This window comes from Nuphar pumila, chromosome 2 (assembly GCF_984573655.1).
Source record: "Nuphar pumila chromosome 2, dmNupPumi1.hap1.1, whole genome shotgun sequence".
NCBI lineage: Eukaryota > Viridiplantae > Streptophyta > Magnoliopsida > Nymphaeales > Nymphaeaceae > Nuphar > Nuphar pumila.
In genome coordinates this window covers 91,184,512-91,307,441 of record NC_143250.1, presented here as the reverse complement: position 1 = coordinate 91,307,441, position 122,930 = coordinate 91,184,512, and the positions used below count along the sequence as shown (strand labels likewise).

Below are 122,930 nucleotides of genomic sequence, written 5' to 3'. Positions count from 1 at the left end.
ACTTGTTAAAGATAATACACATGCTAAGTTCACTATTCAAAATTATAGTAAAAACCTACATAAATCATATAGTTACAACTTTAAGGATTAAAAGTAATTAAATATCTTATTTTGTCATTCTCACGTTTACATTTCATCTTGTTGCAGATGACATTATGAATATCTTGTTATTGTTTTCTCATATAAAGATAGGTTTATCTTTTTACCCCACCGATGTATAGCTCATGTATTTTTGTTATTTCGTAAAGTCAACCTCTAATAGTATTCATGTATTTCATAGGATCAACATGAAAGTACTTATAGAACTCGGCACCGTGGATACATTAACATATATATCTATTTTAGGGGTAGTTTTATATTGTTACCCCATCAATGTGTAGATCTCTTATTTTTTTATTTTGTTGGGAACCTATCATAGTAGACATCGCCAGGAAACTTGTTGATAATCATATATTGTCATTCACAATTCCATATTCATTCTTGTTGAACATGACACTATATATGCATCGACATACATATCTATCTTAGGGTTTATTTTATCCTTTTACCCAATCATTGTGTAGTTATGTCATTTATTGTCAAAGTACTTGTTAAAGATGAGAGACCCACTAAGTTGGCTACTCAAAATTAAAGTATGGTAAAACCAACATACAATATATAGTTAGACCTTTAAGGATTATAAGTAATTGAATATCGTATTCTGATACACTTTCACATTCCATCTTGTTATATATGTCATTATGAATGCCTTGTTATTGTTTTCTTATATGTGGGAATGTTTGTCTTTTTACCCCACTATCATATAGCTTTTGTATTGTTGTTATTTTGTAGGGTCAACCTCCAAGAATTGCCATGTATTTTGCAGGGTCAACATCAAAGTACTTGTTAAAATCAGCACCATGGATATATTGACATAGATATCTATTTTAGGGGTAGTTTTGTGTTTTCACCCTATCACTGTATAGATCTGTTTTTCTTATTTTATTGGGTCAATCTACCGTAGTAGTTATCACCAGGATACTTGTTGATGAACATCATATCTGGTCATTCACACTTTCATATTTGTTGGTGTCGAACAAGACATCATATATGCATCAACATAAATATCTATTTTATGGATAGTTTTATTTTTTTTACCCAAACAATATACAATTGTGTCATTTATCATCAATGTCGTATGGTGAAAACCTACATTCATCATATAGTTAGAGCTTCAAGGTTGATAAGTAACTTAACATTGTATTTTGTCGCTGACATTTTTATATTTTATCTGGTTGCAAACGGCTTTATAATGCCTTATTATTTTCTCACATAGGGATAGGTTCACCTTTTCACCTTGCCAACGTATAACTCTCATATTGTTATTATTTAATAGGGTCAACCTCCAATAGTAGCAATGCATTTCGTATGATCAACATCAAAGTACTTGTATAACTCAACTCACCAAGAATACATCATCATAGATATCTATTTTACTTGTAGTTTTATTTTTTTACCGTGCCACTATGTAGATATTTTATTTTTGTTATTTCATAGGGTCAACCTGTCATAGTAGTCATCACCAGAACACCGGTTGATAAATGCCATATATTCCCATTCACACTTTCATATTTGTTCTTGACGAACAATACACCATATATGCATCAACAAAACTATTTATTTTTGGGGCACATTTGTCTTTTTACTCGTCAATGTTTTGTAATATTGTTTATCTTGAATGTACTTGTTAGAGATGACAGATACACTAAGTTTGCTACTCAAAATTACATTAGGATGAAAACCTACATACATCATATAGTTAGAGTTTTAAGGATTATAAGAAATTGAACATCGTAGTTTATCACTCACACTTTCCCATTTCATTTTGTTGTAGATGACATTATGAATGTCTTGTTATTGTTTTCTCACCTAAGGGCAAGTTTATCTTTTTAACCGACCAACGTATAGCCCCTGTATTATTATTATTTTGTAGGGTCAACCTCTAATAGTAGTCATGCATTTCATACAGTCAATATCAAAGTACTTGTTGAACTCAACACCATGGATACAGGAACAACACGGGGACTTAGTGTATGGAATGAACTGGACTCGACTCTTCTGTTGTCTTTTTATTTGTTTTGGATTGCAAGCCTCAAACTTTATTTTGTGAAATAAATTATTTGAATTTTGATTATATTTCAGTTGCAATTTTTTAAATGGTTTGATTCTAACTTGTGACGTGCCTGGGCCTTGGGATTGTTTTGAAAAAATATATCCCTTCTAGTTTTTGAAAGTTGGGGTAGTACAACGATGTGCCAAACTCCTACAGTAAGCTGCTTTGTGATTGGAACCGGTATCAATTAACACTGAAATCACCAACTGATTGATTCTACCTAGTACCCTCATTGTTTGGGACAACTTTGCACCGGCTAATGTGTGGTATGATATCTTTGCAACCTCCTTCGAAGCATCCTATGCTAAATATGCCAATTCAACGTCATTGATCTCTTCCTCAACCTCGCTATCGCACAACTACATGTTCAAAACCTTATAATTGTGGCTTGGTTCCCATACCTCATCGCAGTTATAGCAGAGGCCTTTCTTTCGATGCTCTATCATTTGTTTGTAGGAGAGTTGCTTAACCTGAAGGTTGGGGTGTGCTTTCGATGCTCGTACAGATTGTGTAGAGCGGTTTGTAGCCTTTTTAGAAGACTTAGGAGGTGCGGTCTCCAATGTGGGGTGGGACACAGTCCTACTAGAGGTCGTGCTCCCTTGTGATGTGTTTGTCTGAGTGGTTGTCCCACCTGGTTGGGTCCAACGCAAGTTTATCTATGCAGTTTCTCCTCTACCACTCATGCCAAATCGAAAGCTTGCATCAGAGATAAAGGTCTGGTGACCTAAACCTCGATCTATATTTTCAGTCTGAGGCCTTGGATAAAAATCTCAATCAATGACTCTTAGGACCAACCAGTGATGAGGTTACTCAACCTCTCAAACTCTACCTGGTAGTTGATAATGTTGTCCTATTGGCAAATCTTAGATAGCGAGACATGGGTGTAGGCAGAGGGGCAAAATAATACCACTAGGGCTCGGGGAAGATGCCATCCACTGATATCACAGGTTGGTGACTCAGTTGGGGTCTATTTGAGGAACCTGACTGGTCACCCGAGTTGGATTCTCCATGATGATCGTATCGTCCACCCAATTGATCTTGGATATCCGCTACAATATTGAGGAACTGTTGGTAATGCTCGTTCACTTTCTCGTTAAGCATTATCATAGTCTCTCTAAGAGCATTTATGTTTTGACTCGTTGGCATTTTCGCCATCCACATTGACGATTTGGGTGCCAAATGTGAAATAAAGTTCCCCAACTAACTCTTAGGACCTCATCATGTTATGAGTTTTCAGATTGCAGAATCAAGAAGGACGTGAGCCCTTACTGTGTAGGATCTGGATAGAGTAATGAAGTGGTTTCGGTTGCACCGAGTGTGCATATGGTCGAGTAGAAGCAGAGCTCATGCAAACAAGATAAAGGCATCCTCGGCACAACGGTTGATCACCTGGGTTGGTTAGACCCTCTCAAAAGTGTCTATGCTGAAATGAGATGTGTATCCGGCTTGGTACGGGCTAGAAAAAAACAGTCACACAACTATAAAGCTAACAGGACTCTCATCTGGCTATACAAAAACTCAATGACATTTTGGTGTACGAGGAACTTAACCGAATCTTTCAGATCTGGGCTAGATCATCATAGGGCAGACCTAATGCTCCACACAATAAAAATCTGGTGTAATGAATTTGAAACATATAACTCAAAATTTAAAACAAGTGTCAAATCATACTTGAGCAGGAGCGAGAAGGGCATGGGCCCTTGCTGTGATGATCGAGGCAGTCTGGTGGTCTATGTGGGCTGCATGACAAACTGATACCAAATGATAAATCCCGACTCCTAGATGGATCTGTTGTATCAGGTTGGCCTAGCGAAGCACAGATCCAAGCACAAGAAGGAGCATGTTCTCTGCGGCTAAGGCAGGATTGGTTCCAAAGCTAACACGGGGTAGCTGCAACAGCAACAAGGGTGTGATGATGGAGGTCAGGGTGCTACAACAACTACAATACAGAAGGATGTGTTGTGTCTTGGTCGAAGTCAGACACGCTACAACAGGCGTGTCACCGAGTAGGACACGACTACATTGGGGGAAAGAAGGCTTGGGCATGTCTCAGCATAGGGACACGACCAGGGAAGAAAAATGCAGGGAGAGATGGGAACCTCACCTGACATATGCGAGGATCGAGGCAAAAGTGAGGTCACAACTGAAAGGGAGAAATCTATTTCTAGATAGAGATAGACGACTATTGAGGGAGCACTCAAATACAAGAACCATAATGAAATTCAGAAGAACTCTCAATAAATCTCATTAAGAAAAAAAATTGTACATGCCTATTTATAGAACAAAAAGAAAGAATATCTACACATCTACAATCCCACCCTATATGGGACTCCAAGGGGCATTCCACTCTCGAGAAATTCCTGGGATAACTGGGAGTCCACCCTGGATGGGACTCCAAGATTGTGTCCCACTCTGCTAGAGGAAGTGATCCTCTCTTTTTTCTGTGCAATCCCAGCTGGGTAGGACTATAGTTGGGCGGATCTAGATCCTGGATGAGGCAGAAAAAGTGTCCAAAACATATAACGGGATAGAAGGTTTCATAGAAGTTTATTCTCTTAATTTGAGTGAAACCACAAGCAACAAGATGATCTTTTAAGACTATCAAGAGCCCTCTCAGGTATTCACTCGACTCTATAGACCCATTTCCACCCCCACAACATTATCATTGAATTTTTTGGGAATGAGATCCCAAGTGTTGTTGGCAAGAAGGGCTTCCATTTCTTCATCCATGGTTGCCTTCCATCCTGGATGGTTTACACCAGATCAGCCCTGCCAATTGATATTTCGGGTACGAGGACCAACCCAACTTCCAAGCCCCTTTGGTGGAGAAGTCCTCCGCATTACCCTGTCATGATCGACTGCTCGAGAGTCGAAGGTTTATGCATGAATGCCCGCATGAGAAAGCATGATTTGAATATTCAATGGCACGTCAGTGGCCATTTCATGGTAGTGAGACAACACTTCAGCCACGCTCACTGGTAATGATTTTATAAATAACATTACACAAGCTAATGGATCTGAATTTTGAAAGAGAGTGGGTTTCCTCTTCTTTAGGAATAAGGATGAGAGGATTTTATCCTTGACAAAAAATTCTTTCTCATTATAGCCAATGAATCTGCTTCATTTGCATGTTTTTGTTGGTCAGAAGATGGAAGAAGTGGGAATTGCGGTCTCCCTCTTTAAGCCATCTGCAACGAGATTCATAACGCCAATTCCCCTCTAAAATCAGGATATCCAATAACTCATCTTGCATCATGGATTCCTTTTCAATGGTTACAAGATTACCTAAATCAACCTGGGCCTGCAAGTTAGAGATTTTTATGATGATGTCTTTTCGGGAGGTTTTCAAATGGATTGTTTACTCTGTTTCTTTAGATGGCGACACACTGCAGCCAGTTTGCATACTACACAATACATAGGGCAGCCTTGTATCCGTGTAGACCATGCCTCACAAACTCGTGGCAATCAGGGAGAGAGACCCACGATGAAAAATAAAAAGGTCATGAGACTGAGGTACAGATGCTGGTCATCACCAGGAGAGCATTGTGATCTGAAAGGGATCTGGGCAGAGTTGTGATGGATGTAGCCGGGAACTTAAAAAGCCACTAATCATTAACAAAGCATGTCTAATTTACTAGGCCGATATGTAGACCTAATTAATTGCTTGTTATGCAAAGTGAATTGGCAAGACGGGTCATCTAGCTCCAAAAGACCATTCCCACTAATAAAATGGTTGAAATCCTTTGCTCTGATGTGATGAACAGAAGAGCCCCATCGTTTGGACAAAGCTCGAGCAGGGATGCACACAAGCCGAGCCTGGGTCTGTTCGAATTCGGCTTGCTTCAGAATGCATGCTTGAACAGCATTGTTCAGGCTCGGCTCGGTTCTTGACCGTTATTAAAAAAAAAACAGAGCACAACCGACCCACCATTAAGCCAACCTTTAATTTGAAAATATTATGGTCCAAAAAATATACATACAGTAAAAATCTGCTAGATTGTTGAAGAAAAAAAAAATTCCAAGAAGTGAAGTTCAAAGTTAAAACTTCTTAGAAAACAGACCCACGTCGTAACGGAGACGACGACTTTGTGAATTAATTTGCAAATATGTTATATATATACTCTAATGCGAGCCTTATCGAACTTTTTTGGGCTTAATCAAACTCAACAACTTGATCAAGCTCAGCTCATTTATTTTTCGAACGAGATCAAGCCGAGCTTAAACGGGTAGAGCCCGAGCTAGCTTGGCTCGTTGTTCATCCCGAAGCTCGAATAACGTTCTAGTCATCTACTACTCGCCATTGGGAGTGAACAATATGATGGGTTAAATCATGTCTTAGAGAACGGCAGCCTAGGTAATTATTGCTCCTATAGACGCCTGAGACAAGAACGACATCTGAACTGTCATCGACTAGTACCATAAGGACTTGATCAGAACACCAAAGAACCACCACTTGGACGCTACTGGCTCGCCATAAACATAGAATACGACTAGCTGGAACATGCTCAGAATTGCCCATTATGTCATGGGAAAAATTGAGTGAATAGAAAACAAGGATTCCACAAAAAACTTCATTTCCAACAGGAGAACAACCTCAGGCAGGTGACAGGATAAGATATCAGCGATGTGCCGATGAGCCCACGATTGCCTCGCGGACATTCCATCTAATGAGCTTCATGGATGGGCACATTGCTAGAAATGGCCAAAGTCGACGAATCGACTTCCAAACCACATTGAGGATCCAAATTACTTGGATAAAAAAAGAATCAGAATTCTGACCTTGGATCAGGTTCACCACTGTCGACACAACGTCGACGTTGGAGTCGCTATGATCTAACCATCGGACGTGAAGAAGATATCTCACGCAAGGGGCATGGGAGCCATCAAACGCCCCCACCTTAGCTTTGACACTACTTCACGAATTTATGAGTACCTGTTTCACTCTGTGGTCTCAGGGTCAGCAGGGGGGACAGGTTATATGACCCTTTCCTCCAACACTCACTGTTTGCTACAGTGCATGTTCGGGGTTTCGACTGAGCACCGCGTGGTGTTCAGTGGAGTGTATGGGACTTCTCGTACACCGCCATACACTCGTCTGTGGAGTGTACGGCATCCCCGAACACCTGAACATGCGTAGCCACAGTGCGTGTTCGGGGGAGAACACGCAGCACCCTCTAGGTAGGGGGAGTATTCTCCTTATTCGGTTGGCCTATGGACGTGAAAGTAAAGTTAGAGTCTCCTTGGTCTTCCCTGGATGACATGGAGTCATCGACTGAGGTGACATGGGAGGTCTCATTCGCAGTGACGTGCCCTCCACCTGGTTGCTGTTAGAGTCTGATGTGGCAAGGTCCCTTGGGGGATCTGACACCTGAAAAACTGAACCTAAGTTTACCATCGGGTAACCTCTCTCTCCTCTCTTATTTTATTTCATCAAATGTCTCACGCATATATAGGGTTACATACATGGTTTATATTAGGAAGGATTTACACGGGTCATCCTTTTATCAATGGGATAGTTCTTACATTGTGAGATGTTGATGTTATCTCTTGAGTTGGCCTCATTTGGTTGGAGATTAACCGTATCATTTGATTGGAGACTTCCTTTCTTACTTCTTGTAATTCTGCCAATTGCCAAGGATAGACGATCTTACTGATCTTGATCTGACATGGATATTCTAACACCCCCCTTCAAGCTCAATGGCTCTTGAATCAGATTGAGCTTGCCAATATGCTAATTCAATAAAGGTTTAGTCAAAATATCAACAACCTGATCTTTTGATGAAATGTATCTCACGATCAACTCTTTCTTATGAAGCTTTTCTCGAACAAAATGAAGATTCATTTCAACACGCTTGCGCCAGTTTTGATACACTGTATGCATATGGGTTATGATCTATTTCATATGAGCGATTAGATATGAGGCTCCAATATTGTCACACCAAAGTGTGGGTGGTTTTTTTTTTGAAACTCCAAGCTCTTTTAACAAATAATGTATCCATATAATTTTAGCTGTAGTATTGGCAAAAAAATGATATTCTGCTTCTATACTCAAGCGAGAGACAACATATTGCTTTATGAAAATCCATGACATTAGATTAGGGTCTAGAAAAACAGTATATCTTACAGTCAATCTTCTATCATCTGGATATCCTGCCCAATCTGCATCACTATAAGCAGAGATATTTAACACTATATTTGGTTTAATCACAAAACCATAGTCAATGGTGTGTTTTAGATATCTCAAAATTCTACCCAATCTGCAGCATATATATTTAACACTACATTTGGTTTAATCACAAAACCATAGTCAATGGTGTGTTTTAGATATCTCAAAATTCTACCCAATCTGCAGCATATATATTTAACACTACATTTGGTTTAATCACAAAACCATAGTAAATAGTGTGTTTTAGATATCCCAATGTTCGTTTGTAAGTCTATACATGAATTGAGAGAACTTGTTGACCGTAAATGATATATCAGGTCTTGTCATTATTGCATATTGCAATGCCCCTACAATGCTTTTGTATAAGGTAGGATCACGAAATTCAGTCTCCGAATTGGCAAATAAAGCAGGTGAGTTGGCGATATGTGTAATGCCCCCAAAATTTTAAAACCTTTTTAAAATTACGTGAAAACTAAAACTTTTCTTTATCATTTAAAATCGTTAGCAAAATCATCTTTTAATTCGGGTTTGAAACCTCAGGCGGGTTACATTCTACTAAACAACGATTATACTGAATTTAAAGCGGATAATAATACTGACAATTCACTGTCCGAAAAAGAAAAATGATTGGCTCATTGATAGTGCAGCAATATCCTGCATCCGCTCCGCTGCGCAACTCCGATAAACTTGTTCTCCATAAAACAAGGTCATACTTATGAAAGACTAGCAGAAATATACACCAAATTGCAAAGAATCATACAATCAAAACATGTCACATCATATATCATGAATTGCATCATGTAACATACAAAGATAGAAGCATGTCATCAAATCATAGCCATATGTCACATCGTATAAACATCCATATATTCATAAATTGAACCTTGAATTATGAAGCTTCATGCATGCATATGTGAACAAGTGTATCTCATAATACTCGGCGACTAAATCTTGAGCATATATAATTTTTATGTAATTCGAATTATACATTATGCATGTCGATTCTCCTATATATATATATATATATATTTGTGTTCTGCATATACTATTATAATTGTCTTTTATATGGGCTTGAAACATCACAATTCTATAGCCAGAGTTAAAGGAGATGCAATTCCAACTTAAGAGTCGACACTCCAAACTCCGAAGTTGACTCACTAAGTTTTGGGGCCAGTTCTGGTGCAAAAGGGTTGATTCCTAAAGCATAAGGGTCGACTCTTAATTAAAAGAGTCAACTCAACAAGAAGAAGGGTTGACTCATCTTAAAAGGAGTCTACTCAAACCATCATAAGGATCAAAACAAAATCTGGGAAGAGTCGACCCTTAGTGAAAAGGGTCAACCCTCGTGGGTCTTCACAGCCAATACCATACAACAAGCTACAAAGGTCGACTCTTAAAAAATAAGGGTCGACTCCATATCCAAACAGTTTGTGTATCCACCTCCAAACTGAGGTTGAAATCGAAACTCTAAACATAATTATATATTTTAACATTGTGTAATCACATTCAAATGATGTATGAAAATCCCTACCTTGAGATCTGCAAGGTATGTTCACTAATAATCTGAAGGTTAAAAGCCTAGAGAATGCCTTGAGTTCCTTGTTATAAGTTAAACAACCTTCACTTGGATTAGACCATCGTAAACCCACAACTAGAGTCACAAGGGTTATTATAACAACTTAGGTGTCGACTCACCTAACTCAAGGGTTAACTCACCTAACTCAAGGGTCGACTCACCGAGTTTTCAGGGTTGATTCATAAATAAAAGAGTTAACCCAACATACATGGGTCAATTCTTTCTTTAAGGGTCAACTTGTTGTAACAAGTATAGGGTGGGGGTCAACTTTCTTCGCAAGGGTCGACCCTCCAGAAGGTAGAGAAAATGCAAGGGTCGACACCTATAGATCATGGGTCAACACCTACAGAGTGGGAGTCGACACCTGCAAATCAGGGATCCACATATGCATAGCAGAAGTTGACACCTTCAAATCAGGGGTCAACACATGCAAATGCTAACAAAGGTTGGGGGTCAACTTTTCAGCAGGAATCGACTCTTATAGATAGGGGTTGACCCTTGCGCTAAACAGGGAATTGACTCATTGCATGGCATGAGTCGACCCTTTGATCAAGACAAAGCTCACTATACTTGCTGAAATATATATTTAAAACATAATTTATGAAATAACACACAATTTACAAGCATTCAGTATAAAAATCTACCTTGAATAAGCGTAAACGAGGGCGATTGCATGTGATTTCCTTGATGCTTATGCTAAAACTCGAGTTTGTGCATTGAGATGGTTGTACAAGGAGGCAAAATGGGTAATGGCAGCCACTTAGATGTGGTGGTTGGTGGAAATGGCAGCCACTAGAGGTAGCTGCAATTAGTGGCTAAGGGAAACAACATGAGAGGGAGTGAGATAGTTTAAGAGAGAGAGTGAGAGAACTAGTGAGGGAGAGAAATAGGATTCATACGAGCGGGAGCGTAGAGGGAGTGAGGTGGTAAAGGGACATCTAGTGTTGATTTTCATTCAACACTTGGTGGCTTGTATTCACCAAGTGTCATGTAGTCAACACTTGGTGAGAATAGGTCTACATGTGTGGGCTTATGCATGATGGGTTTTGGGTCTAGGTTGGGTCCTATATGACCCAGTTCAAATCCAAGTCATATTAATTTTGGTTAGGCCACTTAGTTATATTAACTAGACCTTACTCTAGTTAGTGTAACTAAGTCTCAACTAGTTCTTTTTAATTTGGTTACTTCTTAACCAAAATAAGGATTTACTAATATGTCCCTAAGTCAAATAAAATGACATGTATACTCCTAAGTTAGTCAACACTAAACTGGACCTTTAGGTCAAAAATGACTCTGAACTTTTTTGAAATTATCATTTTACCCATGAAATTTATTGGTCCTGTTTCGAATCCGTTTCAACTTCATTTTTAACGAAATAAAAATTGTCTCTCTCAATTTTTCAATACGAATGCGATCACATATTTAATAGTTATAAAATAGGCTTTTGAAATTATAATTTTTCCCTTAACCCTCTTTTATTCTTCGTAACTGAACATGGTTTCTAGAAAAATCATATTAAACATGCTTTTTATATAAAATTTAACTAAGAATTTTTTTATTTATTTTATCACAAAAAGGGTACAAAAGGTGCATTTATTACAATAGATGTGGTGATGAGTCTTGATCCTGTCATTCCAACTCTTTTTAGAAGATCAAAAATATATTTCTACTCTAAGAGAATAAGGCTACTTTTTGTAAAACACGCTTTGATTCCTAAGAAAAAATGGAGAGCCCTCAGATCTTTAATGACAAACCTTGACCCAAATTTTGAAATTAAATTCTGGACTTGTTTGGCTGAACTCCATGTGATGATTATGTCATCAACATAGACTAATACATACATGACCAAGTTAGCATTTTTGAAATGAATAGTGATGTGTTAGTTTTTGTAAGACCTGCAATTTTTTAAGAAATTTTATGTATTTTAAAAATAAATTTTAAAAAGTTAAAATAAACTAAGGGTTGGCGAGGAATGTACTTCAAAAAATTTAATTTCACGAATTAACAATCTACGGAGATTTGGATCTTGATCCAATACCAAAAATATTTGAAATCTACTATTTGTGAAAAATGGATCCAGTACTTAGATCTAGTTCAGAGGTAAATCTGAGATTCAAATATAAAAAAAAATGTAATAGATATATATGTGTCAAAATTTGATAATTGAATATGGATCTTGAAAGGATCCAAATTGGATTTGGATCCCAAGATCTGAAATCCAAAATGATTTTGGTATGTGTATGGATCAATGTACATAGGACTAGATCCAACATGGATCAAGACTTTAATTATATAAATTAAAATGGAAGTAGTACTAGATATAAGATTTAATATGGATCTTATAAAGTATGAAATAATTACATACATGAGATAAAATTTGTAAAACATTGAAATAAGTTACATATATATATACAAGTGAATAAAAGAGAGCAGAATAATAGATGTTAAAGAGAGGGAGGCATTCTCTCTAGTGGACCCCACTTGAATCAAAGAAAAGAAAAGAAAAAAGATAATAAAATTTAATAAAGCCAAAAACATTTTTTTTAAGATGGTGGCCTGTGGTAATGAAGGGGTTACAACAACTAACAAAGGTGAGTTGAACAACACCCACATTCAGGAGAATGGGGGGAAGTTGCAAAACATGTGAAAAAACAATAAAAGAAGACTTTTGGAGTTCTTAAAACTCCCACCCACTCCTCTCTCTCTCATTAAGTCATGCGTGAGTGGCAACCTAGTCTAACCCCTCCCCACTACCTTAAGGTGACTCTTGGGAAGTGAAACCCCCAAGCCATCACTAATTCATGATTGTAACCTCCACCGTTTCCATCTCTATAAAATGATATGTGAGCCTACATTTTTTCCCATACTCTCCTATATACCTCTCTCCATTGTGATGTAGCTAGACTATGGTAGTTGTGATGATCGTTAGCCAGCTTTGCAACCGATCACTAGTTTCCAACCAATGTTACATCGATTCAAGGTCAGAACTTTGACTTAAGCATGTGCGTGTGAAAATTGGCTCCATGAAATATCAATTTTTCCAGGTTGTGAATTTTTGGAAATCTTTATTTCATCCATATTGTGGTTTGACATAAAAAAATTGATTGTATTTGACAGTTTTCTGTTCTATGATGAATTTTACGAAAATCTCATTTTGATCAGTTAATGGATATCAAATATTGAACTACTATCTACTGATTTTTTCTGAGAAATATGACTTTCACCGCATGTGTTATATTGGGAATCAAAATGCATAGTGATAATTTTTTTAAAATGATTTGCGACATCATTAATCAGTAAAATAAGCATGCATTTAGATTTATCTTATGCGTGTAAGCACAAACCGTTTGGTTGAAAGATTTTGATATTGTACGGACATCTATGTGAATGCAAATGAAAGAAAGGAAAAAAAAAGAGAATACAGAACTATAATTAAATTGTTTTTTTTAGTTATTTAGACATGTTTTTTAGTAAAAATGGTATTTGGCGATATATGTGAAATTTGTGTTCTCTTAAACATTCCAGATCTAGTTTTAGAAAAAAATGTGCAAAACTTGATCTGGCTTAAAATAATGACTTTCATTAAATCGAGTTTATAAAAAAAAAATAGTCACTCGTGACTGAATGTTAAAGTGGAGATGTAGCAAAGTCAGATTGGGTTTAATGTCCATTTTAAATCAGTGGCATCATCCAAGGTATTTAAAAAAAGAATATATATATATACATATATATATATATATACATATATATATATATTGAAATAAGTGTTATGTGAACTACATAGTGACCTGCGAGTTGAAATGTAGAATTTTTTGAAAAATGATTTATATGTATGACTTCAAGCTTTTAATACGTGATTTTAAAGTTTGAGTTTATGAAAATGAAATGATTAAACTATATATGATATATTAATTAAGTAAGTAATTTGGCTCATAAAATAATCCCGATTTAAAATTGGATTTTTGTAGATGATGTAAGTTTTGATGAAATATAGTCACATTTGTCTTGCTTAAGTGATTTTAAACTGCATATTTTTATTAAGTGAATGATTAAGAATTATGTTAGCTTCGTATATATACGATATGCATTTTTACCATAACTTGTATGGATTTTTAAGACATTATCATAAATGTGATTTGACGAATGTGAAACAAATACTTTGCGTTATGAAAGAGTGCGCTTATTTAATTAAGAAAAATTGTTTATTCATGTGATGCATATTGCTTGACAACCAAATGTGTGGTCAGTGCATGATGTGAATTTTTATAATATTAAATGCATTATGATAAAAAATGACACATGTGTATGTTAATTGATGAATGCAAAGAAAGTATTTGTTAATACTTTATTCTGAGACACTTTGGCAAAATGACAAAGTTGACTCATAAGGCAGTGAGAAATGCCATATGTGGAATTGTAATGTTTGTGCCCCAAAGTGGTGGCCAATGACTTTGTGATAAGTTGAATGAAAATCATGCATATACTTGTACCCTATGGAAGCCATTGAAAGTTTGAAAGTAATGTTTAAGTAGGTATGCCATAAGAAATAAATAATTAAGAATGCGAATGTTTGTTCTCATTTTGCTTACAATGAGAGAGTAAGCAATACAATTGGCTCCATGGGGTACTGTAAAGCACGAAGGGTTGTTTTCTCAACCATAGAGATAGGGGATAGCTACCCCCGATGCCATGGGGTGGTAGTGAATAAGGCTTCAACTGAAGAAAAAGACTGGTATATCAGGTTGAGGGTGTTGGGATTTCTCTCATGATAAGGTTTGTCCCTCACCTAGGGCCAGAAATGATGTGCAAGGCTAAGGTAATAGGACACAAATTGTTTAAATGTACCCCTTGGTCATGTCTTGAATCTGGATATTGTATGTGTCGTACCCACAGAGATTGTTAACAAGAAGAACAAAAGTGTATTGTGCATTGTCAAAAGCATCACATGCATTATTTAAGAAAGATCACCTAAATGAAAGAATTTTAAGTCACTCATGTCATAGATGGATACTCTACTGCATTGGTAAGTCATGCATAATATTCTTGATCATGCATAAGTATTTAATTGAGTTTTTCAGTGGTTTTTGTGATTTATTAATGCCTTGATAATTGTTTATATTTGCAAAATGATGTTTCATGTATGCCTACTTTCATATACATGTATTTTGTCATTGTATTCCTACTAGGGTGTTGTTTTGACCCCCTACACAATTACAAGAACTGAATGAATTTTCGGGGTGATGACAAGGAGTTGTGCCGGAGCCAGAAAGCCAAACCATTTTTCTTTCCTCAAGATTGGATTTTAGAATTTCTGTTATTTTGTTTTATGAACTTTTGTATTGGTTATTTGCTTATTGAACAATAATCTATGTGCTACAAAGAAAGTTTAAATTGATATGTTACCTTTTTATAAAAAACCATTAGTAGTGTGATTGATCAACCCATAATTCGTCTAAGGTTTTTGATCCAAGATGTTGAAAAATGTTTTCGCTGATGAAAAAAAATTACTCAGATTTTTCGAGTTAAAAATCATTGGGTGTTATAGTTTTGCCTTCAGAGAATTCTATGCTGAGGAGAAATGAGTTGAGTTGGGCGAACCATGCTCGTGGAGCCTGTTTTAACCCATACAAGGCTCTTTACAACTTGCATACACGATTTGGGAACTTCAAGTCTTCAAATCCCAAATGTTGACTCATGTAAACTTCCTCTATAAAATACATGTGTAGAAAGGTGTTTGGAACATCTATTTGTCTTATTACCCAATTTCTGCTCATAGAAATTGGCAAAATTGTTCGTATGGTAGTAAGTTTCACCATTGGATTTTGGAACTTCTATTATTTTGTTTTATGAAGTTTTGTATTGGTTATTTGCTTATTGAACAATACTCTATGTGCTACAAAGAAAGTTTAAATTGATATGTTACCTTTTTATAAAAATCTAGTACTAGTGTGATTGATCGACCCATAACTCGCCCAAGGTTTTTTATTCAAGATTTTGAAAAATGTTTCCTCTGATGAAAAAAAAATTTATTCAAATTTTTTGGGTTAAAAATCTTGGGGTGTTACAACTTAGTATTAGAACATGAGGGAAAGTTTGGCTTTCGACACATCTAGTGGCCTGACAACACCCTGTAAGTAAGTTTTTATGTTGTTAATTGTTGTGCTTGTGATGTGTGATATTGTTAATAGTTGATGTATGCAACTAAGAACCTAGATGATATGATAAGGACATCATTATGGCCTAAAACTTATGATTTTTTTTATTAGATGGTCAATTGACAGCCTCATGGTTGGGCCTCACAAAGAGACTTCCTTTTAGGAGCTCTCAACACATTAACTTGGACATACCATAACCTTGTCGAGAACAAGGGTGATGGTAATGGTCCTAATAGAGGGAACCAAGGATCAAGTTATAAACATTTTATGGAGATTGATCCCCCATCCTTCACGGGAAAAGAAGACCCCGATGCCACAGAAAAATGGATCCATTCACTAGGAGAAAATTTTAAAATATTGGAGGTTCCCAAAGACAAGAAGGTCACTTTTGGAACCTACCACCTCAAAGAGGATGCCAAAAGTTGGTGGAAAACCATACAGAAGGTATGGTATACATCAGAAGAATTATGAGCAATCGCCTGAAAATAATTTTTTGATGTTTTTCTTGACACTTATTTCCCTCAATACGCTCAAGACCGTAAGATGCAAGAATTTTTAAATCTCAAGCAAGGCAGCTTGAAGGTGGCAGAATATATAACCAAATTTTGACATTTGGAGAAGTATTTCCCAAACACCTATACCACTGACGAAGCTCTTGCCAGAAAATACATTCATGGGTTACGAGACAAATTGAGGACCAAAGTTTTCACTAGCCAACCACAAAATCTTAACCAAGCCATCAAAATGGCTACAATATTACAAAAAGACTGAGTCCTCTAAGAAGATTCAAACCAGTAGGTTCTAGAAAGACAGAGATAAAGGGAAAATGTCACAAAATGTCTTTGCAGGATCACAAGCCAAGAGGGCAAGTGGTCAGCAAGGTGGTAATGCCTGACAACCACTAAAAGTAGAGGTTTGGCCAAAGTGTAAGAAGCTCCACAGAGGCCAGTGCTACTGGGACATCGGAGCATGTCTACGTTATGGCGATATGGGTCACTTCATCAAAGACTGTCCCAAGAGCATGGGTCAGAATGACCAACCTATGACCCCTAGGAGACCACAACAATCTTAGCCGCGACCACAAAATTTTCAATAGCAGGGACAAAGAAAAGCTATAGGTCGTGTCTATGCAATCATTGCGGAAGAGCTAAAAGAATATGTAGATGTCATAGAAGGTACCATTTCTATTGCCAAGTGTGATGCCAAAGTGTTATTCGATATTGATGTGACACATTCTTTTATTGCTACACAATTTGCTTATTTATTAGACTCGTCAACAATAGCTATGAGATACATATTGTAAGTTATCACACTGTTAGACAATAGGATGATTGCTCGAAACTATTTACCCGAGGTAGAGGTCCTAATTGGAGAAAAGAACCTTTCTGCCAATCTAATTGTGTTGAACATGATTGGGTATGATGTGATATTGAGAATGAACTGGCTATACGAGCACTACACTTGTATGGATGGCCAAGAGAGATGAATACGTTTTACACCTCCTAACCAACCTGTTGTGGATTACAAGGCTGGTAGATTAGAAAAGCATGAAAGGATGATTTCAGCACTAAAAGCTCAGCATTACGTTGAGAAGAGATGTAGGGCCTTTTTGGTTAGTGTCCCCTTGATAAAACACGATGTGAAATCTATTGGAGAGATAAAGGTAGTATAAGAGTTTGATGATGTGTTCCTTGATGATCTACCCGGATTACCTTCTATGCAGGAATTTGACTTCACCATAGAGTTGGTGCTCGATACGACGCCAATTTCTAAGGCCCCTTATCGAATGGCACCCGTAGAGTTATAAAAATTGAAAAAGTAGTTACAAGAGCTTATGGATAAGGGTTTTATCCAACCTAGTGTGTCATTGTGAGGGAGCACTTGTATTATTTATAAAAAAGAACAATGGATCAATGTGATTATGCGTTGACTATCGTATATTAAATCAGGTGACCATTAAAAATAAGTACCCTCTCCCCCGCATAGATGATTTATTCGACCAACTCCAGAATGCAAAAAGTATTCTCAAAGATAGATCTCAGATCTGGTTATCATCAATTAAAGATTAAGAAATTTGATATACAAAAAACCACGTTTAGAACACGTTATGACCATTATAAATTTTTGGTGATACTTTTTGGACTAATAAATGCTCATGCAATATTCATGGATTTAATGAATATGATATTTTAGCCATTCTTGGATCTATTTGTTATAGTATTTATTAATGATATTCTAATTTACTAGGAAAGCGAAGAAGATCATCAAGAGCATCTCCAAATTATGTTGGAAACACTTAGGAAGCATACATTGTATGTAAAAAAATTTAAGTGCAAATTTTGGCTGAAATAAGTGATGTTTTTAGGGTACGTGAGTTCAAAGGATAGAGTGTTTGTAGATCCTGCCAAGCTAGAAGCAATTATGGATTAGAACCAACCTAAGAATGTCTCAAATATTTGCAATTTTCTAGGGCTTGCCAGATATTACTGAAGGTTTATTCAATATTTCTCTAAGGTAGCCACTCCTATGACTAAGTTACTTCACAAAGGAATCAAATTTTAGTGGGTGCAACAATGCGAAGAGAGTTTCCAAGAGTTGAAGAAAAAACTAACTTCAACCCCAGTGCACACTACTATCAGGCCATCGAGCATTTGTTATATACAGTGATGCCTCTGGAACAGGTCGCGGATGTGTTCTAATGCAGCATGGTAAGGTAATCGCACGTACGCATCACATCAGTTGAAGGTACATAAGCGTAATTATTCTACCCATAATCTGGAATTAGTTGCAGTAGTTTTCACCCTCAAGATCTAGCGACACTATCTGTATGGAAAACAAATTGAGGTATTCTCTGATCACAAGAGTTTAAAGTACATTTTCTCTCAAAAGAAGTTAAATATGAGACAATGAAGGTGATTAAAATTTCTAAAAGATTATGATTTTGTGATATCTTACCACCCAGAAAAAGCAAATGTTGTGGGTGATGCCTTGAGTGGAAAGGCAGGGAACCTATCTTGTGTTATGAGTAACTAGTGAGGACTTTTGGAAGATTTTAGTGCTTGGAAGCCATTTGATTCTGATATTGAAAAAATCGAAATAGCTAGTATGGCTATTCAAACATATCTGGTTGATCAAATCATTAGCCAACAAAAAGATGACCCAAAGTTTTTCTAAAATGATAGCAGCTTGTCAACCAAATCAAGCAGTGTTACATTTAGAAGAAGATGGTAGTATTTGGTTTGGTCAAAGGTTATGGATACCTAAAGATTCACAATTGAGGAAAAAACTGCTAGATGATGCCCACAGGTCCAAGTTTACCATTCACTCTAGAAATACTAAGATGTACAAGGATTTGCAATGAAATTTTTGGTAGAATGAAATGAAACGCGAAATTGCATAGTATATTTCAAAATGTTTGGTGTGCCAACATGTAAAGATTGAATATCAAAAGCATGGAGTTATGATGCAAGTTATGAAGATACCTCAGTGGAGTTACGATGTAATATAGGTCATTATTGATCATCTCATAAAGTCAACACACTTTCTACCAATCTGAACGAACCAAACTTTAGAGAGTCTTGCAGACTTATAATATATAAACAAAATTGTCAGACTGTACAGAATTCCATTATCAATAATTTTTAATAGAGATTTGAGATTCATTTCAAAATTTTAGGGGCAGCTATAGAAGGCTTTGGAAACAAAACTCAAGTTTAGTACAACTTTTCACCCTCAAACCGACGGACAATCGGAAAGGACGATCCAAACATTGCAATATATGTTATGTGCTTGTGCTTTGGATTGAAAAGAAGAATGGTGTAAACACTTGAAGTTAGCAAAAATTGCCTATAACAATAGTTTTCATTCGAGTATTGATATGGCTCCGTACGAGGCTCTATACAGGAGACTTTGCAGATCTCCTGTTTGTTGGAGCGATGTTAGTGATCAGACTATAGAATCTCTAATTGTACTTCAACACTATACAGATCAAGTATAGTTGATTAGAAAGAGACTCTTGATAGCCCAGAGTCATCAAAAGAGTTATGCTGACCAGAGACGATGAGAACTTGCTTTTGCGATAGCAGACCATGTGTTCGTTAAAGTTTCATCGATGAAGAGTGTGTTTTGTTTCAGCAAAAAGGGTAACCTCAGTCCATGATATGTGTGACCCTTTGAGATTCTTGAAAATTCGGAGAAGCAACATATAGAGTGGCACTTCCTCCTCAGTTTACTAACATTCACAATGTGTTCCATGTGTCTATGCTAAGGAAGTACGTGTTGAACCCGACACATATAATTCATTATGAGAATCTTGAGATAGAGAAATATTGTATAGTCAAGGAGCGACCTATTGAGATTGTCGATCGACGCAAGCATGTACTGAGAAAAAAGACTATTCCATAGGTGAAGTTGCGATGGCAATACCATAGAATTGAGGAATGTACGTGGGAACCAGAGGAAGAGGTGAAAGCGAAATATCCTGAATTGTTTGGCACGTAATCATAACTTAAATTTCGCGGAAAAAAATATTTTTTAAGAGGGAAGTAAGTAAGACCTGCAAATTTCTAAAAATTTTAAGTGTTTTAAAAAAAAAATTGAAAAGTTAAAATAAACTAAGGGTTGGTGAGGAATGTAATTCAAAAAATTTAATTTTGTGAATTGACAATTTTTGGGGATTTGGATCTTGATCCAATACCGAAAATATCTGAAATCCACAATTTATGAAAAGCAGATCCAGTACTTGGATCTAGTTCATAGGTAAATCCGAGATTCGAATATAGAAAAAAAATATAGTAGATGTATATGTATCAAATTTTAGCAATTAGATCCAGATTTTGAAAGGATCCAAATTGGATCTGGATCCCAAGATCCAAAATTCAAGTTGATTTTGGTATGTATATGGATCAATGTGCATAGGACTGGATCCAACATGGATCCAGACTTTAATGATGTAAATTAAAATGGAAGTAGTATTAGATATAAGATTTAATATGGATCTTATAAAGTATGAAATAATTACATTCATGAGATGAAATTTGTAAAACATTGAAATACGTTACGTAAGTATAGGAATATGTATATATATACAAGTTAATAAAAGAGAGAGGAAAAATAGACGTTAAAGAGAGGGAGGTGTTCTCTCTAGTGGACCCCACTTGAATCAAAGAAAAAAAAAGATAAAAAAAAATTAATAAAATTCAATAAAGCCAAAGACATTTTTTTTTAAGATGGTGGGCTGTGGTAATGAAGGGGTTACATCAACTAATAAAGGTGGGCTGAACAACACCCCTATTCATGAGAATGGGGGGAAGTTGCAAAACATGTGGAAAAAAAGAAAAGAAAAGAAGACTTTTGGAGTTCTTCAAACTCCCACCCACTTCTCTCTCTAATTAAGCCATGTGTGAATGGCAGCCTAGTCTATCCCCCTTCCCACTACCCTAAGGTGACTCTTGGGAAGTGAAACCCCCAAGCCATCACTATTTCATGAATGTAACCTCCACCTTTTCCCTCTCTATAAAATGATAGGTGAGCCTACATTTTTTCCCATACTCTCCTATATACCTCTTTCTATTGTGTTATAGCTAGATCGTGGTAGTTGTGACGATCGTTAGCCGGGTTTGCAGCCAATCACTAGTGTCCAACCAACGTTACATCGATTCAAGGTAGGTACTTTGACTAAAGTATTTGCGTGAGAAAAATGTCTCTATGAAATATCGATTTTTCCCGGTTGTGAATTTCTAGAAATGTTTATTTCAGCCATATTGTGGTTTGACATAAAAATTTTGATTGTGTTTGATGATTTTTTGTTCTATGATGAATTTTCCATAAATCTCATTTTGATCAGCCCTGTTAATGGATGTCAAATATCGAACTACTCTTTACTGATTTTTCCTGTAGAATATGACTTTCACCGCACATGTTATATTGGGAATCAAAATGCTTAGTGGTAATTTCTTTAAAATGATTTGCGACATCATTAATTAGTAAAATAAGTATGCATTTAGATTTATCTTATGCGTGTAAGCACAAACCGTTTGGTTGAAAGATTTTGATATTGTACGGGCATCTATGTGAATGCTAATGAAAGAAAGAAAGAAAAAAAAGAATAAAGGACTATACTTAAATCATTTTTTTTGTTTAGTTATTTAGACACTTTTTTTGAGTAAAAATGGTATTTGGTGATACATGTGAAGTTTGTGTTCTCTTAAACAGTCCAGGTCTGGTTTTAGAAAAAAATGTGCAAAACGTGATTTGGCTTAAAATAACGACTTTCACTAAATCGAGTTTATAAACAAAAAAAAACAGTGACTCGTGATTGAATGTTAAAATGGAGTTGTAGCAAAGTCAAATTGGGTGAAATGCTCATTTTAAATCAGTGGCATTGTCCAAGATATTTAAAAAAAGAATATATATATATATATATATATATATATATCGAAATAAGTGTTGTGTGAACTACATAGTGACCTGCGAGTTGAAATGTAGATTTTTTTTTTAAAAATGAATTATATGTATGACTTCAAGCTTTTTAATATGTGATTTTAAAGTATGAGTTTATGAAAATGATATAATTAAACTATATATGATATGTTAATTAAGTAAGTAATTTGGCTCAGAAAATAATCCTGATTTAAAATTGAATTTTTGTAGATGATGTAAGTATTGATGAAATATAGTCACATTTGTCTTGCTTAAGTGATTTTAAATTGCATATTTTCATTAAGTGAAAGATTAAGAATTATGTTAGCATTGTATATATATATATATATATATATATATATATATATATATATATATATATATATATATATATATGATATGCAGTTTTACCATAACTTGTATGGATTTTTAAGTCATATCATAAATGTGATTTGAAGAATGTGAAACAAATATTTTGCCTTATGAAAGAGTGCACTTATTCAATTAAGAAAAGTTATTTATTCGTGTGATGCATATTGCTTGCCAACCAAATGTGTGGTCAATGCATGATGTAAATTGTTATAATGTTAAATGCATTATGATAAAAATATGAGACATGTGCATGTTAATTGATGAATGCAAAGAAAATATGTGGTAATGCTTTATTCTGAGACACTTTGGCGAAATGATGAAGTTGACTCACAAGGCAGTGATAAATGCCATATGTGCTTAGAACCTATGAATAAGAATTGTAATTTTTGTGCCCCAAAGTGGTGGCCAATGACTTTGTGATAAGTTGAATAAAAATCATGCATACCTATGCCTTATGGAGGCCATTGAAAGTTTGAAAGTAATGTTTAAGTATGTATGTCCTGATAATTAAATAATTAAGAATGTGAATGTTAGTTCTTATATTGCTTACAATGAAAGAGTAAGTGGTACGATTGGTTCTATGGGGTATTATAAATTACAGAGGGTTGCTTCCCCAACCACGGAGATAGGGGATAACTACCACTGATGCCATGGAATGATAGTGAATAAGGCTTCAACAATAGAAAAAGACTGATATATCATGTTGAGGTTGTTGGGATTTCTTTCTTGATAAGTTTTGTCCCTCACCCAAGGCCAAAAACGATATGCAAGGCCAAGGTAATAAAACACAATTTGTTTGAATGTACCCCTTCGTCGTGTCTCCAATTCGGATATTGTGTGTGTCGTACCCACAAAGATTGTAAACATGAGGAACAAAAGTGTATTGCTCATTTTGTCAAAAGCATCACATGCATCATTTAAGAAAGATCATCGAACTGAAAGAATTTTAAGCCACTCATGTCATAGATGGATACTCTATTGCATTGGTAAGTCATGCATAATATCCTTGATCATTCATAAATATTTAATTGAGGTTTGCAATGGTTTTTGTGATTTATCAATGCCTTGATAATTGTTTATGTTTGCAAAATAATGTTTCATGTATGCCTTACTTTTATATACATGTATTTTGTCATTATATTCCTACTGGGGCGTTGTTTTTACCCCTTACATAATTACAGGAACTGAATGAATTTCAGAGGTGATGACAAAGAGTTGTGGCAGAGTCAGGAAGCCAAACCATTTTCCTTTCCTGAAGACTGGATTTTGGAACTTCTGTTATTTTGTTTTATAAACTTTCGTATTGGTTATTTGCATATTGAACAATAATCTATGTGCTATAAAGAAAGTTTAAATTGATACGTTACCTTTTTAATAAAAATCGAGTACTCGTGTGATTAACCGACCCGTAACTCGCCCAAGGTTTTCGATCCAAGATGTTGAAAAATGTTTTCACTGATGAAAAAAAATTTACTCAAATTTTTTGGGTTAAAATTCTTGGGGTGTTACAATTTTGGCTCTAGAGAATCCTATGTTGAGGAGAAATGAGCTGAGCCAGGCGAACCATGCTCGTGGAGCCTGTTTTAACCCATATAAGGCTCTTTGCAACTTGCACACATGATTTGGGAACTTCAAATCCTGAAGGTTGACTCATGCAGACTTCCTCTATAAAATACCTGTGTAGGAAGGTGTTTTGCATATCTAATTGTCTTATTACTCAATTTTTGCTCATAGAAATTGACAAAAGTATTCGTATGGTAGTAGGTTTCACCATCAATCCCCTCATGTTGGTTGTACCCCTTAGCCACCAGCCTCGCTTTATAACGTTCTAATATACCATCAACTCACGTTTGTATTTTGAAAACCCATTTGCACCCAATTACATGCTTGACTTTCTGGGTTGGAACAAGTTTCCAAGTTTTAATTTTCATGAGTGCATCATGTTCCAGTTTCATAGCTTCTCGCTATCTCTTGTCTTGAAAAGTCTCTTTAAAGGTTACTGGTTCACTATCTTGATGAGGTGTTACCAAGAGGGCTACAAGAATAGGGTGTTTTGTTGCTTTAAAGGTGCAGTGATCTTGGTACCTATTATTCAGTTTCAAAGTTCCATCTTGATGACGAGTTGTCATCTAATGGGTATGAACAAATTGATCTACAACAATTTGAATTGGAACAAGTTCATTTTGGTCTATTGCTGGAACACTACTGGATTCAGTAGAGTTGGTAGCCTCAGTTGGGACATTGGATAAATTTGGTTCAGTTGGAGAGGTCTCGGGTTTAGGGCTTTCTTGACTAGGCTGATGATTGGTAATGAAGATAAGTGAAGTTAAAATAATGGGTTGATATGGTCTAGAGGTGTCATTATAAGAGTTCTCATTCATCTTCATAAAGGGATTTTTTTTCATAAAAAGCAACGTGGCAAGAAGTGAAGATTTTTCCAGTCTTTAAGTTCATGCAATAATAGCCTTTGTGATTTGGTGTATATCCCATGAACACACATCCTTGAGACTTATAATCAAGTGTGTGCTTTCAATAGGCACATAAACATGGGAAGCATTCACAGCAAAAAAAAAATGAGAAATTGGTAAGCCGATTGAACTTTGAATAATTTTTCAATAGGTGACTTATAATCAAGCACCTCGGTAGGAGTGGTTGATGAGATACACTGCAGAACTGAAGGCATACGTCCAAAATTTATTTGGAATGTGAGCCTGAGCCATTAAGGAAAGCCCTGTTTTGACAATGTGCCTATGCTTTCGTTCGACGACATCCCCATTTTGTTCAGGGTTATGTGAGCATGACACTCTATGCTTGATTCCGTTCTCGACAAGATAGTTTTTCAAGACTTGAAATTCATTGCCCCAATATGAGTGGAAATTTTTATTTTGAACCCGTGATATTTTCATCAAAGGCCTTAAAGTCTTTAAAATCTTGACTCATATCTGATTTATTTTTTATAAGATATAACCAAATATACTGGGGCTGGCCCCCACACATCAGAGTAGACGATTTCAAGAGGAACCTGCATAAATTTGGATAAGTGACAAAATGACAGATTATGACTTTTTCCTTTCTGGCAAGCCTCACACACATTGGTAAATAAAAGTTTTTCATAAGACAAATCAAATGTGTCCCAACACATGAACAATTTTGAGAGCAAGATGCCCAAGAAGTTTGTGCCAGTGATCTAATGAGACCTTATCTCTATTGTGAGCTTCCTTATTTTCTGCACTCTTTAATTTGTAGAGACCCCCTTCACTTATTCCTTGATGTAGAATCCTTCGTGCTATATTATCCTTAACATAATAAGAATTCAGGTGAAACTCAAAGCATACATTATTATCCTTAGTAAAATGTTGCAAAGATAACAAATTTCTTGTGATTTTTTGAACGTATAAGACATCATTCCAATGTAAACCATGAGTAATACTAGAGAATCCAATGTTAAGAATATTGCAACTTGATTCATCGCCGATTTTTAGCACATATAGTCCTTGATATTTGGAATAGATGGAGAGATTGTTGATATCATTTGTTATGTGGTGTCTGGCCCCAGAGTCAGGATATCAATTATTGTCCCCTTAAGCTTGAGTTGTGTTGTTACTTGGAGCAGCGTGATAGGCTTAAGGAGCCGAGCTCTTATTTTTAAGAAGGTTGGTGTAGGAATAGCAATTCTGAGCAATATGGCCAACCTTCTCGCAGATTTGGTAGACTAGATTTTCTCATTGATTTTCATTGAATCCACGACCATCTCGATTTTTGTTTTTGGGCTGATAATTATTTCTTCCTCAACCAGGATTATTTTGTCTATAGTATCCTTGCTTAGAAGTCATATTTGTAACATGACTTATGTGATCATAAGATTGATCATCATTGTCCTTAAAATTGGCTTCTTTCATCAAGCGAAGCTCATGTAATTTAGCAAGAGTGATTGAATTTCTACGAGTTTCTATCAAAGTTTTAAACGAGAGGTATTCGCTTGGTAGTCCTCTAAGGATCTGTAGAATTAGATCATCCTCATCCATTGGTTTCAAAGCAATGGCCAATTAATGTGAAATGGCTTTTGCCTTGAGAATGAATTCATCCATGGAACTCGTACCCTTTTTCAAGTCTAGGAGTTGTGATTTCAGTTGCATGACCCTCGATCTGGAATGCGCAATACAAGACTTCTTAAGAGCATTCCATACTTAGCAGAAGTTGGTCACGTCTTAACCAATCAAGATAATCAAGGTTAATCTCACATGAGTCTTAGTTTTTTATGGTGCAAGCTTGCTTCTGTCAATAAATCCCATCAGATCATAGGAAATAAGGATGAGAGTAAACTAAAACTCCCATATCAGTTAGTTTTCCAAATTCAGTTTTATAGCTTAAAAATGCTGCATATTGTTGGTGTGCTAAAGCAAAGAGAACGAATAACTCATTTCCGAGCTGCTGTGTTAGAGGAGTTGATCATAACTTATGTTGAATCGATGGATTGGTTGGCTAGCGTGATGGCTCCGATACCATGAAAAACTAAAATGCACAATCAAACGAACAAGAAGCACACCAAATTTAACATGGTTCAGTCATATAAGACCCATGTCCACGATCAAATAACCTTCCTCTTCTCTTTTATTTTATTTCATCAAAATCTCATACATATATAGGGTCACATGTATGGTTTACATTAAGAAGGATTTACACTATTCATCTTTTCCTTGATCAATGAGATAGCTCTTACATTATGAGATTGATGTTATCGCTTGAGTTGGCAGTCTCCTTATTTGGTTGGAGATTTACCCTATCATTTGATTGGAGTCTTCCTTTATTACTTGTTGTAGTTACCAATGATAGGATAGACGATCTTAGTGATCTTGATCTGACATGGATATTCTCGCACCACCTATTCCACTTCAAAGTGGTTGCACAACGATTGGTTGTTCTCCACCTGCATTGGTTCCTGCTGATCGACCAGAATCGCCTTTGGCCTAATGCCTGGTGTTTCTGTTTTCCAGCCATCTTCAGTTCCACCTTCACAACTGACATAGTAGCAGTAATGTTAGAGAAGGCAACAACCCTCTTAGTGCCTGAGTTATTTTGCACAACAACGGCCCTCTCAATGTCCATGGGGGAGCCCACTCCTTTGCATGAAAGTGAAGGAGTGTTGTCTGCAACCTTGTCTGACATCGGGATGGGGGTGTCTTCCTTGCCAAGAACAACAAACCAGTTGGTTTGTTGGTCTTGCTGAGTTCGGCCCTGGGTGAGTTTTGTTCGGCAATGCAAACATGCTTCCACTCATCCTGCAGTGGAGGATCCGATTGGACAGAGAGCAATATTTGATTTTCTGATCAGACAGTTTCTTGTATGAAGGTTCTGCAATTTAAGGGTATGTTTGATGGCTTGTCCAGGGTTGGACAAAATAAACAAAAAGAACATAACTGAACATTGGTTTTGTTCATTCTATACCAATTGTTTCAAGTCCAACGTTCGTTTGGACCGTACTCAAATGCTATGTTCTAAATATCCGTTGTTTGATGACGATGTGTGGACAACTTGGACACTCATGGATAATGGGTCGAATTACTTCATTTTGGATCGTATCAGTGTTGTGAGAGGCGTACGCCTCAGAGGCGAAGCACAAGCTCAAGGTACCGAGGCGTTGTAGTGAGGCGTTTGAGTCTCGAAGCGCACACTTCACATGGGTGAAGTGCAAACCTCACATCGAGGCGTGCTTCGCTTCTAAGGCATGCTTCGCTTCTAAGGTGTACGCATCATGTTACTCTTCCCTCTTCGGTGCGCGATAGCTGGAACCTCAACTCTTGGCAGCTCGTTAGAGCCAAAGATGGCAATGCCAACAGCTGCAGTGGATGAGAAGAAGAAGTGGCCGACCTCAGGGCTGTCAAGGAATGACAATGTTGAAGACAGAATGTTATCTTTCTCCTCTGCGATCGTCCTTCCGTGCGGGGTGAAGTCAGGGGGAAACTCGGACCACTCCAACCTCGAGGTGTCGGTGCGGGAGGCACAGAGCTGCCGTTTGGATCCCGAGAAGCGACCAAGGAAGCGGGGCAGGAAGCCAGCCAACGGGGGAGAGGAGCCGCTGAATCATGTGGAGGCAGAGCGGTAGAGGCGAAGAAGCTGAACCAGAGGTTCTATGCCCTGCGAGCCGTCGTCCCCAATGTGTCGAAGATGGACAAGGCATCACTTCTCGGTGATGTCGTCTCCTACATCAACGAGCTCCGCAGCAAGATGAAGGGGCTTGAGTTGGACCGGGACAATTTGCAAAGCAAGGTCGAGGCATTGAAGACGGATTTGTCTGCCCGAGAATCCCTGATCTCCAGCGCAATGAAGATCTTATCTTGGAACCTTCTCGGCTTTACGAAGGCATCGTCTCACAGAGAACTATAGAATTTTATTGGTTCCTATCGCCCAAAGATGATGTTTACGCTTACGTTCATCAATGGAGGTGTGCAGCTATTTGTTCATATAGAATTTTTGTTTTGATCATGAAGCTTACGCTTCAACGCCTCGAGGGTTACACCTCGCTCATAATAGGCGCAACGCCTCGCTTCGCCTCATCGCATTTAACAACCTTGGATCGTATGACCCGATCCATCCACCATTTTACATGTTTTAACAAGTTTATTATGGTTTTTTGCCCGGATATGGATCCAATTATGAAATTATATCTAAAATCATGAATTTTTGCCCTGAATATGGATTTGAAATTAGATTTTTGCCCCAAATATGGATCTTGAATGTGATTTTTGCTCCAAATAAGGATCTCAAATTGAATTTTTGCCCCGAATATGAATTTTGAATTGAATTTTTGCCCCAAATATGGATTTTTGCCTCGAATATGGATCTCAAATTAGATATTTGCCTCGAATATCGATCTCAAATAGGATTTTTGCCCCCAATATATGCTATGCTCTTTCTCTCTCTCTCTCTTTTTCTTCTTTGGAGAATGGGTTGCTATAATGTACTATCATCCGATCTAAAACAAGTTGAGTTTTAGATCTGATGATAACCAAGAATTGCTTTAAGAGTCTAAAATAAAAGTTTATCAAAGTTAAAGAAGACATAGTTTACTTTGCTTTTCAGTATTTCAATAAATAAGTGTTACTTATGCTTCTTCATGGCGGGACATAGTTTTCATAATTACTTGAGATCAGCACATTGATTTGTTTAACATTTTCCTATGCAAGTGACACATTGTTTGCATGTTGAAACATAGTCTCTATTATTAGTTGAATGCATATATACAAAAGATCATGAAATGATTTAAACAAATTAACACATACAATAGCTAACATGACCTTCATTGTTCTACTAAACTCTATATATGAAGACAAAAGATTATTATGGCCTTTATTCATCTGCAAAAATTCAACTAGATACAAAACAGTATGAAAGATATACCAACAACTTTTTTAAACAAAAAAGTTACAGGGGGTTGTAAATGTTTTACACCAAATGCAAACCAAATGAGAGAAACAAATGTTACAACTATTAAAATATAAGGATTTTGAGATCATCTTATGGTTGAAATAAAAAACTTCAAGCAAAATATTTTACATTGTGTGAGTAATCAATCAGGACTTCCGTGAGAGGATCAAACACCACATCAAAACACATTCATAGGTTGCGCAAAAGGGGTTAACCTTTCCCTGAAATAGGTGACTATCATTGCATATGAATGCATATCTTAGACATGTCAGCAAGCACTATGCTGCTCTATCGAAGGGAGGTCTTTGAGGAGATATGCTGCTGATATTGCAAACAGGTTCTAGATGACAATCCATTCATGTTATTGCTCAACATACTCAGGGTTCTTTTTTAAAATCACAAAAGCTTCAAGAACAGATGAAAGAGGAATATTCCTGCAAAAGAATAACCACCAAATGCTTAATGTTCTGTAACATTGGCAAAACTAAAGTTAACTCATCAACTGATAACATCTATGCATGCCACAAAATGCAATTTGCAAGATAAGGCTGAAATGGACAAAACATTGATAGACTTTATCATCATCAACTGTTAACTCACTTTTCTTAGTCTTTTGAAGCTTTGCATCCATTGGTATTTCACTGCAAAAATATTGATGGTTTTTTCATTCGGAAAGGCAAGCTTCTGTGATTGAGAAGTCTGGAACATTTTTCATATATTATTCCTTGAAATGGACAAAACCAAACAAACCCCAGCTTAATAATTAAAAAAAAGAAAACTGCACATAGTTCTACACAGTTGAACATACATTGAAAAAATCATTTTGTTCTCAAATGAATGTAGCATCATGTTTCATGAATGTTGGAGAACAAAAGCATAGAAGCATTGTTCAGCATCTTTTTTATAAATAAAAGACGGGCTTAGATGGATAACACTGTTCATTTCTTTCAGTTGAGGTTGCATATGGTGTTTCATCCTCTGGCTATTTGGTGATTCATTGATCCAAACGTCCCCACCTCCATTAACGGCATCATAGAGAGCATTCAATCCAGAAAACGAGCAATCTTCTCCCTAGAGAGTCCAAGAACCTAAATCATCTCAAACCAGTCCAAGATCTAGCCTTGCGATCAACGTAGACCTACCAAATCTCAATGAACGTTCCCCTCAAATCATGAACTCGTTATGGGAGCTCGGTGGGGTGCGTCTGTGAAAGCAAGCACACGAGAGAGAGGAGGAAGGCACAGGCGAATTTTGGCCTCCCGTGAAGCTAGGCAATGGAGGGTTCAACCGGGTCACCAGTTGCTCAGAGAGGAAACAGAGACAGTGGTGCCGATGGGTTTGCTCACCGAAGAGAGAATGGGGAAGCAGATCGACCAGAGAGAGACGCATAGATGGGCGCGGTGCGCCCGTTGATATTTTTTTTTCGACCCCTCTGTTCCTGTTCATTTTGTAACAGGGTGGAGATGGATCGAAAATTACACACTATAATGGATGCGGCGGATGCACGCCGTTTGTTGAAAATCGCTGTTTCTAGCAAGATTTTGGTCCGAATCACGCTGGGAACAGCACATCAAACATACCCTTAGGTCGCGATTTATAATTGTGCTTTAGGTACAAAGTTCAACGATACCGAAACACAAATGCGGGTGAATGCGCAACATTCCATAGCCTTTGTTTGATTGTCGACATCAAGAAGGCTGCCCTGTAGGAACGAAGCAATCCCCTCAAACACATCCCTGGTCCAACATTCTGCCGACAATCCCGAAAGCTGGATGCATAATGGGACTCGGTTCGATGCTTGAAGCTTTAAGTCCATGCTAGGGAGCCATTGGTGCGCTACCAAGGTGCGTCACGCCGCCTTCCATAGACCTCCATGCAGTATCCGCGCCATCTTCTCTGTATTATTCAATCTAATTAAGAACAACCCATGGCTGAGCGAAGAGAATTTTATTGGAGATGCAAATTTCCATAGGGCTCTAAGTTTCCTGAAACGCGTATCAGTATTCAATATGTTTTCGGGGAAAACCCAGCCAACAATGTTCACTTAAATGGCAACAACATTTTGTCTTGTATCTCATAAGAGATCTCCAAACACATATGCTCTCCATGCTGAACCATGGCTGCTTTTGGAGAAGAACCACCGGTCATTGATCCTTCAATGACGTTGACCCAAGAACGAATCGACCAGAAGGCAATTGTCAATCCCGGATTGTGGGAAGCGTCATGTCTTTCGTCGCCCTCCGGAAGGGGACGGGGGATGCTTGGGGGGAATCACTCACCATCTCTCCCAAGTGTAGGCACAATCCAAAGTCGTGCTGGTACCGTAGCAAGCGTTATGTTTCATTAGGACTTATCTACTGTTGAATAAGATGAGGTGAGCAATGCAGACACCTTACGATTAGGGGTGTCAGCGGTAGGGGTGGCAAAACCTGACACGACCCACCAACCCGCCTCTTAGGCGGGTTCGGGTTGGGCAAAAACGAACCCGTTTAATAAACAGGTCGACCCGCCTAACCCGTTTATTAAACGGGTCGGGTTCATGTTAGGGGTATGCCAACCCGCCAACCCCGCTGACCCATTTAATAAACGGGTTAGGCGGGTGGGTCAACCCACCAACCCGACCCGCCATCCTGACAACCCGTTTACCCGACCCAACCAGTTTATTAAGCGGGTTGACAGGTCGTGTCGGGTTACCCGTTTAATAAGCAGGTCGGGTTCGTGTTTGCCACAGCCAACCCATTTAATAAACGGGTCAGGTTCGGGTTGAGGTATGCTGACCCACCAACCCGACCCGATTGCCACCCCTAGTCAGCGGGACGGGTTTGGTTCGGACTCAAATGGAACAAGACCGGGCTCCGATTTTCGGATACGATATCGAGTTTAAATCGAATTTACTATAAGAGAAACCATACCGGAAACCCGATAAAAACTACAGATCCCAAGGCCATACTTGATAAAATCAAAATTGCAGGTCTTAATCAAAACTCGGGTCAGGTATAAAATTTTACAAACTATAGCCGGGTCCATGTATCAGGTCTTCTTATTAATCACCATACCCTGAGCCTATAGGGTCTGGTTCGGGTCGGATCCCGATCCGGGTACGGGTAAGCCCGACCCGTTGACACCACTTCCTAAGATACGAACGCCTACGCCCACCGACATGGTCCTCATCTCACAAATTAAGGAAAAGAAAGAAAACCGCTCGTCCGTATCGCATCTGCCGTTTCACACTTTGGCTCGTCTCCCTGGTCGCATTGGCGACCAGTAAAGTCAAGCCGTTTTTCAGAACCTTTCGTTAGGGTTTCAGGAACTCTCAGTTTCACGGTCTCCGGAATTGGCAACTGTCAGGGGTAGGAAGGAATTCGAGGTTTGTTTTTGTTTTTGGGACTTGTCAAGGATAGATCAAGGCGAACGTTCTGGTGGGGCACAGGGGAGAGCGTGGGTGGCTGGCGAACGATATTATCGCATCATGGGCTATTCGAGGGACCAACTATTGGAGCGTTTGAAGGTTCTCCCCCTTCCATTGTTGCCAGTTTCATCTTTCCTCTGTTTATTTTTCCTCTCTCTCTCTCTCTCTCTGTCTTTGTTCATTCTTGTTCTCCGTTTTTGGTTAGGGTTCAACATTGATTCCTCCTTCCGTTTCTTCTTTTTGCTATTTTCATTAAAAACTTTAAAGTGTTGCTTGAGTTTATGTGCAACGTGTGATTTGTCTTGAAAGTCGTTCTATGTAACGGAGTTGTTTCTCAAGCGCGCGCCACTCAAGGCCATGAAGGATCAAGTAATGTTGTTATTTGGATATAATTCGTGTCTGAAAGTTTATATGAAAAGTTTTAATGGATTTGTGGTCCAAGGACGAACTTATCTTTGAATTTGCTTACAAATGTCCATGGACATCGTAGTTAAGACTTAACATTCTCAGATAATATGCTATACACCTCTCATGTCAATGACATCCATATAATACATACTCGTTCTGACAATCTCATCGTTCCCTACTCATGCTATCTGTTCTCTACACTTATTTCTCAGTTTAAATCATTATACATCTGAAATTTATCCATGTTGGTGCTTATACGGAGAACTTCTGAAGAGGCCTAATTTCCTTTTCATGATGATCAGCATCTCTGGATGGTTGAAAAGTTTCAATGTGTTTCATGACATGTTGGCATGAATGTTATCATGAAATGGACTATAGACCTGTCTATTTAGGGAAAGATTGTGCGTTATTCTTTTATATATAAAAAATGTGATGTTTTCATGACAGCTTTTAATTTTTGTTACGTTGAGGCTCCATCTTCTCTATATTCCTTCCTGTTGCAATTTTATAAGCTAATGGATACTACTTTTAACATCTAGGAACTTCAACTCGATTTCTTCATTTACACTCATCCCATAGTTCTGACGGTTGAAGCTCAGGTAACTACATGGAAGGCTAGTTTTATTTCTTTTGCCTAACATGATAAAAAGAAATCCATCTATACCAATCTATCATCTATTTTGTTCCTTCACTTTTACAAAACAAAGTAGTATTGATCATTTATCAGGCCAAGTATGTTGGGCATTTGGACGGTGGATTAAGCAAAAACTTGTTTTTGAAGGTCAGTATTTTCAATCCATGGAAAACCTTGATATTTTTGTACCATTTTTTTATAGGAGCTTTCATGAATGATTCAAAGTTGAGCGGATATATAGGAATCCAAATCTGCCGAATCACTCCCCTCTTTGTGTTTTGCAGGATAAGAAACACAGGCTGTACATTGTGTCTGCTTTGGAAACCACTAATGTTGATTTGAAAGGTGACCGATTCCGTTTATCTGTTTTACTTGAAATACTACATATTGATGCCTAGTGATGTCCACACTTTATTGTAGTTTTCTTCTAACACTAGTTGTTTATTTGGTTGAGTTTTCATTACTCATGTGAAAGTTGTGACTTTAATGTTGACAGTTTTATCTCAGCGGCTTGGCTTGGGAAAAGGAGGTCTACGGATGGCTCCTGAAGAAGCTCTGCAAGAAGTACTCCAGGTGTGTTCTTTTCTGGTATTAGTAGACAGTAGTACGTCTATGATGAGGTATACCAAGAGAGTAATTTTTCTGAGCCACCTGATCTGAATGCAACCCTCTTGGTTGGGCACTTGTATGTTTAGATGATATTGTGATTATATTGGTGATGTTACTTTCTAAAGTCTTGCTTTTACCGCTCCACCCTTTTTACTGCAGGGTGACATCCCTTGTGTTCTAGACTTCTAGCTGATGCATTATGACACTACTTTGTGTTTTCTATTCCATGTCGCTGTACTATTCTGATGCTTTATGTGAATGCCATGATCACTGTTGATGGTCATTCAAGCTTAATGCATGCATATAGAAAAGAAGTTAGTGCACCTTTCAGCATGTAGGACTGGGACATCTTGTTGTACTTTTCTTAGCTTGGGGATTATCTACTCCAGTTAAAATGTATTTGATATTTTAAAACAGGTATGTCCCAGTTTTGGTTTTCTGTCCGATTAATGGATGCTAGTAGAAGAGTTGATACTCTGTGTGGATCTTAAGACAAGGCCCACTAATGGCTAATCAGCAGTCCCACCTTCTGTGGACCTATGTTACCGTGACACGGCACTTAGGGTGACACGGGTACTGGTACCTGGACACAGCATTTGCCGTGTCCTATATTATATTATATTTTCAATATATAATATATATTTTAGATATATAATATATATTTTCAGTATATATTTAGCCGTGTCCCCGTACCCACATTTTTTTGGAATTGCCGTGTCGTACCCTCTGTACCCGTACCTGTACCCATACCCGCACCCATACCCAGGTGACATAGCTGTGGACATTCAATTAGGAGTTTGAACTGTTTGATTGTTTTGTAGCCTTATATTGCGTAAGCAGTTGTGTTAGTCAGTTTATAACTTCTTCTAGACCTCTTTATTCAGCAACCGTACTGAGGAACTTTCTACACATTTCTGATACTATGCACTCACATTTTCTCACCTTTTTTTTGCTGTATTTTGGTTTTGGCAGGTACCACTGGGATGTGTTACTCCATTTGCATTAGTAAATGAATCTGCACGGTAAGTAAATTATACTTTTATCATACTCTTACCTAGTTTTATTTGTCCTAACTCCTTGAATAGTGGAGAATATTGGATCTCCCTGGATATGAAGACTGGATTATCTCACATTTTAGCTTTAAATAGGAAGGAATGGGAAATAGGAGTTGTAAGGCCAACCTTGTGTGAATGTTACAAGTAAAAAATTATCACACACACACACACACACACACACACACACACACACACACACACACACACTATGTAGTCAAAAGCGTTGTGCCATGCCTAGTCGGTAGATCCCTAAAAAGACTAGTTGAGGACTAGGCGAGACTAGTCGGTACCCCAATTAAAATATAAAAAAGTATACAAAATATACATAAAAATATAATTCTTTTAGTAATAAAATGTGTTCATCACACAAGTACAAAACTATACATGCTTTCACAAAATATACATAACCAGAATGCATATATATATACATATATATATACATATATATATATACATATATACATATATATATATATACATATATACATATATACATATATATATACATATATATATATACACACACATGCATATAGTCAATTATTCATAACATATTCAGTATGATCAACAAAATATGCTTCAGCCTTTCACAGAAAAATTGATTTTAACACACATACACACATATATTATCATATTCATAGCATAATCAAGATGCATATATGTATTTATTTATTTATACAAAAAAATCATACTTCCAGCCTTTAACAGAAGCACAGTAACACACATGTATAAATAGCATATTATATAATCAGTAATACTAAACATGCTTTCAGGCTTTTATAGAAAAATTCATCAGAAACAAAGTAACACACATATATAAAAAACATAATCAATTACAATTAACTGTGCATGCTTTCAATGTTTCTTGGAAAAATCCTAAAAGCAAAGTAACACAAATACATATACATAAAACATAATCAGTATACATAATTAACGAAGCATGTTTTCATCATTTCACAGAACAAATCACACACACACACATATATACAAAAACATGACGTAATACACATATTAGTAATTGAAATGACTAAACTGCACTTACTTCTAGGTGAGGGAAGCTTAGTTGCAGACTAGGCACCTTGGTCGGCAACAGTGGTACCTTTTAAGGTACTCACCTATAAATTGTAAAGCCTAGGCATTTTACTTATGCCTAGGCTGACTAGGCGAACTAATCGGTGCCTAGTTGGTGCTTTTGACTACATTGCACACACACATACATGTGTGTGTGTGTGTGTGTGTGTGTGTGTGTGTGCAGTCACTCCGCTTATCATGTGTATCCTGGTGTCCTGTCTGTTAAAATATGTGTATACATGTATGTATATACCTATGTATACATACATATTCATATATATAGTTATTAATCTTGTAATAGTTAAATGCCCTATAGGGGCATTTTAGTTATTTTTCTTTGTAATAAAACTGTTTATTACAACAATTATTATTTTCTTTTTATTTCTTTTTCTGTTCTTTTGTAATTAGAGGAGCCATTAGGGGCTCTATGGTCTTTTTGACCATAGAGTCTTGGGGGCTCCCAACGACTCTATTGGGAGCCCCCAATGGCCTCTCTCTTCTACTCTTTCCTTATGTATAAATAGGGGCATGATCCTCCCTATTCTTTAAGGCTTTTACATAAGCACTTTCTCAATAAAGATCCTATATTTGTTTACTCTTGTGTTTGCCCTTTGTTGGCTATTTGTGTTGCCCCTTAGTGGACTTGTGCTTGTGCACATTGTGATTGTGATCTTGTTTAGCCCTTAGTGGCATTGGCTTGTGCTTGTGCACTTTTTGTGATTGCCATCTTGTAAGCCCTTAGTGGCATTGTTTTTATCACTTCCGCTATTTCATTACATGGTATCAGAGCCATCGAGTTTTTGAGGAAGTGCATCTTCAAAGTGATCGTGTTTGTGGTGATTCAAAGTGAGGAAAAACTTCTTCGAACATGCTTTTGCACATTATTTCCTCTTCCTCTATCTCTTACTATCCCTCTCTTCAAGAATTAGCATGAACAAAAAATTGATCTCTCCTTCAAGCTAAATTACACAAATTATATGATGTGGGCATTTGCTATGGAGAACAATTTTAAAGGGAAGAAACTTTGGGGGTATGTCATGGGCATTGTCCTGGAACCACAACTCAAACTTACAAAAAAAGGAGATCAAGAGAAAGCCTTAGAAGGTGATGCACGTATGAAAGCCATTCAAGATTATCAAACTAAGGTAGAGGATTGAGAAAGTTACCATGCCAAGGTAGAGGATGATACACTTTTTCACTTACCCAATTATCGGAGGCACTCCAACAATCATTTAAATCTCCATAAACTTTGGGGGTTGCGATAACATCTTCCTCTCCTCCAGGTAGGGGTGGCAATCGGGTTGGGTTGGCGAGTCAACATATCTCAACACGAACCTGACCCGTTTATTAAACGGGTCGGATGTGGCAAACACGAACCCGACCCATTTATTAAACGGGTAACCCGACACAACACGGTTAACCCGTTTAATAAACGGGTCAGGTCGGGTAAACGGGTTGGCGGGTCGGGTTCGTGTTAGCGGGTGGTTTGGGGTCGGGTAAACGGGTTGGCGGGTCAGGTTCGGGTAAACGGGTTGACCCGCCCGCCTAACCCGTTTATTAAACGGGTCAGCCGGGTTGGCATACCCCTAACACGAACTCGACCCGTTTAATAAATGGGTTAGGCGGATCAACCCGTTTAAGCCAAACCCAAACCCGCCTAAGAAGCGGGTTGGCGGGTCGTGTCAGATTTTGCCACCCCTACCTCCATGTATGTGTTCTTGAATCCTTGACTCGGGAGCTTCTTTTCATAAGACTCCACATGATAATAGTCTATTTAATGTTTGCACTAATTCAAAAAGTTTCTATGTTTTCACCGCCGTTGGAACATCCTTGCAAATAACATGTATTGGAACCTTAAAGTCTTCTCAAAACTTTTGTGTCCCAAAATTAGAGTTCTAAAATTAAATTTAAATATTTTTTCGGTTTCTCAAATATCCGATCATGGATGTGAAATCTCCTTCTCATCTAAGGGTTGCTTCGAGCAGTAGCCATATGAGAGGAGATCTCTACTATATGGAATATTTAAATCTCTCTTAAAAGACTTTTTGTAACTATGTCCAAGATAAAGACATTGAAACTTGGCATAAGAGACTTGGACATCCAGACTATTCAAAGATGTATCTTTTCCCTTTTTGGGGAAAATTTTTGTAATGAGAAAAAATTAATTTGCAAGGATTGTATTTTTGAAAAAATAAAAGCTATTTCATTTCCAAATAAAACATTTTTTTTAAAAGACCTTTTGAATTAGCGCATTCTGATGTTTTGGGACCCTCCATAGTGATATCAAAAGGTGGTTATTCATATTATGTTACATTTATTGATGATTTGACTAGATATGTTGTGGATTTACTTTCTTAATATCAAATTTACTTCTTTAATCTCAAATTCGATGTATTTTCTTGTTTTAATGACTTCCACATGATTATTAAAAAATAATTTTATTGCAATATTTTCATCCTTAGATCCGACTCAGGTGGAGAGTACCTATCAAATGAATTTCAAAGTTATTTAAAATAAAACGGGATTTGTCATGAAAAATCTTGTCCAAGAATTCCTCAACAAAAAGGACTAGCCGAAAGAAAGCATAGACGTTATGGAAATCGCTAGGACCTTACTTATCTCTAAAAATGTTTCAACGAGTTTTTGGGCTAAGGCCGTTCTAACATCAACCTACTTGATAAATAGAATGCCCTCATCATCCCTTCAAAATATTTTTTCATATGAAAAACTATTTGAAAGAACTCCCGATTATAAACGTTTGAGAATTTTTGGTTGCAAATGTTGTCTTTTTGCACAATAGAGACAAATTATCTCCAAAAGCCATTGAATGTGTCTTCATGGGTTACAGAGAAAATAAAAAAGTTTTAAATGCTTTGACTTCAAGAATAACAAACTATATGTTTTTAAGGATGTGACTTTTTTAGAAAATGAAAATGGATTTGAGATAACTAAGGAAAAAGAGGAAGTAGATTATAACGTCCAATTTGATTTCTTGTCACAAGAAGAATTAACTTCTTGTGATGTTTCTTTGATTGATAATTTTTTGAGTGATAATGATGGGCATTCTAATGTTGAAAATGTTGAATCAAGTAATGATAATATTATGGATAAACCAATACAAGTGTATACTCGATGTGAGCATGAGAACCCTCCAAGTGCCTTAGAGAAGAAACCCCACTTGGAAGATCCAATCATGTCTCTATTCCACCCAGTAGGTTTGTATCATATAATACTTTGATACCAAATTATAGAGCATGCTTAATAGCCTTACATTCCTACTATGAACCATCACTCTATAACGATGCTAAAAATATTTCACATTAGGTTGAAGTAATGAATGTAGAATTATATGCTCTTAAAAGGGTTAATACTTGGGAAGTAACTTCATTACCCTTAGGGAAGAAAGTTATAGGATATAAATGGGTTTTTAAGATTAAAACCAAGAGTGATGAGACTTTAGAAAGATATAAAGTCTGGTTAGTTGTTAAAGGATATTCTCAAGAATATGAAATTGACTATGAGAAAACTTTTGCCCCAGTAGCTAGAATGACCAGTGTTAGGACCCTCGTAGTAGTTGCTTCAATAAAAAAATGACCCCTATTGTAATGAAGTATGCGAAAATATAACAAATGCTTAAAGCATTCACAATGTCCTACAATGGACAAGAGAGAGAGAACAAGAGAGAAAGAACAAGAGAGAAGTCCACTATGGGACAATACAACAATCCTTAAAGGCAACACACATAAAAGAATATGAACTTTATTAGAGAAGAGCTCTAAAAGCCTTAACAAATACAAGGGGAGAGACCCCTATTTATACACAAAAAGTAGGCAAAAAAGGAGAGGCTAAAAGACAAAGGGAGGGCCATTGGGGGCTCCCCATAGAGTCGTTGGGAGCCCCCAACGATCCTACGTGGGACCCCCCAATGTCAAACAAAAAATTGTTTTAAGAAAAATAAAAATAAAAATAAGAAAACAAAAAAGATATTAAATAAATATTTTACGTCGGGTTCACCAACAACTATGTGAAATGACAAAATTACCCCTATCAAGTATTTTACATATATATATATATATTACATATATTTTAACACATATCAACTAGATGTTAAAAATGTTTTTCTTAACGAGGAATTAAGTGAGGAGGTTTATATGAACCCTCCATCGGGGGTTAGTATTGAAAATGGTAAAATTCTTAAACTGAAAAAGGCCTTAAACAAGGCCCAAAGGCCTGGAATGATAGATTTAGTAGTGTCATATCTTCTGTGGGTTTTCATTCCTATTATACTGACACTGCTCATTTTATTAAAAGTATATGTACCAAAGTAGTCATTACTTCTACTTTACTTAGATGATATGATAATCACTGCGAGTGACCAACAAAGAGTTAGTGATATTAAAAATATTTTCAAAGAAAATTTTGATATGTCTGGTTTAGGTTATTTGAGATAATTTCTAGGCATTGAAGTTGCATACTCTCTCAGAGGGTACATTTTGTTTCAAATGAAACTTGTTGTTGACGTTTGCGCCAAGTTCGGAATTTCAGATGATAAGAAAGTAAAAACCCCAGAAGTGATCAATACTAAGTTAAAGCTTCAAGATGAGACTCTCTTTGAAGATCTTACACCCTATCGTCAGTTGATTGTGACACTCACTTACTTATCTATCACCAAATCAGATATAGCTCGTGCAATTCATTCTATTAGTTAGTTTCAGCATGCTCCGACCACTGTGCACATGAGTGTTGTGTTAAGAATTATCAGATACATCAAGAATACCATCACTAAAGGGCTTTTGTTATCTTGTTCTTTCTCTTTGTATTTATTTGCTTATACTGATATTGATTTGAGAGAAAGTCTCAATGATAGAATCTCAACTACAGTTTTTTGTGTGTTTTTAGGAGATTTTTTAATTTCGTGGGGATGCACGACGCAACAAAATGTATTCTTGTCCTCAACCAAAGTTGAATATCGGGCAATGGTTACAACAAGCATAAAACTTGTATGGTTGCGAAGTCTTTTCAAAGATATGGGCATAATCATCTCTTCTCCTTTGAAGCTGTGTTGTGATAACAAAAGTGCAATCTATATTGCAAGCAATCATACCTTCCATGAGCGTACCAAACACATTGAGATGGATTCTCATTATGTCATAGATGAATATTTGAAAGGAACTATTACCTTGCCGTATGTCACATCAGAATACTAGCTTGTGGATTTCTTCACCAAAGCTCTTTTTGCACCTCGTTTTATTTTTATTTTTAATAAACTTTCGATTATTTCACTTTAAGTTTGAGGGAGAGTGTTAAAATGTGTATACATGTATGTATTGAAAAAGGTGCATAGGATCTGACCCGATCCATGTACCCAATCCATGTAACATGTAACGTAACCATGTAACCTTTTTCATTTATTGGGTCTGGATACACCAGACCCGGACCCATATTGTAATGTAACTTAAATACCCAAGTTAGGTCACGATTTCATTACTGAAATCGTGACAGTCGTAACTGCTCTCTCTCTCTCCCTCTCTCTCTCTCTCTTCTCTTTCTCAACGCAGGTGCAACGCAGAGGAAAACTTTCATGGTATCAGAGCATTACATCCATCTAGGGCTCGAAGGGGATTCCAAAGGTGCGACAAATCAAAGGTTTGAGGTTTCGTTCATCTCCCATCTTCTTTTCTTCAGATTTTTTTTCTCTACCTCCATCCCTAATTTCCATCTCTCGTTTTCTCTTTTTTTGTTTTCCCTTCAGTCTTTTCTTTTCCTGTTTAGTGGATTCACGCCTCACGTGAATCCCTAAGCTGTTCACGTAAGGGGATCACGTGAAACCTGGTTCACGATATCCCTTATTCTGGTTCACGATATCCCTTCTTCTACTGGGCTGGATATCCAAGTCTGTTCGTGCTTTCGGGGCAGACCTGCGACATCAAATCTGGGATTCTAAACCCCTTTGATGTCCAGCCTGCTGTGTGACAAGTTCTTTTAAGTCGACTCTCAGAACCCCTTTCTCGTATTATATTCCTTTTGACTGTTACGAGTGGGATCCACATTGAAAATACAGTCTGGATTTTGTTTCTCTTCTTTTTCTTCCGTTCCTCATTGCTTCCACGTTAAAATTACAGTCTGAATTTCTTTTCATTGCTTAAATATCCGACCTTACAAAAAAAACCCTCAGTCTTGGAATACAGTCTGCATTTCTTTTGACAGCCTCTGGTCGCCAATTTTCGAGTTTCTCAATCGTCGTAAAAAAAAAGGTCAGCAAATCTTTCTGGCTGCAGACTGAGCACTCTGTGGGTACTCTGGTAACACAAAAAGGGGTTCCTTTTTCTTGTTAAAACTCTTCTTCATGGATCTTCATTCCTCTTCATCCAATCTTTCTTCAAGTTTTCTCACTCAACTCGTTTATGAAAAGTTAACTACCTCAAACTTCTTGATTTGGAAGAGACAAATCATTCCTTTTATAAGGAGTCAAGGTCTCTTAGGTCACCTTGATGGAACCACTCTCGCTCCACTCGAATTTGTTATGAGAGAAGAAAAAGATGACAAAGGAGTAAGTTCAATTGTGTATGTCAAGAATGTAGAGTACCTCAACTGGGAAAGAAAAGATCAGTCGGTGGTTGCATATATCACTTCCACCTTGTCCCAAGAGGTCCTTGTTGCAATTCCCGACAATTGTAATGCTTTGCAACTTTGGGAAAAATTGGTTCAAACATATTCACAAGTTTCGCAGGCAGGAATGGTTTTTCTTAAGAGGGAATTTCAAATGCTGAGAAAAGATTCCATGACCATCATGGAATATCTAAACAAGATGAAGACTATCACAGACCAACTTGCAGTTATAGGATGCGCGGTGAGTGACAGTGATATGGTGCAACAGACTCTGAGTGGATTGGGATCCGACTACAATATGATCGTCACTTCACTATCGTGTCTCCCTGCCCTTCCTACCTTTGATGAGTTGCGAGCAAAATTGATTCAGTATGAGATGACTCTGAAAGGGTTCTCTGAGGAATCTCACATTCACACAAATTCCCAAGAAGTTTTTGCCATAGGAGTGACTTATGGTAGAGGACGAGGATGAGGAGGACAAGGGCGCAGTGGACACGGAGGGCGTGGTCTGCTTCCCACTCCAAATACGTCAGCTCATGCGCAGGGATCAAGAACCATTCCTACTTGCTTCCTTTGTAACAAAAAGGGGCATATCAAGGCGAATTGTTGGCATAATCCAGAGAATAAAGGAAAGGGTCCACAGACAGAAAACAAAAGGAAGTTATCAAATAGTGGAGAGATTAAAGATCTGCTAATATCTGCCTTGTCAGAGTTGAAATTGAAGCAAAGTGATGAAGGTACTTGGTTTGTCGACTCAGGGGCAATGACTCATGTGACGAGTGATGCATATAAGATTTTTAATCCCATTCCTTATTTTGGAAAAAGTAAGATTGTCACTGGAGATGGATCCCACCATCCTGTTTCTCATGTTGGAAAAACTGTCATTTCAATGTCATATTCCACTCTTACTCTTTCAGACGTTCTTCATGCTCCTGACATTAAGAAAAATATTGTCTCTGTTTTCAAACTTATTGATGATAATAATGCTTCAGTTGAATTCACTCCCTTCTTTGTGCAGGTCAAGGACCTATGCACGAGGGAAACATTCGCTGAAGGAAAGAGACGAGACAATATGTATGTCTTTGAAGAAGCTCCTTGTCATGTTGTTCGCCCAGTCCACCTGAATTCAAAGCCCTCATTAGAGTCGTGTTCATCCTCTTCTGCTAATGTTTTTAGTATTTCTGAATATAATAAGCCATTCTTATGGCATAGTCGGTTAGCACATTGTGGGAGTCATTTTATTGAGAAACTTGTATCTAATAATCTCATTCCAAAAGAAAGTCTCAATAGGGATGAGAAAAGTCACAAATGTTCCAGTTGTCTTTCCTGCAAGAGTCATGTATTGCCTTTTCATTCCATTAATAAGAGAGCTTCAAAACCTTTTGAGATAATCTGTTCTGATGTATGGGGACCCGGTACAATTGCCTCTGGATCTGGAAGCAAATACTATCTAATATTTGTTGATAACTATTCTCGATACACTTGGATATATTTCATAAAAAATAAGTCAGAAGTCTTCTCTTTGTTTCAAAATTTTCTTTCCCTTGTCAAAAATCAATTTTCTAAGTCCATTCAATTTTTCCAATGTGATGGAGGTGGGGAATTCTCATCCCGTGATTTTATTTCTTTTCTTCAAAATAACGGAATAGGAAGAAGGGTGTCATGTCCTCACACCCCTCAACAAAATGAAATTGCCGAACGAAAACACAGGCATATCATTGAAAGTGCCATGAGTATGCTTCATGACAACAATCTTTCCATCAACCTATGGACAAAAGCTTTTCATTTTGCCGTGCATGTGATAAATAGACTGCTTATGGTTGTTCTGAAAAATAAGTCTCCTTATCACTGCCTTTTTGGAACTCATCCTAGTTATTATGATCTGCGTGTTTTTGAATGTGTCTGCTATGTACATATCGATCAGTCCCTGAGAAACAAGTTTCAAGACAAGGCCCAAAAGTGCAGATTTGTGGGATATGCAGATGACTACAAAGGATATAGGTGTTATGATCCCACCAACAAACACATCATAACCTCAAGAAACATTGTCTTTGATGAACAAAATTTTGATCACAGAGCTGACACAACGAATATGCCAATTGAAATTTATTATCCTTGGCTGAGCTTAGAACTTTTTGTTGGCTCCAATGAAGCATGTTCCTCATTGATGGGTAGAAGCCATGAATGATGAAATGAAAGCCTTGCATGAATGTGGAACATGGGAAGTTGTTCCCAGACCACCTGATAAAAATGTTGTCGGATGCAAATGGGTCTACAAAATCAAGTACAAGCCAGATGGAACCATTAAACGATATAAGGCAAGGCTTGTAGCAAAAGGATTCACTCAAGAAGCAGGGCAAGACTATGATGAGACTTTTAGTCCGGTTGTAAGAATGAGAACGATTCGAATCATCATCTCCCTGGCTGTTGAACATGGATGGAATTTGAGTCAGCTTGATGTAAAAAATGCATTCTTACATGGGAATTTGAAGAAAGAAGTATACATGGAACAACCCCCTGGATATCAAGAACAAAATTGTAAAACCCATGTATGCAAGCTAAAAAGAGCCATCTACGGCCTGAAGCAAGCATCTCGCTCTTGGTTTGATAGCTTCTCGCTGGAGATTCAGAAACATGGATTTTCACGTTCCATGCTAGACCACTCATTATTTATTTTTAAAAGCCCGCCTGTGACCACTCTATTATTAATTTATGTCGATGATATTATCATCACAGGAAACTCTGCGGACCACATCCAAGAAATAAAAGACTTATTAGGTCAAAGGTTCAAAATAAAAGATCTTGGAATTCTACGCTATTTTGTTGGTGTAGAAGTTGATAACCAGGCTCATGGCTTGACACTCACTTAACACAAGTACACCGTAGATGTTCTCAGCAAGGCAGGCATGAAAGACTGCAAACCTCTGGGAACTCCGAGTGTACTTCATAAAAAACTTAGCGCTCATGATGGAGATCTGTGTGATGACCCCACCAGGTATCGTAGCATAATAGGAATGTTACAATACCTCACATTCACTAGACCTGATATTGTTTATTCAGTCAATCAAGTGTCTCAATTTATGCATGCGCCACGTACTCGACATATGGAAGCAATCAAGAGGATCCTTCGATATCTGAAAGGGACTATTGGAGATGGATTGATATATTTACCACAGTCATATGGCCAAGACGAGCACCAAATTACTGTATATTGTGATGTAGACTGTGCAGGAGATCTTGACGAACGAAGATCTACATCAGGGTATTGTGCCTTCATTGGAAGAAATTTAGTCTCTTGGAGCAGTAGAAAACAAAAAGCTATCGCTAGATCAAGCATTGAGGCTGAATATAGATCCATGGCTGCTGCCACTGCCGAAGTCACATGGATCAGACATCTTCTAACTGAAGTAGGAGAAAAGATCTTCCACACTACCTTGCTCTGTGACAATCAAAGTGCCATCAACATGTCTTTCAATCCAGTACATCACAGTCGTGCCAAGCACATTGAGATCAACCAACACTTTATGAGACAGAAGGTTGAAGAAAAAGAGATTGAGCCTGAGTTTGTCAACACTGAAAGACAGGCTGCAGACATATTTACCAAAGGGTTAACCAAGGATCACTTTTGGATGCTTAAAAGCAAGTTGTTCATGGTTCAAAACCATAATCAACTTGAGGGGGGGTGAAAAAGGTGCATAGGATCTGACCCGATCCATGTACCCAATCCATGTAACATGTAACATAACCATGTAACCTTTTTCATTTATCGGGTCTGGATACACCAGACCCGGACCCATACTGTAATGTAACTTAAATACCCAAGTTAGGTCACGATTTCATTACTGAAATCGTGACAGTCGTAACTGCTCTCTCTCTCTTCCTCTCTCTCTCTCTCTTCTCTTTCTCAACGCAGGTGCAGCGCAGAGGAAAACTTTCATGTATATACCTATGTATACATACCAGTGTTATTAAAAACGCGCCTCAAGGTGCAAAAAGCACGCCTCGCCTCAAGGCGAGGGGCTTTGTGCCTTGAGGTGCAGGAATAAGGCACAATACCCTTGAGGCATGCGCCTCATAGGCCTTGAGGCGAGGCGCGCCTCGGACTGAGGCACACACGTCGGGTATAGTGTTTCTTATGGTGGATACGCAAGATTCGGTACGGATACTTCCGAACCGATATAAACGGGAAACACAAGAGACAAAATCATCAGTCGGGGAATGCCAAGGGCAAATAGAGGCATTTAAAATAAAAATACAATAATACCCTCATCAACGAAAATATTGTGACCGAAATAGGGTAGATATTTTGGTAAATTACAGTAAAACAAGCACTGAAGCCCCACAAATTTGCGACCAGGCTCATTGTTTCTGCAAAGAGCAAAAAGCAAGAGCGCTGTGATAAAATCTCACTCAAGCCGTCTCTTGCCACTGAAGAAGACGCCGCCCCTGCAACAACTCTCCGACGACCCTCTGGTGCTGGGGAAACTTAAGAAAGAGAGAAACCTTAGCGATTGATCGATTCTCCGGTTGGCAGAAGGCTTTCTTTGTTTCTTCGGTGATGGCCACCATGATGGGAGCTTCAAGCGCTTGTTTGTCGATGGATTCGAAGCTTCTGATTTTGGCCTTCCATGGCCTGAGATCGGTCGGACCAGCTCCGGTATATGGTCTCTTCGTTGCGTCGCCGGCGACCTCTCAGGCAAGATCGTCGGTTGTCACGGTCGTTGCGATGGTGAGTTTATTCTTGTGTTTTTTGGATTTCTTGGGAGATTGAAGCTAGTTTTCTGTGGAAACTTCGTTGTTCTGTTTGGTTTATATGGTCGTTCTTAGTTGCATTCTTTGGGTTTTCCAGGAAATTTCGCTCCTTCGTTCGTTCTGACTTAGTAGGAAGGGAGCAAAGATACTTTCTTATTAGCTTTTTAAAAATTTCAGCTTTTTGATGTGCGTTTGGCTTGTCGTTTTTTTCTTTCCCCCATTTATGAAAATACGCCGCAATACTCAAGGAATTGTATGATCATCCGATATCGAGTGTCTTATTTTGGCGGCTTTAGAGCCAACAATTCAGAATTCAGTAACACCATACCAAATGAAGGTCTGCATCAATTCAGAATTACAAATTCCAGTGACATGGGTATTATTGTATTTCTGAGCAATGTATATAGAAAGAGATCCCCAGCCACACCCAATATCCAGAATTGTCTGCCCATCTTTTACATCTGCTCTCTCACAATATGTCTCCAGCATTGCTCTCTCAGCTTCCTCTAATGTGTTAGACTTATTTCTGAAGTAACAACAGCTGCAAAATACAATTCATAATATTTCAAATTTTCAATTTGTTTAAACTGTGTCAGAAAGACCTAGTATAAGAAAGAACCAAGAGTAGCACACTTCAACAAACAGTTCTTGTGCATTCTTATATTTGGCATTTGGCATTCTTGGGTCCCAACAACCAAAGTGTTCTATGTTGATTACATAGGATTTCATTTTTCAACTTAGATTTATTTGATTGATTGCATGTTTTCGGTTTTGATGAATTTTTGTATTAAGGATATTGACAGAAATTTATTTATGTTAAGTTCCATAGCAGGATATAGATGTATTAAGCCTAATGACAGTTTTGAATTTCTATATTAAGCACATTGACAGAAAGTGATCTATGCGTTAAGTTCCAGGGCAGTTTTGATTCCTTTTAGAAAAGAATAATTCGTTTGTTTTTTGTCCACAAGGATGCTTACTGATATTCTATGCTGCAGTTCATGCGCAGATGTACGATGTTTATCTTTTTTTTTTAATTTTGTCTTTTTTTTTTAATTCAAGAAAGCATGCAACTGTAGAAAGTGAAACGATTTTTAATTTAATGAATGCCCATGTTTTATTTTTTAGATACTTACATAGATTAAGTTGTTGCATCAATGTTACTTTTACATGTTAATCTCATATTTTTTCAGTATTTATTTGAGATTTTTTATTTCCTGTTGGTTGTTGCTTCATCAATAAAGAATTTTTTTATTTTTTTATAATTTTAGATATTTTTATAGTTTTTTTAAGTTTTAAAAAAAAAACTTTGAGGCTTACGCTTTACGCCTCGAGGCTTACGCCTCGCCTCAGATTTTGGTGGAGCGCCTCGCTACGCCTCAACGCTTTTCACAACACTGATACATACATATATTCATATATATAGTTATTAATCTTGTAATAGTTAAATGCCCTATAGGGGTATTTTAGTTATTTTCCTTTGTAATAAAACTGTTTATTAAAACAGTTATTATTTTTTATTTATTTATTTTCCTGTTTTTTGTAATTAGAGGAGCCATTAGGGGCTCTATGGTCTTTTTGACCAATAGAGTCGTTGGGGCCTCTCTTGACCAAACAGAAGGATAACTGAATCTACTGTTTTGAGAATCATATCTTTCATATGCCTAGTAATTCAAAGACAAACAAGTTCTTACCTTCTAGCATATATGATTTGTCCTATATGAGATGACCTGGCCTTCAAATACTGCCTAAGATCATCCATGAAATAAACATACATGAATTTTGTTTACCTCATAAAACTGCACAAATGTTTCAGAAAGATATGTCATCTCTAAACTCATAATCCAATAGGAAAGAAACAAATCACTCTGAAATAGTTTAGATGGACAAAAGGAAAATACTTAAAGGTGACATCAACCCAATCAAAGTTGGGCCTTTTTCTTTTCTTCACTATAGGAATGATATGCTGCTGATCTGATTGTACGAAGATTTTACCCTCACCTTTAACATTATGTAAACAAAGAAAAAATTATGCCATAAAAGGAGGAATAAAAGAGATACACGAGGAACATAAAAAATTATGGAATAAATAAACAATGAAGGGAATGACACCATCTACCCCATGACCCTAAAAATTCCTGTGAGGTATGGGCTGGCACCAGCTTACTTCATTTATAATGATAATCCTAATTAGGCAATCCATATCATTGATTAGGATAGTAAACAGATTACGACTATACCACTCGTAACTGGAGTGAGGGCATCAATACAGTAGGCACTAAATTACATAATATGCCACCAATAAGTGGTCAACAGAAAATATTATGAGCAATATGAGTTACAAACGAACTGCCATCTTTAACTATTCTTATCACCACATTTGTAAGAATCTGTTTGGAAGTTTCAAATACCCCAAATTGCTTTTGCTAATGAATATACTCACATAATCATTGCTGGTGTCTTTTTATGTTTTAGAACTTAGGAGTGTTCCCATGTTTCTTTGCAGTTACATGACCAAAAACTTATATATATATATATGCTGATTTATCTTAAGCAATTTAGTGAACCAATAGAATATCAGTTGACGTGGTGATCTTTCTCTGTTTGAGGATCACTTGTATGTTTAGTGGTCTTATATACTTTCTTGGTATTCAAAAATTGATATTGGTGAAACTCAACTCTGGATATTTCATAGGAATTTTTTCAATACAGCCACTTTATTTCAGACTATTATATTAAAGGTGCATTTGGGGCATTAATTTTATGCAATGTGTGCATGTTTTTCCAAAGGTCCGTCGCGCTTCTGTTGGATCAAAGCTTTAAGGCTCAAAAAAGATGTTTTTTTCATCCTCTTTCAAATGATATGACTATATGTAAGTATTAATTCCTTTTAACATTGAAAGGCTTTTTATAACTTTCCTAGACATGCTTATTAGAGTTGCTGTAGTTTGTTAATTGAAATATTCATTACAGAATATATTTCTTGTATATCACTGTGGCTTAATCTATGTCACACAGACACTTCGCATAGCATGTGTATCATGTGTCGACACGACACAATGCTCGAGCATTTCATGGTCATGATACATCAATCCATGGACATGGTCAAACCGGTTTCACACAAAGAACAAGGCCATTAACTTTATCTATTTTCTTTTATGATCTTATTTACTTATTTTATACTCACTTGATTTCTTTTTCTTTTAAAATTTGCCATCAATTTCATTATATTTCAATTTCAACTTAGTTTCATTCTTTGATGTTCCTAATTATAGTGATTTATAATTGTTGTTTTATACATACACTCACACACATGCATGCATCTATGTGTGTACGGTTGTGTCCCTGTGCCCTAATTTTTGAAAACTAGCATATCGTACCAAGCATGTCTTCATTGTTTTCTGCTCTCACATCCATATCCGTGTGACAAAGATCTTAAGTCCAGAGATTATAGCAATTTGTTTAACAATATGAAATGTTGGGTTGGAGTGTTGTGCGATCGTAGAATGCCATTGCAGTTGAAGGAAAAGTTTTATAGGACGACTATTAGGCCCGCTTTACTATATGGTACGAAATGTTGGGCTGCCAAGAAACATCATATTCAAAAAATGAGTGTAGCTGAGGTGCGTATGCTGAGATGGATGTGTGGAAATACAATAAAAGATAAGATTCGGAACGAGGAGATACGTAAGAAGGTAGGCGTTGCACCCATTGAAAATAAGATGAGAGAGAATCGTTTACGGTGGTTTGGACATATTCGGCGAAGGCCTAATGATGCTCCAGTTAGAAGGATGGAGAAATGGGAAAATATATTAGTTAAAAGAGGTCGGGGTAGGCCTAGGAAGACATGGATGGAGGTGATAGGAAAGGATATGAATGCTTTGAACCTCACCGAGGACATGGCATTGGATAGAAATGATTGGAGGAGAAGGATTCATGTGGAAGACCCAGAATGATTTTCTTTTTTGGTTCATATCGCCGACCCCAATTGTTTTGAGATGAAGGCGTAGTTGTTGTTGTTGTTGTTTAACAATATGAAATGCAGCCTTCATAATTCTCTATATCACTCATTTGTTAGTGACGTCTAGTACTAAGAGGTTCTCAACAAGTAATATTGAGAATTATGATGTGAATCCTCACAGAATATAGTATGCTCTATGCCATGTCGCGTAGGTAAAGGTGTGAATACAGGGATGGCACAGATACAAAGGCCATGGATGGGAATTTCTAAAAGGATAATACCGTGGTATGACTATGTAAACATGGAAAATGCACAAATATATTATATTTCAAAAAGTACTCCACATATTTGGTTATACATTGTTAATACTAGCAAAAAGTCTAAATCATGTTAAAGATATCTAATTAACGAACAAGTAATAGTAAAAAGGTATATCGATAATCTTGGATGCTTTTGATCATGAGTTTTACTACACATTGACTGGATCATAAAATGGATCAAATGGGTTGAATCATGTCTGAAATTCAGTTGATCCATACCTGAAGTACCTAAGTACCAGCATGGGTACGACATGGGAGTGCCCATGTTACAAAGGCTATATGTAGGAAGTCTATGCATAACCTATCAACAGTCAGATTGGTGTTGGAACCAATCCCACTAAAGTGAGGTTCATTTCGTGTAGCATCCAACTTTCTTTGGGGGTGAGTTAAAGTACCTTTTGTGTGGTTTAAACTTTAAAGTGGGTTAGAGCTTTAGTTCCTTTAAGGTCTACTGGTATATGATTGACCAGGAATTACCCAGTATTGGCAATGGAATTTCTTTACGGGGCTCCAATATGACCCTTACCCTAGTGCATGGTTCCAATGCTGATCTTGATGGCCTCGTCCAGAGGCTAGGTTGGGCGATTTGTTGGCCTCTTGAGTATGGGATGCAGTAAGAAAGTGATATAGCAGAGAGTAAATACTGGGATGACAAGCTTTTGGAGGTGTCTTTTGGACTGTATGACTACATTACTGTGCCTTTTAGTACATTTTTCTTGGGAGGATGTAACTACTTCAGAAGTTTGTGGTGATGGTGGTGCTTAGGTTAGACTAGAGGTAATGGACTATTTAGCAAATATGACGCGATCAAGACGGATAAAAATGTGGCCTTGTTCAATTGAGAAGTCACTGGTTGAAACTTGTGAGTTCAGGAACTGCATAGAAAGGTTATAACTTAGAGCTTGGTATTTACAGCCTGCTTGATTAATTTCCATCATGGAGATTTCTGTTGGTTTCTTATAGTGGAAGCTTCCATAGATTTGGGATTTTTTCCCCTTCCTAGAAATGTTTTTTCCATCACTGATAATATGTTGTGCCAACTTTGTAAAAGCAGTTGGATATAACATATTATGCTCAACCATCTGTAATCTGGATCTGTTGCTGCACTTCTTATGCCTCTTGGTTTGTTTTTCTCGGCAAAGTGGGACTTTTTATGTTTGATGCACATCTTTTATGGTTAAACACTTATCATATTTTCCCCCTTCTGCAACTTGTTCATATCAGATCATCGGTTTGGACAATAAAATGGCCTTACCTTTATGGCTCAGAGATATCTATATCCTGCACGAGTCGTCATCATTTTGATGTATGGGATAGGATTCTTCTAGCCTATGGGCACACATTTTTCTAAAACAAGCCTGTTGCTGCTACTCAACTGTTTTGTGTACTAGCTGCATGTCTGACACTTGTAATTTCTAGTTCATGTCCTCTTATGGTTTTTGCGCACATCTCAGTCCAAGGCTTGCCTTTGTGCCTATTCCGAAGAAAATAGTTACTTGGCTTCTACCTTCAAAGTTCAAACTACTAACCGTAGCCTCACTGGGAGATCCATATCATTATAAGGGGATCGATATCATAGTACCACTACTATCTTTCTTCAAATTTTAAAGTGCTCCACTAAAGATTGGAAGGGAAAATAAAACTAAAAGAAAGAGAGGCTGTGCTTTTTTCAAAGAAACGTTAAAATGGACAAAAAAGTAGGAAAATCTTAAGGAACTTTTCAAGGAGAGAGAAATTTAATGCCCTTGAATTCTCTTCTTGATGATTGCAAACTATTAGAACCAAAAAAACAGTAGAGAAAAATAGATTAGGCAGTGATGAGGAAGAATGGAGGAATACAAAAGGTTCTAGTGTGAATGAGGGAGTCTAATGGGTTGATACCCTCTTAGTAAAAACATTATGTGTTATAAAATGTTTGACAAAAAATGCCCTTACAAGCTATTTTCATGACATTCGACATATTTGAATTGGTCAAGCCTGTGGTCAATCCTGGTCAGTCAGATTTTAGATAAACATGACCTTCACCTCACAAGAAGGTTTGAACTTTTGAATGATGTATACTGTATACTTATATATACAGGCATCATACTCACTTTTGGACTTGATATAAAGTAAGAATAGAGGGGTCAGCCAGGGAGAATTCATTCTATTGTGCCCTTAAACTTGTCTCTTTCTTTCTCTATTTCTTCCTCTTTCTTATCTTCTTTCTCCTTTCTCTAGGGAAACCATTTTATGTACTTAGATGTATAGACATAGATGTGCACACGCAAAGTGGTCCTTCTTAACACAATGCTCTAAATCAAATAAGTTAGTTAAGTTAAATTCCACATATAGGTTAGCTTGATGATGTTTTCGTAATCTTGTAATTATCTTTTATAGACAAAGTTATAGGAGATTGCCTAAAAAATCTCCTGCTATGTACCTCAAATAAAAGGAAACTCAATCTCTAATTTGTAGATATACTTTCTTTTTAGCACAAACTTGTTAAATTAGGATAAGAATAGGCAATGTGCATTATACTTACAAAACAGAGTTAGATATCCCTAATCTAAAGGAGAGAAGAAAAAGCCATAGTTATCAGATCACTTCCAACTGTGATTCCCAGGAAGCAGAATCATAATCAGTCCAGAATCACGATTCAACAATGATGGAAATCGCGATTCCCATGACATGGCAACCCTGATTCATTCAAGAATCCTGATTTCCTTGACTGGGAATCTTGATTCCTTTACATGGAAACCCCGATTCCATTTTTTAAAAATTGTGATTTTCCTCAGAAATTTCAATTCTTTGAGGAATCCCTATTCTTATGCTAATAAAATTTTGCGTATCACTTCTTAATTGATCCCCACACCACTTCCTACTCGCTTCCCATTTCCTAAATCGTCTAAAACTATGAAATGATTGCTTTTCGGTTCCAATTCCAGTACTGCTTCCTAATTCTGATTCTCACTCTAGGAACTATGGAGAAAACTATAGCCCAAAGGATTTCTTATGTCATTTTTGTAAAAATGTCTACGAAGAGACAATACACATACAAGCAGTAATACTTCACAAAAGATATGCACAAATGCACTCAAACCACACTTGAACAAATACACACAAAGGCGTAAAATAATGCAAACATGCACAAATGCATGTAACAAGAATTTATTGAATGAAAAGGAGGAGCTTGAGTCACTCAAGCCTTAACAAAATATAAGGGGAAGACCCCTATTTATACCCCTTTAGAGGCCCCACATAGGGGCTCCAAAGGAGTGTCTCCCAACGACTCTTTTGGGGAGCCTCCTTAGGTGGCGCAAACCACAAAAAAAAATAAAAGAAAAGAAAAGAAAAAAAAGAAAAGAAAATTACAATCATATTCTAAATGTAATATGCGTAAAACATGAATTTACAGAAATACCCTTTTTGGGTATTATAAGCTAAATATATATATATACAACGAAAAATATGATTACATTTTAACACCCCCCTCAAATTTACGGTGTGATGACCATAAGTTTGCCCAAAAGAAAATTAAATCTGGGGGAGCAAAGCGCCTTGGTGAAGAAGTCTGCTAGTTGATATTCGGATGTCACATATGGAAGATCGATGACCTTCTTTAAATATTCTTCTCGAACATAATGACAGTCCGTCTTTATGTGTTTTGTGCGCTCACGAAAGGTATGAGTTTTGGCAATGTATATCACACTCTTATTGTCACAACATAACTTTGTTGGTTCTTGAATATGAACTCCCATATCTTCTGACAGATGTTGAATCCATACTATTTCCATAGTTGTAGATGCCATGACTCTATACTCAGCTTCAGTAGAGGACAATGATACCTTTTGCTGCTTCTTTCACCACCAAGAGACCGACAATTCACCAAAAAAGATACAGAAACCAGTGGTGGAGTGACGATTATTAGGGTCACCTCCCCAATCAGAGTCAGTATACATGATTAAATTTAATTCAAAGGATGAAGAAAGAAATACTCTTATTTGTTGTTCCCTTTATATATCGGATGATTCGAAGAAGTGCACTCATGTGAACCGATGTAGGATCATGTTGGAATTGACTTGCAATGTGAACTGTTAGGCTTAGTGATGCTAAGATACATCAATGACCCAACCAGCTGTCTCTAAGGAGTAGAATTATCCAAAATAATCTCATCATCGATCCTCATCTTGGATCCAACAACTTTGGGTGTTTCACAAATTTTGTCATCAGTAATGCCTGACCTGTCAATTATCTGACAAGCAAGCTTAGTTTGGGATAAAAAATATCCTCTATGAGAGAAAACAACTTTAATGCTCAGAAAGTATGTCAGAAAACCTAAGTTTGACATTTCAATTTTTTCAGTTAGCGCAGACTTAATTTTTTTAATTCCCTTTATATCATCACCTGGAATTAACATGTCATCAACATATAGCAGCAAGATTACAATTCTTGCATCAGATTTCTTTACAAATAAGGCAGTGTCAGTATAGCATAAGACAAATCCATTTTCTATCATTAAACTGTTAAATCGGTCATACCAAGCTTTGAGAGCTTGTTTTAGAGCTTTTCGTAAACGGAGAACTTTACCATTAGGGCAATCCATTCCAGGAAGAGTAGTCATATAAACTTTTTTATTTAAATCTCCATTTAAGAAAGCATTTTTAACATCCATTTGATAAATGTTTCATTTTTTAATTGATACGATGGTAATAAGACATCTAATTGTAACCATTCGAGCAACGGGGCAAACGTTTTATCATAGTCTACCCCATATTTTTGTCCATATCCCTTAGCAACTAGATGCGCCTTATATTTCTCAGGAGTTCCATCACTCTTAGTCTTGACTTTAAAAACCCACCTACATCCTATACTTTTCTTTCCTTTAAGAAGATCCTGAAATTTACATGTTCTAGCTTTCCTAAGAGCTCTTAGTTCATTTTCCATTGCTTCTACCCATTCATTCATCTTTTTGGCTTCTTCAAAATTTTTGGGCTCAACATATGAGTGTATGGCACTAAGGCACGCTCTATGTTTGGGAGAAAAAGAGTCATAAGATATGAATCTAGAAGGAGGTCTCCTATTTCTCTCAATTCTTTGAGAACTTTCACCCAAAGTGATTGTTTTACTAGGCTCACTATATTTTTCTATAGCACTTTTAAAACTGCTTTGGTCTCTATGTTTGTATACAACAGGTTCCCTAGAAGATCTATCATCAGCCTCATGATAGATAAAAGGCTGAGGAGGATCGACATTCTTTTCTACTTCATTTTCACTTGGTGTGCATTCCTGATTACTGATGTCATCATCCCTTTACAAATGATCAAATAAAAAAGAATAATCCATATTTTCTTCGTGAGATTCAGATTTTTTAAATCCACTAACATTTTCTAGAAAGTTTACATTTCTAGACACATAACTTATCATTCTTGATATCGTAGCACCGAAATCCTTTTTGAGTCTCTGAATAACCAAGGAAGGCACATGGAATGACTTTAGGAGAAAGTTTATCATTTTTATCTGTCAAAATAAAACATTTGCACCTAAAAACCCTTAACCTACTATAATCAGGATCTCTTTTATACAAAATTTTAAATGGTTAAATTTTATCCAAGTTTTTGGATGGAAGACAGTTGATAAGATAGACAGATGCAAGGGCGGCTTCAGCCCAAAATCTTTTTGGGATGTTTTGGGAAATGAGCAGGGTTTTGGTTGTCTCAATAATGTGCCTATGTTTTCTTTCGGCCAAACCATTTTGTTGGGGTATTTTGGGACATTATTTTTGATGAATTATCCCATATTTCTCAAGATAACCTTTAAAATCATTTGAAAGATATTCTCCCCCATAATTGGTTCTAAGAATTTTTAAATTTTTGTCAAATTGATTCTTAATCATCATATGATAAGAATTAAATGTTGCAAAAACCTCGTGTTTATATTTGAGGAAATATATCCAAGTAAATCTAGAGAAATCATCCACAAATATCACATAATAAGAGAACCCTCCTTTTGAAATAATGGGTGCCGGTCCCCATACATCTGAATGAACAAGTTCAAAAGGTTTTGTAGTAAACATGGATTTTTGATAATATGGCAAACTTCTCATTTTTCCAAGTGTGCAATCATTACAAACAAAATTTCCTTTACATAAGTGTTTGGCAAACGGAAGATACAATTTTTTTGTGACATTGGGGTGACCAAGTCTTTTGTGCCATACATTAACGTCTTTGTGATGCAGTATATTACAAAAAGAATATTTTGGAATTTGAAGAAAGTCCACATAGTAAAGAGCTCATTTTCTAGAGTCTTCCCCAATCAATTTCCCGGACCGACGATCCTGTATCCAACATTTATCGGATGAGAATTTTATATCACATCCGTGGTCCGAGAGTTGAGAGACAGAAAGCAAGTTTAAATTTAGTTTTGAAATAAATCTAATTTTAGGAATAAAAAAATCTTTTTCTTCAAAAATTTCAGTTTCTTTAATTTCAAGAGAAATGCCATCGACAGTTGAAACAAAAAATGATGATGAATTCTTTAAAAAATCGGATAAAGAACACATGTTGGGGACATATGAAAAGAGGCACCCGAATCTAAGAGACAAGAGGTCTTACCAGGAGAAGAATAGGTAGATGTAGGCTCCAGAAACAACTCCCTTAAGAAGTGGTTGAAGCGCTTCCATGATCTGATATAGAGAAAGAACTCCATTCGAGGGAGTCACATTTTCTTCCTTTTGAGATGTGGTGGCTATGGCAAGCAACTTCTTCAATTTAAAGCAAACAGGTTTGATGTGTCCGGGTTCCTTACAAAAATGACACACAATTTTGCTGTAATCCTTTCTTCCTCCTTGACCACTTGATCATTGATTTTGATTTTTGAAGTGAGGAGGCTTATAAGTTCGAACATTGTTCTCCGGTCTTGAAACAATATTAACGACATCACTTTCTTCATTAGTTGAAGTAGCAAGAACACTCAGATGGTTTTTGCAAGTATTCATATATGTTTCCTCCTCACTAAGCTTTGTAATGACATCTTCAAGCTAGGGGAAAACAAAAGAGGAGAGAAGAGCTGACCGAATTTGCTCGAACTCAGGTCTAAGCCCATTCAAAAAATTGAAAAAATGGTCATCTTCCAATTGTTTGTACCTAAGCTCAATGGCTTCTCCACTCCATTTAGGCTCAAGCATGGCGAGTTCATCCCATATGGATGACAATTCCGCAAAATATTCCCTTATAGACATTTCATTCTGTTGAAGGGTAAAAGCCCTTTTTTGGAGATAGTACTCGTAAGACAAGTCTTTTGACGTGTACATTTTCTCAAGATAATGCCAAGATTTCGATGCTTTTTTTAATTTAATAATATTGACATTGATCTTAGTTTCAACCGATGAAAAAATCTAAGAAAGAATCTTGAAAATTTTCATTTCTCATTCCTCATGTTTCTTGGAATATTATTCAAGCGCTCTACTTCTTTCATCTCCTTCGAGGATTTTAATTTCACCTTTCTCTACCAAAGTAATCTTTGGTTCGGGTTCCGGTATAGAACCATGAACATATCCCCAAAGACCTTTACCTTTTATGTGAGCTTCCATGTTCCCGGCTTAAACATGATAGTTTGAGCCATTCAACTTGAAGCCAAGAGAGAAATCAGAGTCTTTTTCGCCCATTAGAGAGAATAGAATAGAGAAAAAATCACGTACCACAATAAGATTTTAGATCTTACGAGATGTAAAAAACTTCTAAAATATTGGATGAAGATAAGTCTCCACGTCAATCACAAAAAAATTTGAAGGCACACTTTTCGAGACACTCAACCACACATCCTTTCTTCTTCAATCCAAGCTTTGATACCATGTAAAAATGTCTACGAAGTGACAATATGCATACAAGCACTAATACTTCACAAAAGATGTGCACAAATGCACTCAAACCACACTTGAACAAATACTCACAAAGGCGTAAAATAATGCAAACATGCACAAATGCAAACATGCACAAATGCATGTAACAAGAATTTATTGAATGAAAAGGAGGAGCTTGAGTCACTCAAGCCTTAACAAAATATAAGGGGAAGACCCCTATTTATACACCTTTAGAGGAGCCACATAGGGGGCTCCCAAAGGAGTCGTTGGGAGCCCCCAACGACTCTTTTGGGGAGCCTCCTTAGGTGGCGCAAACCACAAAAAAAGAATAAAAGAAAAAAAAGAAAAGAAAAAAAAGAAAATTACAATCATATTCCAAATGGAATATGCGTAAAATATGTATTTACATAAATACATTTTTTGGATATTATAATCTAAAATATATATATATATATATATATACAACGAAAAATATGATTACATTTTAACAATTTTTATACTTTTTTGTACCAAATTACCTCTTGCATTAACTTTATTACATGTGTTAATACATGCATGCATATAATATATAATTAAAAGTCAGTAAATATGTACACTAAATATGTGTTTTTATTGCATCTCCTGTCACATTGACACTTATGTGCACGGAAAAGGGGACTGTCCTACATCATAGCCAAAATGGAAAAGACTTGTAATGCCAAACATATTTTCCATATTGAGTTACATAATCTTTCTTTGTTTTCTCTTGGAATTTAGACTTTAAATAGTATTCTGGTTCTGTTGAATAAATAGAAACTCAACCTAAGATGGTCATCATTTATCTGTATCTTCATTTTAATCCACCTGGATTCTTGGTGCAGTTTTAGAAAATGGAAATTGATACTGTAATGGAGACTGTTGCATCAGTAACAGCCTCATTGTTCTCTTTAACTAGTTACTTTTCTAGATGTTTAATGTCTTCAATGGATTTGTTTTTTCAGCCCTTGCTGCTTCTGAGCTTGACAAGTTTTTGATTTCAATTGGAAGAAATCCATCTTATGTGGACCTGAAGGTAAGTTATAACCCATGATGTAATGGGTAAATAATATTTCTCTTTGGGGTTCATGGATCCATGTCTCTTGCTTCTATCACAGGAAAATCGTTCTGTTGGAAAGGATCAACCCCCTGATCTTGCTGCTCATGTTCCTGCTGATGCCCCAATTCTTCCAGGTCTGCTCCTGAAACCAGTCATTACGGAATCTCCAGCAGTTGGGTACTGTTTGTCTGATGGGAGAAATTCAACAGCTCAAATAGGTAGGCTTAAGAGTGCATCATGATTATTTTCATATTCTCTTCTTCTCAAATGCACAAATTTTACTTGGTTCAGACTATTTTGTGTTTAAGTATAATACAAGAAACCTCTACAGGGGGAAGATGAAAGAGTTACAAGTGATAGTTTTATTTTTGTGGAGAATGCTAATGCTTTGCAGCTAAACATTCATAAATTGGGTTGAAGTTTTTCAATGGGAGAGAATGTTCAATGTCCTCCCCCTAGAGGGAAACCCTTGAATGACACTTTCAATGGCTTTGGTGTTCATGATTGCTTTTTAGGTGATTGTGCATCACCATGGAGGTTATAGGCTAACATGATGAGTGAGACTAGTTCAGCGAGAACTAACAATAATGTACTGATTGTATTTGACAAGGTTGCCAATAACCTCGTCTGTTCACCCCACGGAAGAGATATGAGCATATCTTACAGCCGTTTAGATGGGATCTTCTCATGGTTTTTCAGATAGCATCAAACATAACTGCATGGAGTTTAAATTTATGTTCAAGAAATTCAGATCCTTATGCCTGTCTATTACTGGGTTTGTGTATTTTGGCACTCAAGAATGGTTTGTTTCTTATTCGAGTCAACAATGAGGAACTGATAATATGTTGAGGTATTTGGCATGTGGCCAAAAGAATCCTTGTGATTAATTGTGAATTTTGCAGAACTGGAGAAGACGAAATATGGGCTGCAACATGTGGATCATCGATTTTAAAAGCTAAAAATAAAGGTTTTCCATTAAAATTTTTGTTTTGAAAATAGATCCGATATTCAGATCTGAATTTGAGAAGATTATGGTGACCGTTCTTTAAGATGTCGTGCCTTTCCTCCTCCGTTGAGCATAGATCATCCAGATTAGGGATGTCAGATCTTCATTGTTGGGGCTGTGTTGCTAAGAATTTTGGTGATGCGATAAAAAAAAGCGTGGTTTACCTTGGACATGGAATCCTAAAAAAAAGAGTTTTGGTGGTGGGAGCCACCGAAACTCGGAAAAGACACAAAATATGAACAATATATTGGACATATCTAAACTTATAAAATACTGAAAATAAACAACATATACATATAAAACAAATCTAAATCTCACTTCGGGCTACGGGTAGACGACACTTTGGCTAGGTTCAAGCTCCAAATAGGGTGAGATAGGGTGATTTGGACCCTAGACTAAGTTTTGTAGGCTTAGTAGGCTAGGTCGTGTAGAAATTTTGACAGAGTAAGGTTCGGATTCTATATACTGAAATAAGGGGGGTAGCCTCCTATTTATAGTTTTTCTGGTAGATCCAGATCCAAAGAGGGATCTACAGCTGAAATCAAACGAATTCAAACCGAGGGCTTAGATTTGATCTTAGTTAGGTGATTTAGGGATATGATCTAGGTTTAATGGGTGTCATTAAGTGAGGGAGGGATCTTTAGCTGGCAAAAAAGCACAGAAATGGTCGAGACACGCCTTTTTTTTGAGCTTCCTGACATGAGAATCCATTAAAAGATTTAACGACAAATGAGCTGAGATTTAACGACAAATGGATATGTCATTATTATCTAATAACGACAGATGACCAGAAATAGACCGTTTTGAAATGAGATATGATGGCACATGTTTAACGACAATTCAAAAGTAATAATGAAGAATGGAATTTGTCATTATAACTCTAAAACTAGTTTTGGTCATGACTTTTGATTTTGATGTCGGTTTGACCTTATTTTTGGTGTTTGAAAGCTAAGAACCTCTTTCAACTTTTCTTTTGATTAAAAATCTTGAAAAAATAGTTTTAAAGGTCAAATATCAGATTAAAACAAACTTGAGCTGTGAAAATAGAGATTTTTGATATGACAAATATTTAGTCCGAAATTGGGTGTCTACCCTCAACCAGGAAAGACGTGAGTCTTTTCTCCTTTATATTATAGAAAACAATTACAAGACATAATGTTACAGATTTGCCTTTACTAAGTTACAACACTCACATATAATAAAAAGGGCAATAATATAACCAATTAAAACATAAATATATGTAAAAGTATCTTCAACAAGATACTAAAGTCAAAGGAACGATATAAATGTGCAAGCATTCACACACCAAGAACACTTGTGCACCAAAAGCACAAAATACGAAATCACAAAAGTGCAAATGCACTCATAAGTTTTATAAACACTAAAATGGTTGGGCAATAAATCCCAACAACCACTACTAAATACAAGAGAGAGTGCCCATATTTATAGGGCTAAAGGAGACCTTGGAAGGGGCTCCACATAGTCGTTGGAGCCCCTCCAACGGTCACAAATGTGACCGTTGGAGGGGTCCAACGACTAGTGTGTTGGGCCCCTCCCAAGGTAGGTACAAGGCATTTATTAAAAGAAAAATAAAAAGGGAAAAAGAAATTACAAAACATATTCGAAAAAGAATGTGTGTAAAAATGTCTAAACTACCCCTAAGACTAAAGATAGAATTATATATATATTTTACATATATAATAGGTAGATACATATACATATATTATATATATGTATATGTATTACCTTATATATGTAAAATATATATACGAAGTTACAAAATTGAATTACATAATTTAACACCCCCCCTCAAACTTAGGGCAGGATGACCGATAGTTTGCCAAGAAGGAAGTTGAACCGTGGAGCACACAAGGCTTTGGTAAAGAAGTCTGCCAACTGATATTCAGACGTAACATAAGGAAGATCAATGACTCCTCGGAGATATGCTTCGCGAACGTAGTGACAGTCCATTTCAATGTGTTTGGTCCGCTCATGGAATGTGTGGTTTTTCGCAATGTAAATTGCGCTCTTGTTGTCGCAACACAGCTTGGTGGGCCCTTCTATTGTGACTCCCATGTCTTCAAGCAGTTGATGAATCCAAACAATCTCCATGGTAGTAGTTGCCATGGCACGATATTCAGCTTCTGTTGAGGAGAGTGACACCTTTTGTTGCTTCTTGCATCTCCATGAAATCAGTGAGTCACCTAAGAATACACAAAAACCAGTGGTGGAGTGACGGTTATTTGAGTCACCTCCCCAATCAGAATCAGTATAAGCGATTAATTTTAAATCGGAAGAAGATGACAGAAAAACTTCCTTGTTTAGAGTACCCTTTATGTATCTTACGACTCGTAAGATGACACTCATGTGAACGGATGTAGGCGCATGCTGAAACTGACTTGCAGTATGGACTGCATGGGATATATCTGGTCTGGTAATACTCAGATACATCAGAGATCCTACAAGTTGTCTGTAGGTGTAGGATCCAAAAGTGGAACCCCATCATCAATTTTCATCTTTGCTCCTACTACCGCAGGAGTTTCGCAAAGCTTCTCATCCGTAATACTTGACCTGTCAATGATCTCAGATGCAAGCTTAGTTTGAGATAAGAAATATCCTCTAAGAGAGTATGCTACTTCAATTCCCAAAAAATAAGTTAGAAAACCCAAGTCAGACATTTCAAATTTATCTTTTAAGATAGATTTTATACTCTTAACCCCGTTAGAGTCACTCCCAGTGATGAGCATTTCATCAACATACAGAAGTAAAATAACAATCCCTGTATTGGATTTTCTAACAAATAGAGCAGTGTCAGTAAAACAAGAGGAAAAACCATTCTCAATCATAACAGAGTTAAATCTATCATACCAAGCCTTGGGGGCTTGTTTTAGTCCATAGAGAGCTTTTTGAAGACGAAGTACCCTTCCCTTAGGGGCCTCCATTCCAGGAGGAGCATCCATATAAACTTCTTCACTTAAATCACCATTTAAAAATGCATTTTTAACATCCATTTGATAGATGTTCCATTTGTTGATAGAGGCAACGGTTATCAGGCATCGGACAGTGACCATACGGGCTACAAGAGCAAAAGTTTCTTCATAGTCAATACCATATTCTTAACTATATCCTTTTGCAACCAAGCGAGCTTTATACCTTTCAAGGGATCCATCACTTTTAGTTTTTACTTTAAAAACCCATCTGCATCCTATTGTTTTCTTACCTTTAGGAAGATGTTGAAACTCCCAAGTTTTGGCTCTTCTCAGAGCCTCAAGTTCACTGTCCATTGCATTAATCCATTCAGGGCACTTTCGTGCTTCTTCAAAGTTTCTAGGTTCTATATAGGAGTGAATGACACTAAGGCAGGCTCTATATCTTGGTGAAAAAGAGTCATAGGAGATGAACCTAGAAGGAGGCCTTCTACTTCTTTCGGTTCTACGAGGGATTATTTCATTCTGTGAACCACTGAGACTGGCATTACTATATCTGTCAAGAGCACTCCTAAAGTTGTTTTGATCTCTATGAGTATAGGTGATAGGGTCTCTAGGTAAGTCAATATGTTGATGTGACGAAGAAGGCAAGGAGGAGTTTTCCTCGGTTTCAAATTCATTTGGGTTACTTTGATCTGACTCATTATCACTAGTATCATCGTCTTTATTCAGTAAATCGAATAAAAAGGAGTAATCCATATTTTCATTTTGAGGGTTACTATGTTCGAACCCACTAACATTTTCCAAAAAACTCACATTTCTGGAAACATACAATTTATCACTTTTGATATCATAACAATGAAACCCCTTTTGGGTTTCAGAATAGCCAAGAAAGGCACAAGGAATGGCTTTAGGAGAAAGTTTGTCATTCTTATCAGTAAGAACAAAACATTTACACCCAAAGACCCTTAACCTGCTATAATCAGGTTCCTTATCGTACAGTTTTTCAAAGGGAGAAATTTTGTTTAAATTTTTCGATGGGAGTCTGTTTATGAGATAGACAGAAGTAAGGGCTGCCTCAGCCCAGAGATTTTTTGGAATGTTTTGAGAAATGAGTAAAGTCCTGGTTGTTTCAATGATGTGCCTGTGCTTTCGTTCGGCTAACCCATTTTGTTGAGGGGTTTTCGGACAAGATTTTTGGTGAAGAATACCAAAGTTTTCAAGATAACTTTTAAATTCATTTGAAAGGTATTCTCCTCCAGAGTCAGACCTAAAAATTTTTAAACATCCATTGAATTGATTTGAAATCATTGTGTGAAAATTTTTAAAGGTTGAAAAAACTTCATGTTTATGTTTAAGGAAATAAATCCAACAAAACCTAGTGTAGTCATCTACAAAGATCACATAATATGAAAATCCTCCTTTAGACATTACCGGAGCCGGTCCCCATACATCAGAATGGACAATTTCAAATGGTTTTGTCGTGAACATGGATCTTTGAGGAAAAGGCAAACACTTCATTTTCCCAAGAATGCATTCATTACACAAAAAGTCACTTTTACAAAGATGTTTAACAAAAGGTAAATAAGAGATTTTAACAATATTGGGATGACCCAATCTCTTATGCCATACATGAATGTCTTTGTTTTGGACGACGTTGCAAAATTGACTCTTAGGAACTTGAAGGAAATCTACGTAGTAGAGGTCTCCTCTTCTAGAGCCTTCCCCAATCAATCTCCCGGACTGGCGATCCTGTATCCAACATTTATTAGAAGAGAATTTTATATCGCAACCATGGTCCGAGAGTTGGGAGACAGAAATAAGATTTAAGTTAAGGTTTGGGATAAAACGAATTTTTGGAACAAAGAAGTCTTGTTTTTCAAAATTACCTATTCCTTTAATCTCAAGAGATGTCCCGTCCGCGGTTGAGACAAAAGATGGAAAAGAATTTTTAGAGAAATTTGAAAGAGAGCAAGAGCTAGGGGTCATGTGAAAGGATGCCCCGGAATCTAAAAGCCAAGATGTCTTACCGGAGGAAGAGGATGACATAGCGGCTCCGAAAGTGCCTCCCTTGAGAAGAGGTTGGAGTGCTTCTACAATTTGTTGAAGAGAAAGAGACTCATTTGATGAAGAAGGTCGTTCTTAGCCGTTGCAATCAATTTCTTCCATTTAGGACACAAAGGTTTGATATGTCCGGGTTCTTTACAATAGTAGCAAGTCACTTTGCTATAGTCTCTTTTGCCATATCGATCATTTCCTCCTTTACCTTGATTCTTGAAATGAGGAGGTCTATAGGTTTTCATGTTGTTTCCCGGTCTTGACACGACATTAGCCATTTCACCATCTTCTTGAGTAGAGGAAGCAACAAGAATGCTAGAATTATTTTTGCCAATCCCCATACGGGTTTCTTCACCACTTAGCTTGGTGATAACATCTTCAAGCGAGGGAGATGAGAAAGCGGAGAGAAGAGAGGACCGAACTTGTTCAAATTCGGGTCTAAGGCCATTTAAAAAATTGAAGAACCGGTCTTCCTCAAGTTGTTTGTGCCTTAATTCGATTGCCTCACCACTCCACTTAGGTTCAAGAATTGCGAGTTCGTCCCAAATAGCGGATAATTCGGCAAAGTACTCCCGAATGGTCATGTCATTTTGTTGGAGAGTCAAAGCCCTCTTTTGGAGAAAGTACTTGTGGGATAAATCTCTTGAGGTGTACATTTTCTCTAGATATACCCAAGCTTCGGAAGCCCTTTTAAATTTGATGATGTTGGCATTTATCTTGGTCTCAACGGATGAGAAAATCCAAGATAAGATCTTGAAGTTCTTCATTTCCCAATCATCATGTTTTTTAGAATACTCTTCAAGGGCCTTTTGTCTTCCATCCCCTTCGAGGATCTTGATATCCCCTCCTTCAACAATGGTAATTTTAGGTTCCGGTTCCGGTATGGATCCATGGACGTAACCCCAAAGGCCCTTTCCTTTAATATGAGCTTCCATATTACCGGCCCAAACATGATAGTTTGAGCCATTAAGCTTAAACCCAAGAGAGAAATGGGAGTCTTTTTCACCCATTAGAGAGGAAAGAAGCCAAGGAATAATACGTACCTCAATTACTTTTCGCGTCTTCCTTGATACGAGAGACTCCTAAAATATTGCTCGAAGAAGGTGATCCTCTTTGATTTCAAAAAACTTGAAGGCACGCTTTTCGAGGAATGCTAGAGAGGACGAATCACAATTCTCCTTTTTCAACGAGGCTCTGATACCATGTAAAAGTATCTTCAACAAGATACTAAAGTCAAAGGAACGATATAAATGTGCAAGCATTCACACACCAAGAACACTTGTGCACCAAAAGCACAAAATACGAAATCACAAAAGTGCAAATGCACTCATAAGTTTTATAAACACTAAAATGGTTGGGCAATAAATCCCAACAACCACTACTAAATACAAGAGAGAGTGCCCATATTTATAGGGCTAAAGGAGACCTTGGAAGGGGCTCCACATAGTCGTTGGAGCCCCTCCAACGGTCACAAATGTGACCGTTGGAGGGGTCCAACGACTAGTGTGTTGGGCCCCTCCCAAGGTAGGTACAAGGCATTTATTAAAAGAAAAATAAAAAGGGAAAAAGAAATTACAAAACATATTCGAAAAAGAATATGTGTAAAAATGTCTAAACTACCCCTAAGACTAAAGATAGAATTATATATATATTTTACATATATAATAGGTAGATACATATACATATATTATATATATGTATATGTATTACCTTATATATGTAAAATATATATACGAAGTTACAAAATTGAATTACATAATTTAACAATATAAACTTTGAATTGGATCTGGATCACAAACCCAAACACGATCCAGTGATCGCATCTCACGTTCCAACAACCTCCCTCAAGTTGTATGTGCTGATAACCATAGACAACTTAGATACCAAAACCTTCACTTCGTCAATCCTTTTGTAAACAAATCCACAATTTGATTTTCTGTTCCAACAAACTTGGCTTTTAATTCTCTATTTTCAATCTTGATTCTAATAAAATGTTGATTTATCTCTATGTGCTTTGTGCTTCCATGATAGATAGGATTAAAGGATATTTTGATATCACTTTGGTTGTCGTAGAACAATACAGATTTAGGGATTCTTTCACTTAAGTCGCTCAACAAAAATCTAAGCCAAGACAATTCCGAGATGTTGCAGCCATGACTCTGTAATCTGCTTCAGTGTTTGACCTCGGTATTGTTTTATCATGATTTCACCATAGGCGCCCCTTGTGTTCATGGATTTAACCATGGATTTCATCCAAGAACCCCAAAATCGACTCAAAAAGATGATCTAACTCAGTTTGAGGATGTTTTCCAGGATTCTAATTCGTTAGAATCGTTTAGAGGTACGTTTTCTACGTTCTTAACCAATGAAATATGAGATTTACCCATTAAATGGGCTAAATCCATATTTTCAAAAGAAAAATCAATTTCAGCCATAGATTTCCTGTATTTTTTTATTTTCTTATTATATTAGTGTTTATTTCATATATTCCAGCATTAAATTAAATTTTGTTATGTTGTTTATGTATTTTTTCATTATTTTCCATGTTTAAATCATAGTTTTTAGTGTTTTATTAGGTATTCGTATGTTTTGATTCTAGGTTTGTAGAAATCATGTTGTTTCACATTTAAATCTTCAGTAGAAAATTCTAATTTTTTATGTTTAGTCCACGGATTTGTCAGTAAGTCTCTGTAAAAAAAACATAAGGTTTTGGGTTCGGGAACCCTGTCAGAAAAATACAAAGTCGAACCGTAATTCCTGTTACCTAAAATCGCTATTGATATTCAGGCATATCTTGCAGAAGAGATATTTCTGTCATCCGAGGTCTGATTTGCAATCCATAAATTGTAGTAGCTTCGTGTTAATTCTTATTATTTACTGTAATTTTCTCATAATTTTCTGTCACTATCTACTATTTTTACTTTGTCAGAAGGAAAGACTAACGTTTTAGAACTCGTTATGCTTTATTAAAACCCTAAATTAACTTGTGTTGATCGTATCTCTCTAACCGAAGATCCGATCAATGATATGTAAAAAGGGAAACTCTTTATTTGATTGTCTGCTATTTACTGCTAAAATTTTAGAATTTTCTGATATGGTTTGTTATTTTTCCCTGTATTTGAAACCGGGAGTATCTATTTTGATAGATTTCATATTTGTTAAATTTAAGTACAAATTGCCAGAACGATATTTCCCTAACCAGAGATGATTTTTCTGATCCGTAAAATGGAGAATCTTTGTTTTTCTGTATATTAGTTCTCTGTAAATTTTTATGAATTTCCATGGTGATTTGACCCTTGATTCGGGTCTGACATCGTGATAGGTACGTGCTCGTGGGTAAAAATAGTATTTGTTTTCTACTGGACCAAGAGACTAAATTTTCGTTAATAAAAATACAATATCCTGAAATTGATATCCTCTCATCTGGATCTCCTGCCCAATCTGCATTAGAAAATGGCATAATCGTAAGCATATATTCCCCTTGTCTTCATCTCTTATAAATTTATAATGTAAGCCAGCTCCCAACATGCCTTTGAGATATGTCAAGATCCTCTTCACAGCTTCCATATGAGCTATTCTTGGCTGATGCATAAACTGAGATACTTGGTTTACTGCATAAACTACATCGGGTCTGGTGAAGGTTAAATATTGTAACATTCTCATAATGCTCTGATATTTTGTCGGGTTCTAATATATTTCACCTTCTTCCATTCTTAGCTTCTGGTGGTTTGGAGTTGGAGTTGGCATATGTTTACAATCAACCATACCTGTTTTCTTTAGAAGATCAAGGGTACATTTTTGTTGTGATAAAGTCATTTCATCTCCCTTTCTATCAACTTCTACACCAAGAAAATATTTTAGCTGCCAAGGTCTTTCATCTTAAATCTTTCTCCCAGCACACTTGATTTCTTCAATATGTTCTTCAGAGCTTCCTTTGACAATTATGTCATCAACATATATAGGAACAATCATGTAAACTTTACCTTTGTGAATAAACAGTGAATGGTCCATATGTGATATGTAAAACTCATGTTTTTGAATATCTAATGAAAAGCTTTTGAACCATGATTAGGAAGCCTGTTTGAGACAATAAATTGCTCTTCTCAGTCGGCAAACATAATCTTTTGAGTCATTCTCATTATACCCTGGTGGTTGCTCCATATATACTTCTTCCTTTAATTCTCCATGTAAGAATGCATTTTTGACATCTAGTTGACTCAAATACCAACCATAATCAATGGCAAGGTATAAAACCACTCGTATTGTCCCCATTTTGATTACAGGACTGAAGGTCTCATCATAAACAAAACTATGCTCCTGTGTAAAACCTTTGACAACGAGTCGAGCCTTGTATCTTTCTATACTTGCACCAGGTTTATATTTGATTTTACAAACCCATTTCGAGCCAACTACATTCTTGTCTGGAGGTCATTTCGCTATCTCTCAAGTTTTACATTCATGCAAGGCATTCATTTCTTCGTTCATGGCTTCAACCCACCTTTTACTTTGAATTGCCAATATGTAGGAACAAGACTCAACTTGCTTTTCAATTTCTGCAAGAAACACTTGATGCTCATTTCTAAATCTTTGGTAGCTAACTCATTTCTAGACTGGATATCAAACTCTGCTTGACCTTCTAACTTAAGATTGGTTGGGGATCATCTGGCTTTCTTTAACTGGAGAATTTCTATTTTCCTCTCACTGTAAATCAATTGGGTCTGCTAGTTTGGTTCTCCTTTGGCAAATACACGCATCCTTAAATTTGTCATCCATAACTTGGTTATGGTTTCCTGCAATTTGCTGAACCTGTTGATTTTCATTTGACATATCACATATTGTCCTTGAGTTTTAGTCTACTTCCCTTGAGTATTCACATCATTATTTGACAGAGAGTATAACTCGTCACTCAGCCAAGGTAAGTAATACTCTTTCCTAGCCGAATCTTGGGTAGACAAATTTGATAATTCACCCTGCTGAAAAGAAACTTCATAAAAGACAACATTTCGAGATATTCTGATTTGCTTTTCCTTGATGTCATAGCACCTGAAACCTTTATGATTATCTGAGTAACCAATGTACTTGCACAAATGAGCTTTAGGTTCAAACTTATTTCTCAATGTATCATCCACATGAACATAACAAAGGCAACCATATGGATGTAATATAGCATAATCTGGATGCTTACCAAACAAAACATAGTAAGGGGACTTGTAATCCAGAATTTTCAGTAGAAGTTTGTTTATGACATACACGGCTGAATGAAAAACTTTAATCCATAAATAAAAGGAAACTTTTCCTTCATGCATCATTGTTAAGGCACTCTCAGTTGTATAGCGGTGCTTTCTTTCAGCAATATCATTATGTTGTGGAGCGTAAGGACAAAACACTCTTTGATTGATTTCATTATTCTCAAGGTACTTGATGAATTCAATGGATGAGCTGTAACGCCCCCCAAATCCTGGACTTGTAACTTTTTATGAAAAGTTTGAAAGTTTTGTAATTGGTCATTTTTCAGAATTTAAAATAGCAAGCCATCAGACTTTGGGCACATTACAGCGCAAACCTTCCTTTACGTAATGGATTTGAAACTCCGTACATTCAAAACTAAATAGATTAAAAATGAATTTAGAGTTTATACAAAAGAGAAATTTTCAAGGAAACCCTTATACAAAGTTACAAAAAATGTCCTCAGGAGCGAAACGTCAAGGAAAGAGTCTCATCTTGATACCATCACGTCATCGTGTCATCGCTTATAGTACCGACTTAATCATCACTTGTACCCATAAGACGGGTCAGTTTCATGAAAAACTGGTAGGTGCACAAGTATAACAATTTAGAACAAACTAACACATGCTTTATTTCATACCAGATATCGATTTAACATAAGTAAAAATAAGAATGTTTATCTTGTTTCTGTATCGTTCCAATATTATCATACGTCTCCAAAGAGTGAGCAAAATGAGCATGCCAACAAAATTCAGAACCTAAACTAATATATATACATTGTTCCTTTCGCGGTGTGCAAGTCAAAATAAGTAAAATGAACATGATAACTTTGTTTCGATATTAAACTGTTCTGATGGTACACACAGGAGCAACGTAGAAACAACTGAGACTGTCCAGGAGGTTTATTATGCTATGTATTTTGATACTTCGGACAACTAGTTGAGTCTGCTCCTAAGGGGATGATAAATGACCGAGAGAGAATTCTCCAGAGGTTTATTATGTTATGTATTTTGATACTTCGGACAACTAGTTGAGTCTGCTCCTAAGGGGATGACAAATGACCGAGAGAGAATTCTCCAGAGGCCACTCGTTCAATGGATGCATCCAACTTCTATAAAAGTCTATGGGATCTACCACCTAGGATAATTTTTGGTAGCCTTGTCCCGTAACTCCGATGACTGGAGACACCGAGTCATTTCCAAAGGGGTGGTTGTTAACAACCTATCCCTCAGAGTTTTTGTACTATCCCATCCTCTCTCTTGACGGGAGACAAGAGGTGAATGATTACATCAGGTTTTATTTTAACTGACGACCCATTCTATATGCTCTGGTCTTTCAAACCAGCTCAAGCATCTTTGCCTGTGAAAGTGATCATCACCATTACGTGATTACAACAATGTGCATTTTGCACACTTTGAGGTTATCATAAACCTCTCATCTAGTCAACGTAGTACTTAACATGCTGCGCATGTCTGATAGTATCACTACGATAAAAGGGGTATCAGTTTCTCAGCAAAAAACCCAACATTTAAAATTTTCAATGATCCGTTTATCACTATTTATGTGATTTCCTTTTTATCATTTTGTATTTGCATGCTACGAGGTTATCATAAACCTCTTATCCAAACATCATAGTACTAATATACCGTGCATGTCTGATAGCACCGCTACGATGAAAGGGGTATCGATTTCTCAGAAAGAAACCCTAACACTATTTAGAAATCTCAAAGTCCCATGTTTTAGGTCAGGAGTATCCGAGTCATTCAGATATCAAACAAAAGTCTGTACGTACCTCATAGGGCTACGCAGGTCTGACGAAAAGACTTTGGATGCGAATGAGCAACCATTAGGTATTCGTTTTTGCTTTTCAAAACCACTCATATTCAAATACTGGAATCTCGCAAGAGTTTGTTTTTTCTTTAAAGCCTTGGCGATATGCATGAATCCGTGCCTTTTGTAAAGCACAAGCATGCTACAGGGTAGGAAGGAATATACAATTGTGTATCTTACAAGGTTGCATATATGTACAAATAATACATATATTACATAATGCATGCCTGTGCACATTAAAGCGCAACGACAATGTATAGAGCAAGACTCTATGTGTGAAACCGCACATCGAGCTAAATAAATGCGTAAGCAATGCACGAGGTACGAAACCATATCTCGGCTAAATAAATGCGTAAGCAGTGCATGAGGTATGAAATCGTACCTCGGCTAAATAAATGCGTAAGCAATGCACGAGGTACGAAACCATATCTCGGCTAAATAAATGCGTAAGCAGTGCATGAGGTATGAAGTCGTACCTCAGCTAAATAAATGCGTAAGCAGTGCATGAGGTATGAAGTTGTACCTCGGCTAAATAAATGCGTAAGCTGTAGCCCTTGCACGTGATAGCGCAACGGTAAAGTAAATGACATAAAGGAAAGAGGACAAAGATCGCAAAACTGCGTCCTTGAATTAAATGCGTAAGCAGTAGGCTGTGCACGTGATAGCGCAGCGGTAAAGTAAATGACGAAAAGGAAAGAGGACAAGGATCACAAAACTGCGTCTTTGAATTAAATGCGTATATGTGTATATATATATATTTAATTATCAAGTTTTAAGATTTGTCCATCCATTGTCCATTGTGCAACTTTCCCCTACCTCGGAGACTGTCGAATTCGTTAACGATTCTGAGCGTAGGTCTTTAAAGGCTTATGCCTTGTTGTGCATGTCGCATCCGTTGCCCCGATGGGGTGCGCTAAAAATATTCGTCGTTATGCGAAAATAAGAACAAGGGAAGTCTTTAAAACTATACATATGTGCTAGGTCTGTGACACACGGGTCAAACTCGACCCTAGTTCGGGCTGCCTGGCTGAGCTGGGTCCCGAATCGAGTCGAGTCGTGCTGGGACTCGGGGTTAGCCAGGCTCGACTGAGTTCGACTGGTTGCAAGCGGGGAGGGGCTCGACTGCCAGGCCGAGCCTGGCCCCATCCTTGGATGGAGCCAAGCTACCATGGACCAGGCTGGGCTCGGTCTGGCTGTCAGGCCTGCCCAGTCGCAGGCTCGTCGCCCCTACCAAATGACCGAAAAAGCGGAGGCAATAGGGGCGATGCCCCTGCCTATCGACTAAAAATAGAAGGCAAGGGGTGTCGCCCCTGCCGACCGACTAAAAAGAGGAGGGAGGAGGAGGTGCCCCTCCCTACCATTGTTTACCAGAAACAGATAGAGGGCAGGAGGGGTTGCGCCCTCCTGCCGACGTAACCAGAGAGACTAGGGGGATGGCAGGAGGGTTGGCCAACGCTCCTCCTCGAGCAAGCAAAGAGAAAGGGGGAGGGGTGCTCGGCACCCTCCCTGCTGGCAAGACAGAGCCACCAACAGTGGTGACTCTAGTTTGCCGGCGATAGACAAAAAAAAGGGGTGGAAAAAGAGGTGGCAATCGAGTGGTGCTACCGCCTTTGATGAAAGGAGCAACAACACCCGAGTGGTGCCGCTGCCTCTGACAGGGCGGCAACACTGAGCAGTGCTGCCACCACTGAGAGAAAGAGAGAATGAGAGGAGCTGCGCACCTGAGGGGTCGTGCGGCTCCGTCGTGGCTGAGGAGGAAGAGGTGGGAGGTCACTGGCGTAGGGAAGGGGTCGGAGGAGGTTACTGGTGCATGGAGGAGTCCCGACGAAGAAGAGATGGAGACAAGAGGTTTTTAGGCTAGGGAAGGGATCTGCAGAGGGGAGAGAGACAGGTGGAAGAGAGCGCAGGGGGAGAGCCAGGTTGTAGAGGACGTGAGGGGATTCGGCCTTCCGTCGGCGTGAGGAGGAGTCCGACGAGGGTCCGTCTTCGAGAGTCGAGCGAGGGGGTTTGCAGAGGAGAGGAGTTTGGCAAAGGGTTTGTCGCTTAAAAAAAAAAGGAAACCCCCCTGGGGTTTAAATAGAACACAGGGGGGGTTGGTTCGGTGTTGACTCGGATCCGATTGGATCCAACCTGGATCCAAACACCTTTTTTTTTTTGAAAAAACTCGGATTTTACATTCTATCCCTCTTAAAAGAATTTCATCTTTGAAATTTCCTTTAAAGGTTATCTTGTAGAGATCGTAGTCTAAGTTAATCAGTGTTAACGAGGATGCACAACATGTGTGTGTGATCTCAAACATATACGCTCTTTAAAGTGATCAAGACAACTCATAATGGGTTTCTGAGAATAGTTTTGAGCTAATTACTCGGTTGAACAAAATTTGTACGTGATTTCATTGATTAACTTTTGTCTTGCAACATTCGTAATTTTACTGTATCACAAAAAAGTCCTAACGTACAACTATTAGAGTTTCTATTCGTTATTCACTACTTGTTCGATCACAATGCCATAAACACGACCAAACACTTCTCTTTGTGGTTGTTGTTGAGGTTGTTGTTGTTGCTGCTGACCTTCAACTGTGGTTCGTCTCTGCCAATCTGTTGCCTTCTTGCGACAATTCCGGGTGTAATGCCTCATCTTCCCGCAATATAGACAACCTCCAGTGTCTCGAGGGCACGATTGTCCAGGATGAAAGTAGTTGCACTTCAGACATATCTGATTTGGCTGTTGTTGCGGCTCGATTCCTCTATCTTCATTTTGCTTCTTGAATGGAGGCCTCTGCGTTTTGCTGTCAATATGTTATCGTTTGTTGCCTCCACCATTCCCAACAGACCTTCTATCTTGTCCACTGTTAACTCGCTTTCAATCTTTATTTAAAAGGGTGGATGCTTCAATTGCTGCAGAGAAAGTTGAGGGCATAATGATCAGGACCCAATGACGGAGTCCTTCCTTCAGTCCTCGAATGAATTTCCCAGCCCGCTCGTGGTCATCTTCGAACAGGTTGGGGCAGTATCGTTCCAAGTTCTGAAAACTTGTGGTGTAATCTACCAGACTCAAGTTACCTTGGCATAACTCAAAAAATTCTATCTTTTTCTTGTCTCGTGCATGTGGGGGAAACTAGTTTGCCAGAGCAAAAAGCTTCCCATGGAATAACCGTGGCTCCCCGAAATCGGATGCCCCGGGTTGTATCCCACCATTTGCAAGCGTCATCCTTGAGCCGATAAGTATAAAAAACAGTCTCCTTTTCCTCAGGTACCGACATTACCTGAAAAGCGCGGCCGGTCTCTTCAATCCAGTTTTTGATGAACTTTGGATCGGCCTTTCCAACGAAATTCGGAGGATCTAGTTTAAATTTTTTTTCGTAAGTAATTATCCCTCGACAATGGTTCACCCCAGTAGTTGCAGCTTGATCCATCTGAGAATGAACTTGACTTTGGATTGCGTTGGCCAGGGTGCTGAGGGAGTCCATGACGAATCCCCGTTGCTCTGACCATTCGTCAGTCGAATCACCATTTGTACTTCACGTTATCCTTTATTCACACCAGTGTTATTAAAAACGTGCCTCAAGGCGCAAAAAGCGCGCCTCGCCTCAAGGCGAGGGCCTTTGTGCCTTGAAGCGCAGGTATAAAGCGCAACACCCATGAGGCGTGCGCCTCATAGGCCTTGAGGCGCACGCCTTGAGGCGAGGCGCGCCTTGGACTGAGGCGTACACACCTCTTTTTGCTGTAGTTCATGCACAGAAAATGCATTAAACTATTCTAATTTATTCTTTTTGTTTTCAGTTAATGTGGAAAACCATAAGCCCCTTAGTAAAGGTGCTGCATCGCGCAAATTTATACCCTCTCGCAACCACGCACCCCAATTTTTTTAAAGTGCGCAACCACGCACCCACACCTATGTGACGTAGATGATCAACATGGGAACCTGTGGAATTTCTGTTTAGGTCTTTCAACATGGGCTAGGTGACATGTTGACAGGCCTAAAAGAATGAGATAGCTGGATTTTAAAGTAGCACTGTCACAACAAAGAGTCTCATGTTCAAGACGTGAGAGGCTAACCCCAGCCTAAATATCATAAAAAAACGGAAAATTAAAAAGAAAGGCCTGACTGACATTTTGCCTTCCTTCAATGGCTTTTGGATTATCAGCTTTTAACAGTGTGAAGGACTTTGTTCATTTTAGAGCCTCTGCTACTTATGGGCATAGTCACCAATCAGTCATGATGATGATTGTGGAGTGCCACAGCTCTTCTGCTTTTGATGAGCCTTTTGACATGATTGACTGCAGTCACCTTGGTTGAGGTGCTATTGTTGATCTTGTAGCATGTTTATGCTAAACTTCAACATTAAAGTTAAGGGGATACATAACCTACTGACTAAGATATAATTTTTGAGCTAGTCATGATATCACTATCAATGTTCAGTGAGTCGATTAGATGAGATAACTCAAGCACACCTATTTTCCATGAGAAAAGATTAGCAATTGTGGATAGAGAGAAAAAATGGAAAAGTCAGGAAACAGAATAGAAATAGGCTGTCTTTCATGGCAAACTATGGAAAATAGAAAAAATATAATAGATAGAAATAATATGAAATTGAGAAAAAAATGTTAAATCAGAAATCTAGGAAGGGGAAATATCATAATGTTTCATGATAATATCATTGCATGCTTCAAATTTTCATTATTTTGAAAAAATGATGACAAAATACTTTAATAATGTTTCATGAAAATACTGCTAAAACATTGTGATAGTTTGAAAATATTGGAGATATGTGTGTTGTATTTTCAAGCTTATGAAGAAAAATCCTAAGGCTTAAAGTTTTATTTTTGATGAACTCACTATTCTTGTTTGGGCTTAAATATTGGAGATATGTGTGTTGTATTTTCAAGCTTATGAAGGAAAATCCTAAGGCTTAAAGTTTTATTTTTGATGAACTCACTCACTATTATTTTTTATGAACTCAATATTTTTTGAGATTTTTTATTTCTTGTTTGTTGTTGCTTCATCAATAAAGATTTTTTTATTTTTTTATAATTTTAGATATTTTTTTATAGTTTTTTTAAGTTAAAAAAAAAAACTTTGAGGCTTACGCTTTACGCCTCGAGGCTTACGCCTCGCCTCAGATTTTGGTGGAGCGCCTCGCTACGCCTCAACGCTTTTCACAACACTGATTCACACTGAGGAACGTGTAAGTCAAGATTTATAATAATCATGGAAAACAAGACAACATTTATATATACTGTGAAGCATTACAAAAACTCTACATTGCTGGTTGATTTAACAAAAGGTTAAAACTTGCTGGATAAGAGTTCATCGACTCTATAAATGGCATAAAAAATCCTAACATTCTCTACGTTCCTCCTTCAAGAAAGATTCTAGTACTGCTTAACATTACTTCTTGCAATACTCGAACACCTCGCCTTGCATGGAGGAGAGGGAGGTAAGGTTGAAGTACCAAGTATCTTAGAGGAACTCTTACGGAGGAAACTTCGTCCTCCTAGCCTTGTGCGGCCAATTGTCTCTTATTGTGACCTTGTTTAAGATGGCATTATTTCACAGAATGACCCATCTCACCATAAAATGTACAATCATAAGAATCTCAGGGGCACATTTGATCCGGGAGAGCTTGATAGTTATCATATCGTCCTAGGTTGGTGCATTCGCAAGCCAGCCCATCCACCTTATGCTCCAGGTTCTAGACCATTGATTGGAGTTGTTCAAGTGCTTCGGTCAAGGCATCTATCAATTCGATCATTTCATTGTATGACATCTAAACTGAAACATATTTCTTTAATCAGAATAAATATAAAAATAATTTAAACAATAATACTTACAGTGCGATGCATATGCCGGATAATCAAGAATCATTGTTTTCCCTGTCGCTCTGATACCAAGTTGTAACGCTCCCAAAATCCTGGACTTGTAACTTTTTACGAAAAGTTTGAAAGCTTTGTAATTGATCCTTTTTTAGAGTTTAAAATATCAGTTCAACGGAAAATGGTGTTTGAAATAGCAAGTCATCAGACTTTGGGCGCATTACATCGTGAACCTTTCTTTACGTAACAGATTTGAAACTTCGTACATTTAAAACCAAATAAATTAAAAAATGCAGTTTTATTAATTTAGAGTTTATACAAAAGAGAAATTTTCAAGGAAACCCTTATGCAAAATTATACAAATGTCCTTAGGAGCGAAACGTCAAGTAAAAAGTCTCATCTTGATACCATCATGTCATAGTGTCATTGCTTGTCGTACCGACCTAATCATCACCTGTACCCATAAGACGAGTCAGTTTCATGAAAAGCTGGTAGGTGTACAAGTATAACAATTTAGAACAAACTAACATGTTTTATTTCATACCTGCTATGCGATTTAACATAAGTAAAAATAAGCATTTTAATCTTGTTTCTGTATCGTTCCAATATTATCAGACGTCTCCGACGAGTGAGCAAAATGAGCATAATGAGTATGCCAACAAAATTCAGAACCCAAACTAATATATATACATTGTTCCTTTCGTGGTGTGCAAGTCAAAATAAGTAAAATGAACATGATAACTTTGTTTCGATATTAAACTGTCCTGAGGGTACGCACAAAATAAATGTAGAAACAACTGAGACTGCCAGGGGGGTTTATTATGCTATGTATTTTTGATACTCCGGACAGCTAGCTGAGTCTGCTCCTAAGAGGATGACAAATGACTGAGAGAGAATTCTCTAGAGGCCACTTGTTCAAGGGATGTATCCAACTTCTGTAAAAGTCTATGGGATCTACCACCTAGGATAATTTTTGGTAGTCCCGTCCCTTAACTCCGATGATTGGGGATACCAAGTCATTTGCCCGAGGGGTGGTTGTTAACAACCTGTCCATCAAAGTTTTTGTACTATCCCATCCTCTCCCTTGACGTGAGACAAGCGGCGAATGATTACGTAAGGTTATATTTTAACTTACGACCTATTCTATATGCTTTGGTCTTTCAAACTAGCTCAAGTATCTTTGCCTGTTAAGGCGATCATCACCATTATGTGATTACAACAATGTGCATTTTGCACACTTTGTGGTTATCATAAACCTCTCATCCAGTCAACGTAGTACTTAACATGACGCGCATGTCTGATAGTACCGTTACGATGAAAGATGTATCAGTTTCTCAGCAAGAAACCCAACATCATGTAGAAATTTCAATGTTTTGTTTATCACTATTTATGTGATTTTCTTTTTTTCATTTCGTATTTGCATGCTACGAGGTTACCGTAAACCTCTCATCCAAACATCGTAGTACTAACCTACCGTGCATGTCTGATAGCACCGATATGATGAAAGCGGTATCGGTTTCTCAGAAAGAAACCTCAACACTATTTAGAAATCTCAAAGTCCCATGTTTTAGGCCGGGAGTATCCGAGTCGTTCAGATATCAAACAAAAGTTTGTACGTACCTCTTAGGGCTGCGTAGGTCTGAGAAAAAGACTTGGATGCGAATGAGCAACCGTCAGGTATTCGTTTTTGCTTTTCAAAACCACGCATATTCAAATACTGGAATCTCGCAAGAATTCACTTTTTCTTTAAAACTTTGGCAGACATGCGCGAATCTGTGTCTTTTGTAAAGCGCAAGCATGCTATAAGGTAGGAAGAAATACGCAATTGTATGAATAATACATATATTACATAATGCATGTTTATACACATTAAAGTGCAACGACAATTTATAAAGAAAGACTCGATGTGCGAAACCATACATTGAGCTAAATAAATGTATAAGCGGTGTACAAAGTACGAAACAATACCTCGGCTAAATAAATGCGTAAGTAGTGCACGAAGTATGAAACCGCACATCGACTAAATAAATCCGTAAGCAGTAGCTTGTGCACGTGATAGCGTAACGACAAAGTAAATGACAAAAGAAAAAGAACAAAGATCGCAAAATTGCGTCATTGATTTAAATACGTAAGCAGTAGCTTGTGCACGTGATAACATGGCGGCAAAGTAAATGACATAAAGGAAAGAAGACAAGGATCACAAAACTGCGTCCTTTAATCAATGAAGAGTTTGCCGAGCATGATTGAATCACTATGAATTTTTTTTGATAGCCTTAGAACATATATATGCATGATTGAATCACTATGAATTTGTTTTGACAACTGTAGAACACATATATGCTTTATTGAATCACTATGATTTTTTTTGACAAACTCAGGACACAGATATGCTTGATTGAATCACTATGAAATATATATATATATATATATATATATATATATATATATATATATATATATATTTAATTCACAAGTTTTAAGATTTGTCCGTCCATTGTCCATTATGCAACTTTCTCCTACCTCAAAAATTGTCGAATTCACTGATGATTCCAGGCGTAGGTCTTTAAAGGCTTATGCCTTGCTGCGCGTGCCGCGTCCATTGTGCCGATGGGGTGCGCTAAAAATATTCGTCGTTATGCAAAAATAAGAACAAGGGAATTCTTTTTAAAACTATACATATGTGCCAGGTTCGTGACACACGAGTCGAACCCGACCCTGGTTTGGGTTGCCTGGCTGAGCCGAGTCTTGAATCGGGGCGAGCCGTGTTGGGACCCAGGGTTAGCCGGGCTTGGTTGAGCCCAACTGGCCGCAAGTAGGGAGGGGCTCGGCTGCCAGGCCCCATCCTTGGATGAGGCAGAACTTGGGATTGGTCCCCTCGAGACCATGGGCTGGGCTGGGCTCAGTTTGGCTATCGGGCCTGCCCAGTCATCGTAAGGGACCGAGCCTAGGCTCGGTCCTGATCCAACTAGCATGAGCTGGGCTCGGTTCAGACCGAGCCCAGTTGCAGGAGGGCAGGCGAGTCGCCCTTGCCAGATGACTGGAAAAGAGCAGGAAGCAAGGGTGGCGGCTCCCCTGCCTATCGACTAAAAAGAGGAGGCAGGGGCGTCACCCTTGCCTGTCAACTAAAGAAGAGGAGTGAGGAGGCGGCGCCCCTCCCTACCGTTGTTTACCAGAAACAGAGAGAGGGCAGGAGGAGCGGTGCCCGCCCCTCACACCGACATAACCAGAGAGACCAGGGGGAGGGCAGTAGCATTGGCGCTCGTGCTCAAGCAAACAGAGAGAAAAGGGGAGGGGTGCTCGGCACCCTCCCTGCTGGCAAGCCAAAGCCACCAGCAGTGGTGGCTCTGGTCTGCCAGCGATAGACAGAAAAAAGGGGGGTGAAAAAAGTGGTGGCAGTCGAGTGGTGTTGCCACCTCTGATGAAAGGAACAGTGGCACCTGAGTGGTGTCACTGCCTCTAAGAGGGCGATAGCACCGAGCGGTGCTGCCACCACCGAGAGAATGAGAGGAGTTGCGCACCTGAGGGGTTTCGTGGCTTCGCCGTGTCTGAGGAGGAAGAGGTGGGAGGTCGTCGGTGCAGGGAAGGGGTCAAAGGCGGTTACTGATGCACGGAGGAGTCTTGACAAAGAAGAGAGGAAGACAAGGGGTTTTCAGGCGAGGGGGGAGGGGGGGGGGGATCTATAGAGGGGAGAGAGACGAGAGGAAGAGAGCGCATGGGAAGAGCCAAGTTGCAGAGGGCGTGAGGGGATCCGACTTTCCGCCGGCGTGAGGAGGAGTCCGACTGCGAGAGTCGAGCGAGGGGGTTTGCAGAGGAGAGGAGTCGGGCGAAGGGTTTGCCATTTTAAAAAGAAAAAAGGAAAAACACTGGGGGGGGGTCGGTGTTGACTCAGATCCGGGTTGGATCCAACCTGGATCCAAACACCTTTTTTTTTTTTGAAAAACCCGAATTTTACATGAACTCTCAACCACCATCACTTTAGAAGTTGACAATAGGCATGAAGAATTGATTTTTGACTAAGGTATGGAATTTATGAAAGATTCAAAAAACTTCATATTTATGCTTCATAAAGTATATCCACATGAAGCGAGGAAAACTGTCAATAAAGGAGACATAATATTGACTACCAGAGGCTGAAGCAATGGGTGCAGGGCCCCAAATATTAGAATCGACAATATCAAAAAGTTTTGAAGCCCTTTTATTCAAAATATTGAAAGGAAGTACATGACTCTTCGATAATTGATGACTAGAACAAATGACATTATTTGTTTCAGGACTCAAACTAAACTTAGGGATAAGTCCATTAGAAACCAGCCTTTCAACAAAAGAGCGATTGCAATGCCCCAAACGACTATGTCATACAATTGGCTTATTTTCATCAGACACATTCAAAAGACAAGACATCTTGGACTCTAATTCAAGTTTCAGAACACGAATGGCAGGCTTTTGGGATGGATCCTCTCTGACAACATACATGTTTCCCACACGTTCTCCCACAACGAATGTCTTCTTCATGTGAAGGTCCTTGACATAAATAAAAGGTGTAAATACAATACATGAATTTGAATCATCAACTAATTTGGAAATAGAGACTAAAGTTTTTTTGATATTTGGGACTAAGAAGACATTAGAGAGATTAAGAGGTACAAAATTTGACAAAGGAATAAAAGCTATTCCAATATGTGAGATGGGATGACGAGTTCCATCACCGGTTATGAGTCATGACATTTGAATTACCAGAATAAGGAATTAATTTTAGGAGCTTACCTTCATCTCCAGTTATGTAGCTAGCAACACCCAAATCTATTTTCCATACCCTTTGATCATTTTGCTTCAGATTAAGACCTGAGAGAGTTGTCCATACTAACTGTTTGTCCACTGTGCCTTGCCCTCCTGAAATTTGTTCTTCACCAATCTGCTGTCCTTAATTGTGAGTCTTATTTTGATTCTTGTTTTGAGAGGGCACTTGTAGATTATAACTGGGATAATTCTTTAACCAACAGTTTGCTTTAATATGCCCAAGTTTCTTACAAATGTAGCATGTGGGAATACCTCTGCCTTGATTAATTGGATGAGTATTTGGCAATGGCAATATTCCACGACCTCCCTGACGTCCTCTTCCATCCCTTTGACTTCCTTTGTCTCTGCCATGGCTCATGCCAGTAGGGAATAGCTCATGCTAATCTCCTCTATTTGTCTCTTCAGCCTAGCTCTTAAGGGTATTTTCATAATTAAGAATTTTGTGGAAAGGCAAAAAGATTTTGTAAAGTGGTGGACAACATGTGATACTCAGGTCCCAACCCAGGAAGAATCTCTTGCACAATCTCCTTCTCTTGAACTTCTGAACCCACTAGAGCCAGCTGATCTGTAAGGGACTTTACTTTGTTAAGATATTCCATAATATTCAGTCCCTTTCTTAAGACTATGAAACTCCTTTTTCAACATAATTCTGGACTCTGAAATCTGTGAAGGTATGTGCTAAATGCGCCCATAGTTGTCTAGCAGTGCATTTATCAGCAATAGCAAGAAGAACCTCTTGAGACAAGGTAGATGTGATGTATGCAACTAAGGCTTGATCTCTTCTCATCCAAGAAACATACTCTGGATTTATGACCATAGTGGTGGACAGTGCAACCCCATTCTCATCTTTATGGTCCTGCATAAGCTGGTCAATTTTTCGGACACAAGCTGATTAAGGAAATTCGAAGACAAGATAGCTTGAGAAGAGTTTGCATCCATATTTTAAAGGGCAATATATGCTGCAAATAATTTTATAATACTCTGCCACATTTTTTTTTTGCTGATAACAGATAACAGTGGCTACAACAACGAACTTGAGCCCCAAACAATATGTATGAAGATTATGTGTGCAAACCTACTAATTCCAGATTTCATGAGAAATAATTGAATTAAAGAAAAACAGAAGGGTTTAAAAATATGGCGATGATATAAAAGGGAGAGATAGAAAATCAGATTAAAACCGTGATCACAATGACAAAGTAAAGAAATATCGAGGAAAACAAAAATCAATTAGGCCAAGAAAATCAAGAAATCAAATCAGATCTGGCATGATCTGATTTGAGATAAATCTGCAAGTAGAAATAAGAGATGAAGACACAAATCTGTGTCTAACGTGATCAGATCTTACCAGGAGAGAGCGAGAGAGAGGAATGGAAAAATGGGAGAACCAGATCTGACGTGACCAAGGAGGAACAAGAAGAGAAATAAAAGGAGAAGCTAACCTTTCAGGCCAATCTCAGTGAGGACAGAATGATCCCTCGGTCGCTCTGATACCATGTGAATTTTGCAGAATTGGAGAAGACAAAATATGGGCTGCAACCTCACATTCCCTCAACCAGGAAAGACGTGAGTCTTTTCTCCTTTGTGTAATAGAAAACAGTTACAAGACATAACTTAAAACAATTAAAACATAAATATAAACTCTGAATGGGATCTGGATCACAAACCCAACACGATCCAGTGATCGCATCTCACGTTCCAACATTAATCAGAGGACACTTGGTGTGGAACTTAAGCCAGTAGTCTCTAATATCTTGCTCTTTAGATTAGACTTCCAGATCTCTATGTGGAACCCTGGTCGAGCAACTTTTTCATGGGTGTGGCTATTTATGTTAGACACATTTTGGATAATGACATCTTTACTCAAACTTTAGAGTGGATGATGTTTGCAAATCGTCAAAATTGCCTCGAGAATCATGCTCACCTGCTTAAAGGAGAGAACTCTAAAGAAAATACATTGGAGACTAGTTACAAAGCGTCCCAATAGGATGAGTGATGATGGGACTGATCTGCGTGAAGAAAGCCCAGCGTGGATCTGCGTGAGCCGTGAATCTGTGTGAAGAAACAAAGCGTCAATCTGTGTGAAGAAAGCCCAGATTTATCAGCTGTGAATCTGTGTGAAGAAAGCCCAACGTGAATCTGCGTGAGCCAAAATCTGGGAGCAAATCACAGCGTGAATCCATCAGCGTCAGCAGAGTGGATTTATCAGCCGTGAATCTGTGTGAAGAAAGCCCAGCATGAATCTGCGTGGTATTGTGACCCTCAAATACCCAGCGTGAATCTGTGTGAAGAGTATTGTGATACCATGAAAGAAGGAAACCCTAATCGACAGTGAGAGAAGAGAAGAGAGGGAGAGAGAGATTCCAGATGAAGGAGGGTTCGGTCCATCGTGACTGCCCTCTCATTCTATTTATAATAAAGTGTAAAACACTAGGGTACGAAAATACCCCTTTACAAAATGTTAATTTACAATACATGAACTGGATCTGGACCCGATCTATTACATAAATGGATCAGGTCAGACATACACAATGAAGATAACGATGCCTTCTTTTCAGCCTCCCTCAAGTTGTGCATGGTGTTGGACCATGAACAACTTGTTCTTCAAAAACCAAAATCTATCCTTTGTTAACCCTTTAGTGAGGATATCAACAACTTGTTCTTTAGTTGACACATACATGGGCTCAATCTCTTTGTCTTCAACCTTTTTCCTAATAAAATGTTGATCTATTTCAATGTGCTTTGCTCGACTATGGTGAATGGGATTGAATGACATGTTGATGGCACTTTGATTGTCACACAGCAACAGTGACCGAGCAATCGGTTCTCCCATTTCAGTCAGAAGATGTCTTATCCATGTACCCTCGGCCGTGGCAGTGGCCATCGATCTGTATTCAGCCTCAGTGCTCGATCTAGCAACCGCCTTTTGTTTTCTACTGCTCCAGGATACCAAGTTTGGCCCAATGAAGCTGTAGTAACCGGATACTGATCGTCGTTCGTCTGGATCACCCGCCCAATCAGCATCAGCATAAGTAACAATCTCATGGCCCCCGCCTGGATCTAATTCTTCCTTGCCTTTGTATACCAGCCCATCACCCACTGTACCCTTTAGGTAGCGAAGTATACGTTTGACTGCCTCCATATGTGACACACGAGGTTCATGCATAAACTGGGATACCTGATTAACCGAATATACTATGTCGGGTCTAGTAAAAGTCAGGTATTGCAACATGCCAACTAAACTGCGATACTTAGTGGGATCTCCGTATATATCCCCTTCTTGTGAACTCAATTTCTGATGAATAACACTTGGAGTTGTTAACGGCTTACAATCTGTCATGCCTGCTCTGTCGAGAATGTCCAGCGTATATTTGTGTTGAGTAAGGGTAAGTGTATCATTCTTGTTATCAACTTCTACCCCAAGAAAATATCGCAGCTCTCCCAAATCTTTCATCTTAAATCTCTGATTTAATAACTTCTTCACCTGCTCAATGTGGCTTTTAGAATTCCCTATGATGATGATGTCATCTACATATATCAACGGAAGAGTAGTAGCTCCTTGTTCATTGTGAATGAATAATGAGTGATCCAGAAGAGACCTAGAAAAGCCATGCCGTTGTATTTCTAGAGAAAAACTGTCGAACCAGGAACGAGAAGCTTGTTTCAAACCATAGAGTGCTCTCTTTAATTTGCATACATATTTTTTGGCGTCTCGTTCTGCATATCCAGTGGGTTGTTCCATGTAGACCTCTTCTTTTAAATCCCCGTGCAGAAAAGCATTTTTTACATCCAGCTGGCTCAATGTCCATCCATGTTTAATGGCTAGACTCAACACAATACGAATAGTCCCCATCTTAACTACAAGACTAAAAGTTTCATCAAAGTCTTGGCCTTCCTCTTGTGTGAATCCCTTGGCTACAAGTCGAGCCTTGTACCTTTCGATGCTCCCATCTGGTTTATATTTTATCTTGTACACCCATTTTGACCCAACGACATTTCTGTTCAGTGGTCTAGGCACAATCTCCCATGTGCCACATTCATGTAAGGCCTCCATTTCTTCATTCATTGCTTCTACCCATCTTCTAGAGCTCGCAGCTTGATAGAACATAAGAGGCTCATCCTCTTTACTTATGGATGTCAAGAATAACTGAAAATCCAATGAAATTTTTTTATAACTTACCCACCTGTCAAGCGGATGTTGAATCCGTGAAGATCTTCTGATATCCATTTGCTGCGAAATGGATGATCCAGATGGATCCGTGTTCATACAAGGAATGAATGAGGGCTCTTTCTCTCGCCGAGTGTACACAATACCCTTATACCTTGTTGGCTCCAAGTCATATGTGACAGTTTCCTCCGTTTGAGTCTCATTGGCTGAATCCTCATGTGGCTCATTCTGACTGCAATTTTCTGGATAGTCTACTGTACCGTTGGAGAAGAGTTCTGAATTTAACCATGGGTAGTATACCTCAATGCTGGAGCTTGAGTTATCAGTATCCACCATAGTTGAATTAGTATCCTGATCAGCAAAGTTCATTTCATCGAAAATAACATTCCTTGATATTTTGACACGCTTACTCAGGGGATCATAGCACCTGTACCCTTTGTAATCTTCTGCATATCCTATAAACCTGCATTTCAAAGCCTTATCTTGGAACTTGTGCCTAAGTGAGCTATCAATGTGCACATAACAAACAGACTCAAACACACGTAATTCATGATAATCAGGTTGTATGCCAAAAAAAGAGAAGTATGGTGACTTATTTTCTAAGATATTCATGGGCAAGCAATTTATCACATGAACTGTGGAGTGGAAGGCCTCAATCCATAATGATATAGGGAGATTACTCCCGTGCATCATGCTCATTGCCGTCTCAACAATATGTCGATGCTTCCTCTCAGCAATCCCATTTTGTTGAGGTGTATGAGGGCAAGACACTCTTCTCTTTATCCCATTATGTTGGAAAGAATAGCATAGTCACAGGAGATGGGCTCCTGTAACTATGCTATTCTTTCCAACATAAGGTGTAAGAGTCAAGAGCTTACCTACATCACCTGTAACATGAGTAGCTGCTCCGAAGTCGACATACCAAATTCCTTTGTCATTTTGCTTCATATTTAATCCTGTCAAGGCTGCCAACAGTAACTCTTACTTCTCCATCCTTTTTAGTCTCTGCTTGTGGAGCTTTCCCTTTGTTTTGGGGATTAAACCAACAATTCGCTTTAATGTGCCCTTTCTTGTTGCAAAGGAAGCAGGTGGGAATGGGTCGTTGTCCCTGGACATTGGGTGTTGGAAGTATGCCACGACCTCCATAGTTATTTCTCCCTTGGCCTCCTTTTCCTCGAAAAGAACTTCCTCTACCTCGACCATAACTCATTCCCATAGCCAGCACATCTTGTGTCCCGGAATTCCCATGAGAGATTTCAGAGGAACCTTTCAGATTCATCTCATATTGCAATAATTTTGCACGAAGATCTTCAAACTTTGGAAGTTCTGGTAGACATAGTAAGGTTGTCGTCATAACATGATAGTCTGGCCCCAATCCACTCAAGGTTTGTTGTACTTTATCTTTTTCACTTACAAGACACCCAACAACCGCCAACTGATCTGTGATGCCTTTCATTTTATTCAGGTATTCCATAATAGACATGGAATCTTTCTTCAGCATTTGAAATTCTCGCTTAAGAAACATAATTCTTGCCTCAGAAATTTGTGAATATGTTTGAACTAACGTATCCCACAGTTCCTTTGCCGAACAATCATCAGAAAGAGCAATAAGGACCTCCTGTGAAAGAGTTGAAGTGATGTATGCCACTAACGATTGATCTCTCTTCATCCAAGCAACATATTCTGGATTCTTGTGAAGAACAACAGATTGTTCTCCTTTATCGTCCGCCTTTTCTTGCGAAAGGAATTCTGGAGGCGGTGGGACCGATCCATCCAGATGACCAGAGAGGTCCTGACTTTTTATAAACGGAATAATCTATCTTTTCCAGGTTAAGAAATTGCAGTTATTCAGTTTTTCAGAGACTAGTTGACCAAGAAAACTTGAGGACAGACATGATTGCCCGTGAGTAAAATCCATTTGATGAATATGCTTGAACTGACACTTAGGTATGAAAAACAAGGGACTCGGCTAACAGAAAAAAAAAAATTCAGATGAGGAAAAACAGATGGCTACTAGCAGGCAGTTCTCTTTAGAATCAACAAAAGAATACAGATCAACAGAAAAGGAAATCACAGATTGACAGTGATTAGCAGGTAGCAGGGAAACACATATTCAATGCAGGGAAAAACAACAGGAAAAACAGCAGGAAGGAAATCACAGATCAAGAGAGGCAGATTAACAATGATTATCAGGTAGCAGGGAAAACATAGATTAAATGTAGGAAAAACAACAAGAAAACAGCAGGGATTAAACCACAGATCGAAAGAGGATCGAATTTTCACAAAGGAAAGGGGGAACCTGATTTTATTAGACAGATTTTGCTGATAGAAGCACACTGATGAAAGGCACACAGATTGATGCTGTGATTCTTTGAGATTCACGGCTGATAGGTCTAGATTCACGCAGATTCACGCTAGGTTTTTCTTCACACAGATTCACGCTGGGTATTTGAGGTTCACAATACTCTTCACACAGATTCACGCTGGGTATTTGAGGGTCACAATACCACGCAGATTCACGCTGGGCTTTCTTCACAAAGATTCACGACTGATAAATCCACTCTGCTGACGCTGATGGATTCATGCTGTGATTTGCTCCCAGATTTTGGCTCACGCAGATTCACGCTAGGCTTTCTTCACACAGATTCACGGCTGATAAATCTGGGCTTTCTTCACACAGATTCACGCTTTGTTTCTTCACACAGATTCACGGCTCACGCAGATCCACGCTGGGCTTTCTTCACGCAGATTCACGCTGGGCTTTTTCTTCACACAGATTCACGGCTCACGCAGATCCACGCTGGGCTTTCTTCACGCAGATCCGCGTTGGGCTCTGATACCATGAAAGAAGGAAACCCTAATCGACAGTGAGAGAAGAGAAGAAAGGGAGAGAGAGATTCCAGATGAAGGAGGGTTCGGTCCATCGTGACTGCCCTCTCATTCTATTTATAATAAAGTGTAAAACACTAGGGTACGAAAATACCCCTTTACAAAATGTTAATTTACAATACATGAACTGGATCTGGACCCGATCCATTACATAAATGGATCGGGTCAGACATACACAATGAAGATAACGATGCCTTCTTTTCAGGGACGTGACTTCTATATTCCTTTTTGTACTTGCAACATACACTACATGGTTAACATAATACAAATAGGACACCCAATACACATAGGTAAACCAATACAAATAAGTTACCCAACGCAAGAAACTTTCTTAGGTTCACGTCTTGACCTTACGTGGGTCCTCAAACCTTTGTGTCTGGATCTGTATCAGGATCCAATAGGCCCATACATGATTCTTGTCATGCCCCTTCAAACTGTGCATAGTAAGAACCATGGACAATTTGTCCTTCAACCAATTTCTCTTTTAATCGATAATGGTTTAGTGAAAAGATCGGCCGCTTGATTTTTCCCAATTCCTACTAATAAAAAGTGGATGGATTTTCTTATCCTCCAGATTTTATCTCACAAAGTGTTGATCCAGTGTCACATGCTTCATTTTCCCATGCTGAGCAAGATTTAGCAACTACACTTCAATTATTACAATACAACAAGGATCTATAAACAGGCTGATGCAAAGCCATCAAAAGACGTCTAATCCACAAAACTTCAGCAGTAACAGCAGCCATGGCACAATATTCAGCTTACGTGCTTGATTACGCTACACTATTTTGTCTCCTACTCGACCATGAAATTTAAATGTGTACCCAAATAAACACCATACCCTGTGATTTCAACCACCAGCATCTTGAACAATGGCAAGAATGAACTGAAATGTCTTTAAGATTGATTAGGGATCCAAGTCAAACAAGAATCTGTGAATAAGAATAATCTTTCTTGTGCAAAACTTGGCCACTTGTCACATATTTTTTTCAGTCCATGATGTGTCCTATTATGCTAATATACAAATCTCTCTTCTATGCTTTGGAAAAAAAAGGAAAGGGCAAACTCACTATTTCTACAATTTGGTCTGTAACACTCGCTTTTTCAGAAAAAAAAATGTTTGGATCCAGTTTGGCCCCAATTGGATCCAACCCGGATCTGGGTCCCCCCCCCCTTGTATTCTTATTTAAACCCCTGAGGGGGTTTCCTTTTACGAAAAACAGGAAGCCCCTCCCCTCGTTTTTGTCTTCCTTCTCGACTGACCACCCGCCTCTCCTCGACTCGCCGGAGACCCCGACTCTCCCGCCTCTCTCCCCTTCCCCTTGTGCTCCTCCCTCACCTCCCATCTCCTTCTTCCTGCACACTTCCACCTCCCCCTACGCAGACGAGAACCTCGTCTCTCTCGTCGAAGCTCCTGCAAGTACACTCCTCTAACTCTCTCTCTCAGGATTCAGATGGCCTTCTTGCCGTCGCATGTGTCCGGCCGATTTGCAGGGGGGCGGTGCCGCCTGCCACCCCTTCTTGTTTTAATCGGAGGGCGGGGGCGCCGCCCCTGCCTTCCTATTTTTTTGGTCGGCAAGCAGGGGCGATGCCCCTGCCTCCTCCCTTTTTCTTTTTCAGAGGAGGGACGCTGCCCCTCCCTGGTTTCTCTTTCCAGCTAAGGAGGGGAGCTGCCCTCCTTGTTCTTGTGTTCCCTGGACCCCCTGTTCTTGTGTTCCCTGGATGGGGCCGGGCTCAGCTTGGTAGCCGAGCCCACCCCATCCCTTGTGTTCCCTGGATGTGGTAGTCGAGCCCACCCATCCCTTGTGTTCTCAGGTTGGGGCCAGGGCTCGGCCTGGCAGCCGAGCCCACCCCACCCCTTGTGTTTCCCTGTATGGGTCCGGGCTCGGCTTGGTTGTCGAGCCCACTCCATCCCCTGCTTTTCCTTTTTGCTGAACCGAGCCTGGCTCTGTTGGGGCCTTACCGGCCCACTTGATCGAGTTGAGCTCGGTCCTTACCGAGCCCAACTCGGCCCCCTCCCAGTCTGTGGTCAGTCGAGCTCAACCGAGCTGAGCTTGGCTAACACCGGGTCCCTGCTCGGCTCACCCGGATTTTGGACCTGATTTAGCCAGGCGGCCCGAACCAGGGTCAGGTTTGGCTCCTGCTACACGAACCTGGCTCGAATGCGTAATATTAAAAATAATTTTCCCTTGTTCGTATTTTCGCAGTGCGATGAATACTTTAGCGCACCTTATCGGCGCAACGGACTCTACGCGCACACCGAGGCATGAGCCATTTATCACTTATGCTCAAAATCGTCAGTGAATTCGACGATCTCCAAGGTAGGAGAAAGTTACGCAAAAGACAATGGACGGACAAATCTTAAAACTTGTGAATTAAATATATATATATATATATATATATATATATATATATATATATATATATATATATATATATATACATTACACATTTAATTCAAGAATGCAGTTTTGCGATCCTTGTCCTCTTTCCTTTATGTCATTTACTTTGCTGCCTCACTTTTACATGCATAGGCTTCTGCTTACGCATTTATTTAGCTCAATATGTGGTTTCACTTATCGAGCATTGCTTTATGTCATTTACTTTGTCGCTACACTTTTACGTGCACATGCTTTTACTTTCGCATTTATTTAGCTCGATATGTGGTTTCACATATCGAGCATTGCTTTATGTCTTTTACTTTGCCATCGCGCTATCACGTGCACAGGCTATTGCTTACACATTTATTTAGTCGGGGTACGGTTTCGTACCTTGTGCACTGCTTACGCATTTATTTAGCTCGATATGCAGTTTCGCACATCGAGCCTTGCTTATACTTTGCCGTTGCGATAAAATGTGCACAGACCTGCATGATGTAATATACGTATTATTGGTACATATATCCAACCTCATAAGATAGACAATTGCGTACTCTTTCCTACTTGTAGTATGCTTGTGCTTTTACAAAAGACACGGATTTGCACATGGGTGCTAGAATTTTAAAGAGAAGAAATTCCTTTCGAGAATCGAGCATTTCAAAAATGCATAGTTTTAAAGAGCAAAAATCAATATCCGATATGACCCGAATATCCCCCGGTTGGGAGCATGAGAATGTGAGTGCATACTACGATAACTGGATGAGAGATTCGTGGCGATCTCGTATTGTGCAAAGTGCACAAGGATATAAAAGTGTTTTGAAAGATCATTTCATGTCAAACTAAACTAAAATGGTTACATCCTTTCTTTTACCAAACAATTGAGCTGGGGTTTCTTTCGGAGAAACCCATACCCCTCTCATCGTAGCGGTACTATTAGACATGCATGGCATGTAGTACTACAATGATTAGATGCGAGGTTATGAAAACCTCGAAGCGTGCAAAATGCACATTGTTGAAATCACATATTGGTGATTATCGTCTTCGCAGGTAAGATGCTCCAGCTGGTTTGAAAGACAGAGCATGTAGAATGAATCTTCAGTTAAATAAAACCTGATGCACTCATTCGCCTTTTTGTTTTCGTCAAGGAAGATGATTGGATGGTACAAAGACTTCGATGAACAGGTTGTTAACAACCACCCCTCGAGCAAATGACTCGGTGTCCCCAGTCATCGGAATTAGGGAACAAGACTACTCGAAATTATTCTAGGTGGTAGATCACATGAAACTTTTGCAGAAGTTGGATGCATCCTTTGCCACAAATGCCTTTAGAGAATTCTCGCTCGGTCACTGGACGTCTCTTTAGAAACGGACTCAACTAGCTGTTCGGGGTACCAAAAATATATAGCATAACAAACCCCTAGACAGTCTCAGTTGTTTCTATGTTTTTCTCTTGCGCATACCCTCAGGACAGCTAATATTGAAACAAAGTTATCATGTTCACTTTACTTATTTCGACTTACACACCGGGAAACGAACGACGTATATATTAGTTTGGGTTCTGAATTATGCTCATTGTGCTCTTTATGCTCATTTTGCTCACTCTTCGAAGACATCAGATAATATAGGAACGATACAAAAACAAGATTAGTATGCTCATTTCTGCATATTTTGAATTACATATCATGTATGAAATAAAGCATGTGTTAGTTTTGTCCTAAATTGTTATACTTGTGCACCTACCATTTTTTTTCATGAAACTGACCAGTCTTATGGGTACATGTGATGATTAGGTCTGTATGACGAGCGATGTCACAATGACGTGATGAGATCAAGATGAAACTTTTTTCTCGACGTTTCGCTCTTGAGGACATTTTTGTAATTTTGCATAAGGGTTTCCTTGAAAATTCCTCCTATGTATAAACTCTAAATTATTAAAACTGCATTTTTTTTAAATTTATTTTGGTTTTGAATGTATGGTGTTTCAAATCCATTATGTAAATGAAAGGTTTCCCAAGTAATGTGCCCATGGTCCATTGACTTGTTATTTCAAAAACACCAATTTTCGCTTAATTACTATTTAAAACTCTGATAAATGAATGATTATAAGGCTTTCAAATTTTTTCCTAAAAAGTTACAAGTTCGGGATTTTGGGGGCGTTACAAGGTCAATTCTCAACAGCTTTGTACAAGCGCTATTTAATATATGCCTAACAGTGACTTTTAACGAGTTGAGAAAACTTCTAGAGGTTGTTCTCGTGATTACTAGCACATTTCCTTAACCTTTTCTACAAGATGAAACTGCATGATATTGAAGAGGATTTAAATAGTGTATTTGTTTTTACCACTACAGGGTTTTGTCATTAACTGGTGCAAGATTTGTAGAGTCTCTACTCTTATATTTCTTGGTAAGGGCATTTTTGCCACAGCCTTTATATTGTAAACTGTATATACTTTTGAAGTGAAATAAGAATTTATCTTATCATGTCCTAACCCTCTCTATAGTTTTTCTCTCTCGTCTACTAACATTTTCTTCCTTTTCTTTTCTCCATTTTCTTCCTCTTCTTTTGCTGTCCATAGGTGCAAGCAGTAATGGTGATGTGATACCAGCCCAAAATACGACTCATTCAAATTGGATAAACTTTGTGTTTGGTGGTCTTACTAAATAAAGTTATATTTATCTGCAACTTATTCCAGCTGTATTATTCATTCTTAGTTTCCACAAGCATTTTGGGTTGAAGATCAGATCCTTTGGAATCAGAATATGCAGTTTTTTATGATTGATCAACAGCTTTTAGTTGTACACTGCATTGTGCTTTTAGCCTGTTAATGAAATAATCAGCAGTCATACTTGTGATTTTATGAATGGTTATGAGAATGGAATGTATAGTTGCATGGATGCATGCATGGGTTCATTATCTGCTTCATGATGTATTTTTTGAGTGCAGATGCAAAAAAAGTGACTTCACAGTCCAAGCCAGAAAAGGGAATCATTAAGCCTGAAAAGCCCCATGAAGGCATGGATAACTTAGCTTCTGTATCCGATGTTAGGAGAACTGTTGATGAAATCATCAGTAAAACTTCAGAAGTGGTCATGTCAGAGGTGTTAAGCTGGTCTTTAGACTCTTTGTAAGACCTTAATTTCATTATCTCCCAAATTTTCACTTTCATTGATGTCTAAATTTTGCAGATAACTAAGGAGTCAATTCAGTTGCATGGGGAACAACTTGGATCCATTGTTTCAGTTGGTGTAAGGAAACGTCTTGATGCAGATCTGGAGAACCTGATAGTGAGTATCAAATGTATTATTTTCCTTTTCTTGTGTCTTGCCTGATAGTAATTTTGACTTTTATGTTTCTTCTGAAACTGTCTGCAATTTTTAGTCCTTAACAGACTTACTTGCATGAACCTTAACGGGTTAATTGTGATCATCATTGTGTTGAGCTTTATCCTATCTGTATGAGGGGAATAGATTGTTTGTGATTTCTTATAACCTTTTTGCACTTCATTACAGATGGTTCTGAAGAACGCAGCATACACACAAGGATTTCATTCAGGTCTGAGAAGCCCATCACATTTAAAAAAATGACCTTTGAGTTTCTTCTGTCTTGGATTTCAGTTTTTCATGCATGATTCTTTTGATGATTTGCAACATGTTCTCTATCTTTTTTATTAGTTTCTATCTCCTAAGGTGAATCAACTAATACTGGCATTGAAGGGGCTGAAGTTTATTTTTGTCCAAATATTAAGTTTGACCATGTATAAGGAGGTTTTGAATGAGGGGTTCTTTGAAGATGATGCTTTTTTAGTACTCTTATAGGCATAATCTTGTCATTACTTAAACAAAAGTATCTTCTAAACTGGGGTTGAATATGATAGCTGGATGGTATAGGTGACTCTCATAACCAAGGGGTTATCCCCCCCATTGGGCATTATTAAGGAAAAAAGGGGAAGTATCTTATAAACTCAACGAGGAATTGAATGAGGGCTATCATGCGCTAATGTAGCCTACATTTTCTCCTTTGGTCTGGATCAAATTGAATCTAATTGTTTCGAACTGGTCTATTAAAAAAAGTTTTAAAAAAATAAAATGACAACATAACAATTCAAAAAAATTATACATATGGGCAAATTCAGACACAATTCAGGCTCAATCGATCCTGATGTAGTTGAATCAGGCCAGAATCAACTGATTTTACAGGGGGGACTGAATCAGCCCCTGCATCGAATTGAAAAGGGGCTGATTCAATTTGATTTTGATAACATTGTGAAATACTAGTAGGAATATGCTTTTCAATGACATGCCACTTTACCAGTATGGCAATACCCCTACTTTCTATGTGGCACTTAAGGATCGACTATGATTATGGATGAATGTGAGTTTTTCATGCATGTCAATGACGGCAGTGGCATTTGATTTGGGTGGTGTTTTTCATTTTTTAGTCAATCACAATTGGGAGATAAAGGTTATTTTTGCATTATCATTTCAACCAGTAAAGTTGGTGGATGTGCATTTAGCTAAAGTCCACTAGTAATTGGTTTGCAATTCGATGACTTGGTTCTGTTCTGATGTCTTTCAAAAAGAAAGGAAAAGCATACATGAATAAGATAAATTGGGAGAATCTTCTCCATATCACGAAGGATAAGATGATGTTTTGGGGAAGGTACATGATATAGGTCATTTTTCATGGATTGGGGGATATCACGAAACAGCAATCAAGAGTTGGGGGTTGGTGTGCTGTCATTATTAGAATAACTAGACGCTTTTTGGTGTTCCATGAATATTCTAGGTTAGACATGTTCATGTCTTCTGTTTGCATAGGATATAGTGGTTAAGATCCATTCCTTAAATAGAATTAAAGATAAAAATTCCACCATAGTGTCACACTGAAAACTTGGATCGTAGTTGATCCAAAAGCTTGTTAGCAAATTCGTAGAAATCATTGCGTTTCTACAGTTCCAACTTATTTTTGTCAAACCAGTTGCTTGCATTTTTTTTTTAAAGGCAAGCTGGGGTTAGGCGGACCCCTACCGGAACAACAGCTGCCCGTGTCAGAGGGATTCGATCCTGGGCCTTTAGCTTGACACAGGACCCTGCTTACCACATGGGATACCACTTCGGTCAAGATGCTTGCATTTACTACCCTACATTTCACCATCTTTTGTCATTTGATAACTTAAAGATTCGTTTGGGTTCTAAATAGTCAAAATAATGAAAATTAAGTTTGATACTGTTGCAATTTTTGAGATGTTCAAAACAAGCAGGGTATCCAAGTTAGATGTATGGTAACATTTTTTTTAATTTCTAGAATAGTGTGCAACTAATTACTTTGTGTACGCGCATTCATCTGCTTGATTTTGTACTGGCTCGCTCGTTCTTTCTCCGAAATGAGGTGCCTGACTTGAGCATAAAACGTGCCATACGACCGGCTCACTCATTCTTTGTCCAATGGGATGTCTCAAATTCTCAAATGAGGCATAGATGGACCAGTTAAGCCGTTAACCCTGATTGGTGGTGGGAAGTAATTCGTGCTATAGGATCATACCTTGAGTATTTACATGTTAGTTCCTTGTGCAGTGGACCAATATGTCATTTCGATACATAACGATCGAATCATCTTTTCATCATGTAGTGGCAACAAGGTGAAAGAGAGATGCTGTGCAATTCCTCCGTTTGACGGTTCTTATCATTTTTTTTGGCCTTTGCAAGAAATATCTTCATTATCAAATATGTGCCAACGGTGTCAAATGGAATAGCTGGACCAGTTAGAGTCGCAACCGACCCCATGTTTACGTATACTGTAGCTTCCACCTGTACCTCGATGAAAGTGTTTTCAGAAATATTTTGAACTTTTCTGGATGCTAGCAAAATCCCCATCAATTTCGTCAACAGTCAGGCATAAAATTGTAGACGCTTGAAATTAGGTCAGCTTCTGTAAAGTTGTAAACCACGTGCCGCCGCAAAAACTCTCTCTCTGCATCTAAATAACCATAATTTTTTTTTTTAAAAGGCAAGATGGGTTAGCCCGACCCCTACCAGATATCTCTTAAACCCCATGTGGCAGAGGGATTCGAACCTGGGCCTTCAGCTTGGCACAGGACCCCGCTTACCACATGGGATACCACCTCGGTATCCCATGTGGTAATTGGAAGCTACAAGTCGGATCTCGTTATATCAAATCCGAGTAGAGCAGTTTCAAAATTATGGTAATTTATGTTGTGAGATTTCGAAAGCCCAAATCAGGTTAGCTCCATGTCCATTTTGAACTATAGATAAGTGGACACCTTTTGAGTTATGTGTCCGACACAAATACTCATGTGCAGCTGATGTCACCTTCAGAGTCCGGGTTATTTGCTGTTGAAACAATGATTTAAATTATTCCGTATGCTGTTGCATGCTCCTCTATGTTCCGATCCAATTAAGTTGGATCCAGTAATGCCTAGATCCTAACTGAGTCCAACTCATTTACATCCCTAGGTCCAAAATATGAAATATACATGTGCTTTTACAATTCTGTCACCAGGTCATTTCTCTTCTAGTGAATAGCTCTTTCACGTCCATGTTTTCTTTTGGCGAGAGGATGCCAGATCCTTTCTTGGTATGCCAATCAAGTATTTTAGCGCACCAAATGAATCTGGGTCGGCCCCAGTTGAAACAAAGTACAAGTAATTGCGAGAGTTGGATTCGGATTGGACCTAATTGGGTTCATTGTGCCTGTGAAGAAAGCAACGGCCAAGCTGAGGTCTACTTAAACGCAGACACAAGAAAATCTAACGTGGTTCGGAGCAAGCCTACTCTCTCTCTCTCTCTCTCTCTCTCTCTCTCTCTCTCTCTCTCTCTCTCTCTCTCTCTCTCTCATACAAGTCTAACTCGGAATTCCTAGCTTAGAAATGAGAACCACGGACCTTAACCATTTGCATCCCTTCATGGGGCTGCCAACAGGTTGGAACCAATCTGGACCCTGTGGTCATGGACCTGGTTCCGATTCTGAGAGCTGGAACTAGATTTGAGTCCGGGATTGCATAACAAAGGTCAAACTTGGTAAAATCTCTAATTTTTAGACTGTTTTACATCTTAGAGATAATCACACCTACCATAACAGGTCCAGCCCCTAATACCATTGACTCTGCATCGGGTCTACAGGTGAAACCCCACGATATCAACAGGAGCTGTGAAGACCAACAATATAGTGAGTCGGATCTTGGTCAATCCAGTCTAGCTAGACCATGGCCCCTTGACTCGTCATGTTTTCCAACAGTTCATGCACCTCTTGAGAATGTTCATGGAGATTTATGGGGATCGTCCTCTATTATTTTGCAGGAAGGATATCGTTACTATTTGTTGCTTGTTGATGAGTTTACCAGATTCTCTTGGCTATTTTCTCTCAAGTTATAGTTAGACAACTTGGAGTGTTTTTAAAATTTTAAGATCATAGCTGGAAAAAAATTAAATTAACAAATTAGAAATTTTCAAAATGGTGCTGGAGGAGAATTTTGAAGTTATCATTTTCAAAGTTTCTAAGACAACGCAGAATTTTAGAATGATTTTCCTGGCCACATACTCCTCAACAAAGCGGTCTGGTCGAATAGAAGCACAAACATGTTAAAATAGGGCTATCTATGATTTTTTTGGCTTCTTTACCTTTACGATTTTGACAAATGGCATGTCATCATCCAAATTACAATTCAAATCCCCTTTTGAATTATTGATGAATAAGAAGCCCGGGTATAGTCAGAGGCACGCGTTTGGATGCACCTATTACCCTTATCTTGTTCCCTAAAATGCAATCCAGAATCAAAGCCTGTGTTTTTATTGGGTATGGAGTTTAACATAAGGGTTTTCACAGTTGTGATTCTGTCACCAAAAAGATTTTTGTATCTCGTTATGTTGTCTTTGACGAAAATTCTTTTCTCTATAGTGGAACTAAAGAGTCAATAACTGCTTATGATATTGCCAAATGGATAGTCCAAAAAGAAAAAGCCTCAAACCAATTCTTTGGGGCGTAGCATAAGACCTCAAGAAAAACCAAATCACGAGACCTAAATTGTTCTTCCTGGACCTTCACTATATGAGGATGAAAATCTCACTCACCATCCTATGTTTAACCAAAATGAATCAAGCTCACCTGATCCTGATCCGTATTTCCCAATAAATTCAGATCTACCTTCTCCAATTGTCATTCTCCCTGAACCTGTCTCATCTGAACCTCCAGGTACCTATCATATGGTCACTAAATCTAAGGATGGTGCATTCAAGCCTAGATTGTTCTCCACCAAACATCCTTTTCACATATCCCTCTTTTATCAACTTGTAGAAGAATATGAACCTACTACCTTTGGTAAAAAATCTATGCTAGCTGAGTTTGAGGCTCTTGCTAAAATCCAAACCTAGATTTTAGCCAGAATGTTGTGGGTCTACAAAATCAAAAGACATGTTGATGGTTCAGTGGCTCGTTACAAGACTCGTCTTGTGGCCAAAGGTTTTCATTAGAAAGAAAGGGTAGATTATTTTAAGACTTTCAGTCCCGTTATCAAACCCACAGGTCATCTTATCTTTGTCAAATCAATTTGGCTAGTTCATCAGGCAATTAGATGTGAACAATGTGTTTTTTACGTGTATCTCAAAGAAACCGTCTATATGGCTCACCCACAAGGTTTTTTTTATCATAATCGGCCTTCACATGTTTGCAAACTTTAGAGGGCGATTTATGATCTTAAACAAGTTTCACTAACTTGGTTAGAACTATTAAGATCCTTTTTAACTATTTGGATTTTGTTGAATCCATATCCGATGTGTATTTATTTATCTAGCATGGTAAAAGAGTCATCATCTATGTGCTAGTTTATGTTGACGACATCATAGCGGCAAGAAACTGTACATCTGAAATTCATACTCTAATTCAAAAATTGGGGCAAGAATTCTTGATTAAGGACCTTGGAGATCTTAGCTATTTCCTAGGAATACAACTTGTTTGATCTTCTCATGGGCCATTTGTATTCCAATGCAAGTATATTTTTGACATTCTTCAACGTGCTTCTATGAAAGGAGCTAAACCAATTAATTCCCCTATGGGGGCCAACTCACAATTAGCCAAATGATCAAGGGAAGAAGTTCCAAATCCAGTCCTATACTACAATACAGTTGGAGCCTTACAATATGCCACTATTACTAGACCCGATTTGAGCATTGCAGTGAATAAAATCTGCCAATTTATGCATTCACCTACCCAGGAACTCTAGAGTATTATAAAAAAAAATCTCAAGCATTTAAAGGGGACCATATCTTATGGGTTTGAAATTGTGAGAGAATTCTTTAACCATTTATGCCTTCTCTGGTGCTGACTGGGCCAGATGTCCTAATGACATAAAATCCACCTCTAGATATGTTATTTATCTTGGCAAGAACATCCTGATGACAAAAAATCCACCTCTAGATATGTTATTTATCTTGGAAATAACCTTGTATCCTAGAATTTGCATAAACAACAAACAATTACTCGTTCGAGCATCATAGCAGAATATAAAGCTATGGCAGGAGTCACTTCAGAAGTTGTTTGGCTAGCATTTCTTTTATATGAACTTGGGCTTTTAGGAATTCCTACACCAGTGTTGTCCTTTGATAACTTGGGTGCTACATATATTGTTTTCCATGCTCACACGAAGCATGTCATGATTGATTTTCATTTTGTTTGAAAGTTTTTAAAACATTATCTCATTCAAATTAAGTTTGTGTCAAAAAAAGATCAAATTGTTAATTTTAATGAGATTTTTTTCTTGAATTAATAAGATTTTTATATGTGCTTTATTTTAAAATATTCGGAGGTCTAGGCTCATCATAATTAATTATTATTTATTTAATAAATATATTAGTATTATACGTTGGATCATAGGAGTGGACCCTATGTCGGATCATGGACTATAATAGAGAGAATCCATAGTCTATGCATGGGACCACTTGAGGACTTCAAATTTTAGATAACATTAGTGATTTAGTTTACAAGGATACATAGGATACAAGAGGTAAGCTAACATTAGGAGTTTGATTTTTGGGGAACTCCAAAAGAGGGGCACCTAGAAAGTGGAATAGGAAGAGGAAACCCAACCTCTTTTATTTAATAGGTTGAGTTTCCTCACTTTTTCCCTATTCATGTTTTTGAGAGAGAGAGATACCAACATTGAGAGTGAGAGAGAGATCAACATTGGGAGAGATCGGGATCAACGTTGAGAGAGAGAGAGCAAGGGAGAAGAAGGACCAGCCAACCCTTGTGGAGTCCATCGTTGCCTAGGTATGTTTTCTTCTCCGCGATTTTTCCAGTGACATACCATATTAGCTTATCATATTTGCATTTTTGTTTGTCTTTGTGTGTTGAGTTTGACACAAAGTTTGTACCTTGGCCAAGGATATCAACCACGTGTGTTGGAAAAGGGATTTAAAATGTCTTAATCATTCCAAAGGTGTCTTGAGAGAGCTGCATTATGATTTGAGCTTTGTTTTCGTGTGTGGTGTTTTAACTAAATAAAAATGACATCAAGGTACAAGATTTTTATGTTTTTTAACATAAGTGGATCAAGCATTGAACCTTGATTTTATAGATTGTATACATGATATGAAAGTCTGTTTTTATTCATAGTATATAGCAAGTACATTTTCTTTTGAAAAATGGTTGATTTTGAGCTTTATATTCATGATGGGTGTTGGATTTTTGTATTTACAATATGTTAAATATTTGTATAAATGGATCTGATGTGTTCTTAATGGATTAAAAATTGTTAGATTATTGAAGTTTTCTTTTAAAATCTTGGAGTTTCTTGGTTGATTCTTGAAAATTTATATTTTGTTTTGTGTATTTTGATCTGATCAGTCATAAAGATGATTCATTTCTCCCAAATCATAAACCCATAAATCTTGAAAATTTGTGAAGATGTTACATACATTTAAAAGAAGTCCTGAATCAAATCTCAAACTCAGATGAGTTGTGGATTGGTAGATATGCCCTCTGCAAGTCAGCACAAGAATTATATCCTGATAGTGAGTTTGTAAAGACATTATTTTGTAAAAATCGTGTCTCCCAGAATACTCGGGATATGTAGATAAAATTTTAGGATGTGTTGTCAAGATATGGAGGAACACATGGTTAAAATTTGAAAGGTCAATTCCTCACAGTTTGAAAATAAAAATTCATGAAAGTCAGTCATGTTGACACCAAAAAATTTACGATTACTAATACCTTTCTTAAGACAAGTGTTTGCAGGTACTAGAATTGGAGACCCCCGTCATGGATAGCAGAACATGCATCGTCATACATTATTGAAAGACAATACCAGGAATATCATCCGTCGCTGGACGACAGAACAAGGAGTGTCATCCGCTAGGGGTTGGCACAACTCTTCTGTCGTCTACTATACCAAACATGCAAATAAGCCCCAAGGCTTATTCCTATCCGGTTTCAACCGTCCTACACGTTTTTTAGGATGAGAGGACTCTTCTTGAGATGAGTTTTCATATGAGAAAACTTTCCTGGATGAGTGTGTTAAACTCTATAAATAGGGGCTCACCCCTATACCTTGAGCATCTGTAAAGTATATAGAAATTATCAAAAAATCTGAAAATCTCATACCTATGTGCTGGCCCTAAAGAAGAAGTCTACCTAAGTCCTGCCAACACGTTGTCCAAAAGTCATTGAAGAACTCCCACATCCATGTGCTAACAGAAAGAAGAACAAGTTTGAACGATGAAATAGACCCTTGAGTCTGAAAAAGATATTTTTCTCAGATCCCTAATCTGTTTATTTTTATTTCATATATTTTTTGGATTAAGTGCTTATATACATTTTATTTTTTATTTGCATATTGGAATCTACAATGGTATGATTCAAGCTACGGAGATTGAGAAAACTTGTCATGTCTTTACCTTCGCATCAGGCAAAGGATGGTCAAAGTTTGTAATGATGTCCCATACAATTTCAACGAATTCAGGTAAGTCCCATCTTTTGAACCTCAAAATAATCATCAACAAATTTTTTTTTGGCGACCGTGATGAGACGTCGTACTTTTTCTTAATCTTTCATAGCTCGAATTGCATTGCAATTTTTTTTTGGAAAACTTTGTTTTTTTTGTTTTTTCTGTCTCTGTCGAACGACAATCTCAATTTTGTCGTCTGCTAAAATTTGGTCGTCCGCTGACTGTCATCCATCACATTTGGTTATTCGCTGACTATTGTCTGCCACATTTGGTCATCCATTGACTCTTGTTCGACAGCCTTTAGCTGCCTAGATTTCACCGTCTAGCAACATATGTTAGAAAGTTTTGCCTGATAGTGTCGCCCGCTAACAACGTCATTCAGTTATGCTTGGTTATTCTGCAGACCCCAACGTCTGCAGGTTTGGTCGCCTGCTGACTGACAACGTCATTCGCTAACAAACAGGGACATCTGCAGGCTGATGTAACTTTTTTAATAGAGTATTTTAAAAAGGTATTTTCAATAAAAATATTTGTGCAAATTGTGCATCAAATCATAAAAGCTGGCTCGCATGAGTGGTGGAGTCTGGGTCGAACTCAGGGAACGGAAAAATACTTTGTATTTCACAGAAAAGCTAAACTACTTTTTACTGTCTTGAAAAATAAAAGAATTAATTAACTAAATAAAGGAGAGTGTTGCCCCTGCAGAGGGCTTAAAAAAAATAAAAATAAAGTTCCTTGTTACAAACCCAAATTGAATTGAAATAAAAACCTAAGCTAAAAAGAAAAGAAAAAGTCGCCAGTGCTTGACCTTTTAGTCCCTTTTTTGTTTCTTCAATTGCTTATTGTCCTTTCTGTATTCTAAGGGTTCCCTGAGGGGCGCTTTAAGGGCCTGAAGGCCCTTTTGAGGGAACCTTTTAGGGACCTCAGAGGGCTCATCGATGGTACTTTCGAGGTCTTACCGCACATCCACACGCTTTCTTGCAAGAATCAAAAGACAAAACGAGCAGAAATAGGAAAAAACGAATTCTAAAGCTAAGGTTATTCAATTCAAAATAAGAAAAAGACAAGATTCTAACAAACTAAAAACAAACTAAACTAATATATAGCAAACTACTAACTACTTTGAAACAAACTCACGACAAACTAACTACTCAACTTAAGAAACACATGAATCTAAATTAACTAGATTAGAACTAACTAAGATGGACTAAAACAAATTAACAAATCTAATTCAAGAATCACGTGAACCAGGGGCGTAGCTAGGATTCATGTGAGGGGGGGGGGGGGCAAACAGGGTGTAGAAAGAAAAAAAAATTGTGTGATAGTCGGGGGTTTGGGGGCAGCGCCCCCGAAAAATTTTTTTTTTTTTGAGATAAAATAAAAAATGGCTACAATTATTAATAAAAATCTATTTCATATGGACAAATCAAACTATTTGCTGCAGTAAGGGCTGGGCTAAAAAATGGATAAAAATCTATTTCATATGGAATCAGGGCAGGGCTAGGACTGGGCTTTTAAAAAAAAAAAAAAAAATTAACTGTTTGGGGAGGCAGGACTGGGCTACAGCCCAGTCCTGCCCCCCCCTAGCTACGCCCCTGACGTGAACTAAGAAAGAAAGAAAGGAAATTAGCTAATGAAAATAACGCACTTTAACTAATTTGCAAAAAGAGACTTAACTCTAGATAATGGAAACATATGAATTCCAAACTACTTAAGACAGGCTATCTTAATCTAATGAAACTAGTATCAATGTAAACAGAACCACGTGAACCACTTTAAAACGAAAAAAATTCAACTAAACATAAACCATAGGATCAACCTATGACATGAAACATGCAAGCAGATCTAATCTATTTTAACTAACCTAAGCGTAAATAAATAAATTGACTCTACTTAATGAATGCTGGAACATTTAAATGAACTGATAAATCATGAAACTACAGTTGGTTGATTTCTAATGAATTCAAGTATAGATTGCTCCACTATGCAACCTGTATCATGTTCAGCGTCATTCACACATAAACAGAAGTTGCGTGAATGACGTTGAACACGGCAACAAAAAAAATTAATGCAATGAAATCTAAGCTACGCTAAATAAAAAAAATTTGCAGATTTAATCTAACGAAAGCTTAACTATACGAGCCAGAATACTCATCTAAACTAAACTAAACTAAACTATGCTGAAACACACCTGTCACCGATAAGATGAATTACCAGCTATTCATGCTGGAGCATGAATGTGGGTAATCAGCGTGAATCTAATTGGTTGATGGAGATCCAGGAAACAGTCATTCAAGAAACCATACAGCGCTTTAACGCTGATTCCAGCAACTCGTGGATCAAACCCGTGAATCTGCTAAACGGCATTTTGGGGTTATACGAACGATCGATCAAGAGAAAGGACTTTTCAATGCAAGTTTGCTGATCGAGGCTCGTGCAACCATTGATTCACGCACTCAGCACAAGCATAAACCCATCCAACGGATTAGATGAAACGTTGGCTGGATTTATAAGAGATGTGTTTCAACGAAGAAAAACAACGAATAAAACTCATAAAAAATCCTATATTATCGGAACGCATAAAACAAACGGCAATACCTATTTAAAATAAAGGTTTCAATGTAAAAATCATGATTTATCTACGCGACGAATTAAAATATGTCTAAACTACGTGCAAATCAAATAAAGAAAAGGGGGAGAAGAGGCAACCTTGCAGATTACCTCTGATGGACGGGTTGAGAAAAAGAAGTGGCTTTTCCGTTGCGATCAAACGAACCTTCAATCTCTCTGATGATAGGGATACGAAGAACCAATGCTGACGAAGGTAAGAAGCAAGAAAGAGAAGAAAAAAGAAGAAAGAAGAACGTGGAAGAGAACTAGCTTGAGAAGAGAAAAAAGAAAAAAAAAAGAGGAAGAAGAGGTAGAGAAGAGAAAGAAGGGGGGGGGGGCAGGATCCAAGAGAGAAAAAATGTTGGCTGCTGTTGGAAAAATTCTATTTATAATAAAAATTAGGTCAAAACATGATTTTCTATGGAAGTCTAAAAAATTTTCAGAAATTCTAAAACAGGTCTTCCTCAAAAAACATGTTTTTCAAAATGAGTTTTTTTAAACTAACTAAAATTAATTAATTACTCCTAATCTAATTAAACTACAAGTTAGAAAATTCTAAACTAAACAAGGAAAAACGTAGGGCAAGCTTTGAAATTGTTGACTTTTTGATATTTTTAATTTCAATGCGATTTATCGAAACTAACGATAAAAGTGAGTTTTAATATGATTTTTCAACGGATCATGCATAAAATTGAATGAATAAAGTGCAAAATATATGCATGATCAAATTCTCTTATGCTTATCGTTTGTTAATCCTCGACCAAACTGAAGCAACAAGAAAAAATAACAACTAACCAAGGCAAAATCCTAACTCACTTTCGTAGAAATCACAATTGCATTTAGTGTATGCAATAAATCTTTTAAACCCCTGGGTTATCCCAGTGGACGAGTAAGGTCTCGTGAGGGTTTGCAGTGATGCTACCCACAAACATCTTTGTCATGTATGCATAAAGATTTCAAGTCACAAAGTATTAGGTAGTTAAGGAGTTTGTTTTCACAAATATTTCATGTCATTACACTTTTAAAACATAATTAGAGCCTTTTACAAGCCACCGCAAAATAAAACATTTTCTTTTACTTTTCTAAATATCATAATCATTGATGCTTTATTCTCAAAAAATCAAATATATACATGTCATTATTTATTTCTCCTCACTTATATATTTTTTGCACAGGTTTTCTCAATTCTTATTCCTAAGCAGTGAACTTTTTCTTTTATGCTCTTTCTTTTCTTTCTTTTTCCAGATTTTCAATTTTTTCATATTTTTTCTTTCTTTTTGTTGAGCACTATATCAAATTTTCAGTTTCTGTGACCCGTGTAATGAGCTTTAGGTTAGTGACTCTCAGGCCAGATGACCTTAGGGCACCCGATACAAAGTATCCCTCAGACTTAATTGCTCGAGTCACTCGACCTTCAATTTTCATAGTTTTACGTATAGCTTACTTCTTGTCATGTGTAATGTCAACATCTATTAGGCTCTCTATAAAGTCCATGTAACGGGCTTTCGGGCTGGTGGCTCCTAAACCATATAGCTTTTGGGTACCAGGTGTAAACACCCCTTAGGCTCTACTTGCTCGAATAAAATAGGCCACAAACTTTCTTTGTTATCTTTTTCGATATGGGAATCAAACACTTCAACTTGTGTCTAAGCCCAGCTACTGGAGAATATGAAGACATCAAACAACTAAATGTATGCTCTTTTTCACTTTTGAGCTCTTCTTTTCAATGTTGTTTATTTGCGTAGTTAACATGCATCTATTGTCATTTCTTTGAAATCCACATAAATAGCCATATTTTTCTAAATCAGTGTTAGAAAAAAAATTGTGAGGCTTAAAAATTCTCTAAAAACATTAGATTATGTAAAACATTCATATAAGGTCAAACAAATTCCTTAAAAGCCTATTTTTTTATGAGTTTTTATCAATGTGTAAGTACAAAGACAAAAAATTTGAGCATGCAAACTACACCCTTCCCCATGATTGAATGAGATTGTCCTTAGTGTCACTCTCCCATACTTGCATGAAACTATATGAATACACATGAGAAACAGAAGACATGTGAAGAAAGTAGTAGAAGTTACTTGATCCACACTATAGAATCTTACCTGATACTGCTATGTACTGACTCTGTAGAGATTCCACCTGTCACAATGTTTACAACTCATAAAAAATGCACAAAAGGCAATGCATACATGATCTCACAAGCACGCTCATGAACAAAGAAATAAATAAACGTATCCTAAGACAACTATGAAATAACCAAAAATCTAATCCTAAAAATACAATATACAAACCGTGCGTACTGCCTCACTCATCAACGAGGTCAATGACCTTGATGTCCTGACTAACCACGACATCAGAAGTGTAGGGCTTCAGTCGTTGACCATTGACCTTGAAAATGCTACTCGTTCTAGGGTCCAAAATCTCAATAGCTCCATGTGAAAAAACTTTGTGGACTATGAACGGGCCTTCCCATCTGGACTTCAGCTTCCCTAGAAAAGATGGAGACGTGAATTATAAAGCCAGACCCTATGGCCAGGCTCAAACTGTTTCCTCAAAATATGTTGATCATGAAAATGCTTTGTTAGATCTTGGCACTCTCATAAGCCTCATTTCGCAACTCCTCAAGCTCACTCATCTGCAGTTTGAGCTCTGCGCCAGCTTGGGCTATATCAAAATTAAACTTCTTAATCGCTCAGTATGCCCTATGCTCCAACTCAAAAGGGAGATGACATGGCTTCCCAAAAAACAATCGGTACAGGGGCATGCCAATCAGAGTCTTGAAAGTAGTCCTATATGCCCATAAAGCATCGTCAAGGCGCTAGGACTAGTCTTTTCGGTCTGGCCGAACTGTCTTTTCAAGAATTCGCTTGATCTCCCTATTGGAGACCTCAACCTGGCCACTCTTCTGCAAATGGTATGGTGTATCAATTCGGTGATATAGTAAATACTTCCTAAGTAAGGAAGCAACATGTACATTTTAGAAATGCATACTGCCATCACTAATCATCGCTCTCGAAACTCTGAACCGACTAAAGATATTATGCGTGATAAATTGAAGCACCTCTTTATGATCATTGGTTTGGGTGGCCACAACCTCGACCCACTTGGGCACATAATTGACCGCCACTAAAATGTAAACAAAACTGAACGATGGTGGGAAGGGACCCATGAAATTGATGCCCCACACATCAAAAAATTCAATGATAAGAATGGGAAGAAGGGGCATCATATCATGCTTGAAAATGCTCCATGTCTGCTGACAACATAAGCATCTCCAACAAAAATCATGAGCATCGCTATGCAGTATCGGCCACCAAAATCCATATTAGAGGACTTTTCAGCGGTCTTCTAACTGGAAAAGTGGCCTCCACAGGCCAAGGAATGACAAAAAGAAATGATGAAATTGTACTCCTCCTCGGGGATGCACCTACGAATCATTTGATTCAGGCATAATAGAAACAACTCAGGATCCTCCCAGAAATAATGTTTCACCTGCAACAAGCGATCTCTCTCATTCCTTTTCCAATACACAGGGAACTCTCCGGTCACCAAGAAGTTGATGATATGCGCGAACCATGACAGATGCTTGACGTGAAGAAGTTATTCATCCGGGAAGGAATCATCAATATGTCCCTGATCAGTGGATGCCTCCATGGTCAGTCTCGACAGATGACCTGCTACAAGATTTTCACATCAACTCTTATCTTGAATCTTGAGATCAAATTCTTGTAGCAGAAGAATCCAACGGATGAGCCGCAACTTAACACCCTTTTACTCATCAAATACCGCAAGGCGGCATGATCGAAGTAAATGATGACTTTGTAGCCCAACAAATATGAACATAACTTCTCAAGTGCAAATACTACAACTAACCGTTCCTTCTATATGGTCGTGTAATTCATCTATGCATCGGAGAGGGTCATGTTGGCATAATAAATGTCATGAGATCGTCGTTCGATCTTCTGGCTAAGAATGGATCCAACCGCGTAATCAAAAGTGTCGCATATGATCTCGAAATGCACTGACCAATCGGGCGAACGAAGGATGGGAGCTATGGTCAGGGCCTCTTTAGAGACACAAATGCCTTCAGACAGTCATCATAAAAATTAAATGGTTAGTCTTTTGATAACAGGTTACATAACGGCCTCGAGATTTTGTTGAAATCCTTAATGAACTGCCCATAGAAACCTGTATGCCCGAGGAATGAACGCATCTGCCACACAGAGGTCGGTGGAGATAATCTGGCAATCGACTTCACTTTGGCCTTATCGACCTTAATCCCTTTCTCGAACACAATATTTCCAAGAACGATCTCCCGCTGAACCATAAAATGGCTCTTCTCTCAGCTAAGCACAAGATTTGTCTTCATATAATGTTTCACCACTCTCGATAACTTCTGGAGACAATCATCAAATGAAGAGTCATAGACCAAAAAATCATCCATGAAAATCTCAAGAGCGTCATCAACCATGTGAGAAAAGATTGTTATCATGCACCACTGAAATGTTGTCGGGGCATTGTAGAGCCCAAACAACATTCTCCTAAATGCAAAGGTGCCATATGGACAGGTGAACATCATCTTCTCCTGGTCCTCGGGGTGAAAAACCACCTGATTGTATCTTGAATAACCATCCAAGAAACAGAAATAATGTTGGCCTACGAGTCTCTCCAAAATTTGATCGATAAACAACAACGAAAAGTTATCCTTCCTAGTTGCACTGTTCAACTTCCTGTAATCAATACACACTCGCCACCCCATAGTAGTCCTCAATGGGACACTTTCTCCTTTCTCATTGACCATAATGGTGAGCCAAGACTTCTTGGGGACAACCTTTGGTGGGGCTCACCCATTCACTATCAGAGATGGGATAAATGATCTTTGTGTTCAACCACTTGACTACTTCCTTCTTCACCACCTCCTTTATGTGGGGATTTAACCTCCTTTGCATCTCTCTTAAGGGCTTGGCACTCTCATCCATGATAATCCGATGCATGCAAAAGGAGGGGTCTATTCCCTTCAGATCTTCCACCAACCATCCAATCACCTCCTTATGCTCATCCAGGACCTGTAGAAACTGACACTCCTGAGTGTCAGCCAGGTCTGCGAAAATAATAATGGGGAGAGTCTGATCCTTGCCTAAAAAGGCATACTTAAGCAAAGCTAGTAAGGGCTTCAACTCAAGTTTGGGCGAACTCTCAATGGATGGTCGGGAAAGCATCTCTGCTAATTCAGAGAGTGGTTCAAAGTGCCAGGTCTAATTCAACTCACCTGACCATCTATCAATCAATCCAAGGCAATCTCACTCAAGTGATTCATCCTCCTCCTCTTGAGGTGGATCACTCAACATCCAAACATGTTCTGCTTCTATAAGGTCCTGAATGAGATCGGCCTCGAAAGAAGCCTTATTGCCTGCAGGGCCCATCACGACATAAAAAATATTCAACCTCATCTTCCTATTGCTGAATGAAACGTCCATTGCGCTTGTGCGGAAATTGATGCACGCATTGGCAGTGGCCAGGAAGGGGCGACCTAAAATGATGGTAGTCTGCCTCATATCATCCATGCCCTCTATATCCAAGATAATAAAGTCAATAGGAAAGTAGAAGTCTTCCACCTTGACCAGAACATCTTCAAGAATCTCTCACGGGACCTTGATCGATCTGTCTACCAGCTGCATAGTCATAGGTGTCAGCTTCATCTTCCTTAGTCTGAATTTATAATAAAAGAAACCGACAAGATATTCACACTTGCTCTAAGGTCGAGCAAGGCATGCTCAATAGTGATGTGTCCTATGACACACAAAATAATAGGAGTCCCTGAGTCCTTGAGCTTTGGTGGGGTTTGGTGTTGTAGCACTACACTCACCTGCTTAGTCAAATAAATCTTATTCGGCATATGGGACCTCAACTTCTTCTTCTGCATACAAAGCTCCTTTAGGAACATTGCATATGCAGGGACTTGCTGAATGACATCTAGCAAGGAGAGATTTATTTATACGTGCTTGAAAATTTTAAACATCGCTTACATGTTCATTGGTGCGAGTTTTATGAAGATGCTTTTTAAAACAATATTTTTAATTAAAATAAGGTGAAAGCCATACACCAAAAATATAAAAACCGGCTCGCATGAGTGGTGGAGTCTGAGTCGATCTCAGGGAACGGGAAATACTTTGTATTCAAACACGCAATCTAAACTATACTTTATTGCCTTAAAAAATAAAAAATTAATTAACTAAATAAATAAATAAGAGAGTGATGCCCCCCTGCAAAGGGCTTAAACAAATAAATAAAGTACCTTATTACAAACCCAAATGAATTAAATAAATGAAATCCTAATCTAAAATAAAAGAAAAGATCTTTAGTGTTTGAGGCTTCTTGTAGTCTTGAGACTTGATTTGCTTCTCTTTATCCTTCCCCCTTTGTTTTCTTTTGTATGGTTTGATATCAAAGGGAGAGTGCTGCCCCGAGGGGCTTGAAGGGCCTTTCTGAGGGTCTGAAAGGACCTCAGATGGCACTTCAAGGGCACAAAAAGAGGCTCACTGCACGTCCAAATGCTTTCTTGCAAAACATGAAAACACGAAACGCAACAGTACAAGGAAAACTAAACAAGAATGGATTAGCTAATGACAAAAATAAATCAGCAAGAACAAGAATTACACTAACTAAAACAAACTAATAACAGGAATTAACTATGAACAAACTGTTAACAACCTAACACTAAAAGAAAAATAGCAAAACAACCTAACTAACTATAATTCAAGAACTAACTATAATTCAAGAACTAATTACTAACAACCTAGTTTTAACTAATTCAAGCAATCAAGAAGCTAACTAAACTAAATGAACATGAACTAAATACTATACAATTTATTTATATAAACTAATAAATAAAAATGAAATATAAAATTAACCTAAGCTATGCTAAAAATCAAATGAAACAATAAAATAAAATTGGCTATCCTAATCTAACTAACTATGCATGATAAATAAAACTTAATAACTCTAAAACACATAACATGAATCCAACGTGATTTAAACTAACTAAAGTAATTTAAAACTATCCTAAGTTGCAACCACACACAATGCATAAAAATAAAACAATGTTAAATATTAAGCAAAATTGAGAATCGCAGAACTAAGGGAAATCGACGTAATTAACTTCAATCAAACTAATCTAACTATTCTAATTAGCTGACACTATACTAATCTGATTACTAAACAAACTATAAAATCTGACGTGAATGACATTAACACTAACCACACACGATGAACTATCCTAGTTATACTAAAACATGAATATCTAGCACAAAAGGGAATATTGGCTGAACTAAACATTAACAAACTAATTATTGGAAAAATGTGAATCTAATCTATTCTATACTAACATTAACTACAAAATTAATCCTAATCTAATTACTGGAAAAATGAAATTTAATGTAAATTGAAACTAAAAATAATGCAACTATCCAAATTGGCTAAATTAAAACACAGTAATTAAAATGGTAATTGAATGAAAACCACTATTTTTTATCTAATTAATGAAAAGAAAATTTTTGGAACTAAAAGAAAACTAACTACTTAACTGATAAAAGAAACAAACTACTTTTAATCTAAACTATTCTAGAAAAAATGATAATTGAATAAAAGAAAGCATATCCGCTAAAAAAAACATTATCTAATGGATCTAAAAAAAACAAATTAAAAAATGTGAAACAAGCTATTCTAAACTAGATCTAACCTAAAACTAATCTAAAGCTAATCAAGTATCAAGAAAATATATGACGCCCTATGTTAAAACTAACGATCTACTTAAATTAATATTATCTAATATTTAAATCAAGAAACGACTAAACTATCAAAACAAAATATATTTTTCTTTTCTTTTTATTTTTTTTTAGATGCAAAACATGAACTAAACTAGATTAATATGAAGATGATGCAATGATCTAATAAAACTACATGTGATGCTATGCTTTATGCAATGCAAAATCTAAAACTATGGTGAAATGGGGGAGAAAGAAGCAAACCTGACGATCTGCTCCCGACGGATTGGATGAGAAGAGAAGATGGTTAATCTCATCTGCACACATGCCTTCCCGATGAAAAGAACGGTTGCCAATGACGGATTGGATGAGAGGAGAAAAAGAAAAAGAAGAAGAAGAAGAAGAGAGGGGGAGAAATCAGCAAGGATAAAAAACAAGGGAGAGAGAGAAGAGAGGGAGGGAGCAAAGGGGGCATTTTTTTAGAGGAAAAAATGTCCTCTTCTGCTGAAAATATATTATTTATAGTGAGAGAATTAGGTTAAAATATTAATTTTCAAAAAGAGTTTGATAGATTTTCAATAATTTCCAAAAAAGGGTCTCTTATTAGAAAACATGTTTCTCTAAAAGTCAAAACCTCATAAACTAATTAAAATTAGCTGATTACAACCTAATCCAACTAAACTATAATTAAAAAATCCTGAAACTAATAGAAACACCAAAAATGCAGGGCAAGCTTTGAAATACATGATTTTCTAATATTTTCAATTCCAATGCAGTTTCTCGAAACTATCGATAAAAATGGGTTTTAAAATAATTTTTCACTGGATCATGCATAAATAGAGATGAATAAAATGTAAAATGTATGCATGATCAAATACCCTCATGCTTATCGTTGCTAGTCCTCAAGCAAACTGAAGCATAAAACAAAAATCTAAACTAATCAAGACAAAAACCTAACTCACTTTCATATGAATCACAATTGCATTTAGCGTATGCAGCAAGTCCTTTCAACCTCTAGGTTACTCCAGTGGACGAGTAAGGTCTCGTGAGGGTTTGCAGTGATGCTACCCACAAACATCTCTATCATATATGCATAAAAATTAAACTTCAAAAATCTTTAGGTGGTTAAGAAGTTTGTTTTCACAAATATTTCATGTCATTGCATTATCGTAACATAATTAGAGTCTTTTATAGGACACCACAGAACAAAACATTTTCTTTCGCTTTTCTAAATATCATAATCATTTATACTTTATTCTTAGAAAATCAAATATATACATGTCATTATTTACTGATCCTCACTCATATGTTTTCTGCACAGGTTTTCTTAATATTTGCTTCTAAGCAGTGAACTTTTCTTTTTACGCTATTTTCTTTTCCTTTTCTTGATTTTCAAATTTTCACACTTTTTTTTTCTTTTTTTTAAGCACTATTTCAAATTTTCAGTTTTCGTGACTCGTGTAATGAGCTTTGGGTCAGTGACTCCCAAGCCAGACGACCTTAGGGCACCAGATACAGAGTATCCCTCAAACTTAATTGCTCAAGTCACTAGACCTTCTATTTTCATAGTTTTACATATAGTTTGCTTCTCTGTCATGTATAATGTCAACATCTATTAGACTTTCTATAATGTCCATGTAACGGGCTTTCGGGCCGGTGGCTCCCAAGCCAGATGGCTTTAAAGCACCAGGTGTAAACACCTCTCGGGCTCTACTCGCTCGAACCAAATAGGCCACAGATATCAACTTAGACAAAAAAGTAATTTCTTTCGTTATCATTTTCGACATGAAACTCAAACACTTTAACTTGTGTATGAGCCTAGCTACTAGGGAATACGAAGATACCAAACAACTAAACGTATGCTCTTTTCACTTTTTGAGCTTATGAATGCAACATTGTTCATTTGCTTAGTTTTTCAAAAATAAAACTATGCATATTCATAGTTGTGGTTCAAAATAAACTCTAGCATGCATCTATAATAATTTTTTTGAAATACATATAAATAACCATGTTTTTCTATATCAATGTCAGATTTTTTTGGGGGGGGCTTAAAAATTCTCTAAAAATATTAGATTATGTAAAACATTTATATAAGATCAAACTCATTCCTTAAAAGCCTAATTTTTATGAGTTGTCATCAAAAGTGCAAGTACAAAGACAGAAAATTTTTAAAACTTGGGTGTACAATTACACCTCCCCCCCCCCCCCCATGCTTGAATGACATTGTCCTCAGTGGAACTCTCCCATACTTGCATAAAACTAAGTGAATGCATATGACAAATAAAAGAAATGAGAGGAAAGGAGTAGAAGTCACTTGATCCACGCCATGGAACCTTACCTGATACGACATGTGAATGGCTCTGTATAGATTCCGCATGTCTCAATATGATGTGACTCATAAAAATATAAAAAAATACAATACATACATGCTCTATCATTCACGCTCACGAAGAAAGAAAACTAACTAAAAATAGAAAACTACTAAGACTACTAATAGTATATCACAAACATGGGCTACCTCTCATAAATCGCTAAGTTTTACATCCTCAATCAGACGGATCTCTAGAGATCCTCCATCATCCATGAGATCAATGGACATGAAGTCATGCTCAATCAGGGGTTCTAAGGAAAATAGTGTCATCTGTGACATTGCGCACTATGTTTCCTTCAGCTCTATTCCTATAAATCCTACAATGACTCTAAAACCTGAAAGGATGGAGCTTAGTCTCCTGTGAAGACTAGTCTCAAAGTATGGAGATCCATAAACTGAACAACTATCAGTGCAAGCATCCAACTGTGGATCAGACTACTTCCTTGTGATGTCTGTCACTTGGAGGCAATCGTCATGTCCTATTGCTCTCGTGACAACATCAAAGATATATAATCGTAAATGCTTGTTGCTGAAAGAAACCTCCAACTCCCCACTATAACAATCGATACAAGCATGGGCAGTGGCCAATTAAGAATGGTCTGCTTAGAATGATGGAGATCTGGTGAGCGACATCAGTACCCTCTATGTCCAAAACACGAAAATCGACAGGAAAGTAAAAGTTATTAATCTTGACTAACACATGTTCCAAGAGTCCTCGAGGACTCTTGGTAGACCTGTCAGCCAACTGCAAATTAAATAGTCATCGTGGGCTTCAAATCCTCAATCCCAAAAGTGTCATATAGGGAACCCAGTAATATGTTCACGCTTGCTACAAGATTGAGCAATGCATGCTCGATAGTCATGTTCCCTATAACACACGAGATAATTGGTGCCCCAGGATCTTTGAGCTTAGGTAGGCTTGGTGCTGAAACATGGAGCTCACTTGCTCAGTCAAGAAGATCGTCTTGGGCAACAACCTCAATTTTCTCTTCTGTGTGCAAAGTTATTTGTGAAACTTTGCTTAGGCAGACACTTGTTGGATGACATTAAACATAGAAATGTTTATGTGAACCTGCTTGAACATGTCAAGCATCTCATGCATGCGCGCCTCTTGCTTGCCAAAATCGTGTGGTTTGGTTAAGGCCTGAGGAAAAAGGGCTCTAGGGATATATGAAGGAGAGGGCACAGATCGTTGGCCCTGCCCGCTTTCCTCGGGCCTGGTGTAGATCGACTGGTCAATAGGTACAGCGGTGGGCTCACCGATCAACTCCTGTATAACAAATCTAATTCAAGAATCATGTGAACTAAGAAAGAAAGAAAAGAAATTAGCTAATGAAAATAATGCACTTTAACTAATTTGCAAAAGAGACTTAACTCTAGCTATGGAAACATATGAATTCCAAACTACTTAAAACAAGCTATCTTAATCTAATGAAACTAGTATCAATGTAAACAGAACCACGTGAACCACTTTAAAAAGAAAAAAAATCAACTAAACATAAACCATAGGATTAACCTATGACATGAAACATGCAAGCAAATCTAATCTATTCTAACTAACCTAAACATAAATAAATAAACTGTCTCTACTTGATACATGCTGGAACATTTAAATGAACTTATAAATCATGAAACTACAATTGGTTGATTTCTAATGAATTCAAGTTTAGAATGCTCCACTATGAATCTGTATCATGTTCAGCGTCATTCACACATAAACAGAAGTTGCGTGAATGACGTTGAACACGGCAACAAAAAAAAATTAATGCAATGAAATCTAAGCTATGCTGACTAAAAAAATTTGCAGATTTAATCTAACGAAAGCTTAACTATACGATCCAGTATACTTATCTAAACTAAACTAAACTATGTTGAAACACACCTGTCACCGATAAGATGAATTACCTGTTATTCACGCTGGAGCGTGAATGTGGGTAATCAGCGTGAATCTAATTGGTTGATGGAGATCCAGGGAACAATCATTATAGATACCATACAACGTTTTAACAATGATTCCAGCAACTCGTGGATCAAACCTGTGAATTTGCTCAAGGGTGTTTTGGGGTTATACGAACGATCGATCAAGAGAAAGGACTTTTCAATGCAAGTTTGTTGATCGAGGCTCGTGCAACCACTGATTCATGCACTCAGCACAAGCATAAACCCATCCAACGGATCAGACGAAACGTTGGCTAGATTTGTAAGAGATGTGTTTCAACGAAGAAAAACAATGAACAAAATGCATAAAAAATCCTATATTGCCGTAATGCATAAAACAAACGACAATACCTATTTAAAATAAAGGTTTCAATGTAAAAATCATGATTTATCTATGCGATGAATTAAAATATATCTAAACTATGTGCAAATCAAATAAAGAAAAGTGGGAGAAGAGGCAACCTTGTAGATTACCTCTGATGGATGGGTTGAGAAAAAGAAGTGGCTTTTTCGTTGCGATCAAACGAACCTCCAATCTCTCCAATGATAGGGATATAAAGAACCGACGATGACGATGGTAAGAAGCAAGAATGAGAAAGAAAAAGAAGAAAGAAGAACAGGGAAGAGAACCAGCTTGAGAAGAGAAAAAGGAAAAAGAAGAGGTAGAGAGTTGAGAGAAGGGGGGGCGCATGATCCAAGAGGGAAAAAATGTTGGCTGCTACTGAAAAAAAATCTATTTATAATAAAAATTAGGTCAAAACATGATTTTCTATGAAAGTTCGATTTTTTTTTAGAAATTCCAAAACAGGTCTTCCTCTAAAAACATGTTTTTCAAAAAGGGTTTTTCTAAACTAACTAAAATTAATTAATTACTTTTAATCTAATTAAACTACAAGTTAGAAAATTATAAAGTAAACTAAACACTAAAAAATGCAAGGCAAGCTTTGAAATTAGTGATTTTCTGATATTTTTAATTTCAAAGCGATTTATCAAAACAAACGATAAAAGTGGGTTTTTAATATGATTTTTTAACAGATCATTCATAAAATTGAATGAATAAAGTGCAAAATATATGCATGATCAAAGGATCTATCATCTACTAACTGACAACATTGTCCGTTGATAGACAGTGTTGTATGCATATCCTCGCATTTGCAGGCTCTGTCATCTATTGTCTGACAGTG

General features: G+C 37.7%; 1 protein-coding gene across 3 annotated transcripts; it reads left to right on the top strand.

Moving 5' to 3' along the window:
- Positions 1-33,476: 33,476 nt before the first annotated feature.
- On the top strand, positions 33,477-98,960 carry LOC149846072 (YbaK/aminoacyl-tRNA synthetase-associated domain-containing protein). Of its 3 annotated transcripts, none has more exons than XM_089996155.1 (12): positions 33,477-33,774; positions 34,623-34,682; positions 34,811-34,864; positions 35,002-35,062; positions 35,214-35,290; positions 36,299-36,348; positions 51,604-51,686; positions 61,915-61,985; positions 62,068-62,227; positions 98,049-98,203; positions 98,291-98,389; positions 98,615-98,960. In XM_089996155.1, exons 1-12 carry the CDS (start codon positions 33,736-33,738, stop codon positions 98,687-98,689), a joined length of 984 nt encoding a protein of 327 aa, XP_089852281.1. In that variant the 5' UTR covers positions 33,477-33,735; the 3' UTR covers positions 98,690-98,960. The 3 variants fall into 3 exon arrangements, with proteins under 3 accessions (XP_089852281.1, XP_089852279.1, XP_089852280.1); XM_089996153.1 differs by having other exon boundaries at positions 98,291-98,402; XM_089996154.1 differs by lacking the exon at positions 33,477-33,774 and adding an exon at positions 33,872-34,044 and having other exon boundaries at positions 98,291-98,402.
- The last annotated feature ends 23,970 nt before the right edge of the window (positions 98,961-122,930 follow it).

Bases quoted from the DNA above. Each gene is read 5' to 3' on its own strand.
- LOC149846072 (XM_089996153.1), top strand. From the start codon at position 33,736: ATGGGCTATTCGAGGGACCAACTATTGGAGCGTTTGAAG. The intron at 35,063-35,213 runs GTGACCGATTCC...TAATGTTGACAG, and splicing joins CACTAATGTTGATTTGAAAG to TTTTATCTCAGCGGCTTGGC. The intron at 51,687-61,914 runs GTAAGTATTAAT...TTGTTTTTTCAG, and splicing joins TTCAAATGATATGACTATAT to CCCTTGCTGCTTCTGAGCTT.